This window comes from Rissa tridactyla, chromosome 3, assembly GCF_028500815.1.
Source record: "Rissa tridactyla isolate bRisTri1 chromosome 3, bRisTri1.patW.cur.20221130, whole genome shotgun sequence".
Lineage (NCBI taxonomy): Eukaryota > Metazoa > Chordata > Aves > Charadriiformes > Laridae > Rissa > Rissa tridactyla.
In genome coordinates this window covers 88,436,540-88,558,435 of record NC_071468.1, presented here as the reverse complement: position 1 = coordinate 88,558,435, position 121,896 = coordinate 88,436,540, and the positions used below count along the sequence as shown (strand labels likewise).

The following is a 121,896-nucleotide window of genomic DNA, read 5'->3' as shown; positions in this document are numbered from 1 at the left end:
GAGTTAGCAAGGAAACCAAAACATCCCCATCTCAGTGCTGAGCTTTCTGTGGGAATAAAGCTAATAAAAAGAGACATTTAATAAAATAAAAAAACCTCCTACTTTGCCAATCCAGGAAAATTCAGGAAGATAGTGCAGCCCAAAAGCAGAGGCATTCAGGGCAGGTCAGTTGCAAACTTGCTGTATGGTTTACTCTTACCCATTAGTGGATACACCAGAACCCTTTCACTTGAGGGGCTTCTCTAACAAATCAGACTGAGACCTCTGAAAGGTTAATGGTTAAAAAATCGGCAGTGTGAAAGGTTAAAATTGGCAGTATTATAAACAGCTGAGGGAAAGACAGTCTTTCTTTTGGAAAGTGTTGAATGCATTTACATGTACCATTTGTGTCAGCACTTGCACTGTTACAGAACTAAAAGGTCTCAGTACCGTAGTGCTTAATGATAGGGCTTCTTCTAGTCTGGTTGGTCTTGAGGGAACTTGCGTTTTCAAGCTGCCATGTGTGCACATCTGAGAGGACGTCAACTTTTAGTGGGGGGAGGAAGATGGGCTCAGCAATACCCAGAGCTCTTTTCTGACCACAGCCCTGCTGTGTCTGCAGTCATGTCTGTACCCTCCAGAAGTAAGTTCAGTGGAGGTACGGCTGGGGCAAGTCTGGGAAAGCTGTTGAAAGGATGATCTTCCCTCTTTAAAACTTGCTCAGAAATTTAAACCTATTATTCAAATGCGGTTTTATCTATTTGTTTTCCCTTGAGAAAAATAGACTTTTCTTTCTTAAAAGGAAGTTTTAGTCTTGTTTTCTACTCTGACTATAATAACTGTCAAGTTGCTTGTGTTTTTTTGTGTAGAGATGTATTAGAGTGGAAGGGTGAATTCCTGTAATATATCAGTTTTTGCCATCTTGAATGTCAAAATGAAATGTTTTCTGAGCTCAACTGAAGCTCAAATTCTTACACTGAAGTCGGATGATGGATTGATTGTGTAATTCTGCCTTAGCTGCAGGAAATAAACGGAATTATGGCTAACATCTCTTTATTATTTGTAGATAATACCGTCTCTTAAGGCTGTGTATTCGGGCTGTAATTTTTAAGGCTTTTGGTCCTTGAATTAAGCTAAGCTATTTGCTTCTGGGTGTTTTGAAAGCAAGTCCCAATAGCTCTGTACTGTTTGTTCCATGTCCCTTTACTGTCAGTGCAGGACTGAAACGTTTTAAGAGCAGAAGGAATACATAGCTTCTGTGATGCCACGTTAGGTATAATTCAGCTGTCTTCTCAGACAAGGCTGATGAGTGAGCTTGTATAATGTTTGCTCTATCTATTTTCAAATCCTTGTAGTTGTCTGTGAACTCGTAGTACAGTATGATTTCATATTAGTTTCTGCTTAACTTCCAGGTGGCCCATACTGAGTTGAACTACTAGGCGGGCATTAGTGCTTGCCTATATCATTATTATCTCATGGGAAAATACTTGGCAAACCATTTTATCTTTTATTTGTTAAATTCTACTGTAAAGTCATCACTTTTACATTAAGTACAAAGAGTAGCTATACAGTTAGCATGCAAATTGTATATAATGGTGTGGAGACCTCCTTTTACACTGCAGCACATGCAAGGCAAGACATTAAGCATTAATACATGGAAAATAAGACATTTTCATGAGAATTTATATCGCTGGTATATAAGCAGTTTATTGTTGGGAGTCTAGTTTACATTGCAGTTATAAAGATAACAAAATGTATGTTATATGATGTGTAATACGGTGGTATGAGGCACAGATGTCTGCAACTTTGTCATTTCTCATCCTTAGTTTCCAGAATAAGCAGTGGCTAAACCAGCATTTTTTCTTACCATTGTTACAAAGTCCTTTTGCGATGATCCAGCGTCATCCTTGCTATTTTAGTGCAATGGCTTATGCATACGATGCATCAGTCACAAACATAACCAATGTTAACAGTAGTACTTCCTTTTCTCTCCAAGAGAAGTCCCAGGTGTTATGCACTCACAGTTAGTATGTATGATTGTTTTTGTTTTTTTTTTTTTTTCAATTGTACAGTCAGTTTTCAGTTATCTTTCTGTTTTTCTTGGTAAATTTCACTTGTTTAGTATAGCTTGCTTTCCTCTCTTTTATTGCAGGCAGGAAGACTGGATATTTCCCTGAAAAGACCACAAGTTTGATCTCAAATCGTGCACATCTAAAATCTTGAGAATCGTTAAGAAGCAAGGAACATTTGGTTAAGTATTTCCTGCAGACTCCTTTCTCATTAGTGGTTGGTAGTGGTAGAGGTTTTTTGAAGCAGTAGCCATGTAGTAGCATTGGAGAAAAGATGAGCTGCACTTTCAGCTCATGCAGTGCAGAGTAAATAAGTTTGTGCTTGCTTTCGTTGTTGACTTCTTTCCCTCTGATCTCACCTCTTAATCCTTGGGGTGGCGTAAAAAGGAGTGTGGTCGTGGTGGGTAATTCCCTTCTTCCCCCATGCAGAATATTGTTGCTGGTATGGGGACTTATGGAGTATGAGAACAGCCCGAGTTGTTAATTTCTCATAGCTAACAACTTCTAGGTTAATTGCCCTGCCTAGCTGATGGAGCTCATGCATTAGGGTGTAGTGCTAACCTTTCTCAGGCTAGGACTTCTCACATCTTGAAATGTTGCTACTTTTTTTCCCTGTCTGGCTTTTGGGATCTTCACAGTTTGCAAGGGGCCAACAGTTTGTTTGTTTACTCTATGAAGACTGTAAAGTGCTTAGACCCTACTGACTTAGATGTCAGTAAGAAGAATGGAAGTATGTGGAAAACAAATGTAGTTTTTGACTGAAAATTTACTAAGTTGCTTGTGTCTGCCATATTGGTACTTTCTCTTGCTCCAGAAATGAACAGTACATTGACCAGTCCACATGGATTTATTCTTGTGCATGCAGGTCAGGTTTGTAGGCGGTTGTTGCTGGTTATATACAAGACTGGTTCCAGATGTACACAAAACCAGATTTGTCTTTGTGGCCCTAGTGGTGGTGTAAACTGTGAAGGTGTGCCTCAGATATGGTATGTGCCCAGATTTGCCTTTACAGTGACTCAGTTTGAAAGGTAAGAAGTTGTAAGCATTGTGCAATGTGCTGATGCTGTCCACATTGAAGCAAATAGTCTAACTGCAGCAGTGTTTGATGCCCCACTTGCTGCATGTGAAAGATGTGGATTTTGTGCAAATGTAGCCCAGACGTCAAACTGACTTGCTGAGGTGCCACTGGCAAGCAAGCTGTGACCTTACAAACTTTCTCAGAGTTTACAAATGAGTTCTCATGAAGGTATAATTCAAGTCCAGGAGTTGTCGTTGTGTCTCCATGGGGAGAGTCTGGGTACCTGTTGACGTCCTTTATCTGCAGAAACCAACCCAATGGCCCAGAAGAAGGCCACGAGCACTTGCCCTTTTTAGTTTCCAGGAGACTGACCTCCCTGAATCTCCTGGCTGGCAGCGCTGAACACAGCCCTGCTTTGGGGTTTCTTGAGTGATCGAAGTGAAGCTTTTTGTTGCTCACTTTCTCCTGAAAGAAATAAGCCAGGGGGAGGAAAGGCTTTCTGCATCCATACACATCAAAGTCAACAGAGGGGCTTTCATGTTTGCCTTAACTCCTGTGTCCCCCTCAAAAAAACCCTCAGCAAGGTCAATTAGATGAGCTTGCTGTCATGCCTCAGAGTTGTTGGACGAATCGCTGCTGTCCACTCCTGGCAGAAAGAACCCTTTGAGTGCATCTCCTGGGGGAATTCCTTCCTAGAAGCCCTTATCTGGCACCCGCAGTCCCTCCATGACCTGCTGCAGCCTGACAGATGCACATGACAGGCTGATAGCATGCCAGCTCACCCTGCTTTGCTCTTCTTTGGGAGAAGCAAAGTCTTAGTGTCCCCTGCCCCCTTCCTGTTGGCAAATTGATCATTGTGAAAACTAAGTGGGTTTCAGTTGATAAATAGATCCATTTCTTGTTTTAAAGGATTTATCACTTGCTAGTCAAGTTTTGTTATGCGTTCAGGGTTCCGGACGTTGTGACTGGGTGTGAAGTTTACTTTTTCAGGCATATACTTCACTGTTTATTTGAAATTATTTGAAATTATTTATTTTGAGACATTCCTGCCAGTGTTTACTCACAGGAAAATAGGTGCAGAAAGACTTTTTTTTTTTATAAATTTGAAAAGCTGTTTATATTCCCTGGGTGAATTTGTGTTCTTCATTTTGTGTCTGATTCCGGTTCTTTGTGTATGGCCCTCCTCTTTACTTGCACAGCCTTAGTCAATCTAATTATCCTTAGAAAGGACTGAAGGTTCAGTTATTTTGAGTGACATGGCTATTTAAGGCCCTTCTTTTAAAGAAATTTTATCTGGATTTGACTTTGTGATCTGGTAAGTTTCATTGTCCACGGAAAAACTAATTGCAATAGTCTTATAAACTGCATGAAGTCTTCATCCGGCTGGGTTTTTATTGAATGCAAAATTACCCACAGCTCAATTTGCTTTTACAGAAAGTATTTTGTAATATGTTTCAAGTTGGAAGTACTGACTCTAAATGCTGCAGCAGATCTTTTTCACAAAGCTGTGCTCTCTTTTGGCATACATAAAACTGTCTTAATATTCTGAAAAAATTACTCTGCAAAATGCAAGTCTCTAGTGCAGTGTTGTGACAGAAATATCTGTCACGACAATGTAATGATGCTTAATGTTGCATTGCAGTTTTGTTAATGTGTGGGGAAAATCACTCCTGCTTTATTTTCCTTCCGTAGTGGCATATTGAAGCTGTTTATTAGCACAGAGAAATTTAGGTTGGAAGGGACCTCTGGTGGTCATCTGGTCCAGCCTCCTGCTCAAAGCATTTTCAACTAGATGAGGTAAACTTTTTCCTTGTATCTAATTTAAATTTTCCATTTCCCAGTTTGTGTCCATTGCTTCTTGTCCTCTTACTCTGCACCTCTGAGAAGAGTCTGGCTCCATCATCTCTGCACCCTCTGACTATAATTGTAACTGTGGACAGCGCTAAGGTCTCCCAGGAGCCTTCTCTTCTCCAGGCTAAACAAACCCAGTTCCTTTAGGGTCTTGTGCATCCTGTACTTCAGCTCCCTGACCGTCTTGGTGGCCTTCCACTGGACCTGCCCCAGCATGTCTGTCTTTTGTTATTGGGGATCCCAAAGCCAGATACGGTATCCCAGATACAGTCTTACCAGCGGTGAGTAGAGAAGAAACACTTCTCTTGACCTGCTGGCTGTGCTTTCATTAATTCAGCCCAGTACACACTTGGCTTTCTTTGCCACAAGGCATATTGTTGACTTGTGTTCAGCTTCTTGTCCATCACAGGTCCCTCTCTGTAGAGCAGCTCTCTGGCAGTAAACCCCCAGCCTGTACTACTGCATGGGATTATTCTCTCCCAGATGCAGGACTTTGCATTTGCATTGGTGATCCTCACGAGGTTCCTGTCAGTCCCTTTCTCCAGCTTGTCCAGGTCCTTCTGAGTAGCTGCTGTCCTCCAGCCTCTTGACCGTCCCCCTATAATCCATGAATTTGCTACAAGTGCACTCCATTTCACTTTCCAGCTCTTTAAGGAAAATGTTAAACACTATTACCCCAATGTCAGTCTAAGGGGTACTGCTGGTAACCAGCTGCAAGTTGGACTTTGGATGGATGATATAACCCTTTAAGCCTGGTGGTCCAGCCATTTCTCCATCCAGATTTTCATGGCAGCATTTACCCTAAGCCGCTGAGCCTGGTGATCTTTGGTATTTACTATTTTTGAGCTATAAAAGCTATATTCAATCTGAGGAACCTGTGTTTGATGCCTTTGTATATTTACAGACATCTGTGTGGAAGTGAACGTAGATTCTCTTCTTTCCATTGAAGAGAAGCTTGGTGTTGACTAGTAGTTGGCCAGCAAAGACTGGGGAAGGAATGGGAGGGAATGTGATGGCTTTGTCTGATGGGGCAATGATACTGGATTTTAAAGGAACAGGAGAGCCTTTTAAGTGTGAGTTGCTCTTGGGAACAGTGGCGAGGAAGAGATCCCATAAATAAGAAAGGATTCTGTATAAAATCAAAAGATGCGCTATAAGTGTGTCGTCTTTATTAACACATTTTTTTATCCACAGGTATATATTTATTTAGGTGCAAGATGTCTGCCCTGAGGCTGATTTCTAACAGAACCTCCCAGCAGGCCTTGTCTAACTCTGATTACACCTGGGAGTATGAGTACTATGAGTATGGACCAGTGTCGTTTGAAGGCCTGAAGGCTCATAAGTGTAAGTTTAGTAGAGATACATTCCATCGCAGCTGAGCTTGCCCATCTTTATGTTCCTATTCTTCATTTGTTACTGATTATTGTACAAAAATATATCTTCTGTTTTTTTGGATTCTCAGCAATTAGAGTTATTACTCTGTTTATTAGATTGTTATAATAGTTTATGATTCTGTGTCTCTTTGTTGACTACTCTTCTTGTGTATGAGAGGACCACGGATTTATTGTCTGTGGTAGAAATTTGTCAATACTGAGGAATATCAGAGGATCAGGAAGACTTCATAACAGCAAATACAGCTACTGCTGCTTCTGGAGACTACTTGGTATATGATCTGTTTTGCCCTGCTTTTCCTGTTAATGCTAAAAAGGCAGCGGTGGGCAGCCTTACTGCTTTTGGTTTTTCTTTATAGCCTTAAACTTATTTTCTATGAAAGATTTAAAACAAAAAAAATAAATTTCTTTTTCTGAAGAAATATCTATCGTTGGGACCTCATAGGAGGAGTGTGCTAAATTGAGCACTCTGCTAATACTGGAGCTGTCTTAACAGTTGAAGTAACAAGTGGAGAACAGGGACCAGGGAGATGAAAACTATGTGTAGGAATTGAGAGGAAATTTAGCTAGGACAAGCTAGTATGGCTGGACCAACACTTACCTAAAGTCTAGGCAATGTTTTTGACTTCTATGAAATTTCTTTTTTTTTCGAGGCGCGGGGGAGAAGATAGGTGTGGGTAAAAAAAAAAAAAGTAACAGAGACTAGCTCAGATTACTGCATGTGTTTTGTAAGTGTTTTGCCAAAGAGAAGCAAATAATTTCATTTCTTTGTTTGTGAGCAGGATACACTGCGAGAGGGTTTGAGCACCAGTCTTCGAAGTCTTGGGGAAGGGTTTCCATCCAGTGCTAGAGCACTGGTCCAGGGTGGGATACCTACTTTCTGCCTCATTCATCAGGATGAGGATTCAGACTAGGAAAGAGGAGTGCTTGCAGTGGCAATCAATAGCCCAGAAAGGCTGATCGCCCTTGGCTCTGCATAGTCAGGAGGTTTTGGGGCGACTGGAAGGGTCAGAAGAAACTTGTTGAAGTTCTTAATATTTTTAAAAGAACTAGAGCTGAAGTTGCTTTTTAGCCTGAATTGTACTTTACCTTCCCCCCCCTCCCCCCCCAGTCTGCTGATTACTGTCTGTATTTTTACAAATGTAGGTACTTCAAAAATGTAGGTTAGCTTTTATTATGTTTCTACTTTATATTCCATTCTTCCACTTAATCAGAGGCCAAACCTGATTACAAAGATTACTGATTATGAAGATTAGCTGCGGTGTTATGTACACGCCTTCTTTTTAGCTCAGTGTGTCAAAGAGCGTGATGAGGAAAAAATATAAATGATAGTTACCTCAGGACTGCGGAAGGTATAGTGTCAAAACGGATCTTGGATTGCCGTGCTGAGCGTGGCAGCTCAGCTTTGCTGTCTGACTGTGTGCTGTTTGTTGAGCAGGAGGACTCTGGACAACTAATAGAATGGGACAGAAGAAACAGCTGCTTTTCCGGTGGAGCTTGATGTACTTATGAACGAGAGATTAAGAGTAGTATTGAATCAGTGACCTGGGTAGTCCCTTCTGTGCTTTTTTTTTTTCCAGTTGCTGTTTTGGGTTTGTTTTTTTAAGTGATAGATTGAAGTTGGCTCTGTTTACTTTAGTGTTACAGCATGCATTCTCAGAGGGCTGAGTTTAATCTGGTCAAGGAATAGTCTATGTTGTGGATGTCATGATATTTCTTGACATGGTACGTTCTTGATATTTTTCTTGTTCTGTCTATTTCCGTTTGAGTTGACACTGAGGAATGTGGAGGCAATGTGGTCAGACATTTAACTTCACTGAAATCCTAACCTGGGGAGGAAGGAGAAGAGATTACACTGGGGTTGTATTAGGAGGGAGACACTGAATATTAACAAATCTTCATTTTTTTGACTTACTGACTTTTTTTCTTTTTTGCCATGTAAAAAAATCTTAAATCTTCTAGCCTTTGGCACAGCTGGAAGTAGGCTTATTTTAACCCCTGCTAACAAAGATAAATTTTGTAGAGGCAGATGTCACAAACAGTGAGGTTGGGGCTTTGTAGACGTATTACCACTTGGAAATACTCCTTTAGGTGTGCTATTGTAACTTTTGTAGTAGCAGCGGAATTCAAATCAGTCGTATAAACTGAGGTGGAAGCAATGAGAGAGGCTGCTTCAGTGATCTGGCTTAAAGTGTAGAGTTAAAATGGTGCTGTTGGCTCAGCTGCATGTTGCACAGTTGTACTGTGAGCTCTAATGAAGCCAAAGGGATAAATGGCCTGACCAGTTGGCGGGGAGGTGTGTGGTGGGAGGAGAAAATGTCGGTGGTGCCACTCTGTTTAGGTCCGAGTACTGAAAATTCGGAAGTGGCTGAGTAGGGCACTTGTTTGTGTGCTGCTCCGAGAGCAGCAAGTGCTGTTACGGTGGGATGGTCTTTGAATGCTGTTAGATACGTGAATGTGAATGCTACCAAAGTCCAGAAAAGAGTCTAAAAGAAAGGAAGATGTCAAAACTGGGGTGTTAATGAATGCCTGTAACTTATGTTGAAGGGGGAGCAGGCTCCAGTTTCAGTGGTGCAGGCTGGCAGTGACAGTTGGCCAGCTGTAAAATATCGCTGATCCTCTGTAAAATTAGAGGTGTGTGATTTTTTTTTTTATTTTTTAAATTAATTTATGATACACAAAATATTTCACCCAGCATAAGGGCACTGTTTTGAACCATAGGTAAGATGAATTCCACAAGGGAAAGTTGGAGGCCACTTTCAGGACAATGTTAATTTAATTAATTGTAGGCAAGTGGAAGTTCCTAATAATTTAATCTATATACGAAGGAATTCAGAAGCCTATTTTCTGAGAGCAAAGTAAAACTTATGCAAAGTTACCTGTGAAGAAATATATTGACAAAACAATCTAATACATAGAAATACATTTCTTAAAAAAAAAAAAAAAAAAAAAAAAAAAAAGGAAAAGAAAAAAGCACAGGTTGGGAGAAGATGAGATCTTCAAATGCCACAGTGACTTTTCAGGTATATGGCTGCAAAAAAAAAAAAAGGAAAAAGCTGTTTTACAAGCAAAAAGTATGTTCTGCCTGAGGAGAAGTGATGAGGGCAGGAACTAGAAATCAGAAAATCCAGAAAAGTAGACACCTGATGTTGTGTATATTAAAACTTCAGAAAGTAAATGGACAAAGATAGCCAGGAGATAACCTGACCAGCAGAGATATAACCAAAAACCTTTTTTTGTACCTTTGGAACAGAGGAAACCTGCGTGCATATTTTTTTTAGACATCTTGATAAGACTTTACGTTCCGGTTATCCATGCAGTTGCATATCACTGAAGCATGTTTGAATAACTGTTAGGAAATAGTAGCTATAAATAGTTAAGTGGTAAATTTTTTAACGGGAGTATCTGTTTTTAGATGAATTTTTCAGGTACTACAAAGTCTAGTAGGATGGCAGATAAATCACGAGCTGTTGTGTATTAGTAAGGCCAAACACAAGATGCATCTTGAACCACTAAATACTGGCTATATTTCTAGAATGATTCTGAAAATAATATAGGGCTCGTAATGCGTGGAATTACAGAAATAAACTCGTATGCTTGAAGCAAAAAGGAGTATTACAAACTCTCTCTCACCCCTCTGGAAACCTATTCTTGAACCACCCTCTAGTTACTTTACAAAGGTGTTGAGAGGGGAAGATGTGGCAGAGGAGAGATGGAATAAACGTTGCAGTGAGAGCCTTGAAATTTAACCTCCTTAGCTTACCAGAAAAAGGGATTAAGGAGTGACTTGATTGTGATAAAGTATTTTCACAGGAAGAAAATCTCAAGTTGCAGCAGGCCCTTTGACTTCACAGAGAAAGAGCAAATGGTTTGAATTGATTTCCAGTTTCCAGATCTGCCTTTTAACGCGAAAGATATTTCACAGTGGGAGTGTGATTAACTGTTGGGGTCAAGCACCAGGCAGGATAGCTGATTCCTAGTTTTCTGGTGTCTTTAGGTAGTCCTGTAGGAGATTGAAAATAGTGGCTAAAGCTCTGTGCTGTTCCTGCTGCAGCGGGTCAGATGGATCATCACATAGCTTTACAGCTAGCAAAGATCTTTGAGGTTCAGTAGTAGATGTGTAATGAGAGGTTAAAGGTAGATCAGATACCTGCGTTGACCAAGACTTCTTGCATGTTTGTATATTAATGTGCTTCTATATTTGGCTATTGCATTGGTAGTTTCCTTTTAATTAACTGGTGGTTTGACTTCTTTTTTCCAAATGCATTTGGTTCCTCTGAGTTTTTTGTATGCAAGTTGGAAACCCAAATCAAAAAGTATTCAAAAATGTATTGTATATGTTAGTTACTGATATTTGTTGAGATCACAGATAAAACTATTTGCTGTTCCATTTCTTTCAGAACTCTCTATTTTACCACTGAAAGAAAGCTAGGTCTTCCTAAACCTATTGTGTCAAAGAAATCCATCAAAATATAGAAACCTAATGGTCTTGGTCAGAAATTGTTTAAAATAGCAGTACAGTTCTGCAGGGATAGGGGTTATTGCTGAAAATCAAGTAATCCTCTTTTCTGAGTTCTAGCACTGAAGTTGTTTCCAACTGATGCTTGAACGTGGGCAGGACATCACAAAGGGAGCTGCTCTCATTTTACTAACCAAGACAATTGAGTGTCTTCCCTCTTTCATCTTCTGGTTTGTCCAGACACCAGTAAAATTCAGGCTGGAAATGAGAGCTTCAATGGCAGCTTTCTGTATAAAAATAACAATAAATCTGATTGTTCTTCTTCTCCGTGATCCAGGAATAAGATGCAAAGTCTTTGGGGATTTGTAGCCATGCTATATGTGGAAGGGAACTTTTTGCAAGTGCAGGTGAAATACTGATCATCTTGTTTGTCTTTTTTTCACCAGATTCCATTGTGATTGGATTTTGGGTTGGTCTTGCGGTTTTTGTCATCTTCATGTTTTTTGTCTTGACCCTGCTGACGAAGACAGGAGCACCACATCAAGAGTGAGTCTGAAAACTGTATTAACAAATTCAGTCTGCTAAGTGGTGTGTCTGTTCTTTTGCAACCCCCAAACAAGCAGCGACAGTGCTCACATTGCAGTAGCTCGGCACCATCTTGTTCTACTCCATTCTTATGAAATTTATGAAAGGGTGTTGTCTATCCTTGTTTCAATTAATCTTTGCTCCAAGCACTTCTAGGAGACCAGTTCTGTAGAATTGCTATTAATGTGTTCCCTATTTAGAAAATAGTAGGAAGGCAGTAAAAAGGGAATAGCTGCGCGTATGCATTTTCGTGCTAAAGGAAGGTGGTGGGTAGGTTGCCAAAAAAGATGGCTTTAGATTGCTGCTCTGCAAATTAATGGGGTCATTCTAGGTAGGCTTATGTTATGATGGGATGGAACAGAGTGAATATTGATGGAGTACATACAAATAAAATGCAGTGCAGATGTTAAATTAAGGAAGTTGAAGTCTGGAGGGTTTTTATGTGTTTGTGTCTTCAAGTCCAAAAGTAGTACCAACACTACTACTGGTGGTATTTACAAAATCTTCCCTTAACGTTGTTGCTCCCCAGAGTGTCTTAGTTTCTCCTGAGAAATTCTAGTAGATGCTGAAATACAGATCAGCCCACACTTGTTTAACACCAAAGTCCCCAGCTCTTTCCATCTGATCAGTATGTGCAGACCATGCCTTGCATCAACCGTTTATCTGCATTTGCGCAGCACGCAGGCTGTCAGTGTCCCTTCCCCTGGGAAAGTTTAAACCCACGTCTCCTCTCAGGCTTGCATGCCATAAAGTAGAAATAAAAAGCCTCTCTGGAGAGTGAGATTGCTTGCAGGCAGGTAGCAGTTATGAGAAGCTGATTGTGAAAGAAAATTGTTAGTGCTTATCACTTCCTAAAGCAGCCTGCCTATTTCTGTCTGTTGAGGGCCCTTTGCTATTTAGTCATACGTGGAGTAGGTCTGAAACTTTGTGTAATAGCACATCTCTAGAGGCAGGGCCGTACTAGGGAGTGCATATGCCTATCGTGTGCCTCTTCTGTGCTCCTAAGCTTTTGTTTCTGTGAGAAGGAAAGAAAGGCAGAAGAGTTCAGCTTCCCAGAACTGACTTGCTGAATTTCATGGCTGGTATTTTTGCCTCTCTTACAGACTGTCATAAAGTAGCTAGACCTTGCTCCCAAATCTATTTAAGTCTTTGTAAGTGATGGTGTGCTGCCTCTTTTCCCCGGAGATCTTGTTTCTTAGCTAAGCATCTGAGTCTGCTCCCACATGAATAATATGAGAGGGGAAGAAGTGATGAAGTCAAATGTATAACAAAGAGAATGTAATATGGATATTTGTCAAAAGCTTGTATACTTGTAAAAATGTACTTTCAGGTAGCAGAGGGCTGCTTGGAATCTCCCACTGTGTTTCTGCTTTCTCCATCAATTTTCTTGGAACCCATTGCCTAGGGAGTTTGTGAAACCTCCATTTTTGGTCAAGTTTCCCATCCAGATAACTTGATCTGAATTAAGAGTTGGCATTGCAGTGATCAGGGGAGAGACCTCCAGAAGTCCACTCCAGTCTAAATCTTAATATGTTTGTTGTTTTTTTTTTTTTCTTCGGTTGCTGAAGAGAGTCCAGTTATTCCTTTCTGTATTTGTTTTAAACTTCCTTTGCAGTGGGTGCTTGAATGCTTTCCTGCTGAGTTGGCACTCTTAACAAATTTGAGCACTATTTTTTTCGAGATTTGGTAACCCAATGTGTATGGTACTGGAATATGCTAAGGGTAGTGAATACTATTGTTTCCTCTCTTTTTTTTTTTTTTTTTATGCATAGAAAAACTGGAGAACACAGACACCTACCTGTAAAACCAGTGCAGACTGTGGTTTTAGTTTATATCTTCTGTCTTTATACCTGACTGGATTCTTCATGACTCATTGTTTCATTAGTCGTCTGTCTTACAGCCCTCCTTTAGAAATAGATGTTAATGGGGTTCTTAGGTCTTGGGAGAAAGCCATTCTGATTGATGGACATGTCTGACTTCAGTAAGTCAATTTGGCTGTTCTTTAAAGTACCATTAGTTTGAGAGATAAGTGTAGCTGGGTTCAGATGGATGGATCCAAAGTAGAATACTCCGATTTTTCTAGTAGTATGCTTTTCTTGGTTCAATATAAAGGGGTATGATAGCATGTACTTTTCAAAATTGTACAAGATGTTCGGAATTGGGTACATTCTTGGACCAGAAAAAATGGGTCAGGATACGGATGGGGAGAGGTAGAAATTTCTTTACTTGTGGAAATGGTGCCTGTTGCACCACTCTTTTGTTTGCTTGCACATTAATATGTGTAGAACATTAGCTTGTGCGACAAAGAATAGTGTTGACAATCTTCCTGAATTTTTGCCTGAAAAGTATTCTCGTTCATCACTTGGGAGAAAATAGTATGCTATGTTTGTTTCCGCATTTAAAAGCGTCCTTAAAAATGCATTTGTTACATGTGTTCATGTAACCTATCTGTACAAAATATTGGCTCATGTAATCTCAAAGCGTCATGCAGCTATTGAGACAGGTTGTACAGTTAGTTGCAGTAAAGGTGAAATGACTGAATTTTTTTTTTTAGAAATTGGTTGGTTTCAATTAAGATTCTGGGATGAAATCCAGATGCAGATCCACTGAACTAAAATCTCCTTCTACAGATTCAGTGTTTGCTGAAAACGTAGTCAGGGAGGTTTTTCAGGTTCATGGTAAAACTTCTGGATTGGTACTAAGGATCTGTTTAGATCCCCCAAGTTCCCTTTGGGATGCCAAATCCTGCTATTTTGGAAGACTGGCTGCTTATTCCTTTCCATGATTTGCCAAGTATTCCCGGTCGCTTGAGGGAGTGTTGAGAGAAGGGGTGTTTTAGCTATCAAGGAATCTCCAGTGTCAGTACCAAACCAGTATGCCCCTGTTAGAAGGGTATACTGGGCAAAATGGTCTGTACCCTGACAGCGTACTCAAGTCCCGCGGGCAGAGTCCAGAGCTCAGTACTAAATCCAACAGACCGGATCCCAGCATCGCAGGCTGGAAGACTGCCAGAAAAGGGAGCTTGTGTTAGTTCATTAGCAACTGCTTGTTTGGAGTCGTTTTCAGTATGTGCGATGCTCAAGGTATTGGGCATTCACCTTCCTGCTCTCTTGTTGGCAGCTTCTGGGATTCAGAGGATTCTGTTGGCCCAAATACTGTGAAAGGGATTTGATTGTCCAGGTGGCTCTGCTCCTTCCTGCAGTAAAACTGGGATTTCTGAGGCTGCTTTTCTTGTTTTGAGTGTTCTGAAAAGATCATACGCTGAGGTATACTTGTGTGCTGTAATGAGCAAGAGAACAAGACTATGCAAGTTTCTAGTCAAGATCTAAAAAAAAAAAAAAAATCCTCCCCAAAATACACATAATGTTTGTGAATTTCAGAATCCAAAAATATCAGTGTATTAGATCACGTGTTCTCTGCTCGTGAGCGCAGGATTATTCTGTATTGTATGTCCTCAACATTCTGGGTCACTATAAAACTTTTATTTTTATTTTTTACTACGTGATATCAAGAGGAAATATTGAAGAGTATGTCTAAGCTCATTCCGTGAGCTGATTATCTGATTATTAAAGTATTTAGATTACTAGAAGTGCTGTTTAACAGTGCTGGCATGGATAACTTATTCTCATGGAGAATTATTGTGACAAATCAAGACTTAAAATAGCTTCAGCAGAAAATAATAAATAGTGCCGGCTTTCAAATTCTGTTGTAGATAAACTGTAGGGTTTCCCTTCTTCCTGATAATAATGGTTACTGAAACCCAATTTGTTGTTAAGAACTCAAATAGTTCTACTTCTGTGCTTACTGTATTTTTCTTTTTCCTCCTTAGCAATGCAGAACCCTCTGAAAAAAGATTTTGCATGAATAGCTTTGTGGCAGATTTTGGAAGACCTCTAGAGTCAGAGAGGGTCTTTTCTCGTCAAATAGCTGAAGAATCCCGGTCACTTTTCCATTTCTGTATTAATGAAGTGGAACATTTGGACAAAGCAAAACAAAGTCAGAAAGGTCCCAGTCTGGAGAGTCATATCCACTTCCAGGAAGTTCCCAGGAGCAGTGGAATGTTTGAGGAGGACCTAAATTGTCTTACAAAATTTAACATTCCTAACTTCGTGAACACAGAGCAGAACTCTTCACTAGGTGAGGATGATCTCCTCATCTCAGAGCCACCAATCATTTTAGAAAGCAAATCGGTCATGCAGTCTTCCCATCGGATCCTTGACTGAAAAGTCTTTTACTTTAAGGTAAACATTCCCGTTATTGTCCACTTTAAAGCCTTTCTTGACTTTCTGATATTTTGACAGAAGGTATTCCGGACCTGCACTTTTCATTGTATGTAAGACTGGCTGTGCTGACAGAACTCGATTTAGACAAAACACTGAATGCATTATTCTGATGCCTTCTGTGGTCTAAACCTTTTGCCCAGCATTATGTTGATTTTTAATTTTTTGTTGTTTTGTTTTGTTCTTTGTTTTGTAAATGAGTGCTTATGTCCAGCTTCTGAAGGATACCGTAACAATTTGCAGGGATGGTGAAGGCCGGAGCGTGGCATTGGGAGGTTTGTGAAAACTCCTCGGCCAAGAAAAGCGTAAACCTCAAATTAAGACTGAAGCAAAGAATCAAAGAGGCAGCCCCTGGGGAGGTTCTGCAGCTTCTGCCACTCCCAAAAAGGACACCTGAAACTGGGCAGCACAATGGATATCTGCTTGGCATTAACTTCAGCTTCTGATTCCGAACTGCTTCTTGGTGCAGGTTAAACTCAACTTACAAAGCTTATAGAGGGAATTGCCTCTCTCATATTAAATTGTTCGGTTGCAGCGTTTACAAAATGCTACCACCACCTGCTGCTGAGTAAAAGCAAATTGGTGCCTGTAATTACAGTACTTCAGAGTGATATTCTGACAGCTGCCCAGTGATGATCTGCAATTAGTATTCTACACAAACAGTAATTTGATTTTGTTTTGTTTTGGTGTTTTTTTTTTTTTTTTTTTAAATTGCTGATGCGAACTTCCAGTTTGGGAAGTGCAGGATTCAGTAGCTAAATCACAGGAAATCAGATAAAAACTATTCTTTTGCCAATAGAGTTGTTATATGCAAATGGAAGTGGTATGTTAAGCTGGTGTTATGCTTTGCTTCTAGGCTGAAGCTTCGTATGCTTTTTGGCTCTATAGCAGCGCTTTCTTGACTAGTGGGCCAATGAAGGGCTAGCAGGCCTCGACTTGTTGAGAGGACCAGCTCCAAAGGCATAGCTGAGCTGCACTTGCTCCATCTTCTCATACTGAATTGAGAAGGTGTTGCAACCACAGCTGTTCTGCCAGGGGGAGGTTTGTTAGGGGACTGAATAGGTGTGATTTCAACTATGAAGCGTATTGTTTAGGGAAGGAATAAGGTTTTGAACCTTGGCCAGTACTTAAGTTACGTTTTAGCTTTCTTCAAGACATAGGTAACTAATGGCCAAATGGTTTTAGGGCAAGCACATAGGATGCAGAGGAACCAGCTTCAAATCCTCTGCTGGATTTGGAGTAAGAGTGCTCTGCAGGGTGTTCTTAACTGAAATGAAACTAGTGGATTCAAGATACTGTGCCTGACTGGGTTTTCTTGAAACTAACCTGCTTTGTATACAACACCTTTGTGTCAGAGTGAAAACGTAGCAATGGCCTACTGATACATTCTTCAGACGCTTAAATGACGATGAATTAATTCTTCCTTCACTTGACAAATAGAAAAAATAGCAAATGGGTTGTGCATTTAAAGAATACAAGGTGTGTGTGTGGGGGTAACCTCTTTTGATTTCATCTACTGTGCCCTTATTATAAACCACTTACACCTAAAATTCCTGTTTTCAAATGTGATTCTTGCGCTACTTCCTAGTGTTTAAAGTAATGGGGTTATACTTAAAGCAAAGCAGAGACTGTTTAAAACTAGCAGACTGTGGTCGAAAATAGGTCCCGAGAGGACTGAAGTGAGCCCTGTTATAAACGAGCGTAGCTGCATGGGTTGCAACGTAGGTCTCCAGTGTGCTGCTTCAGGTGCAGAACAGGCCTCCTTTTACAGTTAGTACTTGACCACGAGTGAGTATGAAAGCTGTAGCTGTGGACTTCCCTTTTTCTCTTCCCAATTAAAGAAATTTGGGAAATCTGCCTTCTGAGTGTGGCAACTGCTTGCTGCTGAGGCACCTCAAACAACTGTTAGCTATCTAATTAACGGTTAAGCTTTGTCTGAACTGAAGCTCAATATTGTTCTTGCTAACAAGCTCTGGGATTTCTACTCAATGTGGCTTTTATAGCCTATTTCTGGATAAGTGAGCTGCCTTCAGTGATATTAGATCTATTTTTTTTTTTTCCCTTTGCCATGCCTAAAACCAGAAATGCTTCTTCAATGAGGGGAAAATCTGTGTAGAACCTATCTCCTCTGCAATCAAGAAATGAAGCTTATTTTTAAAGCATTTAAAATTAGGTTTCAAAATAATGCAGGTCTGGCTTTAGAAAAAGACAAGCTTGTTATTCCCAGTGGGCTAACCTAAGCTCTTCTTCTGCCACCTTAAATCTTTGTGGCTTTTGTTTAGGTATGTAACGGCTATTTTGTGGAGAAAGGAGAAGTATTCATGTATATGGATGCTGGTGACAGGTAACGCCTAGATGAAAGGTATTTACTAAAATGATCAAGGGATAATACCAACTTAGCTTAGAACACGTTTGAATTGTATTCTTAATGTCCTTCTGAAGCATGTATTAATCCTGTAAAGGTATTTAAGCGTTTCATTCCTGCTTCTGTTCTTCCCTGATGGCCCTACTTTTTCCATATTATCTCCCTTCTATCTTTAAAGTCTTTCATGCTGCTTTTTACGGAAAAATAACCTGGCAGTCCCTGCTGCACAGCTCGCACGTGACTTCAGAAGCACTGTGGCAGCGGTACAGTCTGATCCAGGTTTTTCTTCTGCATTAGAGCAGAGTCAAAGGCAAAGAAAGAAACTTTCTGCAGTCCTCAAAAGCAGTTATATTAAAAAGGAGAAAGAAAGAACTGCTTTAAGAACTAATAGGCACAGTGTTTTGCCTCAGGAGAAAAGGGATTGGTATAATTAACCAGCTTTGTATAACGTGTTCAAAAAATTACATCTTTTCCCAGAAAACCAACATGAGTTGGGTCACTATGAAGTAAACAGAAAGTGTTTTGACCAGCGTAATCCTTCAAAACAAATACTTGGAATGGTGTTTGAAAAAGGGATTATTGCAAATTTTCTTACTGCTTTGGCTGTTTCAGAGCCTTGTCTCAAAACTCACTATAAATGTATCACCTGTGCTAGATTTAACTTCATGGAGAGTTTGCCTAAGATAATGACATATTTCTTTGCATAAACATGTATTATATTCTGTAAGAATGTACCAGGTCAAGTTATGTATTTCAGTTTACAAAGATGAATGTTTGTGAAATGCTATTCTGTGTAAATGAGTTTTAGCTATGTACCTGTTTTTAAAAAAAAAAAAAAAAAACCAACAACAAAACCACCCCAAAACAACCCTACAATCTAAAATCAGAAAATGCCTGCTCCTAAAGAAAAGGAAAGGTAAAACCGTGAACTAAAATCACTAAAATCCAGTGAGGTACCACCCTTGGGGCTAAAAGGTGAAGTGATGTGTATTTGTCATGCAATTTAGTATTTATGCACCTGAGTTGTAGATCTTGAATACTGCTAATAGTAATGTTTTTTGCCACTGATTAAAAGAACCCCACCAAACCCCTCACAAGCCCCTGACAAGGGAGGACACTCCTTTGTCTCACAAAAGCACGTTCAACTGTGCTTTTTCCCTTCCTCCTCTGCCCTGTCCTCCTGGCAGTGAAAGATGACAAAGCTAAATAAATCAACTGGAGGTACTGCAGAGCCGGACTGAACTTATTCCAAAGTAGCCTCAGGTAGTGACAAGCAGCAAGGATAACACAGAGCCTTGTACTGCATGTTCTCCAACAAGAGCAAGAGTTGGAGGGGCTAGGCTTGCTTATTTTTGGACATGAGATATGTAGTTAGCTGCATGAAGGGCTAAATGCTATGATTCAAAGTTATAAGAGGACTTTCTGGTCAAGAGCCGGGGCCACGCTTCCCTGCAGAGCTGCATTTGCACAGCTAGTGCTACTACATGGATCGCTTCTCTTTTTTTTTTTCCAGACTCAGTTGAATACTGGATATAGTGGTAGACTTCAAAATGTATTATGTACTATCAAGTAAAGTCTTAATCCATGATAATTTATTTGATTTGTTACATGAACAACTTTGACATTTCAAATTTAAATAGAACACACTGCTTATGTCTCTGCCACAAGTGCCATGATGAGATCTGATATTCTTCTGCAGACCCTGCTTTCCTGTCTTGAAGCAAATGTCTTCTCTGTTAATCTAGGTCACTGAGTCAGCCAGCTGCTCACTTGATTTCCTAAAAACTTCAAACATGACAATTCAAATTATTATACTCCAGCTGCTTTGCTGTAAACAAATGAATTCCAGCTAAACATAAGGCAATCAATCAAAGAAATGATGATCTTTTAATCTGTTCACCACAACGTCTCCTGGAAACACGTGATGAAATAATATCGTAGAAAAGAAAAAACATACACAAGGAGTATATATAATTCTTTTACTTTCTGAAAGAGCCCACTGAAATCCTCAGTGGAATACAGTAAAAGCTAATGGCCTGTTTCGTCAGCCTTTGCTCCGTTTCAGGGTATTTTCCCCTTTCTGTAGTGTTGACAGCTGGAGTCAAGAACTAATAACTGTATCAGGGAAGTTAAACCTTGGCCCTTAGTTCTCCAAAAAAGAGCGCCGTTCCTACAGCCATTCAAGACCAGATTGAGTCTGGTGCTGTGCGGGGTGCCCACTTCGTGGTAAATGCCTAATAACTAAAGACCACGCTTCAGGGAATGTACAACTACATAAATGCATGTGAGGATGCAGTATAAACCATATTATGGCTTACATTTTTGGTAAATAATACTGTCCCCGCTCAGTCAAAGAGACTCAGAGGGAGAATTTAATTTGACTCTTATTCAAACTCTGTAAGATACCATCATTTGCTGAGAGCTGAATGTAAGAATTTTAAAAGGCGTTTGAATTGCAACCCCCTCTTGATGACCTAAGAATTATACGTTTGAGAGGGAGTTTCCAGCAAGCAGAAATGCCTCCCCTAAGCTCTCCTGTCCCAGGCAGTGCCCTGGCAGCCCTACACCCATGACCTGGCCTCTCTGGGAACACAAGGGTGGCTCTAACTTAAAAAAAAACAACTCACTTTACATCACACAATTTAATACAGTGTTACAGGAAATAAATAGTAAGTTGAAATGATTGAACTTTATCTTTTTCATTTGCAAAACAGTCTCAAATCAAGAAAATACAGCATATTTACACATAGCTGATGTTTTATATACAATGCATTATTGAATTTACACTTTTTAGGAATACAGACTAATACTTCATTATTGGGGACAAAACACCCACAATGAAAACACTGAAAATAGCTGAATATGAAACAACCACAATTACTATATCAATTGCCAACTAACCCTTTTTTTTTTTAATATCTCTGTATATGTGTATACGCTTTCTCTTACTTTGTGTGTGTGTGTGCTCAAAAAAAAAAAATAAAAACCTTGCACTGTTGATTACTGTTTGTGCCTATATGGTATAATTTGTTACACCGTTTCATTCTTTCTGCGCAGTCACATGCTTGTGTAAGCCAAAATGCACGTTTACTGCTGCTCCCCGGAGAAACATGAGGCATAACTCCATTTAGACAGACCTGAACTATTTCACATTTGACTTAAACGTTGGCTTCAACCAGTACAACCAAATACAGCGTGCATTGTACAAAATTACAATGGTCAGGAGGAGAGGACGTGATGAGTACGCTGTAGCTTGACCTTTGCTTTGCCCTAGGTAAGTGTAGCTGATTGAGCTACAACCTCAGTGTACGCGCTCTGGAATTCTTAAGGACGTGCAGCGCTGAGGCTCCCCACTAGTAATTTACTGATTTGTTTGAAAACCTGTCCTTCCAGCCACCAGAGAGCTAGCTATCTTAATCTTGATTTTTCTCTTAATTTGCCGTATTGCTGCTCCTTTTTCTATCCTTTTAGCAGCAGGTTTTTCGTATATGACAACTGTAATAGCCATCCACACCTTCCCTCCCCAGGCTCCTCTCTGGAGCAGGGCAGCCCCCGTGGGCTCAGTGTTTCCGAAGGCTACCCCTTCCAGATTGGTGACTGTTCTTTTCCCTCCAGCTGGTCCATCCCTTTTTTTGAAACAAGGGACCAAAAGCTTAGCACACTAAGTTACACATTAGCGATGCAGGAGGGATTGCTTCTGTGCTACCTAGTCTCTTACAGGCTCTACGCTTTGGTGAATAAACTCCAGCAGGGCGTAATGGAGAGGGAGAAGGCAATGGTTTCTCTACATTCAGCTTGGTACCTGCTATGATGCCTGTCAGCTCAGCAGAACGTTATGTCCATGGTCAGCACTTGGGTGGTACATTATTCCTACTTAAGCACACTAGTCTCCTTTGTCACTCATGAAGATTATCACTTTTTCCCTTTTTTTTTTTTTGTCTGGCCCCTTTTCCAGTTTGTTCAGTATTTCAACTCTAATAGTTGCCCACCAACGTATCCCTGCAGTTGAGCTGTAGTACATTGTCTTCACGTTTGCTTGATCTTTACAGAATAAAGTGTACATCTATGAAGACGGTACTCTGGTAGATCCAGAACAGCCCCTTGTAAAAAAATCTTACTCAATACAGCCTTCCCTTTTAAAAAGGGTGCCAATAACTACCCTCACACTCTATTTTACAGGCTTTTTTTCATATCTGCCCCATAACAATTCAGCATGACCACCCTGCCATCGTTCTGACTAGCACGGTTGGAAAGCTCTGCAAGATGAACAGAGAATAGTTTGAATTTGAGCATCACCAGAGAGAGCCTGCTCCGCTCCAGCCCGCCCATCATTCACAAACCGGAAAGGGCTCTTAAAGATAAGGGAAGGAATGCTTTTATGAATTGGAGGCTGTCGTGAAGAAAAAGCAAAATGTTGGAAAAGAGGATCTGCGTGCCCTACCAAATGAAAAATAATAACTCTATATACTAAAAATACAAGCCAAACAGCATATTCCTCAAATGGTTCAACAAAGGAATCACTGTAAGACAAGTTATAAACAAGAGTTAAAAATATTCAGGCATGTTCTACAGCATCTGAAAAAGCATCAAATGGAAGTTTTCAATGATAATTGAGTTTATGGAATAACCTCAGTATTCCTAATATTTTTAAAATTGCATGTAACTTTATTACTAACAAAATGTAAGACATCATACAGTATGAGTGGGGTGTCACTCAATGCCAATCTACCTTTGGACAAGCAAGATGATTACAAATAAGATCCAAATGTAATTCAATTTATGAGTGTCAGGTTAATGATTTTCAGTAATATTTTTCTCTACATAACTTTGAATATTAAAATTATTCTTCTCTAATCAACTCCTACCTAATCATGTCTCCCAACAGCTGTCTGTCATGCTGAATCCACTGGCATTAGGTGCAGGAATAACAACCCCTTGTTTCTGCAGTTCACGTAAAACATCTAGTATTGAATCCAGTTCCACTCGAAATTTCTCCAGTTCTTGGTTCTTCCGCTGTGCCAGTCTTCGCCACTTCTCAACCTCCTGCGTTTGCCTGGCCTCAGTAACGTGTTGCGTTAGTTGGGTCACCTGCAAATGAGAAGCAAGTCACCATTGCGGCTTCCGTGTCAAATACTCGGGCAATGCTGCCCCTTTGCAAAAATGTGCCACTTCATTACATTTGATGCTTAGCTTCAAAGCCCAACGCTCACGTTAAGTGGAAACAATTTGTTCTGAATATTAAAAAAAATAATAATCATTCCAATAGCTATAAATTCCTTTAAATATCTGCATTAATGACAGAAGGGCAGAATCCATTACTGACTAATGAGCCTCAGGAGAATTTAACTTAGCCTCTCCAAAGCGGCAATTAAAAGTTTGAATATTTAAGACAAAGCTGAGCCTGTAACATAAAACCCTCTGTAATCAAAATGAACCTTTTGAATTGCCATTTAAATGTGTTAATTAAAAGAATGCTCTGCAAGAGCAACAAACCAAATCTGAATGACCTCTTATGGGTTATTAATGTGCTTTCAAAAACCACAAGTTCTATGAATTATCAGAAAATATCCTGTAGTGACAAAGGTCTGAAGCTGCTCCAGATAAAAGTTTGAATTAATTTTTACATGAATCCGTGGCATAATCCTGGCCAGCAGGTCGAGGGAGGTGATTCTGCCCCTCTACTCTGCTCTGGTGAGACCCCACCTGGAGTACTGCATCCAGCTCCGGGGCGCCCAACATAAGAAGGGCATGGAGCTGTTGGAGAGGGTCCAGCGGAGGGCCACAAAGATGCTCAGAGAGCTGGAGCACATCTCCTAGGAGGACAGGCTGAGAGGGTTGGGGTTGTGCAGCCTGGAGAAGAGAAGGCTCCGAGGAGACCTTATAGCAGCCTTCCAGTACCTAAAGGGGGCCTAAAGGAAAGATGGGGAGGGACATAGAGTCTAGTTGGAGGCCTGTAACCAGTGGTGTCCCCCAGGGGTCAATACTCGGTCCAATTTTGTTCAGTATATTCATTAATGACTTGGATGATGGGACAGAGTGTATCCTCAGCAAGTTCGCTGATGATACCAAACTGGGAGGGGTGGCTGACACTCCGGAGGGCCGTGCTGCCATCCGGCGTGACCTGGACAGGCTGGAGAGCTGGGCAGAGAAGAACCTAATGAGGTTCAACAAGGGCAAGGTCCTCCACCTGGGGAGGAAGAATGCTAAGCACCAGTATAGGTTAGGGGTGGACCTGCTGGGAAGTAGTTCTGAGGAGAAGGATCTGGGGGTCCTGGTAGACAGTAAGTTATCCATGAGCCAGCAGTGTGCCCTTGTTGCCAAAAAGGCCAATGGAATCCTGGGCTGCATAGGGAAGAGTGTGGCCAGTAGGTCGAAGGAGGTCATTGTCCCCCTCTACTCTGCACTGGTGAGGCCGCACCTGGAGTACTGTGTCCAGTTCTGGGCTCCCCAGTTCAAGAGGGACAGGGAACTACTGGAGCGGGTCCAGCGAAGGGCAACCAAGATGATTGAGGGACTGGAGCATCTCCCTTATGAGGAAAGGCTGAGAGAGCTGGGACTCTTTAGCCTGGAGAAGAGAAGGCTGAGGGGAGACCTTATTACGGCATACAAGTATCTAAAGGGTGGGCTGAAGGAGGACGGAGCCAGGCTCTTTTCAGTGGTTCCCAGTGACAGGACGAGGGGCAATGGGCACAAGCTAGAACATAGGAAGTTCCGTTCAAATACACGGAAAAACTTCTTTACGGTGAGGGTGACAGAGCACTGGAACAGGCTGCCCAGGGAGGTTGTGGGGTCCCCTTCTCTGGAGATTTTCAAGACTCCCCTGGATGCAGCCCTGAGTAATGTGCTCTGGGCAGTCCTGCTTTAGCAGGGGAGTTGGACTAGATGATCTCTAGAGGTCCCTTCCAACTCTGAAGTTTCTGTGATTCTGTGACTCTTTATCAGGGAGTGTAGTGACAGGATGAGGGGTGATGGTTTTAAACTGAAAGAGGGGAGATCTAGATTGGATATCAGGAAGAAATTCTTTCCTGTGAGGGTGACGAGACACTGGCACAGGTTGCCCAGAGAAGTTGTAGATGTCCCATCCCTGGAGGTGTTCAAGGCCAGGCTGGATGGGGCTTTGAGCAGCCTGGTCTAGTGGGAGGTGTCCCTGCCCATGGCAGGGGGTTGGAACTAGATGACCTTTAAGGTCCCTTCCAGCTCTAACCATTCTATGATACTACGAAATTACTCAAAAAGCGTCACAAGATATCAAAATCTCCACACCACTATTATTTGTAATATTCTTTAAGGAAAGTCCTATCACTTGAAGGCCATAATTATTGTGGAACAAGCAATAATAACTGCTTGTTCAGCAATTAGCTTTTCTTGTTCAGTTCATTTATATTTGGGGGGCTGTTCGGTGCCCCACTGCAGATGATTAAAGGTGCAAAACTAGGATAAACAAAACCCAAAGCTTAATACGTAACGGTGCATAGTAGCACCAGAAAAGATGAAATTACTTAGTAGTAACTGTTGCGTATGCTATTATTTCTATTTGTTTTAAATACATCAAAAAACACCTTAGTAAACACTACAGGTCAGGTAATGAATTCAGTGGAGATAGATAGATCACAGACAAGGCAGCAGCAGACACTACAGAAATGGTAAAGAGATTCTCACATTATACAAAAGCAAATGAATGACTTGGAGGAGGGGACAGAGTGCACCCTCAGCAAGTTTGCTGATGACACAAAGCTGGGGGGTTGGCTGACACAGCAGAAGGCTGTGCTGCCATACAGAGAGAACTGGACAGGCTGGAGAGTTGGGCGATGAGAAACCTTAGGAAATTCAACAAGGGCAAGTGTAGGGTGCTGCACCTGGGGAGGAATAACCCCATGCACCAGTAGAGGTTGGGGGCTGACCTGCTGGAGAGCAGCTGAGCTGAAAGAGACCTGGGAGTCCTGGGAGACAACAGGATAGCCATGAGCCAGCAATGTGCCCTTGTGGCCAAGAAGGCCAATGGCATCCTGGGGTGCATCAAGACGAGTATGGCCAGCAGGTCGAGGGAGGTCATCCTCCCCCTCTACTCTGCCTTGGTGAGGCCACACCTGGAGTACTGTGTCCAGTTCTGGGCTCCCTGGTTCAAGAAGGACAGGGAGCTGCTGGAGAGGGTGCAGCAGAGAGCTACCAAGATGATTAGGGGACTGGAACACCTCTCTTATGAGGAAAGGTGGAGGGATTTGGGTCTCTTCAGTCTGGAAAAAAGATGGCTGAGGGGGGACCTTATCAACACTTATAAATACTTAAAGGGAGGGTGTCAGGAGGATGGGGCCAGGCTCTTTTCAGTGGTGCCCAGTGACAGGACAAGAGGTAATGGGCACAAACTTTAGCATAAGAAGTTCCACCTAAAAATGAGGAGGAACTTCTTTACTTTGAGGGTGGCAGAGCACTGGCACAGGCTGCCCAGAGAGGTGGTGGAGTCTCCGTCTCTGGAGACATTCAAAACCCACCTGGACGTGTTCCTGTGCAGCCTGCTCTGGGTGACCCTGCTCTGGCAGGGGGGTTGGACTCTCCAGAGGTCCCTTCCAACCCTATGATTCTATGAATAGCATAAAAAAGTAACTGTATTACAGTTGCATTTAGCAGGACAGAACTAAAACAAAAATAATGAAATCATCAGTAGCGGCAGGGTTTGTTCTTAATCCAGTGACTTGTTTTACGCACAGCTCTTTTGGGGAAGAAAATGAAATATCTGATGTAGAAATTTTTGAGAATAAAACCTTCTACCACAAACAGTTCGGTACAAAAAATGTATTCCTTGAGATCTGGTTTCAAAACGGTAGAACAAACTCCAAAAACTAAGAACTACCACAGGTTTGATGATCTTCCAGTCCAGCTGCCCTTCTTTGACTTCATGTATTTAAGTAAAACCTAAGTTAGAACACTAAGGAAAGACAGGCTTATATTTAAGCAGTAAACTGTTGAGAAGAAAAAATAAAATCTATACGAACTACAAAACTGTTTCCAGATGACAGAAGCTCCCAGATAGATGAAGAATCAGGATGGAGACCATGACATAAAATAAGATGAAAAATAAAATAAAAAAATCAATGCAAAATTGTTTTACCCATTCAAGGGAGGCAAATGTCAGCTACAAGAAGCTGAATCACAAAGATCCAACCTTCAAAATCCAAATTTAGTTTATGGAGGATAAAGGCTTTTTTTTGTTGTTGTTTCGGGTATTAAAATCAGTATGTGGTAAACTGCTACAAGATGTTTCTATACTTTTAATGCATCTTTTCCGAATGGGACTTCGAGGACTAGAAAATAAAATTACAGTTCACTTGAGGAATATATCATAGCTTAACAAATTGCATTACAAACTCTGGTCAATTTTTCAATATCTAGCTTTCGTTGTGTAATTGAAATATGAAATAATGAATGACACAACGGACTTCCAGAGGTCACATGGTCCAACCCTCTGCAAAAGCAAGGCCTCCTTAGATCAGGTTGTGAGGAAGTTCTGCACCTGATATGCGCAAGTAATCTTAATTACCACAGCAAGGAAGTGCTGATTAGCACTGCATCCACATTCACTTGCATCAGCAGGCACCAAAGACAAAACCATGGCTGTATCAAGAAGTACTTGCCCCCCCTCCAGCGTGGACTAAATGGACAAATACCATAGAATTACAGTTAAACCGATAAATTGCTCTTGAGAAGTAAATGCCGATATACTCTGGCGTACCTTTTGAATTTCTTGTTCTCTCACTGCGTGTCTGGTCTCTATATGCCTGATTTTCTTTTCCAGGCCCAAGAAATGTTTCATTTCAGGACTCTGGCTCTCCTTAGCCTCTCTCAGTTCTTCCAACAATTTCGTCACCTGCAGTTGGAGATAATTGATGAAAATCGTTACCATTGTGCTAAGTAGTGTATGAACCAGATTCCTTTCAAAGTATATTTGCGTTATTTAATCACTCCATTCAAAGGCTGAAGAAAGGAAGACATAAAAGAGAAATCTCCTTTATTCAAAAGCTTAAGTAGGGGCTCGGGGACTTAGATTACCATCTTTTCATGTGTAAGAAGTGGCCTGAGGATACAAAAATCTAGTCCTTTTTGAGAAATCCAATCCTGTTCATAATATCTTACGAAATGATTATTCATGGTTGATTTTTATACTGCTAAACTTATTAAAAAATTAATAGAGCATATTATGATTCGATGTTCTTACACGATCCTTTCTCACACCCTGGATAAAGATCAAATATAAAATGTACCAGTGTATTTCTAAGGAATAAATTAAGAAAAGACATGCTGCTAGCAGGCATGATTGCAAACCCGCTGGGGTATCAAAATTGCCAGGTCAAATCAACTCTACCAATGACTTACAACTGATTTCCTAATCCTCCAGAAATTCAGGGATGTTTTCTTATAAAGCTCTACTGGTTTATTCTCATTCTTTGCCTATTCTTTAACATCTAAAGTCCTTTTTGGTCCCTTTCTTAATGTGTATAAGCAAAAGCTTTGAAGTCTTTATCCTTTATTATAACCCTTAGCTCCCCTTACCCAATATATCTGCGGACTGCTAACCCTCTTCAAGCACTCAGCCATCCTTGGCTCTCCACTGCTGAATTCAAAGTAGTTGGAAGCATCGTGTGCTTCGTAACATGTTGTCACTCTTACTCAGAAGTGACTCCAAGATGGCTTATTATTATTTCCATTTTTTAACACAGTCTTCTAAAATAACAACACTGATATTATTACATTTTTGCCCGTCCGTTACTCCAGCAGCTTTGAACCTGTGGCCCGATTTCAGCCACGTTTGTCAGAGGAGCAGAAATCTTAGTTATATAAGGTCTGTGAAAATGAGCGTCTGCTGCTTGTCTGCTAAGCTGCCCCACTGAAGGGAAGGGCTGATGCGTGATCTCAAGTACGTAATTAAATACAAGAAAAATTCATGCAGGAAAGATGTTACGAGGCGGGAAAAGCCCCAGGAGAAAATGGGCTCCCTACATTTTGCCAGCAACAGAACAATGTTAAACACGAAGCTGTCCTATGTGCAAGCTGTTATACAAGAGAAGTATATAGTCACTGCAAAACATCCATGAATAGAATTTTTGAGATTAGTATTCAAATAACAATCTTCCAGTGAGCCTCAGAAAAAAGTTTGCCTTTTCTTGAAGTAAGCATTGTAGACAGAGGACTCTCAATTCTACCCGAATAGTAGTGGTTTTCCCTAACATGAATAGTTACATTTGCAGGTTTGGTTGCCTTTGTTTCTCAGCTCAACTTATTTAACCATTTAATGCTTAAAATGTATTTTATAAGCAGCACAGCAATCATGCTAGAGGGCAAAAGTAAGGCTTTACTTTGACATTTCTCTCTGTATAGCCTTGCAATGGTTTTTGTAACAAAGGCACTCCATTACATTTTCTTAAACGCCAGCACCTCAAACTCAGCCTGTAACGTGTGGGTCAGACAGGGTAATCGTTCTTTTAATCATCACTGTTATTAATAATCTGCAAACCAAACAGTCACAGAAGAAACAAACCCACGAATAACATTTGTCTCATTGTACTCTCGCCCTGTTTTCCCAGGAGTAAGTATTATATATACTGAGATTATTGGAGTGAAACAAGCTTTGTATGCAAAGGCAACACTTACTAGATTCATAGTATCAACCCAATGTCTCAGCCTTTACTCTGCAAATAAAGAGCTTGTTTAATAGATGATCTTTTTTCTCTCCCTACAAACTTCACAACAGAGGTGGAATTTTGCATGGATAAAATAAATACTGAATAAATTTAGTGAGATTAAGATTAATTGTATTAAGTATGTACTAAACACATACTGATACTTCTCTCATTTCTTCTAAATAAGGGCAGCAAACAAGATTAAATGTCTGGAGGTCTCAGTCCCTTACAGAATAGGAGAATTCTTTTTAATAACTCCTGTAGGTTAATTACTGTATTATCAAAATGAAGTTAAAATTAGCAATGTTCATACATCAAGGAGATGGTGAATTAAGCATAGGCACAATGCTAAGACAGGCTAGATCCTCCTCCTGAACAAGAGGCGATTAAAAAAAAAAAAAAAAAAAAAAAAGAGAGAGATTGGCAGTACTTCAAGAACAAGAAAAGCATAGCCAATAGTTTGAAAAGCTTGAGCTAAAAGACAGACAGCAATTTTACACAATATTAACCCGAAAATGAAAACATGAACAAGTGTAATTTTTTTATTATATTCTATTAGAGTAGAAGATTAGAAAAAATCTAGAATACCTCTCTCAAAACCGAGTGAATTTTAGAAGAACTATTACAACTAACCTCTTTTCTTAAGAGACTTCAAGTTTCGTAGATATCAAAGGAGAAAACCAAGAATATAATTGCCTAAGTCAGTTTTATGGCAACGAAGGATGAAGAACGGAAGGCTTTTTCTGAACAAAGAATGGGGGAAAAATAATAAAATATCCTCTTCATAAAGGAAAAAGTCCTGTGGTCTATTTACTACCCATCACAACTCTCAAAGAGGAGGCTATGAATGCTTGGATTAACCTGCTGATCAATCTTAATACAGAAGTCAGACATTTCTAACAATTAAAAAAAATAAATAAAAGCGGTCAAAGTTCTGCCTTCTGTGCTGTGCTGTCGTCTTGCTCGTGTTAGAAAAATATATTCCCAGGTATAACTGATGGAGAAGCAACTGAGAAAGATACTGTTTCTAAGACTTAACTTTACTATATTTACTATATTAAATGACTATGTAATTTGAGGCTTTACATGGATAAAAGTGAAAACTCTTTTATTAGACTAAGGTACCCCCAGTCCAAATTTAAATATACCTCTTTTTGAAGGAGCTCCTCTCGCATTTGTGAAACAAGAAGGGCTTCCTGATGTCTCTGTTGTTCACTGATTTGTTCTTGGAGATGTTTTATTAATATCTAGAAAAAGATTAAAAATATTCGTCGTTAACACAAATACCCATGGCAACATGTGAAAACCTATGTAGGAAAAAAACGCCAAAAATATAATCAGTATTGTCGTACTGTGGGTATAAGTGATGCATATATTAACAACACTACCTCTAACACATGTGCATGTGTGCTACTTAACGATCCTCTAAGTGGATCGTTAAATAGCACACATGTACATATATAGTATATGAAACCAAGTCTCAATCTTCAAGTTATAAATCCTCAGTTATAAAAAGTTCTGAAAAAATCTGAATGCAATAGCTCTCTCTACCTTCATATCGTGTGTAAAACTTCTCCCGAAATTTTAATGCACAAATATAATCACAGGCCCAGGTCCTCATGGGGGACTTCAACCCCTCTGATACCTGCTGGTAGGAGAAACAATACAACATGGCATAAGCAATCCAGGAGGTTCCTGGAGAGCATTGATGACAACTTCCTGACCCAAGTGACAGGGGAGCCAGTGAGGAGAGGTGCTCTGCTGGGCCTTAAACTCACAAACAAGGAAGGGCTTGTTACGTGATGCGAACATCAAAGGCAATCTTGGCTGCAGTGACCATGAGATGGTGGAGTTCAGGACCCTGAGAGGAGGGAGCAGGCCAACAAGGCCAGAGAGCAGACTTTGGCCTCTTCAGAGATCTGCTTGAAAGATGGGATGGGGCCCTGAGGAGGAAGAAGGGCCCAAGAAAGCTGGTTGACATTCAAGAATCATCTCTTCCAAGCTCAAGAGCAGACCATCCCAACAAGCAAAAAAAGTCAGGCAAAAAAGTCAGGAGACTGAAATGGATGAACAAGGAACTCCTGGCAAAAACTTGAACATTAAAAGGAAGCATACAGACTGTGGGAACAAGGAAACAAGGACAGGTAACTTGGGAGAAATATGGAGACTCTGTCCAAGCATGCAGATATGTGGTTAGAAAAGCCCAAGCCCACCTGGAATTGAATCCAGCAAGACTGGCAAGGACAAGAAAGGCTTCTGTAAGCACCCAAGTGGCAAATAGAAAACTAGAGAAAATAAGGGCCTGCTGATTAATGGGGCAGAGACCCTGGTGACCCAGGATGTGGAAAAGGCTGAGGGACTGAATGCCTTCTTCACCTCACTCTTTACTAGCAAGACCATCCTTCAGGAATACAAGGCCTCAGAGAGTAGGAGGCAAGTCTGGAACGAGGAAGGTACACCCTTGGTGGAAGAGGGTCTGGTCAGGGAATACTGATGCAAACTGCACATACGTAAGTCCGTGGCCCTGATGGGATGCAACTATGTATGCTGAGGTCAAATATCACTCCACCCTTCAAGAGCAAGGAGGACACAGGGAACTGTAGACTAGTCAGCCTCACCTCGATCCCTGGGAAGGTGATGGAGCAACTAATCCTGGAAACCTGGCAGGCACGTGAAAGACAAGAAGGTGATCAGGAGCAGTAAGCATGGATTCACAAAGGGGAAGTCATGCTTGATCAACCTGATAACCCTCTATGATGAAATGACTGGCTTGGCAGATGAAGTCTGGCAGAGAAGGACCTGGGTGTCCTGGTGGACACCAAGTTAACAAAAGGCTAATGGTATCCTGGGCTGCATTGATATGACAGCTGCTTGAGGAAGGTGATCCTTCCTCTCTACTCAGCTCTGGTGAGGCCACATCTGAAGTACTGCATCCAGTTATGGGTTTCCCAGTGCAAGAGACATGGAGCTTGCACTTTCCCAGTGCAAGAGACAAAGGGCCACGAAGATGATGAAGGGACTGGAGCATCTCTCATATGAGAAAAGGCTGAGAGCTGGGACCGTTTGGCCTGGAGGAGAGAAGGCTCAGGGGATCTCATTAACGTTTACAATATATATCTGAAGAGGGTGAAAAGCCAATAGAGCCAGGCTCTTTCCAGTGGTACCCAGTGACAGGAGAAGCAGCAAAGGGCACAAACTGAAATACAGAAAATTCTGTCTGAACATAAGGAAAACTTCTTTACTGTGAGGGTGACCAAGCACTTATTTGGATCTCTAAACCCAGAGAGGTCGTGGAATCTCCCTCCTTGGAGATATTCAAAAGCCGTCTCGACATAGTCTTAAGCTACTGGCTCCAGGTGACCTTTCTTGAGCAGGGAGGTTGGACAAGATGACCTCCAGAGGTCCCTTCCAACCTCAGCCATTCTGTGATTCTGTGAATACAGTGGCACAGGCTCATTTTTGAAACAATAGCTCCTACTTTAAAGAAACATAAAGTTTATAGTAATCTAGAAAGATGTAACTTTAACAGATATTTATATGTAACGAATGTATCTACTGTATCTTACCTCTTGTGTTGCAATTCTGCTGTTTAGTTCAGCTACTTTAGAAGTAGAATGCTCCTTTGCGTGCTGGCAAAGAATCTTCTCCACTTCCCTCTGATGGGAAGCTTTCAGAGATGCAACGTACTCTGCTGTGTCTTCCTTTATCCTGAACAGGGTGGAAAAAAATAAGATGTAGTAAAGCAGCTGCAGATAGTTCTTCAAAAATGTGACAAAGTTTGTCACTTTACGAACATATAAAATATCAAAACATTAAAGATGGCATGTGTTTCAAATTTCATAACAAAAACTTGCAAGATAGCACCACCATTACTTCTGCTGCTCTGGAAGGATGACAGAGTGGGAAGCCTACAAGGTTGGATACGTGCCTCATTTAACTAGAGGCAGCTAGAATACAGAAAACTCGTCCAATCATCTCTTTTTTGCTCCTTTTATTACAAAAAGGAGAGAAAATAGGTGCTTTTAAATCACAATTCAGCTGTCCTATTTCAGGTATCTATTTTAGAACAGAATGTGTTGCAATCTAAACATGCCGATTTCCTCTACTTTGACTATGAAGGGATCTAAGGGAGACTGGGTGAAGTGTAAAGTTTCTACAGTTGGTCAGATAAATCCCACTGAAAGCATACCCCAGTCTGAAAGAGAGTATGTGTACCAAATATTAATGTTATACAACACAAATACAAAGCATCTAAAATGCGACGATTTATACTGAGATACTCTTACTCAAAACTATGATGAATTGTAGTGTTAATAAGATGGATTAATATAGGTTTGCCTGTAGAAAGAACCATGACAGTGCACTGCTCTAAAAAAAAAAAAAGTCCATGGACCAAAAACTCAAACTCCTCCCTCCCAAAACCAAAAACAAACCGTAAAAATGAAATTTACAGATAACATTGGCCAAGTATAAGCTAGCTTCACACATGGCTGACATGTTAATGTGTCAATCCCATGTCAGCCAACACTTTAACAAGGTTTTTAAAGGAACATGTTGAGCATTTACCTTCGTATGTTATTTTCAGAATAAGCCAATGTTGCTTGAGACTTCACCCTCTGCTGGTTCATTTCTAGAGACAATCTTTCAAGCTCCTCTTTCAGCTGTGCATTTTCTTGCAGAACTTCCGAGAGATTAGAATCAGAAAAGGTCCGTGGTTGGTATATTTTGTCATCATTGAAAATGCTTAGAAAGGGTTCGCTGTTGCTGGAATTCCTTTTATCTGTTGCTAAGGTATTCTTTTTCAAGATCTCTGTAGAGTTTTCCTTATTATCCATTTTATTTCTCAAATTATTATCAGACAACATCACCATCCTTTCTTTTTGAAGTTTCTCTACGGTTTTTGTAAGGTCTTGTATTTCTCTATTTTTGGTGACCAGTTCTTCATTTAGTTTTAACAGTCTGTCTTTTGTGTTACCTTGTTTCATTTGGGAGTCTGTGGACTCTAAGTCTTTATTATTCTTTTTACCTCTGAGTTTTAATTGGGAATTTTGACTTTTAAGGTTTTCGATTTCTGTCTGCAGGTTTTTAACAGTGATCTGATGGCTCTTCTTTAGGTCCTGAAGCTCCTGCTCAAGTTCTGTAGAAGAACTGGCTTTATCACCATTCAGTTTTGGAGATTCACTCATAAATTTGTAGGCAAGTAGTTGCTCAAGCTCTACAAGTCTCTGCTCGTACTGCATCTAAGGGAGGGGAGAGGGAGAAGGGGAAGAAAAAGTATTTTCCTCAAGTGTACATTTATTACTAGTCTCTTTTTATTGTTCTTTAAAGTTACTACACATTTGAAGGCTTCCTAAGACAGGATACACAACGGTATTACTAATAGCACTACTCAATCAGTTCAGAAATTAGTGAGTGAAATTACGTGAAGCGAACTTAATTCTGCTGTAAAACAGAATTACTCAAAACATTTACTATAAATTAGTCCTGTACTCACTATGAATACAGTAACTATGGGAAAGAAAATTAAATTGACAAAGAACTGTCTCATTTTTGTATAATTGTATTCCCTTCAGGCGCTACCAACTTGGACAGGCAAAGTAAAAATCTTATTTTAACATAGCAAGAAGTCTTCAGTTTTGTTAAGATCTGCCATTATGTATTGGCCATGTGTCAGTTTGCAAACACTACTGTTATATGCCTCAAAATTGTACTTCACATTTTAAAAATAATCTTAAATTTTAACAGGACAATTTTTTTTTTTTAAATTATTTTTTAAATATATAAGTATGAATTCAGAGATACACAATCTTTCTTCCTAATGAGCTGAGGGAAACCTAACCGTCTTAATAGTCTGGACAGCCTCTGAGGAAAGCACAATGAGTTATTCACACAGAGAAAAGGGAGAACAACTGGCCAATGCTTTCCTTTCCTGCTCATTAAGCACCTGTGCAATTCACCTTTCCATGAAGTAACATGACAGATTTTCATGCTTCCTAACACAAATCTTATGTTTTGCTATCATGTAATTTTTAGATAGAATTTTTAGAATAGCCATTCCCCTCAAAAATTCCCAGTCAGCAGACCTTTGAAACCACAGCCTTTGGTCCAGCAAGGAATTAGGTAAGCAGCTACTCTGACCCCCAGGATGAAACCCACTTATCTCAATTGTAAGAATTAAATTATTATGCCTCAGGAAATTGTCCTCTCAGTTTCCATACTACTCTAACAATTTCAGTGCTCTTTATATCTTAGATGCTGAAGTTACTGAAATTCTGGTTATAAATTCTTTGAGTATTTTTTCCCTTGAACGTGGTCTTTGCCTTCAGACCTCTGTAACCTTACAACTGTTACTTAAGGAGTAGACTACTCAATAAAACAAGCCTCCAACTTTTACCTTTATTTTTTGAAATTGTTGTTCCATGGCACGGAGACTTTTTTTAGCTTCATCATCTTTACCTTCAAGTTCCGTTTCTAACTTTTTTATTCTTTTCTCCAAAAAATCCACTGTGTGTGTTCTAGCTGAAAGATCATTAGTTTTCTCAGCAGCAGCAGCAGCATAAATCAAAGCAGGCAAAGAATTTGGATACCGTCTTTTTAGAATTCCTTCCATTTCTCTGATCTATCAAAAAGAAAATTAAGTCAGAAGTCAAAAAGAATAGAGTTCTAATGAAAATGGAACTGAAAGAAGTGACAGAATGTTAATAAATGTCATCCACTTAAGCTGTGTGAAGAATGAAAGCTAGAGATGCGTATGTTGAGAATTTTTTACATTGTTTACATTTATGTTATTGTTTACAGAAAAGCAAGACCCATCATCTCTTACTGATTCACTTATACATCATCTTAAAATATTTCTCGTCTTCAGATTGTCTTATGTCAAATGGATCTTTTGTTTACTTTCTTAGCACTTAAGTTGTATATGGCTCTTAATGTTCTTAAGTAATTGCTTTTTTTCTGGACTTACATTCACATGCTACTTTTGCAACTGTTACAGAGGTATTTCATAACATTATTGAAATTATTCTCCCAATAACAGATTATAGACCTTTTATTTTGGAGTGTGAAATAAAATAAATTAACACCCTGCATGCAAGACTAATAACAAGCCCCTCTTTTATCTATCGATAAGATACTCTTCACATTAGAATACTGAAGGGACTCTTTCCCATTTGTCCCACATCCCTACCAAATACAGCTGTCATCCCCTAAAATTCAGAAAGGCCCGCTTGTTTCTGACTTTTCTTCAGCAGAAACGTTGATTTTAAAGGTCTCTACTCCTCCAGTTTTCATGAATCATGTAGGAATCCAATACAATTTAAACCCCTCCCCTTCAATCAATTTGATCGAAATTGGTCATAATGTTAAGGGGTTACTGAACATAGACAAAAAGAGTCTTAGAAGATAAACAGCAAGCTTGTGTGTGCTTTTGCCCTCTGGCCCCTTTCCAAGGAACTCTAAATGGTACTTTAATGTTAAAGAATTTTAAAAGGGATATCACTAAATAGCTTATTAGAACATAGTAGAAGAAGAGCCCTTTGTAAGTAAATAATTGCAGCTTTTTGCGTTCTCAATGTTTTTGCGTTTTGTGTTCCATAGCACAAGTTACTTTATCACAGGGCTTCATTCAATGCTTTATCCCTATGAAACGGCTGGTAAGTGTTGTAAGAGACCTTATCTGAAATAAAGGTTAAATGAAACACAGTTCCATTATTGCATACTTGTCGCTCAAGATCCTGAATTCTTTTAGCATCTGCTGCTCTGTCTCGCAAACGTTTCTTCTGTTGCACACACTGATCTCCAGCTTCAGCTCTGAGCTTCTCAACCTATCCAATTTATGAGAAAATAAACTGAAATACATATTCAGAGACATTGCCCTGTAATACAAAAGCAAGCATTTCAAATGCACACAATATAATGGAAGTATTCTGCAACTGGTAATAATAATTTCTGTACTAACTGATTTTTCATGTTCTTAAACTAAGCTGCAGCTTCTTCAAGCTACTTAAGATCAAAAGGAGCTGAAACTAGCTACAGAAATCTAGAAGAGAACTTCAACTCCGAGACGTTCTTGACTTCAAACCAGTAAATCATCATCTTTCCACCATACTTCCAGTACGCAGGCTTGGTTAATAAGCTATAACATAAAGTACTACAGTATGTTACATGAATTCAGGGGGAGTTAAGGAAATAGTTTGTGATTTGCAAGGCTATGCTCTGCGATGAGATATAGAAACAGCAAAAAAGCAATGTTATGTTGTGCCTAAATAAATGCTGACTCCCAGGATCAGGGGAAGGAATGGGGTAGCTAATGCTCCTGCACTCCCATAAAGTCTGGCCATGAAGACTCAAAGCTTTAATCTAAAACTGAATTTCCTACCTTTATCAGCCACTATGATCACTGTACAGGGACATTACACCTTTTATAGTTGGAAGTACTCCTATCTTGATTTCTCTCTCACATGGGCAATGATAGCATTAGTGATGCTTTTCTGCCAGCATAGTTTGGCTAATTTGATTGTTTCTATGAAGTCAAAGCTCTTCATTGTTTTTAAACACCAGTCCATCCTGGAGCAAATGTCAAATAAAAATATTTTCTTTCACAGCAATGATATGTTGATCAAAGTTTGATATGGTGGCGTTTAAGGGATCTCCTTCCTTGGCTGCTCCTTCAGAGGCACCTCCTTTCATCTGTGATCTCTTTAATAAAACACTATGAAAAAATTCCAAGATCATTTTATCACTGGTAAAATTCTTTATTTCTATGAATCTTAAGACAAATCTACTGACAAGCAGGCAATGCAAATCTCAGAACTATTCAAGATTCATGCACTAGTTTTGCTTGCTTTATATTTTGAGTGTTTTGGCTTTTTCCTCCTTACTACAACTGGTGAGGTTTACAACCGCTACTTAAGAGAAAAAAAAAATAAGTGTTGCCTATGCTACAATGGAATAAAAAGGAGGAAAAGAGAATCACAAGACGGATGTTCCATGTTGTTAAACATAACAATGTACTTCCTTTTCTTAGTCAAGAAATTTGCAGGTTTTAAGGAAATACACTACTTCTGTTTCCAGAAGCATCATCAAATTGTCCAATATAAGCAAAACCAGGTTTTAAGCATTATGCACTTCCAATTGTCAGTGCATATGCAGTATTACCTGTTTTGCATATAAAGACTCCACATTTGATTTAAAGCTTATAAGGAGTTTACAGGTATTTTTCGAGAAAAAAAAATGGACAGAATTGCATTATACTCATCATTAGAAAAGAAATAATTTAAAGTTTCAACTTCTTAGATAAAGCTAGATATTATCACCTCTAGTTTTAGTTTCTCAATTTCGTCTTTTGCATCTTTAAGACGGGCTGCATCTTTATCCAGAAGGTCTTGATTTTCTGCATACCACTGAAGTCTTCTTTTCAAATGAGTAATTTCCTGTTTGTACGATTCTTCCATAACTTTCAATTCGTAAGACTTCTCACCTACAAGAATAAAACATCCTTAGTATTATTTTATTAGTGATTATGTCAACACTATCCTTCTCAGCACTTTTCGTGTATTTCCTAATCCTGTTACTGCAGTAAGTTTTTAAAACCAGACCCTAATTAGGATTCTAAATGCAACAGTATTTGAAAAAAAGTCTTTTTTCTCTCATACATAGTAGTACCCAATGGTTCACAGTTTATCATGGAAAGCATTTAAAACAGAAACCCAGGGGGATCTATTCTTGATCACGTTGTAATAAACAAATTTTCAGTAACAACATGGATGACAAGATAGAATGTATGCTTAGATATGTATCGACCATACTCCCACTTAGGGATCAAGCATTTTGAGAAGAGAGATGGAGGCAAATATTACAGCTCTTAGCACTTGTGATGTCTGATATTGGAAGTGAAAGGGGCCAATTTCTGTCCCTCTCTCATTAAGAAAGCTAAAGCCAAACTGGAAAGAGTTCTCATAAGAATGTTGAAAAAAAGTCACAAGGCATAAATTACAGGTAAAAAAAATGGGCAAGATCTAAATAAGAGACTAAGATGCAACACAGTAAATCTTTTCATATGAACAGAATTGTCATATAAATTGAATCATCTAGTTTCCAGGCCCAGTGGGAGATGGGCAAAAAAAAAAAAAAAAAAATCAAACTTAATGGGCAACAACAAACAGCTTGGTTGGATACAAGAAAAGGCTTTGCCAAAGCATGTGTAGCATGTCCTTCACTGTATGCAGTTATTAGAAGTTTAGACAATATTTGGAAATGGTCTAGATGCATTTGACTAAGTAATATTTTAATAAGAAACAAGTTTCAATTACATATTTATTTATCAAAGCATAGAGTAGGCAAAATTATTCAACAAAATGAAGGTGCTTTACCTGATGTGGATGCAATCTGGGTTTTTGCTAAATCTCTCTCCTTCTTTGCTTGTCCCAAGTCTACCTCAAGAGCTTGCTTATCTTGTTTGAGACGTCTTATCTCTTCTTGTAATCTAGTTTCTTCCTTCTGAGTTTTAGAGAAATGGATAAGACAAGAAAAACTAAACACACATCATCATACAAAAAACCTGAATGTGCTTTTTCACCATAAAATTATTAAATCACAACAGTTGCATCAGACCGCAGTAGCAATGAGTTTTCTAGTTTTGGTATTATTCTCAGACCTTGCTCTAGCAGATCGTGGGGAAAACTTAAGCTAAACATAAAAAACCAATATTTTTTTAAAATAAGTTTTACATAATTGTCTTTGAAGTAGAAAACATCAGTCTTTTGAGAGGGTCAGTAAAGAAAATAGCTTTATGTACGGACATCACGTATTCGAATGGACAGATGTATTCTCCAATGGTTCATCTTACTATATTCTATTTCTCACCATTTTCTGCATGCACTCTCTGTTCTGTTTATGTGTGATCACTATCAAACTTCAAGACTAAGTAGGATGAAAGGTCTCAGTGCCAGCCTCTGGAGATGGAGGCCCTTGGCCCTAGGGATCCATAGGTACAGGGAGCAGCAACTGCAGTGGCTGAGATTTTTGGGGCCAGCCAGTAAATAGACCAAGGGTCTAGGGCCAGCAATGGCCAGTGTGTGCATCTATTTGTGTTACTGCTAGTAAACTCCTGTCCTGATCTGCTGAATAGGATCAGTCTGTCCAGGAACACGCTCCTTGTGTTTCCAGGAGTACAGTTTGTATTTCTGTGGCGTAAGCAAAGGCATTGCTCTCTGCGTTAGCGGCATGCCTGACCATGTCAGTGTTGTCTGTGTCTCTCTCTCCGTCTTTGGATCTTGTGTTCAGTCTCATTACAGGCTGGACCTAAGGACACGGAAGTGTAGCAGCAGCACCTATGAGGTTGGAACTATGGGAGCCCCTGCAGTCTTAAGAGGTCAAAGTCAGCTCTGACGACCAGGAATGTCTCCACTAGTCCTGAAGCTCACTGGGTTCACATCCTCTTACCACCTACCTAACCAGTTGTTTGGTTTTTTTTTTTAATTAAAAAAAAAAAAAAAAAAAAAAAAGGAAGCAGCAGCTTTTAATTTCTGGTCTATCTATCAGAGGAAGTATGTATCAGAACAGTCCCCACTTGCAGTAAGCAATACAGAAGTTCCTGAAAACCTTTAATTTTAACATGAAGCTTACTAAACATCCTTCCTCAAAAACACATGCATCTGTAGGACTACAAAAAAAGTTACATGAATGAATAACAAACGATTCTTTTCACTCTGGTGTTCTTTTCTAGAACTTGGTATAGAGCAGTGATACAGGGATAAACACTCTCCTGGATTTGTCTTAGGTGGAAAAGCTATAGAGGTATCACTACTTTCTGCAAGGTCTCACAAGGTATTTCCGAATTGCCCATTGTAAACATGGCAACACTGCACTTTGTTCAGTGTCTTAGGGGATTTTTTCCAGAGTTCACCTGATGAGACTTTTGTGATACACAAGTGTGGCAAACAATAGCATGCTCCACTGCTTTCTTCATTTACATTATTGGTCTACAATATGGATGGTTACGCATTTTTTGTAAGAACACATGAAAACCAGTCTTGGCAAATACCTACCTGTGCTGCTCGAAGCTCTGAAATCAGTTCAGTGAAACTATGATTTCTGACTGGTTCAGAATCCTGCACAATCCGTGACTGGATATTATTAGTCTTCTCGACCTTTTCTCTAAATGGTAACAGCAAAAAAACATTTATGCAATGAGGTGACTTGGTGTACTAACAGTGGTGTACTAAAAAAGAAACACAACCCCCCCAAATGGTACTACAAAGTCAATCTGTGCAAGCTTAAAACAAAGAAAGAAGCAACTATATAGTATGTCTTTATATGAAAAATTCCACCTGTAGGGTGAAATCTGCTCACCTAGCACAAACTTGCTTGTTGGGACTACACGAGGGAGGGAAACAAAACCTACTCTGTCTCAGTGGAACTCATCTATGGCAAAGATTTGTAAGTTAGGAATACACACAATCGCTTGTTTTTTTTCCTCATTGCTAGCATAGGATGCAAATCTTACAGGACCTACAGCACAGCGAATCTGATGGTTCCTCCACTACCAGGATCTCCTGTGGCCCTGATCTACTGTGTACCTTACAGCAGTATCAAAACATTTTGGCATGTGAACAGAGACATAATACGAGAACAAGTGTAGCATACATATTACACTCTGAATAAGAATATTTGAATTTTAGCATTGAAATAGTCCCCAAATAGAAGACTAGCCTTCCCACAGGTCTGCAAAATCAGCAAGAAGGCTAAGAATTAAGTGTTGATTACGGGATCAACATAAATCAATTCTCAAAAGAAAAAACAAAACCACAAATCCAAGAAACACTGGAAAACATGCATCTGACAGACTCTGCAGTGATTCTTTATAAATAAAAATAATAAACAGAGCTGAAAACTACAGAGATTTTAGGATGGGTGTTTAAACAAGCGTACCTTATGGCTATTAACTCAGACATTAAACACTGATTCTCCTTAAACATTCGTTCCTCATTTTTTTTGTTTTGGATCTGTAGCTCTTTCATTTGCTTGTATAACCTCTCATTTTCCTAAGATGAGACAGACAAAGTTAAAGAATATTCATAAATTACTGTTTTACCCAGTTCAAAAACAATTGTCTATGACTTGCATAGTTTGCCTACTGAAACAGTGGAAGCAAACACTAAATATTTTATTACTAGATTTCTAAAACTAATATCTACTTTCATTATCTTTACACTAAAGTAATATAGTGACCTCTACAATCTTGTCACTCTGGAGAACCTAGGCTCTCTCAGTTCCTCTGCAAAGCTATCCCAACTATATTCTAAAAGCACATATGTGGATGGGTGCTGATAGATAAGAGCTCAGCCTGCCCATGCTCCAATCCTGTGGACATAAACCATCACCGACTCGAGACGCTCACAGCCATACCGGCAAGACATTGTGCCTACACCAAGAAATGCTGCTGAGCACCAGCTGGAAGCTGGTTAAACTACCCTATTCAGATTTTACATCTGCAAGTATTCAAAAGGATTATTAAGCTTGCATTATCTATTTCTACACTTGACTAAGTAATAAAAATCAGGCACACTAATAAGGTTCCCTTGAAATCAGCTGCTCAGATCCTATGAAAAACATCTTAAAAACAGAACTGTCCAGATTTCTATTATTTTTTAAAAATACTAGTTTTCTACTCCATTTAGGGCAAAGAGTCTGTGGTTCTTTATTGGCCATAAAGTGTTTTCCCAGTTCTCAACTGACAAGTCAGCATATTTTTACAATTTAGAACAGTTACATAGAATCGTGGAAAAACTTAGCCCAAACTAGACATGTGTGAAATACTTTTAAAATGTGCAATACACGTTTGCCCTTCACACCTAAATTTCATCCACTTTTTACACAGCAAGTTAACTGGTTTTGACAGAAAAGTAGAACCATTAAACAATTTTGTTTCTGAAACTGGCTAGAACACAGCTTAATACGCTGTATGGTATACCTGTTGATAACCTTGAATAATGACCTCTTGATCTTCAATTTCTTTTTTTATTTGTGTCAGTTTTTCTTCAGTGACAGGAATTGTTGCTGTATGATGGATCCATCTCTTTTCTTGAGTCAGCTCTTCCATACTTCTTAACTTTCAGAAAGAAAAAGACACACAGTTTTGTTAGCAATATGGAATTCTCTACAAGACTACACTTTTATAATATAAATAGGTCAATCTTTTCATTAAGATATGAAAACGACCAGTGAGACAATCTTATTATTGGAGTTTTATAGAAGTATTGTGAAACAGGAACAAAGTATAAAAAGTCTGGGAAAAGTTAGCAAAGCTTTACCCTCCCTCTTCTGTTCTTATGTACCTAGACAGGAGGGTATAGTGGAATAACCCTGGGAATATGCCATATAGAGAAAACACAACATTGAAAAATGCATCAAAAAAATAAACACCATCTCAACATACAGTACTTATCTGTAACAACTGGTATCTGTTAATCTCTCTCTCTTTTTTTTTTTTTTTTTTTTTTTTTTTACCATAAGAGTGAGTTAAACCTTTGCAAAAGACCTGCTGCAGAACTCTCAAAATCGCAAACTAAAGGAACTCAGGATAACATAGTTTATATCTGTAGAAAAAAAAAAAAAATCATGTCCTATGGGCAATAAATGTAACAGTGGGCATGCATTTACAAACTAGCAATGTGCATGTAAATCTGGATTTTCTGCTCAGTAAAACTTATGTAAAATAACATTAATTTCATTTTCAGAAGTTTCTGTAGTAATGGGCTACAAGATGACAAAGTACCTTACTCTGAAGAACAAAGTTTTCCTGACCCAACCGAGAAAGCTCTTTTTCATGCTGTGTTTTCAGTTCTGCAATCTTTGTCTCTATTTCTTTCTCTTTCTGTGAAACCGTGCTGGTTAGCTGTTGAATCAAATCACGAGCTGTGTTCAAGTCCTCCTCTGCAACTTGCACTCGTTTTAGCAAATAGAGTTCTCTATCACAACTTCTGATAGGAAAAAATGATAAATCCTAATGAAGAGAAAAATTCAGGGAAACATTACACTGACCTGATTGTTTACCAAAAATTCCGCTCATCAATTTTATTTAAGTGGCTTGTCTGGCTCTTGGCAACCACATACAGCACTTGAAAAAAAAACCAAAACAACCCAACATTCTAATAGCAAAACGTCCTGCATTTACTTTAATGAGCTACTTTCTCATTTCCGAAATATGCATGAGGAAAACAAGCCAAAAAACCAACAAGAAACAAACACCTCTCATATGAGAGCCACTACACAGCTACCAGAATTATTCTATTATGCGTCTTACTTTTTGAAAAGCAGTAATGATTTAGGTATTCAATGAACAATTTTTCATACGGTTTATAAGGAAGAAGGAAAATCCATCACGGTACTGCAAATTCAGTCATCTCGGAGAAGATGACTGTTAAATATTAGGCGATAATATTAAATATTAGATGCAATGCAAATAGAAAAGAAACCCAAACGGTAGCACTATTTAACATTTATAACAGAATACTTTTACTTAAAAGGTTTATTTAAAATTTTCCCCTTTTCTACCACAACATAGTCATTTTTAGGAATTAATAAGCATTCCAACTTTAAGTATATCGAACCACTCAAGCAACAGAATTATCCAAGCAACTGAAAAGCAGTATGATTATACTTGCATATTTTAAAAGCAAAAACTAGTATTTGACTAAAGGGACATCTTTATTCAATATTTCAACATTTGCCAATCTTGTGATAACTATTAAAAGTCTTGACAAAATAGATTTGCAAACCAAGCTGTACTTACTATAATTAGGAGCATCACTGATTATTACTTACATGTTGATACTGCCTGCAATAATCCACAGCCTCGTGTCCAAGATTATTAACAACTGATTGGCCAGACATAACTCTGTTAATACTTCCCTTCGAACTTGGTTCATTTGTTGCAGATCTTATTATTCTAGTAGCAAATAAGGCTTCTTCATTTAGGCAGAAAGTAAAATAGAACAAAGATAAATTCAGAATTTAATGTCCTTTCAAAAAAACCGCGTAATCCACCCCTTAGACATATAAATTAAGCATTCTACAGCCTGAATTTTGAATTAAATACAGAAAAATTAAATATAGAGACATTACAGAAAGTGTTGTAGGGTGTTTTTTAAGTAAGGAACTGATGACAAGATAAAACAAAACCCAAGGGAACAACTGAAACAAGTAGCTGAATAATAAATCCTTCATGAAATAAGGTTAACCTCAGTTGCCTGCTTGAGAAGTCGCCAGTTATCCAAGTAGACAGAAATACAACATATTTCAAGCTGTGGTGAAGGTAAGACACAGCAATTTTCAAAATGGACTTCGGAGTGCAGACAGCATAAAAAGACATGCAGCATCTATCTGTTGCATCAAATAGCAACCTGGCTGGAAATTAAAAATCAGGGAAGTTCCCCCAAGAGAGTAACTAACATATCTAACATACATGAAACTACTACACCTTAGTCTTCTAAAACAGATAGTAACTACAACTGCCATTTCATTTCTGCCTATAGCAACTTAAGCTAAGAGATCCTGCTTAGGAATGTTATGCCTGAAAACAGACAGACAATGATCACTTACCAAATTTAATGCTTTTTACATTTCACACACTACCCCCTCACAAAGGTGCTCCCTTAGCAATGATAATTAGGGGATTGTTTGATTCCCAACACTACTTGCAAGGTTTTCAAAAGCATTACATGCTAGAACTGTGCTAAAACCCGGGCATCTGTTGAGTTATTTTCCCATGCCTCGGAGATAGCAAACATCATCTGCAAAGATGCTAAGCTGAATTATTTCATGAAACTCTTCAAGCTTCACCCAAAAATAAAAAATTTCAGTCCTTTACTTGCAACTCAGCTTTCACAGCACTACATTGCTATTCACCTTTCCTTAGTTTACAAGAGACATGAACAGAAAATAGGACTTTCCTTTTAGTGCTTTCTTTGTACTCTAGGAAAGCAAAGATAAAAAGAAGCAGTTGAGAACAGAAATTTGGAAACACACACAGAAGTTTGTGTGTCAGCAAAACTTTGCATTTACTGTAATGAAAAATGCAACTTCCAGATACTTATTTTGGAACATCAGCTTTTTCCTATTGTTTTAGTCCTATGGGTGAATAATACGTAAGTCTCAAACATAGTAGTAGTATATGTGAGTGGAAATGAAACAAGACTACAGTGCAAAACTTTATAGAATCATAGAATTGCCTAGGTTGGAAGGGACCTTTAAGACCATCGAGACCAACCAATCAACTTAACACTGACAAAACCACCAATAAACCATGTCCCTAAGCACCATGTCTACCCATCTTTTAAATACCTTTGGGTTTAGATTTCTTCTACGATTTTTTGAAATTTTTTTTTTTTCTTCCCTTTTTTTTTTGTTTAAATATGAAGTAAGAGGAGCAAAACTCTCTGGCTCTTAAAACTCAGACTTCTTACAATAGAATTACCTTTAGATCTTGTTCTATCTGCAGGACTTTTGGCTTTCATACCGGTCTTTTTGAAAGTTTCTTTTGGTGCTTTCTTTTCAGCTGGAGAAGACTGTTTTGAGAGCGAAGTGAGTTTCCCATACCCAGAACTTCTAACCACCCCATGAGGACCATATGAAGATTTCTTTTTATGTAAAGGTGTTGGACTTCTGATATTCTTAGCTGTCATTGATTCTGATCTTTCATTCTTCAAGGAACAAGATCGAAGAACCTGTGATAGAGTACATTTGTTTAAAGCAAGTTTTAGGCTCTAGTGGGATCTGAAGGTAGCTTTCGCTACTAAAAGCACACAGAACCAGTTACCAGTATTACACAGCTGTAAGATTTGGGGTGGTGGGATGCATTATTTTAAACTAAATTAATAGTATGTCATTTTGCAGAATTCTGCTACTTCAGAAGTAGTGCAAGTATTTTGTACTGGCGGTGTTTAATTGTTCTAGGAAGTTGTATTACATTACAGGATCTTTAGCTTACCAAAGCAGGGAGCTCATGACTAAAGGCTAATCACAGTGAACACAGAAACCCAGTGATGAAGAGAGGAACAGTGGGAGGCAGAGGAACCCTAATAAACCCGATCACTGAAAACAGAGCATGCAACTTTAAGACCAGCAAAGTAGAGAGCTTCGCCTGTTGGCCCTGGTGGGAAACCCACCAGGATGAATCAGCCAAACAACTGCTCTCCCTGCAATGCCTTGCAGACAGAAGCAGCGTTTGCCTGAAGGACCGTGGGGCTAATTTAGGGGATTCAGGGAGAAGAGAATTTGGGGATGCAGGGATTTAGGATTGTGTAAGTCTTGTTATGGAATGTTTGAGAGGACTGTGGCAATGTGCAAAATTTACGGGATGTTTAAGGAAAGGACAAAAACTTGGTAAAGGGAGAGATTAAGGTGGATCAGGTAGGAACGAGTGTGGGACAGAGAGAAAACAAGAGTAAAGAAAATGGTGACATGACCAGGGTTGCTGGTCAGTACAACTGTCTGACTAAGCCCTACAGTGATCATTGCAGTCTCTCCAATATTCTTATTAAACCATATTTCTAACAGCCCTCTCTGTAGGTATGCTCCCTATTTTGAGCCTCTGTGTGTGTGTTTACACGTCCCCCCTGTAGGAACATGTGCTCAGACTCACTACCAGCTTGAGTAGTGGTAGAGGACATGGAACCACAGCAGCCTTGCAGATATTCGGCTGGGACAGGAAGAATCCTGCTGGTCCCAAAGTACAGTGAGTCTGGCTACCTCTAGCAATACCAATGGTAACATGAGAGTTTCAAGAAAAACAGGAAGTCTCTCATTTCCAAACATCAGAGCATAATCAAATGACAGGCAGACTAAAAATATATACATTTTAAATGTATTTCCATATAATAAAAATCTGGTTGATAATACTTACTTGTTTAGTTTTGCTGCTTTGTAGAGAAAGCAGAGAGTCTTGAACTATTTTTTGTCTTGGTATATCAGGCTGTACTTCACCAATTTGAATTTCTTTCTCAGTTACCCTCTGAAAGTTATCATCATTCCCAGCTGGCTGCAGAAAGATGCTCTCTTCTCTGTTAAATTTTTCAAATAAGTTTGTCTCCCAAATCATATTCTTCTGGTGCTCTTTAAAGGGTGAGTGGCTGACGAGGTCATTTGCTGTGCTGCCTACCAGTTTCACAGGACTACAAGAGAAAGGAATAAAGTCATATATAACAGGACTTTTGCCCTTTGCTTTTCTATCACTCTGTGAAAAGTGGGCCATTTTTCCTTTAGGTACCAGCTGTAAAGACTGCTTGAATTTGAAAGAGCCACTACGCTCCTTTTAAGAACAACCTTGCATATCTAGTTATACAGATTCACTCCCATGCTGTGTAACAAGAGCCATTTCCCAGCAGTGACCATTTTTGTGGAGGTACAAAACTTGGCTACAAGATGAACACCTGCAAGCATGCAATTAATGCTAATAAAACAATGAATGGTAATTTCTGCTGGGTGCAGCTATGTGATAAACTCCCAAAACGTGTTTGCTAAACATAATCTATTTCTGACAGTTCCAGGGCCAGTGCTTTCTGCTCTAGATGTGACAGTTGGAGCAAACCAGAAGGAGGTACGGAGCACAGGTTAATAAGAATCAAGCAGAATAAGAGGATTTGATCTTAGATTATGGAGGTTGGAGAGCAAGGATAGGATGTGGGCTGAAATCCATGTATGGGGGAGGGAGCAGAAGACTGGGAAAGCAGAGATCCCAGCTGTGGTAGCTTGAGAGTGAAGAACACTCCTCCAAATGATTTGGCAAACATTGCTGCTTATCATTCAGGCAAAGTTTGGGAATCCCTGGTCTAAATGAATTGACCCTGTATATTTGTTTTACAATACACTGCAGATGCCATAATGCCAGTGCAAGACATAATGAAATTTCGGTATTTAATCAGGGCAAAAGACAGATGAGTTACTTAGTAAGCTGTTTTTCACAAACAATTAATGGACTTAAGTTATTACAATTCTAAAATGCATTCTGAAATAAATACCTTTCGGGCTCCACATCACCACTTATGATATTACATGAATGTCCTTGAATTGGTTTCATCAATTCTTCCACAGTAGGTAAGTCTAATTAGTGCAAAACAGGAAAAAAAAATTAAAAAAAACCCCACCCTTAGAAAAAGTATTTGTAAAAGAGACAACATTTTAAAATGTTTCATAAACAGAGTACAAAGATATTACCAGTTCACTCATTTTAAAACCTTGTACAATACATGCCTTCCTTTGAGATATTTACCTGATTCAATAGTTGACATATTTTTTGAATAGATGTCATTATTTTGTGAAACACCTTGCACTAAGCATTCCGAGGCTGCCATTGCAGAATTGTGCGGTTTTTGCTCATCAGTGTCTCCCAAAGACTGATCAATATGATGGTATGCTTGGTGTAACGCTTCCATGTCACTGGTGGTTTGACCATAGGAAGTGCCTGTAAAAAACACAGGCTCATAAGAAACACTACAGGATTTTCTGCTTTGGGAAACAACCCACTGGAGCCTGTGTTTCAGTTATTAGCTTGGTCTATTATGTGGTGAGAACAGTGATTGCAGTTATGAAAAAGAAATTTAAAATCTCATTTTTACTATAAAAATAAACAGTTGGCAAGTTAATTAGTACATATTTCATAGAATCATAGAATGGTTCAGGTTGGAAGGGACCTTAAAGATCATCTAGTTCCAACTCCCCTGCCATGGGCAGGACTACTTAATAGTCTCATCTACAGTTTGCATGCCTCTCCACCTCTCTCCCCCGCCTCAGTATTTTACCAGTACTAAAACTAACAGCGCATGGGCTGGAACTATTTTAACAGATGCCATTAGAGCCATACTCTGGATACAAGTGACATACACTGTTGTACAAAGTTTGATAAGAGAATTTTATAATTGTGTTCACAATTATAATTTTATAATTGTGTTCAATGCTGTCAAAGAAGAATTTTAGCAATGACGAATAACCAAAGGAGATGGTATTTAAAAATCAAACTGCAATGTCAAAAGCAACTTTACAATAGCCAAGTGTAAAAAGGTGTCTTTTTAACAGAAACGTGACTTTTTCCTGAAATATTTCCTCCTCCTCCTCTCAAGATTTGTTACTAAAAGCCAAGAGCTTCATGTTCACACAGAACTTAAGACCAAATGAAGACATCAGAGCCACCCGTTCTACTAAAGTAAGATTTTGGGGTTTGGGCTTCGTCGTGTGTGTGTTTGGTTGTTTTTTTTTTAAAGCAACCCTTACCTGCTTCATTCATTTCAATTCCACTGACTTCTTCAGGCAGATGATGTTCACCTAGAGCTACATCTGATGTTTCAATGGCCTTTTGCAGTTCTGTGGTTGAATCTTGTGAATCAAGTAATACAACTAAAGCCAAAAAGATAAATGTTAAAGAAAACACAACTCTCTTATTTATACTTTGTCTACACTGAAATTAGAAGTATACCAAAGCTTATCTTGATGTACTAAACATGCAAAAAATGCTATACAGATTATTCTAACACCATTAATGGTAAACTGGTTAACTCTGCAAGCATCAAAATCTGAGTACTGACTAGACGTAGTAAAATACACAATTACATTGATGATCACTTTGAAGTGCAAACATGTAGATTCATTTTTAACCAATTCAGTCCAACAGACTTTCAGTAGAACACAATAAAATCAGGTAAAAAATATCAATATAGTAAAAATTATGTAAGAAAGTTTCAAAAAGTTGCATTTAGTATTCTCCTACTGATCAAAGTTTATATTTTACCTTTAGCCAGCATGCCAGCATTTGCTTCTTCCTAACAAAAATAAAGAAAACACATTACTTTTTGAATTTCAGGGGAAAAAAAAAACTGGATGAACTTTAAAAGCTGGTCCAAAACCTAAAGAAAAGTTCTTAGAACTTAGAACTAAGCAGTTCTTGATGCTCCAACAATATGCGCTTCTCCAATAGTCTCCTTAGAATGTCAAAAGGTCCTCAACATCCTGTACTCTATATACCCTCTCACAAGTGACTGGAACTAAATGCTACTCTACATAAATGGAATAATATTTTTGCACATCCCTGGTTCTCTTACATTGTTATTTGAGAAAAGAAAAAATAATGTATCAGTAAGTACATTACACTTCCATTCTATTTGTTCTTTTCAAATGCTTATTAGAAATATTACCCTAATGAACTTAGTTAAAAAGAATTAAAAAACGCCATTTATCTTTTATAGATGAACACGTGGTGCTCGATAGACTCCTTTTATAAAAAAATAAAATCAGAATGTGCGCTCCAGGAACGCACCTGCCATGCTCCAGCCGCATGTGCTCCACATCAAAAGACCTGACTAAGCTAGTCGACAGTAATACCCCCAAAGTTCATACAGTGTAGATTTTGGGTCCTCTGTCCAAACTGCTTCTCTGTACAGAACTACTTCCTTCGTCTGTATCACTTGCTGGTGTAGACACCACCTTAATAGCTCCATGAGAGAGAGATTAATAACTACCCATTCTGAGGCTGAGGCTCCAACCAGAGGTCATCATTTGTGTGCTCCTATCTACACTTCTTAATTCAAAGGAGGAGTTAAGCAGGAAACACTGTGAAGAACTTAATCCTTTCAGTAATTTTTCACAGGAAAATATATATTCTTAACAGAACAATATAGTCCCAGGACCACTATATTCTTTTCTTTCAGGTAGTACACATTATATAAAGGTTTACTATATTGTCAGTTATACGTTGCAGAGATTTTACAATTCATGCAAGTAATATAAACAGCTGGTAGGTTATACCTGTTCTTGAGGACTTAAATCAACTCGTGATATGTTTTGATTGACCTGACTCCCCTCAGTTTTAAAGGCAGGATTAGCATCTGTTTCTTCTTCAAAATCTTCACTGTAGCTGCCTGAAGAGTAAAATAAACATCAAACAGAATGAATATTCAAGAAAGATAAAGCAGTAAGGGAAAGCTATTTCTTTTTCCCCAATCTCTCGTCTAAAAACAGCTAACGCTACTGTTAATCCTTTCACAAAGGCAATAGAAAGGTTTTGAGACTGGGTGTGGTACTAAAACTACAGTAAACGTCACACATAATACCTCTAAATTCAAATGAAGTTTGTCTTATGATCAGATATACTTCACCTCTGTCTCCTCAAGGCATACTTGAATTGACCCCTTTTATTCAATCACTTTCTCTCACTTAGGGGTGAAATGATGCAATTTCCCCCTCAGTAGACAAAGTACTCTACATCCACCTTGACAACTCCAGCAGTTTTTAGGCTCACAATCTGTAATTCTGCTTCCTCGGACCTGCCTTGGTGGCCCAACAGCCAGTCTCTAAAGTACACATTATTTAAAAACACAAGTTTGTCAGAGAATGTATTTTACAATTCAGCTGAAAATACCTTTCTTATACTGACTTAAGACATACACAGTGCTTATACTATTCCTGTACATGTATTATCCACTGTTTCATTTGCTATTTCATAAAATAGCAGTTTGCCAAAGACTAAACACAACCACACATAACACAGACTGTTCATTCCACATACTCCATAGAAACTGTTTTCCTAAAAATCAGAAGTACCAATTTCATAAAACTGGCCATAACAGTCAAGTAATTTCAACTGTTTTGTTCAGAAAAAAGGCTAACAGACTGTTGTAACGTTTCTGCTACAACTACCATGATTTCTTGCAATCTACACAGTAATCAAACTTGCAAGGAGAAAAGATTTCCTGCAGTTAAGGTTTACAAATACAGCCCTTTTATGTTTGGGAAATTGAAGCCTGACAACAGGACCTCTCAAAAATTCAGCTAAATATATACATCTGAAAATACAATCTGTTGATTAAGTTACAGGAATACACTCTATCATATGTTAGCAATGAAGCGTGAAATAAAGAGAGATGACAAGTGAAAGACAAATAAGCAAGACAGAAGGAGCGTAGCATGGAAATTTGGGGAAAAGATCAGGTAAGGGTAATACTGCAGATTACAAACATTAAACTCAGGTATGAAAAGACAGTACAAAAATACAAACTCAAACATTAAGATGTATTTCAACATCAGGGTCAATTTTTCTTCAGATTTTGATCAAGAGGTGCCTCGGGTTTTTTTGCTGTTTTTCTTTCAGACTTTGGCCACAATAGACTAAAAATCCGCTTTACCAAAAAAAAAAAAAAAAGCTCAAGTCAAAAGCAAACCCTTGAAATTCTCTGTCTGAACACTAGCTGCGCAGTTAGCTGCAAAGGCAGACTAAAAAGCCAATGTGAGAACTACAGATAAATGAAAATCACTAATATGAAAATTATACTAGCTTTCAGAGAAATAAAAAGTTTACCCACAATGGTCAGGGTGATATGGGAACAGAAGTCAATTGGTTTACATATTAGTCAGAACAAAAAAGTTCCGTGAGGATGCTGGACTGTATTGTGAATCCGAAACCTAGAAAGAGTCGTTTTCTAACTAGCTCCAAAGGCAACACAGAGTATAAAACAAGCTGTGAGACTGTACTACAACTTTATCATTCCAGATCTTCAAATTACATTCTGCTATCAACACGAAGATCCTAGGCTATCCTCTGACACCCTGCTGTGACACTTTCTGAAGACTTTGCATTTGAACTGGAGCACTAATCCACAGCTTTCATTTCTGTTAGTCTGTTTAATGAGGTTCTCACAGTTCTTAATGTACACACAGAAAAAAATAATTCAAATTAATGATTTTGCAAGATGGTATTACCAGATTTCTCTTCATGTGTGGATTCCTCCTCTTCTTTTTCATTTTTTTCATTCCTGAGAAACCAAATGAAAATTTTACTTTCTTCTTGGACAGCAAATACACATAGTTTGTTTTTTTTTTTTTCTAATTCCAAACTTTGTTACTTCTTACAATTAGCAATAAAATTAAAAACTTGAATTTGTCCATCATGTCAAATCATAAGTAAGAAAGGCAGATAATTGTCACCAATTATTAAAATAAATATTTAAGTTTTTACAACTGTCCACAGTTAAAATTCTCAAGCCAACCTGTAAAATCACTCCCTTGCTGCATTCCCTCCAACATCTACATTCACTTCTCAAATAAACTTTTAAAATCAGGTTTGCTTCCTGTTCTGACCTTTTCATTCTGCATTAGCAACAAAAAAATCTCTCCTTTCTTTCCCCTTTTCCTGTAAGGTTAAAGTTTTGTCCTTACCTAAAACTCTCCAGAATTCTGACCCTCCAACTGTTTTCATATTGGAAGTTTCCTTTGCACTTAGCATTTTTAGCAACAGCAGCCTGAATTGTCCCTTCATCCATTTCTCTCTCATATGTTCCAACTTATTTTCATTTTTCTGATTATAAATGGATTGCCCAAGTCTATGAAGATTTTGTATCTTTCCTCTAGATTCATTTGTAACATCATGTCTAATGGGACACAGAATCTTTCCTGATCTACTTCCTTGTTATTATCTGTTTTTAACTTTTCATTTAGTTACACCTCTCAATTAAGCACGTTAAATCGACTTGTAACTATTGAGTTATGCACAAGATTGTGTAGCTATGTCAATTCATCACCAAGTCATGCTCTTTCTTTTATTTACTAAGCTCACTTTTGTCCTTGTCTTCCAAAAAAGAAAAACAAAAACAAACCACAAACCAACAACCAAACCAAACCCATACCAAACAAACCACAACAAACAAAAAACTGACTTAAATCATACAGCATCTTGTCCCACAAAATCTCAGTGGCCATGGTATTCAGATAGCCACTTCATATGCACCCACTAATATAGTTCACAACTTTTCTTCCCTCTAAATTACCGTACAAATGGTGCTAGTAATACAGAATCATGGGAATCCAGCTCTCTATTTAATCTTGAATAATCAATAGTAGAGGAAGCTTCTCGTTCAAGTTTGGCAAAGAAGATCTCTTTTTCTTCTTGTTCTTCCAAGGTATCCAGTCCAGCTCCCATGATACTTTGATTAGGCCCAGAAGCTAAAACTGAATCTAAATTCCAAAACAAAGAACAAAGTAATTGTGTCTCTGCCGTATGTCCATATAGAATTGTCATAACAGTTAACAACTATAGACAGACTCATAAAATGTTAGCTATCAAATAATCACATGCTAGTACCAGCAGCCTTCAGCTCATGAGATGAAGCTGACAGAAGTGAAGAATCTTGACTTGCAATGAATTAAGGGAAACAGTTTGTAATAGTAGTTGTAACAGTAGTTTATTTAGATCTAGCCAACTTCATGAAATGGCTGCACTCTCAGTTCTCACCGTTTGTCTCCAGGCTGTCTCCACTTAAGGAAACAGCAACCCCGTTACTTTTCTGAAGCTGTAGCTTTTCCACATGCATGTTCTCATCAGTTTCCCCCATAGGCTGTGAAGCATTCTGCATCTTGACAAAGCTTCCATTGGGTCCACGCGTTCCTAGGAAAAAAGTTGCAATATTCTTGACTATCATCTACAAGCTATGTGTATGACACCTTGTATGCATTTTAGTCATCTTCCAGAACCACCAATTTTAAGCTCATCTCACAACTGCAAAGATACCCAGTCTCACAAGTCACAATTATCTGACTTCGGTTTCTGTTATATGTAAATCTTGTTTAATTACAATTTAATTAGTCTATTATATACATTTTCTTCCCATCCTTCATATTTGCACACAAACGTATAGTTTGGCATGGGGCTAATATAACAACTGCAAAAACTGACTTACTGTAATGTTACTTATAGAGGACAATCATACACACAAACCCTGTACAGAAATTAACAAGACTTTGTTAAAAGTCTATTAATTTTGTTTTATCTACTACCCACAGACTTGTGAAAATTGTAGCCATTGGCCCAGCAGCTCCTTTTCATTTTTTGTAAATTAAATGCTTTAAGGAAAAAAAATAGTAAACAAAGTTACTTAAAGGTTACTGAGAACACCCAGTTCTTCCATTCTCTATGTTTATGCAACTACAACATGCAGTTTCTCTCCTTACTGTAATTTCATTGTTGTGAGGGTTCGACATCACCTTACCAACAATATGTGTGAATTCTGCTCCCAGACGAAAGGCTGCTTTATCTACTTCCTCATAGAAAAAACAAAAGCCAAATATTGCCGTACATTACTAGTGAAAAGGCAGTACCAAGTCCTTTCTGCCTGCCCCTAAGACACATTTATACTTAAATTCTTTAGAGGTTCTCTTCAGAGAAGGGCTATGAGAAAAGCTGCTTACGCATTTTATCCAATGACCTATGAAATGATTTAACAGTTATCACAGAAGGGAACTGAAACCATGCCTGTCTTTTCCAACATGAATCTCCAGTTAGTAAAATAAACTCAGAATTTTTTGTTCTGTCTGGCCAAATAATGTTTAGACTGTAGCTGTGTCCTTGTACTGAGCATACCAGGAGGTGTGAAGACACCGACAACAGCCATTTCCTGCTGGCAGGAGACTGCGGGAGACGTGTACATCAATAACCCTTCGGATCACGAACACTAAACCAGTCTTCCACCTGCTGATCAAGTGCTTCAACTCTGGGCTGTTACTCTGTCCTCTATAAAGGTCCAAACAAGTCCCTTTTTAGTAAGTGCCATCCTTGTCTATATCATGACAATGGAGAATCCTCTCCCTTCAGTATTGAAAACGTACTTAGGGTGAGGCAGGGTGGGGGAAAGTAAGAGTCTGAACACCTTTTCCTTCCCTACTGGGCAGCCCTTAGCAAGTGTATTCTGATTATAAAAGCCTCCCTGTTAAGAAGTAGAATTATTTTTTTTCTTGATTTCCATGACCAAGTCCCCTTATAGGTTTTATTGGGAGGCTAAGTGGATAAGATTCTGCATCTCAAAAATGACTTCCACAGTCCTGTATCTAACTTCAGCTCCATCCTGGACACAGAGCTCTGACTGACTCTCCTTGCATGCAACAGATATATGTCAGAGACATTGACTAAAGGTCAAGCTCCACATGTATACAAAGTTAATGCCTAAATAAATACATTTTGCTGCTACATTGAAAAGTATATATTGGAAAGCTCAAAGTGCTGAACAGAAGTGAAAAAGTATGAATAGTCCATTTCCCTGGTAGGTAAATGCAGTAATTTAAAGTAATTTACCCAGATGGCGCTCTGTTCTAGTTATCAAGAGAGAATACAGGAGGTGGGTCACAAGTTTTTTTGCAGAGTTTTAGATTAGCCACAATCTCACCAGATTTCCAACACCCTATTTTTCAAGGAGAATATGCTAGTAGAATCAAAGATAAACTGTCACTGCCCTCCTATGTAAGACTTTCTAGAAAGGAGATGGGAATATACTTCAGTAAAAAGACAATTAGAACAAAATTTTGGAGAAAAACATTTTCCAGATTTGTTTTATTTAAGCCATCTCAAACTCAATGAATTTTCTGACAGACTTGCATTGATCTTGAAAGTTTCATAAGGTTTATGTAAGCTATCTCATATTTTTTAAGTATTTTGCCAGTTCAAACCAGACCAGAGCTTTTTTAAAAAAGCCCCTCCCATAATAATCTGAAAATCAAATACTGTTTAGCAGCCACTGAGTTTTGCAACTCAGCCACTTCCAATTCCCAGACACACATCCCAGATTACAGGGGATACAACCGTTGCTATGAAGGCAAGAATGTCTTTTTTACTAGCCCTAAGCTATGTGAACTCTGAGAAACCTATCAAACTCAGAAAAAAGTATCAACTTGGATGGATTTCAAAGTCTCTCTTCACTGTGTCTTCTGGATGTTTGAACAGTCCTACCGATTGCTGTGGGGCTTGCAAGAATGATTTATTTTTCAGGAGTATTTGTTACTTTTTATGAAAACCTCTTGAAGCAGCAGTTTCCTTGAATGCCAAAGATTGCACTACCCATATTCTTCACATTATCTATTCTTGCAATATTTTGTAAGGCTTATCACACACAGCATTCTTCTTTAAAGCCCTGTCCCTTGAAATTCATTAAAATAAGAAGATGAGTTTCACTTAGAAAAATATTTCTAACCACCTTACTGGCAGAGAAAAATGTAAGACTATAAATACAAAGGACTTAAACACACATTCAGTAACGAACAGATATTTAAAAATGAACTACTTTTCTCCTTAGTCTGACCAGGACTTTCATAATCGAGCCATTTTAGCTTTTTAATATCATATAAAATACAGTAAATTTGTTACCCTCAGAATTGTCTGGGCTGTCAGAAGTGAGGCTTCCTTCTTCTTTGTTTAAGTATGAATCTTTCTTGTCCTTATGAAATTTTTCCAGCATTTTGAATTTAGACAAAGCCTTGCTGCGAGATGCACTGGAAGAAGGTTTAGGGGGAACTACTTTTAAGTGGACACAAACATTTATAAATTTTTATACATAATGGACAGGGAATAAAGAGAAAAATAAGATGTGAGAATTCAAATTGCCACTTCTGAAAAAGTAATGCAGTTCAGTTTCTTGTAGATTGAATTATATATAATTCTATAGCTATAACTAAAAATTAAAGTTAATACTCATAACTTCTGAAAATAAAAGTCTTCTTTTGATTTTTTTGTATTTTTAAAAGAGACAAAGTCCTTCTTGCTTCACATATTCCTTGCATTCAAACACACTGTTCTAGGAGCTCATTACCTGAAAACAAAGAAAACTAGTAAAACTACTTCAACAATAAAAGAAGTTTTGTACTACAAGTTTTGGAAGAAAGCATCTAGATCAGTTCAAAGAAAAGTGGAAAAACATAGGTAGATAAATGTGAATTACTACTGTCTACCACAAGAACTGCATGTTGTTTGTTCAAACCCTCGTGAGGATTTGCTTAGCAGCAAATACAACCAAACACCTTCCAGTCACATTAGTAGAATTAAGTTTTAGATAAGAGTACCTATGCTGAAAACTGTGCTCTCTCATGATGCTAAGATGATAGTCGCACTACACGCTTTATATTGTTTAGGCTTGCCAGATGTATTAGACTCTTCCTTGTTCAAATTGTAGGGGTAGAGGAAGCTTCTAAATTGGCTAATTCAGAGAAAACTCTTAGTTACAGATCTTTTGAATCTGCCTTGACATGAGAGAGAGCAAGAGTGGTCTAGGGGATCAGGCCAAACACTTCTGCCATCTAGAAACATGATTACGGGGATATTTGACCAGAAACTAACACAACTCAGAAAAAGCCAAGATGACTAAAGGAAGCTGGTGGGCACATGGCAGGTGCACTGCAAGAAGAGAAATGGTATGAAATCCATTCTGATACAATGCACAGGTCCTTTATTCCCTCAATTGATGTCCAAGTCCACTAGCGAGGCATCACTTTTCTAGATCTATATTCGCCCTCATTTACTGGGAAACTAAAATGTTGAAAACATGCCTTCTGCTGTAAATAATGCAAACACCTGATGCCTTTTAAAACAGTAACTTGAAATAGCTCCCTCTATTGCTCATATTTCAAATATTAAGCCTAATTTCAGAAATAGATTCAGTGTTTATCTCCCAGACCGAGATGCTTTATAGCTATTCTATGCAAATGAGGCTTATGAAAACAGGGCAGCACATATGCTCTAGAAAGCTAACATAAGGAAATGCCCTATAGGCTACATAGTAGATCACCAACACAATCTAAAGACCAAGTGCCAAATATTTCTTTGTCATAGAAAGGCAAATATTTGTCTTTCTGCAAAATATTGGAGAAATATCTCCAGAATATCATTGATCTGCTTGAATTTAACACCAAAGCCACATTTAAACTAGTACATACAAGTTAATTGCTGTTGTATTTTACACAAGAGCATTTCATGGATCAGTGTTTGTAACTTGTAATTATTCTTTGGAGTTTCTCTTCAGATAGCATAAAAAGTGAGTTCACATGAAATGCTGAATCTGAAGTTACATTGACTAAAATAGTCCTGCAGATTCAACAATTTAGTTGTCATTTCTTACACCAAATGTACTGTTTCCATTCCAGAGGCAGCATGCACAGAGTAGCCTACTGGTCAGCAGGGGGAAAAGAATCACATTAATCGAAAATAAATAGAATACTTATCTGACTGCAGACTTTGAAATTAAAGAAACAGAACAGTGAATATTAATATTCCTTGCTTACGTTCAATACTGTCTGTCCTAATACATCACTATAGGTAGTGATGTATGATGTAATGACAATTGAGTAAAAGGTCACACAGTTATTAGTTATTTCTGGAAATGACAAATGAATTAAGTGGCAGCTTGCTTTCCATGAGAACACTATGGTCAAATGGACTATTTGCAAAGGATTTTCTACAGGAAACACACTATTAACACAAGGCTGATATTGAATAAATTTAACAAAACATATTTAATCAAATACCAGACTGGGAATCTGAATGGGGACTCTTTTGTTCACTATTTTCCAGTATTTCAGCATGGCTTTCCATCATTTTCTTCTCTTTCCTCAGTTTAACAAATCTTGTCTGAAAATCTCGAAAAGCAAGACAAACAGCAAGAACAGGTAGTAGGCAAGCAAGACGGGACAGGAATTCTTATCATCCAATTTCTTTTTATCATTTAAACGACAAAAGCAAGTAGAAAGGACATTAGTTAGAGGTAGGTCTTTAACCTGTCAAATAAGAAAGACAGTATCCTGAATCATAATTTGCACATTTCAGCTTAAAGCTGAAGAACAAAGAGTTCAAACGTGCCTAGAATAACAAGTTGAATTATTTTAAAATGTACTTTATCTTCTCAATCAAATGAACAGAAATAGTCTACGCTATTTACCATTAATCTACAAAACCAAGTGAAAACAGGCTATTAGTTTAAATCTCTGCCTATTTCCTAGTACTTACGCAACGAGATGCCTTGAAAAAAACAATCAGACAACAAACAAATGTACAGAATATATTTTGTTTTCCAGTCAAGTCTTTGTGTCTTTCAAGAAAGCATGATACTGATGGAACTCAAAATGAAAACCTCAAACTGGAAACAACTTACCAGCTCCATGCATTACTCAAGCTAATTAGCCAGACTGCACTTTGTTAATATAACAATGTATCTATACAGCATCATCTAAACACACCAACTCATACATATGGATCAGGTATTTGTAATGCAGTGCCACACTGTGGGTGGAGGATAGATTTATATGCTTACTTAAGTTTTATTCATGATGATAAAACACTTTAAAAATAATAATTGTAATAGCTGACAGCCTGTTAATAAAGTCCTATGTGCAACCAACGTGGAGGTTCAAGCCTAGAAGAATATACAGGGATCTCAACAAAATTTCAAGGAATGCCAACATTACACTTTTCAGAAATTAAATTCAGCTTATTTCCTTATTTGTCATAATTGCAGCAATATTTTTCTTTTTCCACCATGGGAGAACTATTTTGCTATTTAGGGCACATTTAGTAACCTTACAAAAAGCTACAAATCTACATCAACATCTTGTCAAGTCATCCCATGCAGTAACTTACATTGCAATGCTGCTGTGATCATCCATTGTTAATACATCTGAGCAACATGTTACACAACATACACCCGCTGAAGAATATTAGACCTACCAAAATTGTATTTGACAAAGTACTCGGAAGCATGCAAGACAGAGAGACACACAGAGGAAAAAAGTAGCAGTTCTAGAAGCCTATCCACGCTGAATTCCTTACAGGCACCTGACCTGTCGTTTTAAAACACTGTAAGTATATCTACGTGAACTAAAATCATAGCAGTTTGTAGTGTGTATACACATGTATAAATCCCTCTTTATGTGTGGGATTCATCAATCTCAGTTATAGCCACATAAAAGTTATCTACTTCCGCAACTGTGGAGGAAAACTCAGTTCATACTGAAGGTGGCCAAGTTGACCTCTGCAAATGACTCTTTTGACTCTACGTTAATTGCCCTACAACTAGACTTTAGTTAGTAGAATGGCATTCATCATAGTACAGATTGCTTCTATGCCACGCAGTTCCTATCTGTCACAGTATGTGTTAATACAACTGCTACCACTTGTGAGCGTCCAGTGTGACAAATATAGTCCTTTCCTCACAGAACGATACAACCAGGAGCTCTGCTTCATGCCACAGAGCTATCCTCTTCTTGCCAGGTTAAAACCTGGAAAGCCCTCTAGTAAAACCTAAACGCCTGTCTGCTTGTCAATATTAAAGCACTAGATGGGATATGGCTTACTGCTTATGTCCCACAAGTGCAGAATTCTACGCAGAGAGTGGTAACAGAGGTGTAGCTGAAATAAAACTAATAATCTGGCTGGCAAAATGGTGCTCAGGGAAGAATTCAGTGCACAGATATAGCATATTCTTGTATTCTCAATTTTATTATGTACAACTGCCAAGACATGTTGGACCTTTGATTCAAAAGGCATTACACAGAGATTACTTTCAACTCCCTCTGAAAAAATCCAGCCCCTCATCGAGAGTATGAATATGAACAGACTAGCAAGTAAATGGATTATGTACTGGCAAAACTGGGTAAGCTCACCTTCTGAATGTTTTCCTGTTAAAGGAGAAGGCTTTTTAAGTGAGACCTTAAAAATTTTACCAGAACTCTCTTTTTTATGTCAATAAACTGCAGATCAAGCATGTTTCAGTTCTACTAGCTTTACCTATGGTTAAACTACACAGCTGAAATATATTCTTAATTTAAAAAATAAAAGTGGTAGAATTGGTTTGGATGGGAACAACTTGATATAAACACATTATTTCTTCTGATTCTGCTTTGCATTGTGCTTAACCCATATAAGCACTGTTCTCTAAAACTTGTAATTACTTCACCTTTTAAGTACCCATTTCAGTGTTTTTTGGTTTAAGTAGCATGAGAAGCATCAATGTGCTTTATGGGTTGCCTCAAGCATCTCAGAAAAGCCATGGAAGAATGCTGAACTTCTAAAGTCACCCGAAAACTTTCATTGCACACAGAAAAATGAAGTCATGCTAACCGCTTAATTCTCACACTTGGCCCAGCAAGAACACTCCATCCTTCCATTTTTTTAGAAGCTGTAAGGAAATCATAATGCCTCATAACTACCTGATATGTAGTTGCACTGCCTGATAGGAACTCTCTCACATCCATCTGAGTTTTTCAGCAACATCTTAAAAAAGGCCGGAGACAGATAAGCAGTCCAGACAACACCTATTAGGGTTATGCCTAGATGACACAACAGCTGACTAAGATTTGGCTCCCAGCAACGACAACACTGACAGGACAGAGCTATGCTTAAGATCGGAGACTACCAGCAGTATCTTAACTCTTGTCACGTGAAAAACTGATTTCTGGAACTTTCTGTTAAGCTCCAGTTGTAAGTTATACAAATCATGCAAATAAGAGGCCAACAACCACAACATGAACAAGACACAATCGCCCTGTGGAAACTTACTACTCATAGGCTTTACTATCCAATAAGAAAATAATGAAGAAATGGAAAACTAGAGGAGGAAAGCTTGCAAACAAAAGTATATTTTCTTCCAGAATTATGTGACCAAGTAAATCTGAACTGAACTAGCAATCGTGTCATCACAGCCCTTTTCCCCTTGAGCTATGGTTCTTAGCACAGAAAATGTTGAGAGTACTGAAAGACATACATCTTTCAATCAGCTGCGGTTGAAAAGTTTTTCCTGTGCTTCCCCAATCAATTACAAATGTTGCAATTAGCATAAGATAATACAAATTGGTCTTTTTCCTTTCCAGTTGGAAAGCAGAAATCTATAAAACACACATACAAATATTTCAGCAGAATTCATAAATTCCATTTTCTAATTATCTTACTATTTAGAATGTATTTACTCTTTATAAGTTTTAATAACTTGTAAGAAAAAAACAGCAGAAAGCTTGCTTACAGCTTGAATACAAACCCTTTTAAAAAAATACAATTACATTTGAGTTTTATACTTTTCAAATTTGCACTGTAATGTTCTAAAGCACTTGAGTACCACCAACTTAATGTGAAACCAGGCCTATATGAAGCATGAGAAAGAACTAGCCTGACCCCCTGTGGTCAAAAAATTGCAAAACTACATTATTTACCACCATCATCCAAATCTTCCTCAGATATCCACCACGGCACTGAATCCTTTTTCTTTGTTTCTTTTTTCCTGGGCTGTCCCAATGTCTCAAGAATGCTGGATTTTTTCTTTGAATTTCCAAGTGAATCATCTGAAAGAGACTGAGTCAATTGCATACAAGATTAAAGACAGCTTTTACGTTTTCACATTGTTTAACTGTCTTTCAGCCACTTAACTCTGGACTTCTGAGTTCAGATGCCTCTCTTTACTCCCCACTGCCTGCCTTTTATGTATATGGATGACAAAGCTGAGTAAGAAGCAGTAACTATATTCATGTTGCATAATACACCATATTATAACAAACTCACTTCCAGAATTTGGATACGTTAAAAGTTCACTGCTTAGTAGAATGTATGTTCAAGTGAACAGCATAATCATCTCTTTTTCAATTAGTTAGAACATATAAGAACCAAAATCCTGACCACATCCCCGAACGTAATGAAGTACAGCAGAAACACTTTTGCTTTGGCCTTGCTTTGTACATGAACAAAATTATTAATATTCTAAAACTAAACCTTCACAAGCAACATTCCAGCTCCCAGCAAATCACATTTCAGAAATTAATTTTATACTTTGTGTTCATGGAAATTAATAGAAATGCCAGAGCATTTCTCTGTGTATTAAGCTCTCATATGTGTTAGTCATCCGTGCTGATTTTGACTGATAGCTTAAATCAATGGAGAAAAAAGTCTATGAGTATGAGCATCCCACGAATTTAAGTTACTGAAGAGTAACAGGAAGGAAAAGATCTATAGATGCTTCATAAGAAAGCAGCAGTTTTTTGAAGTGATGTGGCATTTTTTTAAAAAAAACCAAACACACTAATCTCTGTTCTTTTCCTTTAATAAAGCTCCTTGTTGCCTACAGCAGGCTCAGAGCCACAATTGGCTGTCCAGACATTGAACAAATATATTTATTAAGCTAGTGCACTGCAAGCTTATGTGCTACATATTTTTTGTGCTTAAACTCAGTAAACATGGGGTTAAGGAGATGGCATACTTTTTATTTTTATATAATTTTTAGCCATAATTGTTGAAATCAGTTGTCCTAAAGTGTCTTAAAGAATACGTTGAATAGAGTTAGCAAAAGCCATAAAGCGTAAGAGACCAAGAATTCACATATGAAATGCATCATATGGGAAAATTTCAAAAGCTTGACTTTCACAACAGTCACAAATAAGAAAATGTGATAGTATAAACAGAATACTAACGGCAACAGGATTGTCGGTACTTAATATGTAAGATATAAGAAGATGTCTTACTAAAACAAGCCGCTGCAGCCCACTGTCTTATTCCTACTGCACAAAAAGCACTACCATAAAAGCCTACCTTTACTATATATCTAACGCTTCAATTTATATGAGCCTAACAAGAACATCCATAAATCAAATGCCAATTATCTAAAACCAACATTTAAGAAAAAAATAATTATAAGAAAATTATATTCTTATGAATATCTCTGACCAATAACATCTTTAGAGCTTACAGTTTCACTTGAGAAATCTAAATGCCTGTTATACAGTCTCAGAAAGAAAATTTAAGTGCTCCGAGCCTTGCGCTTTAATAAAACAAAATTTTAATAAATTATGAAACTGATAGACAACAGGATGTATTGCAATTTCTTTAAGTTGGCTCAGGGACATAGAACAAAACAGCTTTACATTCTTAATAAATGTCCTATAAATAACAACTTCCTTACACTAGTCACAACACAAGTACTAATGCCATTGTCCCCAAAGGTCGCACTGCCTCCTGCTAGCTAGAAGTACTGACAGGTGCTGGATGCAAGATCTGTTATCGCTTGCTGTTTCTTTTATGACTAACAGTATCCTCTACTCTGCAAGCAGAACTTCAGTGATGCTTGTACTCCTTCGAGTATTGTAACTAAAGAAACTGAAACTCCCACAGGTTGTTCTCGAGTTCTGGAAACTTTCTACGTACAGCCATCTTGTCAACTGCAGACAGTAAAGTTGCAGCAGCTGGGAAAGAAATGCTGACACAAAAATACTAGTGCATTTTTCCCAACATGTCAGTTGTCTCAACAGCAAAACTTACAGATATATTTTTTTCTTCCTTTGAAAAAAAGTACATAAATAAATCAATCAACTTTTTGGACTAGTAATGGCTTTTCAGTGCCAGCAAGCAGCACTGATTTCTTCCTTCCCCTCCTCTATAAAACAGCCTGTCAGCCTTTCAGGGACACAGACACACATGGGGGGTGGGGGGGGGGGTGGGGGTGGGGGGGAAGTGTCAGTTGTTTAACCTCAATTTAAGTAAAAGCCAAAAGAGTCGGTTTTAAGAACTGGAACAACTACATGGCACATAATCAGCTTACCACCTCCTATACACATGAAGGAACTTAAAAAAGTAGATAGGTAATACAGGACTGGATCTAAAATACTCAGACTTTCACAGCCAGTTGTCCTAATTATCTCGTGAAATTGTTTTTCAATAAAACAAGTCTAGTCCAAATTATACTTTTAGTACAAAATAATATTTTAATATATTTGATCTTTTAATAAAAATTAAAAATGTTTTTCAAACATGGTTTAATGTGTAGTGTTACTCTTCCAGGTACTAATCCACAGATTTTCTAAAAAAGATGGTATAGCCTTTCCTTCTGAAAGTCTTTCTTCTCAGCTGTCCATGAATATCAAGTAGAACAAAAGTTAGCCTAGAAGACTAAAAGCAGACAATGGCTTTTTCCTAACTTTAGTTTGGGTCATCAAAGAAAGCAGTTAATTGAAGCACTGGGTATTAGAAAGAGCTCTTCGCATTGCATGTCCCAAGGGAACTTCACGGCCAACACTCAGAAAACTCAGGGGCTATACCAATATGACAGATAATAACGTAGATTAAAGTGACAATAGGAGAAGTACGCTAAAGCAAGATACTGGTGGTGGGGAGTGGATGGATCACAGGCACACAGACAATGGAGGAGAAAGACAAAAATTATGGATGACAACAGGCCATTCTGGCAAGGGGCTGGGAGTAAGTGTGACCAGACAGACATCTGTGTTTCCTTGTGTATAAATAAAAGCCTAGAAAATCCTCTTCACTGATAGCTTTTAAAGTTCAGTGCTTATGCCAAAATACTTTCGTTTACTCCTCATATTAGACCTGCATCATCCAACTGTATCTACAGTCTTTCTTTATGTTTTAGTCACAAACATACATACAATCCTCCCCCCAAACAAAGGCAGTTTCACTACGAGATATTTAAAAGGAAAAAAAAAAATCCTGCTCCATTTCTTCTCTGAAAGATTTGCCTCAGCAATATTGTCTTCCTCAAACTACTACGAAACAGTTTTCGCTATCCCCCCCTCCCCCCCACCATTATACTCTCAACACAAACATCACCTACACAGCGTTTTCCAACAATGGAGCACACCAGTTTCTCATCTTTCTAACATTAAAAGGCTGCACACATTTATAAAAAACAAAAGCAAAGGGAGGGACATAACAGAAGATGCATGCATATAAAATAACAGAGAGTAGATAATGCCATTGTTTTTGGGGTCTGTATCTAGCTGTCGAAACATAAAATAATGCATATTTTTCATGACTGACTTGGCAATATGTGTGTTTAACCAAGTTTAAACACTTTACAAACAGTTTTAGTTTGAAAAATTGAGACAGGAGTTGTTAAAAGTTATATTCTCTGGAACATGCCAAATACCACTTAGAATAACTCAATACAGCTATTTTGATTTTTTTTGTAACTCAAGCATTCTCAATGTGGGCAATAGCTGAGGAGCAAGAAGAGCATGTCAAATGAGGAACAAAATACTAGAAGCAATCATATGCAGAGTATTGTCAGATGTGCAAAATAAATAAAAGAATAAACCTCCTTTCTCTTCCCCAGAGCAACTCCCTTCACAACAACAGCAAGTAAAGCACTTTTGACAGAGACGCAGAGCCTAATTTTCTATTTTTACTAACATTAATAATTTCAGTGAATTCAAGAATGTTAACTCAATTACATCATTAAATTAAAGGCCAAAATCTACCTTTAAGTTATTTGTGAATCTCAATTTTCAGATGGCATTTTCGTTTTCTATTCTCTCAATTTAATATTGCTCAGTGAAGTTACATTTCTTATGTATCTGTAAAAACACCTCACAAGCTGCATGGTCAAAGCAGAATTACAGACCTACCTGGGAAAGCTAAAGTCTTCCTGAAAAAGAAACCTCTGGTTACTACAGATTTTTACTACACAGTACAAAGTGCAATTTTTATAGAATCTAGCACCAACATTTTTGACAAGTAATTAAAGCGTAGCACAGCCTCTACATCCTTAAGCATACATTACGTATATCAGAGACTGCAGAAATACTCTCTGCCATCGTTAGCTACAGATACAGCAACAGAATTGAGTAAGGCCTTATGTATGCAGTATTTACATCTTAGGGTTACCACACTGTGTGTCTGATTGACCAGAGGGCAAATTATGAAATTACAGGTCTATGTGCAGTGAAAAAAACCATACCAAGTTAGGACGTTTTGACCACGTTCGATAATTGTTAGCTTAAGTCATAACCCACAGACTTGCATGATTTTGCCTGTACTCAAAATCATCAAGCACCATGAGGAATAAAAGGAATCAACACTTTCTAATCACTACAACATACTTCATTTTGTTAGGATTAACACAAGAATTTTTAAATAGAATTCAGTAAAAGGTAGCTTGCCTCTACATACAGGAAAAGGTCTTTTATCTCATTTTCACTTATGTATCAATTTGAAGCTTTTGCTACTAAATAACACACACAATTAAAGTGAAACAAAAATCAAGAAAGGGCTCTTTCCGAAGGTATTACCTAGCAATGACAAAGTATTTATTTAATCACAAAATTGTTCTCTTGATTTCATTACATCAAATAGCATGAATTAAGTTTATCAATGAAGCGAAGACCTTGCAAAGACCCACACATGAAACAGCTATGTGAATTATGTGGTAAAAGCACAGCTGCATCTTCCATTTAATATTCTTCCATAGTCAATTTCCCCCTTGTATTAGGGAATAGGGATGTGAGAATGCTCTGAAACATACCTCCTTCAGAAACTCTTCAAACTGCTCATCTAATTCTTCTTTTGAAAATCGATGAGCCATGATCTGCAACTGGATGTTAATTTCCAAACAAATGAGTTTAAAAATAAGATTTAAAATGAAAATAAAGTTAATTAAAAGCATTCTGAAATTAGAGGTAACCTAGTGATTTGCTGATTTCATAGGGAGTTATAAGCAAAAGAAATAAATCTCGAGAGATGCCAAATTTCATTCCTCTCAGTCCTAATCTAAATTATTTACTGAACAAGACAATCAATGCAAACATATCTGGATTACCCAAATTCCTTATAATCAAAATAGTCATTTCCAAAACAACAGTTTCAGCATTTAAACTTTGAGGGATAAAGAAATCACCATCTTTACATTTTTCTTCAAAAGACAGCTCTCTTAGCTAACCCCAATTAAGTATTTTGTCAATGATCAAACAAGAATCCACTGCAGTAATACCTCCCATCCATTTTAAGGGCTTTTAATTCCTTTCTATGTTTCTTCTCCAAAATAGGAGACATCTGGCACTTTAAGATGTTTCATCTTCTCTGCTTAGGACTCAGTAAACAATAAATGCACGACAGTCTTTAAGATTAGAGGACAACATTTAGTTTGATCTGCCCTGACACAGAAAGCCAATGGCACTTGCCCCCCTCCCATTCCCAAGAAGTCTGTTTTGACTTCTCAGGTATAAAACATGCTCCACACTCAAAACACTACAAAGCCTTTGTATATCAACTGCTCAACACATATGGCTACCTTCAAAACTGCATATGTATAGCAGCATTAAACTACCATAGCATCTTCCAGGCTGAGAAGTGCTATGTAAACATAAAAGGGCTAAACATTTGCAGAAATGCTTTTACCATTAAATAAAACTCCCAATATGGAGCCCTCTCAGTACACAGGACTGTTACCTACCTAGTAAATTGATTTTGACAGGCGAGTTGTGACAACTGCTTCCTGCTTTCACTCCTTATTCATCCATAGACCACCCGACACTTTGGCTTTGGCAGTTAAAAGAAAAAAAAAAAGTTATAGCAGACTGCACAGACTTTGAATCAAATAAGATATCCTTCTGTAAGCACTTGGACAATATCTCTGCAAACATGGTAAGAAGATTAAGAATGTTACCTCTCATGACACACATAATCCAGTATCCTTTTATACTTTTACATCAAAGAACACTATATGCTAAACACTAGATGCTTTAACAGTTTACTAGCTGTGCCAACTGCTTCAGCGAGTGAATACTTAATTCCAGCCTTGCCAGAAAAAGATTCTTCTGACGTTATCTGTACTTCTGCCTACCTTACAATTATAGCTTTTATAAAAGCTAACAATATAAAACTTTATTTTTCAAAAGGACAACAAATATGTCAATTTCCATAATAGAAGATTACAGAAAAACATTACCTGTAGCAAATATACTTTGCAGCCATAGCTTTAGAATTCCAGCCTCACAAATGACTTCGTACATAAAACGAAGAAGTCACTTGCTGGGATAGATGCTATGGCACAGGGCAGAAAGCAGAAGTTTGGGGAAGGTATGTCTAAACCACAGGGCTGAAAGAAAGCTTATACAACCTAACACATTTCACGTAACCTTTTAATCATCCCAGAGCTAGGACCGGCCGTGACCTGATCCTCCTCCGCCTTCCCCCAAAGCACAGGCAGAGCTGGCACATGGCGGCAGTCACGGGGACGGCGGGCCGCCCTCCCCCCAACCCCAGCCGCCACTCCGCGGCTCTCCTCCAGCCCCGTTCTCTCCCCCCTTAGGCCTAGCGGAACCGGGCGGCAAGAGGGAGAAGCGCAGCCCCCGACGGGGCGCCGTCAGACCTAGCGAGCGGTGGGGGGACAGGAGAGAAAGCGGCTCGGAGCCGAGCGCTGCCCCGCCTCGGGGCGCCGGGGGCCTACCTGGGCCGCGCCGGGCCCCTCCCGCCTAGGGCCGCCTCGTTCCCTGGCCGGCGGCGCGGTTGCCGGGGAAACCCTCCCGGCCACCGTACCGCCCGCCAAAACTGACCGCCGGCCGGCCTGTCACGTGACAGGCCCCAAGCCGCCGGCTCTCCGCCCCGCTGCCGGCGCGCGTGGAAGACACGTGACGGGGGACAACGGTCTCCAGCCGCCATTACTACCGTGGCAGACGCGGCCCGGCCCGGCCCGGGAGGCGGAAGTCGCCGAGCGGTGACGTGTGGCCGTGGCGGCGCCGGGGGTGCGGAGCGGGCGCCCCCTGCTGGGCGGCGGGGGGGGCAGCGACGGCGGAGATCGGGGCCGGGCCGCCGCTCGCCGCTCCCGCCGTGAGGGGTCACGCCAGGATAAGGCAGCAGCGGCCCCCCCGGCCGCCCAGCCGACGAGGCCTGCCCGCGCACCTGCCTCCGGCCGGCGGAGCTGGACGGGGTTTGGCGGGAGGAGGACGGTGCCGGCGCCGGGGGCTGCGCCGTGCCCCCCGCAGGGACGGGCTCGGGGCCCTCTGTCCATCCGCCCCCAGGCCGCGGCGGGAGCAGGGACGGGACGGGGCTTTGGTGTGTGTGTCGTCGTCGCCCCCCCCATGTCGGTTCTCCGAGGTCGCTGCCCGCCTTGTGTCTGTTTTCTGCCGTCGAGGAGCGGCGCAGGAGCCTGTGGTTAAACCGGAGGGATTAAAACCAAAGGCGGTTTATTCTTCTGTTTGGCGGCGATGCCAGGCCCGGCAGAGCAGCACCCGTGCTCCTGGTCACGGAGCCTGTGGGGCTAACGCTGTGGCCACCTGCAGCCAAGGTCTCTTCCTCGGGTTTCTGAGGGACAGGCTGTGCCGGAAGTCACAGAATCACAAAATGGTGGGGGTTGGACGGTACCTTGGGAGATCATCTGCCAAAGCAGGGTCACCTAGAGCAGGCTGGACAGGAACGCATCCAGGCGGGCTTTGAATATCTCCAGAGATGGAGACTCCACCAACTCTCTGGGCAGCCTGTTCCAGTGCTCTGCCACCCTCAAAGTAAAGAAGTTTTTCCTCATGTTGAGATGGAATTTCCTGTGTTACAATTTGTGTCTGTTGCCCCTTGTCCTGTCGCTGGGCACCGCCGAAAAGAGTCTGGCCCCATCCTCTTGATGCCGCCCTTTAGATGTTTATAAGCATTGATGAGATCCCCTCTCAGTCTTCTCCAGGCTAAACAGACCTAGGCCTCTCAGCCTTTCCTCATAAGAGGGATGCTCCAGTCTCCTGATCATATTTGTAGCAAGTCGTTCAGCTGATCTTTTGCAAGAGCAGGATGGAAAGTATTAAAAGCGCTTTCCCTAACGCAAAGGTCAAACCCAAACCATCCCTTCTCGGTGTTCCACAGAAATCCCCTCCTGAAGCTTTTCTGATGTTTCAGCCTTAGATGTTGGCTGCTGTGCTTTTAATACATTTTAGCACATCTCTGGAAATGTTTAAAATATGCAGAGAAATTAATGACCCCTGTTTCCCTGACCACTGTCTCTCAAATAACCACAGAACAATTGCAGTCTGTGCTTGCATGTGCTCTCCAGCGAGGGTCTGTCAGTTGTGTTTGTTGTGAGAGTCACGTTGCTTTAGGAATTTTTACGCCAGCATTTAGTAAATGGCAAAATAAAACAAGCTCACTTAAGAATACAAATGAACATTGTTCACACACACACATACACACACACATTTTGATTCTCTGTTGAGCAGAGTCGGAATGAAAAGATTTTGAAAGGAAGTTTTTTTCAGCAAGTGTTGGATATTCATCGCAAGTGAGAAACTAGTTAAAATCCTATTACTGTCTCTCATTTCCTGTTAGCTTGAGAGATAAAGACTGTGCTTCCAATATGGCCTTTATATATCCCAGATTTTTTAATTCAAGTATAAATTACACTTTAAATTCAAAGAAGCCAAAAAATACGGGCTCTGTGCTCTCCACCCGAGTCTATAGGAATTGCTTTGCTAAAGGTGCTGCGGCGCTTCTTTCAGCCAGGCCTTTTGTCTGCAGATGGAGTATTGTATTTCCATTTGCAAAGTACGGGTCATTTACTGCGTCTCTGTGCGCAACTTCGGCTGCTGTCTATGGGAAATGTGGGAGCTGATCAAGGACAGGATGCCCCCATAAACTAATATACTAGAACAATTTGTTAAGCGTGACAGCCTACTGCTGGTGAAAACATCAGTTTCCAGCGTTTGCTCTTTTCTCTTGTCTCATGAAAAAGCATGGAGTGAGGCACGAGCATTTAAAGAGAAATATGGAAATTAATTAAGGGATGTCAGTCTGATGCTGCATGCCTTGATCCTGCTCAGATTTAAGCCAATGCAAATTTGCTGTTAACTTCAAAGTGATAGCCGTGACATCATTCATTGATCATGAGAGTTACTTCATATATAATCAAATAATCACATCAAGGGCTCAGTCCTGCAAGCTGCTAAAAAACTGTTGCACATTGAGGCCTTTCTGCTTGCAGAAATATGTTCAAAGAGGCTTGTACAAAGTATAGAAAAATGTGCAGGGGGATCAATGTTGTTGGAAACCTCAGTGCCCATATGGAAAGGAAAAAAAAAAAATCCAAACCACTCTGGATGACTGTGGTGGAGAGGAGGCATTGCCTGGTGTTGAAATGTCATCCAGTGCATTCAAATGACATGCACAATAGCCACTTAAAAGATTTTCATTTCCTTCTAATGCCAACCAGTTGGAGCAGTTTTCTCAAGACCTCTTAACAGTGCAGCTTAAAAAAAATGGAGAGCGGGGCTAGCCATGAATTTTCAGCCAGGAACGTGGCAATTTGATTGGTGATACTAATAAAGCAGAAGGGTGGTCACAGATTCTGAAACGGATCCTGCTGGTCAAGAGCCCCAGGTTACAAGGTAAAATTCTGTCTCTGCTGACATGGGTGGGAGGCCTTTGTCGACTTCTGTGAAACCAGATTTTGCTGCTGTAGTCATTGGCTTCTCATTTGAGTGTGTGGCATGTGTACACTTAACACACTTTTTTTTCCTCCAGGTTGCTAAAATATAAGGCTTCATGTATTAGTATTATAATTTCAAGCAATTAATGGTAAAATTAAAAGGGATAAAATATCCATACTTTTGTTTTTGTTTTTGCACATCTAATTTCAGATTTGTATCATCCATAAACGTCAATGGGGAAAAAGACATCAAATAAAAAAGAAACAAAACGTCTGCCACATCCACTTTGGCTGAGGCATTGCATTAGATAGTATTTCAGTACTGAACTTGCAAATATGTGAAATATGAGATTATGAAAATAAATATTTAGCCATATTCTTGGTTATGTTTTTTTAAAGGTTAACAGTTTCATACTGAATGAAAAGCAAACAAACAGTGGTGAATTAAGAAGTTAAAACGGCATTCTCTGTGCATGCCTGCTGTGATAATACTTCCTTACATGACTATGCAATAAAAACCCTTTCCAGTATACGCATCAGAAAAAGGAAAAGCCTTCCATAAAAGTACAAGTTGCACCAAAAATGGAAAGATTATGTGGAACTGTGTTTCGTGCAAGAGAAAACAGTAGTTTGGCATTGTTAAATTGGGATTAGTTATAAAATAGTTCACGTAACTATAATTTCATTTTAAAAGATTATTTTTAATACTTTCACTTTTGTTTCACTGCAGGTCTTATTTTGTTCCGCCACTGATTAACCGTAGTCCTCACATCCTGAGGGTCAGAGTTATGGTCGACTGCGTTACGGTAGCTAGCCTGAACTCAGCTTAGCATCTCACCCGCCGGCTCTTTTCCATCATGCAGTTTCTCCACAGGCTGAGAACTAAATTCTGTGTCGTGTTTCAAATTATTCCAGAAGTTTAGACCAGTCGCTAATCTTATTTCTCCTTCAAGCTGGCGTCCCTTGAATGGAGCTGCAAGTTTGGAAGCTGGGCTGTCATGTTGCCGGCCATTTCCCGCTTTCTGGAAGTTAGCAGACATGCACTGTTTCTCAGACTTTTTGAAAACAGATCCTCCCTTTGGCTCATTTGTGTAAATACTTAATTGCCTTAATGTTGTGCCCTGTGCTGCCAACTTTTTGGTTCCTCTGGAAGAGGGGGAGCGCAAAGTTGTTGTAATGACTGGCTGCAGGAGTAAACCCTTCCCCATCCTAGGGAAAACTGTGCTACTGCCAGCAAATGTAAGCAGTTAAAAGTTCCTTCAAGAGGGTGGATGTTTGCAGTCAGTAATTATAGCTGCTTCTCACTCTCTCAACTTAAAAGAAGTACATCTGCCAACATTGAACACTGCTTTTTCTTCCATTTCCTGATTCTCTATAAACTTGTTGGGAAACATTGCTCTACTGCATAATCCAGCTAGTGGAGCAAGATCTCTCCTGTTACGAGCTGTTACAAATCCTGGGAAGATTACTGTGCAAAGATAGATACAAAGATGGCTGGTGTCACCATCTTTTTAAGATAAACACACGTGCATGTGCCGTTTATTGTACTTTAAAAATAAAACCATACCACATTTGAACTGGCCTAATGATCCTGCCCTATGCCTACTGCAGGTCCTTCTTTGCCAGTGAAAATTCTCTGTCCTTAGCATCAGGCGACACACCTACGATTCCTACTCTACACAAACTTGGGTCATTTTCACCCCAAAGTCGTTTGATCTGCAAACCCTCATCATCCACGAATATTCTCCTTTGTATATAGAAAGTTTTATAATAAATTTTTCTCTTTGCGTGAAGACACGTTGCGTATCTTCAGTTCAGAAAAAATTAAGGTAAATATTTTTATAAAAAATTCTTAGTGGCTTAGGAAAGGTAAAACTCGGAAAACTCAGCAAAGAAAAATTACGTGTTCTGGTTTTCAAATTTTTCAGATCTGTAAAATCTCTCGTTAATCCTGACAACATATCTGCTTAACACTGGCAAGAATATTAGCTTTGCATTTCAGATTTTCACTTGGTTATTTTTAGTTCTTCTGAAGCCTGGGAAATAAGAAATATAACTGCTTTGAACAGTCTGAAAGAGCCAAGTCTTGCAGGGCCTCTGAATCTGATTAGATAAAACAACAAAGAGGTTCTGTTAGGGCAGAGGCAGGAAGAACTAAGGTGGGTGGCAATATCTGTCATAACTCAGGGGAAATGTAGCCTCAAAGCACTCAAAAGTGGGTGAAAAAATAACATAAGCAATAGACAACTTTCCCACATCTTAGGTCACTCTCCAAATGCAGTTTGAAGATTTTTCTCTGTGCTCGACTTTTTTTTTTTGTTATTTTTTTATTTTTAAAGTACAATAAACAGCACATACATGTGTGTTTATCTTAAAAACTCAATTTAGGGGAACATCATTTCTCTGCAGATAAGTATCCAAAAAAGCACAGTATGGCAAGTGCCATTACATTTGTCAGTACAGAAACAGCGTAAGGTCTGAAGTGATAGATTTGCAATTTGCAACATTTTCCTCTGAAAGTGAGGTAGCTCTAGGATTGCCACAGGACGTTTCTCCCTGAAATACAGCTAGTCATAACATCACATTTTATCCTACTGGATGCAAAAGGATCAAACTGTTGTGTTTAGTGCCCCTGGGAGGTCCTCAGGGTTTTTTGGGGGTTGGTTTGAAAATGATCTGTTATTGGAGTGGTGGGAACCTGGAACACCCACTTGGCCGAGGATGGGGATTCCCTACTTTCTGTGCAGGATGCCTATTTTGGGTTGTAGTCTCTGCTGAAGTGAAGAGCTAGAGAGATTTGTACATCTTCTCAGGAAAATCAGTCAGAATGTTTTCAAAGTTGCTGCGCATCCACAATGTTGAGATTTGCCTCTGTCAGAGGCCAGGAGCGTTATCTGTTTGAAGCCTGCCACTAAGTGTACCCCAAACCAGCCATGGCTGCAGCCGAGGAACATAGTGCTCATCCCTCGTACGGAGGCGTATGAGAACAATCCCTCCAACCTGTTCTTTACCTGCGTGTAACTGATGGCATTTCTCCAGTAACTCTAGCTCTGTCTTCCCCAGGACGGACGTGGGGCACAGCAGCAGGTGCATACATGTCCAATAACTAATCCCGATACCTAAATCATAGAACCATAGAATCATGGAATCATAGAGTCATAGAATGTGTTGGGTTGGAAGGGACCTTTGAAGGTCATCTAGTCCAAACCCCCTGCAGTAAGCAGGGACATCTTCAACTAGATCAGGTTGCTCAGAGCCTCATCAAGCCTGGCCTTGAATGTCTCCTGGGATGGGGCTTCCACCACCTCTCTGGGCAACCTGTGCCAGTGTCTCACCACCCTCATTGTAAAGAACTTCTTCCTAATGTCTAACCTAAACCTACCCTGCTCTAGTTTAAAACCATTGCCCCTCGTCCTGTTGCTACAAGCCCTTGCAAACAGCCCCTCCTCATCTCTCCTGTAGGCCCCCCTTGGGTGCTGGAAGGCTGCTATAAGGTCTCCCCGGAGGCTTCTCTTCTCCAGGCTGAACAACCCCAACTCCCTCAGCCTGTCAAATAAACTAAACCTGATACCAGTTTGGATTGCCCTGGTAGTTTATCCCCCTGTGCTGGGCTGAGGGCGTTCCACACGCGTGCAATGGCTCTTTCCTTGCTCTGAAATGGAGCACTGGAGCTGTGAGTGCGCGATTTCAAGCCTGATGGGCAGAGTCTGCTCAACTCTGTGGTTTTTGGCAAAAGGCTTGCTGTAATTATGCTGCTGAGGTAATAATTTCATTAAGCAGTTGGTTACTGGACAAGGTTGTCTTCTGGCTTGAAAGGTCATTACTTTGTTAATGGATCACTTGCTTTGCCATATACTAGCCTATATTTTTAGAAAGAAAATTTGGAATGACCATTAATTTATTTGCCAGGAGTTTGATTTAACTTTTTAACCAATAATGTATTCCACAGTTTTCCTGACTTTATGTCTGCTATAAACAGTATTCCTGTGAACCAAGCGTCTTGTCAGTGGTGTTTCTATGTCATTTTCAGCAAGCTAAAGGTAGTTACAGTGTACATTTGGACAGGAGAGCTGGAGTGTGAAATTTATACCAATTACCTTTTTCCTCAAGCTTTTTTTCTCATTATAATTTCATCCTAAATTAAACCACTCCACATTTTTTATTTTCTTTGAAACTGTGCTGTAAGGTTCAGTCTTAACATTCTTGCACAGGGACTTGAGCATCATGTCTTAAAAACTAAGGGGACAAAATCAGATCCTTGCCAGGAATCATTGCCCGTACAAGTTCTGCTCCCCTGGCTGATCCATGGACTGCCAGGTGAACGTGGCTTTTTTTTCCCAGTGAACGGAAAAAAGGTAGATTGGTGCATATGGATACCCTTTTTTATCTTTGGCTGGTGAAGGAATAACCATCCCAAACTTAGGTTCACACATAATAACAAAAACCCTGGGATGTGTTAACCAATATTGATGGGGTGGACAGGGTGACTATTACAAGCCCGTTTTCTTTGCAAAGCGAGTTCACGTGTTTGTCGATTTAATGTAGCTGTCTCACTCGTCATCCTCTCGCTCGCGGAGATGCAGGCCCTGGTCCCATGCTGTTTGTACAGATGCTGTTAGACCAGAGCCGAGGGATGGGGAAGCCAGAGAAATCTGAGGTCTCCTTCTCTGCTGCCACATCCCCAGCACTGCATTGGGGCCATTTCAGCTAGGTGCAGATCCCTCACCTACAACACATTTATAGCATGCCACTTTTGTTGCCCTGTGCTGGTCAGGAGGTCTCATTCTCCACCAGGCAAAGCAGCCTTTCTGGAGTCAGCAAGTGTCATCCTTTTTGGTTTATTTTTTCATAGCTGGAACTAAAGGTAATCTAAACTGATGTTCTATGTACAGAAAACAAAAGCCAGCCAGATAGGTGCTACAGAAAGGAAAACCTCACTGCTGGGAAACTCTCAAATGTGGACAGGCAGAAGATTGATTTCTTTCTTTATTTTTTCGTAAACAGTGCTTTAGGTAGAGGTACGACCTGTCATTACTTAGAGATTTCCAGCAGCTGAACATTTGGTGTCTGTCTGCCACCCACCTAGTGCCAAAAATGCCACCAAGAGATCGTCTTGTCGAAGGACTAAAATAGTCCTTAAAGCTTAGCCTTGAAGGACTATGACACCTGCTCTCCCGTGTCTTCTCTTTCTCTCCATATCTACCCCACTAATCACCTATTAGCTCCTAAGGTACCAGAAATAAACACCAGCAGCCCCAAGGTTCAGACAGTGTATACTAAGACCTGTGAAAACTGCCTTTTGCGAGCATTTGTCTGGAAAATAATACCTAGCTTAAGGATTTAAAACCCCGTGAGGTTCTTTGTTGTTTCAGGCTTCTGGGAAAGTGATCATTTTCTTAATGCGATAAGAAACTGAAATGTTTTCAAAGAAAAGACACTTAGATGTGTGGCCTGCGTGGATTAGTAAGACTGGAAGCTGCTGTTCCACGAATCCCTTAATTATGACAAACCTTCCTGGTGAGCTGCTGTATTTACATAACAGAATATTAAGCTACGATTTTTACATGTATATGAAAGGTATTTAGGTGTCACTGTTTTCTTGCAGTGTAATAATATTTGATTTGATTTAATTTAAGTTTGGATAAGCTTGGGCTTTTTGTTAATTTCCTCCACGCTGAGGGATAAAATAGCCCGGTGCGAAAGCCTTTTAAGATTCAACAATATCGTTCAAGCGTGGCATCTGCAACTAATAATAAAGACTATGCAACTTTGAATGAAAAAAAAATGTCTAATTATCATGGCAAAGGGAAGATGGTTGACTCATCTTCGGCAGTTTGGATTACATGTGTGGGATTGTGTTTTGGATGGAGCACTCCAGAATAGCAACACTCCATCAAAAACACAGTCATGCACCTGTACTCCAAATGGCTGAATAAGGCAAAACACATGTCACCCGAACACTGTGAATCAAATTAAAAAAAAAAAAAAAGAAAAGAAAAGAAAAGAAAGGAAAGCTGGAAGAGAAATAAAGACAAGTACCATAACATTGGTGTGTGTGAAGACTTGTTTCTCTAAAGCTCCCTGAGTGATTTATTTATCGCTAAACCTCTGTTCGCAAGCCATGTTTGATTTTGCTTGATGCTGATATAGACACTGCAACCGGATCTTATGGAAAGGGCTGCCAGCAACTGTTTGATCCTGATAAATTACAATAACAGGCACAATTTACAATGAGAAGCTATTGCTGCTTCTGGCCCTAATGTGTGATGAAGTTTAAAACATGGTGGGCCAAAATTCTCCTTAGCTGGTGGCCCCCTTGGACCACTTACAGAAGAGTGTAAGAGAGCCATCGAGCAGAAGAAAATTACATTCACAGCAAGAGTCAGGCTGAATTTTATATCAAAGGTGAGCGTGTGTGTCTCTGTGTATCTGCCTGCATTTGGAGTGAAAGAGATGTTGTGTGGAAAAGAGGTACAAGAAGAGCGTATAATCCACATGTTTGGAAACTTGTGTGCTAACTGAGCAGCCCGTTCCCCTAGTTCCTTCTACATGTGCACACACACACCAACACACACACACCCCCCACACCCCCATTTATGCCTGCAGTGCATATGTGTTCTGAATATTGAAGTGTTTGCTTTGGAAAGTTAATTGATGGCTGGCTGCTTATTTGATCTTCACAGTGTCGAGTTCAAAACGTAATAAACTGTAAAAAACACCCGATAGTTGGACATGGAAAGAAGTGCAAATTCAGAAGGGGATGTGAAGTGATATGAATTAGACCCCCCTGCGTATTTTCTTTGCAGTAGCATTCCCAGACACCTGCCCCTGATTTCAGAAGTGTATACAAGCCACAGTCCACACGCGGGAGAGTAAAGCCAGATTTCTTAAGATATTTCATTGCCTAGAAGATTTTGATAATCCCCTCAGATGCTTTTTTTTTTTTCGTGTGTGTGTCTTTTTAGGGGATTTTGAGTCTAATCATATTAACATATACCTTCTTACTGATGTGCCAAGAGTTCGCTGTCGTGGAGGCCAATTGTTAATAATCCAAAAAACATACAGATTAAAGAATGGAGTGAAAGGGATGTTGCAGGGACAAGAGGAAGAAGAAAAAGGTATCAACTACATGTCTAGAAGCTTATGTGTTCTCTGAGCAGCTGGTATTGCTGGTGCCTCCTATAGGGAAGCATACAAAGGGAGACGTGACTATTTCATACACTTTTATTAGTGAAATGTTGAGAGAGGCTTCAGAAAGTCTCTAGAAGCAGTGGTGAAATTCAGTGGCTCTGACAGGCTGTTTATTAGACTTCAGAAGGACTGTAATGCACCTCTCCTAATACTGTATTTCTGCCTTTAGGAAGTGCTAAACGAACCAAGACGGTACCATAGCTCTTGCCCGACCACATCTTCTGTTGGTCCTCTCACCCAGCTGCTCTCAGGTTCACACAGGACACGTCCAGAGAGGATCAGGAGAAGATTTCCTTTGTTCACCTATTTCCACAAACCCAATTTGTCTGTGTCTTCTGCCTTCTGTAGCCTTTGCAAAATAAGCTCTGCCATTCATTTGCTTCTCTTCCCTTGTTTCCTATTTAAGCATATATGTGTATTCCACTAACCATTCCTCTTTCCCTATGAAGAAATGTATGTATACGTGAGCCTACTACCCCCTCTCCCTGCCTCTGCTCCCCCAGCTTTTATGTAGTATCAGTATTTCCCATGTCATCTGCTGGAGAGAGGCAGGCAGAGCTGTTGCACATATTTAAAAAGTCAGTGCACGTGCGTGAACACACATATGTGCACACATGTGCTGCTGTTCTGTAAAGGTGCACCCCTGTCTCAAAGGGTGAATGGTTGCCTGGCTCATGGAGAATGAACCGGGAGAGGTGAGGATGGACTTGTACCTCTATAGCATGGAGCACAGGCTCGGTGCAAAGCCTTAGAGAAGGACTGAGCATGAAATGTAGGTCTTGAATGCGAAGGGGGCAGGGTTTGAGGACAAGATAGATACATGTTTCTGTAATTGTAAATATAGACATATGTTTAATGTCAGTATCTATGGTCTCTGTGTGAAGGGGCAAACCCCCTGAGAAAAGGAAGCTAAGAATCTTGCTTAAGAGGTGCCCATTTTCATTCTCCAGGAAACTCTGGTGCCAAAAATTACGTTGGATAATTCCAGGCCAGGTTCCAAGATTGTATGCCTACCAAGGAGGAATATATTATAAATTGGAATTAGACGTGAGAAGTTGATCATAGGAGAAAAAACAGTTGAAGTCAAAATATTCTGAAAAAGGGATTGGCCTGAAATTAGATTAATGTTTCCAAAAAGTGGCCTGAATATTCAAAATGAGGGCACTTGATGGGAAATGCCTTAAATGAGTGGTTTTTTTCTGAGCATGGCTGCTCAAATTGCCAAAAATTAGCAGAATGCGAGGTGTTTTTTTTTTTTCTCGGTTGGTCCCATAGTGGAAGAAGAAATGTGACTGTCATTTCCCTACACTTTTAAGGAGTCTAGGTGGTGTATCCACAGCTCAGTGGGTTCCTGGAGTACACAGGGTGACAGTGACTACACATCGTGTAGCCTGATCTCCTATCCATCAGAAATACTGTGGTATTGGGACTAGTAACTTGTTTGACCATGACCTGCCGTCCAGGAAAGCGGCCATAAAGACATCACTTCCCCTAGTAACTGGTTCCGGTCAGTAATAATGATTACTCCTTTTGTTAAAAACCCATCTAATTCATCACTTAAGTGTGTTTGGCTTGAGCCTTCCACTTGTGAGACTATCTCTACCAGATTAAAGAGTCCTGGAGTGCACTCTATTTCACCTCTGTGAAAGTACCAATGCAATGAAGCCAAACCACTTCTTAATCATCTTCTTGACTGGCTGTGATTTGAGGCAAGTGGACTTGCTTCGTACAACTGCGGGAAGCTCTGTGTTTCATTTTAAACCAGCCTCTATGATAATGTACAGCAGGACGTGCAAGTCACCGGGGTTTACCTTTCCACCCGCTTGCACAGACTCCAGCTAGCACACGCAAACGATGAGAAAGCTAACGACCAGAGACAGTAGAGCTGGCCACATGCAGCCCCCCCATATGTCAACTTTGCTTCAGCCGAGCCGACATTGCCATGGGGTTTGTCATAGGTTTTAAGAGAGGGGTTTCCATGTGTCCCTTCTGCCTTCTCTAGGCAGTACACTACCTCGCATAGTTCAAATTTCATCGTGAGCTGTGTTTACCGAGTTGTCAGAGATAAGCCCAGCTCTGGAGGCAAATGTGAGCATGGGGAACAGAAATGCCAGCAGTGAGCACATATGGCACTGTTTGTACTCTTAAGTTTGAAAGAACTAAACAAGTTAACAAATACAGATGTTTAAAATCAGTAAGAGTGTTTAATGAAAACAAACAAAATACTGTAGTCTATAAAGCAAAACCTGTTTTTCTTTTGCTCCTTTTGACCAGCTGGGATTAGTGTTTTTCTGAGCCTATACCCTTCTTTGACATATGGGACGTTTTTGAGGGACATTAGTCCCAGCAGATGCTGGGTGGCGCTTGGGTGGATGCCTCTGATTTTTAGTTAGTTAATAAATCAGCTTTTACAACCATGTGTATCCTATGATTTAACACATGCGTAACAATAATACTGGATTAGGAAGAACAAACTGTTTCACTGCAAAGGATATTTTATTTCTTAGTAATATTGCATACAATACGAGCTTTTCTGTAACATAAACAAAGGATTCATGCTATTTTTTCATTTAGCCGGTGCCCTTCATCCCCATGGGTCAAATTGTGCTCGGAATTGCATTAGTACAAATGCAGAGTACCTCCGCTGAGCTCAGTAAAACTCTTTCCATTCACTTCAAAGGGTGCTGCTTCAAACCTCATGCAGCCTGCTTTCCATAGCCATCAGCAGCCACTTCCTGCCTAGCAAACTGCTCGAGTGACATTCCCTCAATTAAAACAACTCACGTCATGTTTTACCTCATCTGAAGGTTAAATAGTGTCACGTTGGCTTCCTACGAAAATCTTTTTCCTGCATGTCCTGCTCTGTTGTTTTTGCAAGGAAGACTTTCTTTTGAATCTTCAAGCTCCCGCTGCAGATATGTGCTAAGCTACTTGCGCACATGACATCATCCTTGGCTTCAGCCGTTGAAAGCGAAACGGTATTTAAAAATATGAAATTCTGGTAGCAATGTCACACCCGAAGTTGAAGTCTAAAACAAAACTGACAATAAAATCAACTGCCAGGAAACGGCCTATTTTTTAAATTAGACATCTATCATGTCAGCTTTGGGTTAATCTCTGGAGCCAGCTCAAGGATGGATGAGGTAATATTTGCACATGTTATGGATAAGATAGAATGAAAATGGATTTTCTTTCTTTTTTTTTTTTTTTTTTTTGGCTAATGTGCTACAAAGATTATGAGCCTGATGGTTGGAATCAGTACGAGCTGTGATTGAAGGGTTATGTGTGAAGAAGCAGATTAGAATGGTTTTAATATGTTGCATGATGGTCTCTGAAAGTCCCAGACGATGTGCAGAGTGTTGTGAATAGGGGCACTTGCAGGAGGTAGGAAGATAAGTGATAAGTGGAGGGTTGACATAGTTCTGGAAAAACCTCTCAGAGCCAACACATTTAGTGGATAAGTTTAAGGACTTGGTCTCGTTGCTTTAGTTATGAGTGCCAGAGATTGAGGCTTAACAGGGAGTCAGGACTTGGTGACAGACCCAGCTAAAAGATGGCTGGATGGAAGTTATAATGCATAAAAGAAAATGAAACATTGAATCATAACCTGTTATAATAGCAACCGCTTTTGCTATTACAGAAACTATCTGATAATTTGTTTTTGTCTGTGTTAATAGTATTTAAAACACATGCGAATTACAGCTGGGGAAGGGATTCCATTTATTCCTTTTTTCTGTGCTTTTTGTGAAAGCTTTTCTTAGCCTTTGTCCATGCAGTTCTCTAAAGTGTACTCCTGGCAAAGGCCAACATTTGCTCAGTGTTTGCACCAAACTGCCTGTGAAAGGTTGACACGTGCAGAAACTCTCAGAGGCCTGCCTTAGAAAGTGTGGGTCTCAGGTGGCTTTGATCTCATTGTTCTCCTTCTTTGGTGGCCCCAGTGGTCTTTTGCGTAATCTTGGCAGTTCTGGAGACCCAGTTAAGTTAAATCAGTTCTTTCCAAGAACCTGCCCTGGGGTCCATACTGCGTCCTTGTCCATAGAGAACAGCTATGAACTGCTGGTCCTTTGATCTGTTTCTCCACACCACTGGAGCTCCTTTGCACCTCCTAGAAGCACGAAGGAGCAAAGGCAGGATGGAACTACAGGACAAGGCTCCACCCACCCACAGGCAGTGAAATGACTTTTGTTGCACTTTCTGTACTTTCTGTGCCTGTTTCCCTCACGTCCTCCACTGGAAGAGGACTGAAGGACGTACAAGGGGCAGGGAGAAATAATGTACACTTCCTCAGGAACCTGAGGGCCAGGAAAATGAAAGTGAGATGTTGCATTGGTCTTTGAATCGGAGAAGAGAAGGTCTGTTCCACAGCCATCTCCATTCCTGTTGAGAGGTATGCAGACAAGAGACAGGTTTCAGTCAGTAATATCAGGTTTATGAGTGTAAGAGCTGAATTTTCTCCCAGGTATTTTTGCTGTGGGCTGCTGTGAGTTTGATACAATCTTCTGGAAACTCCACAGTCAGGGAAGCTGACCATTACATATCCAAACGTAGTGTTTATATGGCTAGTGATGTGTGCTTGTCCATGAAAGATGGACCCGATGCTGCAATATATTGTTCAAAACACATCAGAACATTGGAACCATTGAGTTTCTTGCACATGGCACCCATCGCTACCTAATTTCCGCCTGGCAACTGTAAAGAAATTAGGCTAATCTGCTTTTCAAGCTATATTTGTAAGGTTATTGTCATCATCAGAAGACATTGTCAAAAATCCCCAAACAAGCCATCAAGAAAAAGCAAGAGTTAGCCCAGACGACATCATGACTGAAGCCCACATTTTAATGTCAAGATTATTAATTCTAAAACTTATATATCTGCTTGCCAGCAGAGCAATGGGACTGAAAACTGATTAGCTGTGTTTAGGGCAAGGATATTGGGCTGCCTAGATGTGCCAGAGGATGTCTAGGTGAGAACCAGCAAAAGGTGAAAGGATGTAATGCCAGCCTTGGTTGCAGATGCGACTCAACCGAGGAGCTCAGCTTTCCCCAAAGAAGAGCACACTGAAACTTCTTATAGGACCACACAGAACAGGACACAACTCAGAGCATTTTCACAGACAGCTGCTACTCTGTGAACAGGTAAAGAAGTAAATAATAAATAAAAAGAATCAGTGGTTGTGAAGGTTTGGGATTTTTCAAAAGAATATAAAATGAGTACACAATATTCACTACTTCCAAAAGACAGTTGCTGGAGAAAATATGAAATAACTGTGACTGGGACTGGGGAGGAATAGAAGTGAAAAGGTTTAAAAAAAGTTGCACTTCTCTATTTTTTATATCCCTAAAAGTCTTGGTTTTTTTCTGCATTCGTTTTGACTTGTGGAAAGCTGTTTACATGTTATTTATGCTGTATACCTCTCTGTGAAGAAAGTTATACAACATATATGTTAGTCTATGCAGGTGTTTATAACTGTAAACGTTACTTTTGTAGCTTGCCAAATGGAAAATGCACCCAACAGCATCTTCTTGAACCTGTAAATAAACTGTTTTCCAGAGCAGTCATCAAGCACATCATGAAAGGAAATGGCAGAGCAATTCCACTGACAATAGCATGAGAATTATTATGAACCAGATGTGAAGCAATACAAATATTACTGAAAAGAATACTTTCTGTCTATCCAAGCATGACAAAGCTTCAGAAAACACGTTGATACTATCGGATGTGCAATGAAAATAAGTGTGTGATGCTCTGACTGAAACTGCAGGCTGAAATTCTTCTGGATGAGCTTGCAGGCAACATGTCAAGTGTATGAACACCAACTAAATGCCACTCATCCCTTCAACCAACCGGGACCGAGCTTTTCTTACAACTCTGGCACACCCTCCATGGGGAAGGAGCCACAGCATCCTTCCTGGGAGAAGGAGTCCAGGAAGGGTGGACTGAAAAGGTTATCAAACATTCGGACAGGCTGCCCAGGGAAGTGGCAGAATCGCCATCCCTGGAGGTGTTTAAAAGATGGGTAGACGTGGTGCTTAGGGACATGGGTTGGTGGTGGCTTTTGGCAGTGTTAGGTTGATGGTTGGACTCGATGATCTTAAAGGTCCCTTCCAACCTAGATGATTCTATGATTCTATGAGAAAGAGGGCATCAAGCCCACAGCTCTTTTGTGCTCCACAGCCACAGCCACAGCTCTGTTATGGGTGCCTGTAGAGCCTGCTCCCTCTGGAAGAATGCTGATGTACGGAGAAGCAGGGACGTGGGGTGTGGTGGGTCGTGCACCTCATCTGCCAGCCCCTCAGAGATGTCTCAGACACATCAGGGCATTTTGAAGGGCACCAAGACCTATTTTTGTGCAGCTGACTCACGCCCTAGGTGTTTCATGCAGCAGTAATATGCCGCCAGCTTGGATGTGAATATGAATAGCAGCAGCGCTGCAGTATGGCTGAAGGTTGAAAATAGTGTAACCCTGGCATTTCAGAAACAGAAGATAAGGTTTCACTCTGGAATTTACCAGAGCACTGGTGCTAACATGTAAATTATGCAGAATAATCACATCTTATCTATTTAACTAAGATTAGAGCTCTGCCTTATCAGCAAACAAAGCATTTACCAACTGACCAGGTCTCTGTTGAGACTGGGTGAGGGCAAACTGATATGATTATAATCTGACACTTTTTTTTTCACTACTGATGCTTCATGTGAGAACTTCAACAGCCCATCTGGCCTCAGTTGGTGGTTTTCTAACTTGCCAGCTTTATTTCAGCGTATTGTGATAATATTATTTCAAAATAGCCACATCATCGAGTATCTTTCAAAATGTGAAATGTTTATATAAATATATATCCCTGTTTCAGCTTATACAATCCCTGCCATCCTTTACCTACCAGAACTGTGTCATGCGAGCTTTTATTCTGTTATTAAAAGGGAGATGTAAAGTCATGTGGCCATCCTATCACAAGCTTCTGCCAGCTGTAAACCTCATCACAGTTCCTGTAAAGTACATTTCCACAGATCAAGTTACTGCCAGGGAAGACTTTAACAATCTTCTACCCTACTTTCAACCAGCAACAATTAGTATTAGCAAATGGTCCAGGCCACTGCCTGGAATCACATATGATTTCTATTCAAGAAAGACAAACTTTTATTCAAACCAGACCCGTAAGCTAAACACATGAGTTTCCCTGCTTAAAATAATGAATCTGAAGTAGTTTCTATCATTCATTTTAAAAATCACTCTCACATTTGAAATCAAGTTGGCTATTTTCCCTTGTCTGTATTAGCCATCTGGTAAGGGTGACTTTTCTAACACTGGTGTCTAGGGCTAGGATTTATTCTTTTTCAAAAAAAATACCTTCCCCTTCCCACCTTATTTTTTTCATTTTTGGAGTTTGTCCTTGTAATACAGGCAAAACTCATCCTATCTTTGAAAACAGAGAAAAAAACCCCACACATGGCATAACTTCCTCTATAAGATTCTTAATATATTTTACAGTCAAAATGTAGTTTTGTATGTGATGATTTAAGAAGGCACACACATGCTTTCAGGTCATTAAAGTGCATTGTAAAAATAATAGAGACACAAAGGGCTTATTCTCCAGAAACGATGCACACCCTCTTCTCCATGGAATATTGAAGATCTGTTTCATTTTTCAGTATAAGGCAAGTTCAAGATGCTATTTCCTTACCACATACCTCAGCGGTGCATGACCCCAGAAATAAAAAGTGAGGGGATTTATACGCATAAGAAAAATCTTGGCACTTCTTAACATTTTGCTCCGCTTCCTAAATAAAAGACCTTCAGAACAAATCCTCTAACTGCTGTTGCGAGGGGGTTGCTCTGTTGGGCAGCAGGCGCCTTACTCTCTGTGGATGCTGGTCTGAGCGAGCCAGGGAGATTGTTAGATGCTGCTTTGTAACAAGCACTAGTGAAACAACGTGTAGTTAAAACTGCCCTTTGTCCATACGTGATGACTGACTGTCCCCAGTGAGGATGAATACCAAGCACACACATAACAGCAAACTGTTGATGATCCAAAAACTGGTAAAAATACAGAGGGTGAGCCTCTGAAGTAGGAGGCACCTAGAATACAAAACTGAGCACTATATGTAGTGGAAAAACACGGCGTGTCCCAGGAAGAAACACCTGGTTTCCAGTGAAAAGAATTCCCACTGATTTTACTCGAGGATTACCTTGGCCCAAGGCTGTGTTGAAAGCAGCTAAGTAAAAGAATAGGCTGGAAGTCTCTGGGTGCAGATGTCTGCAACTGGGTGATGTTCAAGATGCCCAAGGTTGCTACTGACAATTGTTTTTCTGTTATTGTCACATGGAAATGAGAGTCTGATGAAAACCCCAAAGGCTCAGCTTTTTCATAGGAACATGGTCCACCCTGTGACGTTACAGCCACCAGATAAGGCTGGTACTTTGCAGAGCCAAGCTTTGGTTCACACCATGAATGACTGCCTGGAGGAAACTCCTCCTCTCTGTTGAGCGGAAGAGAAATATGTAGATATGAAAAGAAGAAGTGACAAAAGGAGGTCACTGGGAGGAAACTGAGATGCTTAGTTGTGGAAGAGGGATGGTACGTGTGTTATTAATGCACTAACCCCAACAGAATTTGAAGTAAAATCCAAAACCCAATTCAATCAGAACATTTTTCCAAGCCCTCTTACTAGGTATGTTTTGGCAGAAGGAGGCTGTCTGTATTTTACCACCTCCTTTAAAAATATAAAATGTTTTGATACACAGAAACAGGGCTCAGTAAATTGCCTTTTCACAACAGTATAACCTGCATGGTATTTCTGAGAGTGGTTGGTCTCACTTTACTGTCTGTCCTTGCAATGGTTCAGGTCTGCCCTCTGTGAAGGTGTTGGTTCCCCCTGGGTGAGTGAATGGGAAAGAATTCAGCTTGTACCACAAAACCATCTCTACCTGTATCCCTGCCCTGTTAACAGCAGATCAGCAAGACAAATTCTATGTCGTATGATAATCCGAGAAAGCAGAACGTAATGAAACTTGGTAACAACAGTCCGTGAAGGCATTCCTGGAGGTTCAGCGGCCTGTGAAGACAGGTAGCCCTTAGCTCAGGTGAGGACCTGTGCTGTGCATGTGAAGGAGCCCGTGACGGTCCTCTGCATATCAACACAGCAGCTTCCATGTGTCCCACCACTTGTCCAGGCTGCCCGGTAATGCCTGCTGCTATGCATCCACCAGCAGCATCCCCGGCGTGAGGACAGTGGGAAAGGGCAGTCTGGGGCTCACAAGCACCAGTGCGGAGGGAGGAATAGCCCAGCCGGGATCTTTGGCACGTGCTGAGAGGACACTGAAGCCTTGGCCTCCATCCCATCATGAAGGGTGTCCAGCGCAGAGCCTCCAACGGCCACTTGTGTTTCCTGCTGCTGCAAAAACAGTCTCCTGTGACACAGACTGGAGATAAGCAGCCAAAAGTTTCAGGCAGGAGGATGTCAGTTTTGTTTCTGACTAAATGAGGATATCCCTCTACCACAGGTTTTTAAACCTGCCCTTCTAATCGGAATAATAAAGCACAGCTGGAAATAACATTTGCAACATTTTGATCAGTCAGCGAGGAAAGGTTTGTAAGGGGAGGTAATATCTTTTATTACTCTAGTCTGAAAAAGCAGACAAGCTTTCAGCAGACAAACTCTTCCTCAGGTCAGTAAAGCTATGCCTAGAGAGCCGTGAACGTTTTGGTTTTGTAATCACTTTCCTGGTAAAAAAATGGCCTAAGACATAACCATAATTGAAAGGAAGCTGAAATTGCACAGTGCCCTGGAATGCTCTTCTGTAACATTCGTACCACTTTGGTACCACATTTTGGGAATCTGAAACGAATTGTCATTTTAAAATCTCTCAAGGATTCCTGATGATGTGAAGAACCATTAACTCACCAATTAGCAAATGCTTAAAAGGTGTTTAGAAACTTTTAAAAATATTTAAAAAAAGTGAAATAGTAAATAGACTCACTGTTCATAGAGATAGATGTGGTAAGAGTAGGAAGGACAAGCCCTTGCCACCAGCACTCGAGCTACACGATGGTTCCTTATCGAGCAGCCATTGCTAGGTATGCCAGGTTCTTTATTTATGATGATCTAGTCCACGCGTCCCTGCAGGAAGATGCTGTTTGACTGTTCTCACCATTGTTACTGGCATTTCCTGCTCCAGACCTGTCATGGATGGGAAGGGAGTTGAAGAAGATCCACCCAGTGCACACTCCTAGGGAGGACCCTTCTTCTCAGGCTGCGACTGCCGGTCCAGAGCATCAGTCCCACCTGCAGAGAGTTATCTTTGACGCGGCAAATATATCTGCCCACATCCTCTCCTGTGCTCCACTCGGACCTGGGGTGAATTAGGAGTATGGGGCAAACGCCATCACACACAACAGCCCATTTTCAGGTGTAGCCGTCTAGACCATTTCCTTGTGGCTTTGGCTCAAGAAGAGCCTTTTCAGTGTGATTGCTGGAGCATGCACACAGAAAAAATCCCGGGCTTTCTGAAAGCGACGCTTTGCAAGCTGGGGGTGCGTAGCATGGTCTTCCCAAGAATTACGCATCAGGGTATTTCCGCTGGAGCCCCCTTCATTTGTGCTACGCTGGGACATTAAGCCTTGCTCTTTGCTGCAGAGCGGGGGCTTTAGGAGTCACCACCACCCTGGAGACTCTGAGACACAGCATCCCCTCAGCTGGGGACTGGCCCTCAGCAGGCCACCCAGGGCGGCCATCACCCCACCTCAGGGCTGTGGCCCCATGTGGGGGTCAGCAGAGGGTGCTCCTGCAGCAAGGCTCTCTCTGCCGTATACCCCTAGGCTAAATAATACACCCAATAGGAAGTATTGGTTTATAAATTATTAACCGCAGTCCTCCGACACACTAGCAGACTCACATCTGTGGACATTTTATGTAAAAGACAAGTAATGGGAGAAGGTGAGATCTTCAAAGTGTCTTGTAACCCAAGAAGGTCTGTACTGTATAAGCACAGGAGGCAGCAAGGGATTACAATAAGTTGTGTTTGGGCTACAGCGAGAGCCCCTGCTCTTCGGGCCGGTGTTTGATTCCTCGGGCCAGTAGTGCCTTTGTGAGTGGCAAGTTTCCTGACGGCGACGCTGAAGGGAAACCCTGGGGGGAATATTTCAATCGCCGCCTTTCCTTTTGGGTGGGCAGGCCACAGCCAGCCGCTGAGTATTTGCTGGCACTGCTGGCTGCCGTGGGACATATGGGGTTGTATAGGGATGTATGGGGATGTATGGGGATGTACAGGGATGTATGGGGATGTATGGGGGATGGGAGGAGGGCTGCGGCAAAGGGGTAGCACGGCTAAAGGTCGAGCACAGAAAGGCCTGCCGCCGGGAGGCGAGGGAGGATAAAAGCAGAAGGAAAAAGCAAAAGAATAAAGGGCGGAAATACTCCAGTGTCTCCAAACACCTGCTGGCTTTGCCGCATTTTTCGTTTCATACTGCGATTGCTTTTCTGCATGTTGTAAAAACTACGTGTGTGCCTCGTGTGTGTGTGCAAGAGGAGGTTGTAGAGACGCTTTGGGATGGGGATCTCCGAGCCTGCCATGTGGAAACTAGGCTAGATTGGTTACTTGGAAGTAACCTCACCTTGATGACCTGGAATATTCGCTGTGGACAGCTGGATTCTAGGTACTTTGTCATCTTGTTAAAGCTAGTTAATACATCAGCTGTGTCACAAATGCGTCTTTCTGGATGACATTTTTCTACTTAGTTATTTGCTGGTGTCCAGGAGGTTGGGAGTTGAGGGAAACGAGATTTTCTGTTTCTTAAAACATTTTTGCTATTAAAATTCTCACTCAGCATGTCCTCTTCTTGTCATGTTGAGAAAACCTAGTATAATTACCAAGCATTTGGGTGTAGGCAATAAAATACAATAAAATTAAAGCATTTTTGTACTATCTCACACTGTTAGCTCCTGAGGGATGCTCTCATAACAATGAGGATGGAAATGGACATAAATTAGGCTGTAACTACAGCTGACTAAATAATAGCCAGACTTTTTTGTCAAGTAAGTTGTTCAATTAATATTTTTGCTGTCTTCAGCAGGAAGAAATTACTTGACCAACATAGTTATGTTTTTTTTCTGCTATTAAAACAAGTTTGATAAATATGGTCTCATTTGCCTGGAGTGGCTCTGCCTTCATATTCTTTTCTGTTAACCACTTCCTTAAAATAGACTCTTCCTAAATGGCTTATGTGTCCTCTTTTCAAAGAGGCATTTACAGGTCAGAGGAAAAAAAATTACCCAAACCAGCTTCCAGACCCTTGTAATGAGCAAGGCTTATTCCGGGACACTTTTATTTCCTCTTCTCTTGACCGACCTCTTCTACCAGGGGTGTATCTGCGCCTTTTCTCTTTCTCCCTACAGGTAGACCTGTCTGCTCCTCCTGGAGCCCCCTGACTTGTGGGGGATGCGGGGTGCGTGTGAGAAGATGCATCTGCCCCTGCAGACAGGGCCTGTAGTAGGAAAGCTATTTCAGTGGTGACCTTTTCTTCTGCTCCACGGTAGAGCCTCCAGCTGGCTATCAGTGCTCCGGGAACAGCAATAGCCACATGCACTGAAACTGAGGTAGGTCAGCACTGACGTGTAGCAGCATATATCGGAAAAGTAGCTGCAAGTCAAAGAATATATGATAGTTGGGTAAGAACAGGATTGTCTGGTGGATATGAGGAGGCTCAAGTCCACTATATTCATTGCTGTTGACAGTCTTCGTAAGTGCAGACTTTTGTAAAAAAATAACAAGGTGTAACATCAGCCATCCATTAAACCAGGGACATTTCAGACCTTGTTTATCTCTGAAATTCCTTGGATTATCTTCACCAGTGACACTATTACCTTGCCCTGCCTTCAAACAACTGCAAATCAGAGCATTTTCCCAGACCTAATTCCTCTGGATATTTCATTATCCAAATGAGCCAGACTGTGTGAAGTGGCTTTTTGTTCCCTGGATTCACAGGATTAACCATGAGGATGTGTGCTGTGTGGAGTTAGGAGAAAAAGGCATTTTAAGCCTTTGCAAACATGCAACACCTTCAACTCAAGTCATTTCAGTTTTACCCCTACTTTTATAGTGGATCTAAGTTACAAGACTGTCATTGTAACATTACCAAGTGAAAAATGCAAGTTTTGCATGCAGAAAACTTTTCTGTCGCAGAACAACAATGCCGGGATAACCACACATGACACCTAAAAGCACTTTTTTCTCCACATTGTTACAGAGCCGACCTGATCCTGAAGTATCCCCCCCGCCACCGGTGGAATTCAATAGCAAAATCCTCACGTACTCGCCAGGATTGGACCTTTGAAACCAAACCCTCTGAATCGCTGCAGTATTCCCACTGAATCTGAGCACTGCTCACATGCATCAAGGTTTGTTTAATGGACTACATTAAAGGACTGCTATGTGTGCTCAACAAATTGCAGGATCAACCTGCCTGCCAAATGACTAATGTAGGATTGCAGCTGCTTGACTTGGCCAAATTTAGAGCGTACCGGGAAAGGTTGCTATGAAATGGCGATTCTGCCCTGGGGAGTCTTTGGGCTCTGACTCACATACGGCAGCGGATTAATATCGGGTGGCTGCAGGGGCTCCCGCCCCCAGCCATGTGCTCCGGCCAGCCGAGGGGGCTGGCTACCCATGGGAAGGTGCCACCAGCCCACGGGCAGCTTCTGCCCTGCCATGGCTTTAGGCTTGCAACATTGAGGGGGACTGAAATTCGGGCTAATTTCATACTGAAGTTGGTGACTCTCTTGTCTTTCTGTTGAAGTCTTACAGGACGGTTGATTTGTTTGCAGTTCAGGGGGCAGAAAAATCAAGTTAACCCAGGCCTAAAACATTCAGGAATTTTTGGTGGGTAGCACAGGTAAAATCCTAAAATATCATGAACACCTACCATAGAATTATAGAACGGTTAGAATTGGAAGCGACCTCAAAGATGATCTAGTTCCAACGCCACTGCCATGGGCAGGGACGCCTCCCACTAGACCAGGCTGCTCAAAGCCCCATCCAGCCTGGCCTTGAACACCTCCAGGGATGGGGCATCCGCAACTTCCCTGGGCAACCTGTGCCAGTGTCTCACCACCCTCACAGGAAAGAATTTCTTCCTAATATCTTATCTAATAGGTCTGAGGACTTTAATTTTTTTTTTTTTTCTCAAAAACAAAATGGAAGGATATTTTGGAATGAAATCTCCTGTTTTAATTAGGAAAAATAAAAATATTTTGTATGAAATGTCACTATGAACAGTTCGAGTTTGTTTTTTTTTTTTTATCGTTTCCTGATCTATACGCTATTTGTTAAAAGCAAAATGTGTTAATAAACTACCTGCTCATAAACTTGATGTTGTCAGGTCCACATTTATGAAAAAAAAAATAATAAAATAAATCAACCAGCTAAATGAAATACTCCCCCTTTTATTCTTTATCCTAAAGTAAAAACAATGCCGAAGAGCATTCCAACGTTCCTCCTTTGACAAGTCCCTGACACAGCTGCAAGCTTAATTACCTAACTTTTAGCATTAGGTATGTGTGTAAACATAATGACATTATGTGGTTAAGTTTCAGCATGGAAAAACACAGAGTTAGGTCTTTGTCTACTGCTTTATCAGTGATGACCTGAAATCTTAGCTCAAATCTTAGATGGATTTTGCTTGATACTTGCAGTGAATACTGTGTGCCCAGCCTGTAACCTGAAAATGAAATTACATGAAATTAAAGAAATAAGCAGTCAAATTATAGCCTGTTCATAGAATATTTGCAAATAGAAAAAAAATAACTAAAACCAGCAACTAGGCTGTTAGCTATGGCTACACCAAGGACTTCTAGTTTGCATGTTTCTCTGCAGGGCTGGGAGAGGCAGGATCGCTTGGGAAGCACAGAAGCCTGCATCCGAGGTTCATGAAAAATGCAAACCCTTGAGTTTTATGGATTTTGGGTTGAATTCATGCCTATGGATCAATGGCAAAATATTGTTTTGGTGTCACAACCATTTTTTGTAAAATTTCATTTAGTGCTTATCTAGTATAGAAGAAAGTAACCGAAATGTTTTTGAGTTTAATTCAATTCGGCTGTTGGTGAATTTTGTCTCCTGACAGTTACCATTCTGAGTGTTTGCATGCTCTACATGAAATTGGCCGTTTTACAAAAGACTTATACAAATCCTAGAATTCCTGGCTTGCAAATGGACTGGAATGAATTACGACCTTTTCCATAATAGCGTGTCATCCTAGTTGTTGTGTATAAAATTAACTAAAACCCTGAGTACAGGAAAATGCCTTCAGCTTTTCGGCTACTAGGCTCTTTCTAAGAGATCATGTTGAATTAACTGTTACAGCCCCTTGAACTTCCAAGAAATGTAGTGGTTAGCAAAGATCAACAGATTCTCTGATTAATACAAAAGCCGTGGCTTTATGAAACTGGGATCCTTTTGCTTTACGAAAACAATAGGAAGGCTTCCATTTTTTAATATTTATTTATTTATTTTCATTTTTAATGGAAAGATTCTCCTGGGCTAAGAAGCTGATGCCTGTGCAGTCACATCATGGTCAGCAGAGCCCAACAAAGTGAAAGGAGTTGGGTCTATTCCAGGTATATTTATTTCTGGGGTGGTTATATGGAGTCTCCCTATGTAGGAGAGGTGAAGGATCACCACGGAGCCCATGCGATACAAATGAAGATTTGGATTATTGAGTCAAATTGCAGAAGAAAATCCCATATTTGGGGACAGATCAGAACTAAACAGGATGTTTAATAACTGAACAGCATTACATGTATCAAATAGATGAAATCTGTATTCTGGGGAATAGTTCTTACCACAACAAGAGATTCTGTCTTTATTCCTTAGAGACTGAGGGGAAGAACTGGGGATTATGTATCACTTAAATGTGCCACACACATTGTCTCTGAACACTCTGGTAAAGAGAAAAGCGCTTTCTAAGGTCATGGCTTCCTCTTGCTTAGTTGGATAGCTTTCAAGTAAAAAAAGAAAAAAGAATAAAAAATTAATAAAGGAGGGGAATTTTTACATGTTTCACATTACCTTTGTTTTTTAAGCTGGAGTATGATGTGTGGAAAAATTTTAAATCTTTAAGGCATCTTTTAATATTTTAGTTACCTGAAATATTAACTGATTTATTAGGTTCTATGATATTGGATCCAGGTCACTACAGGAAATACTCAGCTGCAGTGAGTCTCTACAAAAAAATAGGTCAGACTACCCATATATCTTCTTATATTATTGTGAAATTGCTTCCCAGATAGCAATGTAAGTAGAAATGTGACTTTTTTGCATCTCACTGTATCCCCAATGGTCACACTGTGACTTCCTGCAAATGCTGTTCCAATGCCCCTCTGTCCTAGTTCACAAAAGAGCTCACTTTGTATTCCCCAGAATATCGTGAAATATGGAGACAGTGATATTTTCCAATTTAGGAGCAGAGCGTGTTGTGACATTCTAGAAAAAAAACAATGGCCAAACCTCTTGGCTACACATTTGTGGAGCCTTATCATGTCAAAGGCAAAAGAGCTTCAAAAGCCAGGGATAGATTGTAATCTTTTCATGGAAAAATACAAATGTTTTTGAAAATATTGTGTATTTATTGTACTAACAGAATCCAACTTAAATTCTACTACAACTTTATGGATTTGTCAGAATTATTATACTAAACAAAACTGTACTATTTGCTCCAGATTGTTCTTCCATTTTGTAGCATACATGCACACACATAAAAAGATCAAGAGGATGAGTAAAAAATCTGCAATGCCAGAGGTAAAATGCTGTGAAGGCACAGGCAAGACTTGCTGTTTCAGGTGCTGGATTTTGGGGCGCTCTTTATTTACCTTAACCCTTCTCATAACATCTGACAAAAATATCTCTGGATGTACTCCACAGAGGCTGCAGCTTTCTGCCCCCATGTTGCAGCCAAAATTGAGGACCAGCAGCTGGATCCAGAGTCCTAGATTTGAAAGCCCTATTGAAAGTCAGATATTTTAGCTCAGGCCATTTGCAGCCAGTTGTCATGCAATTTGCTCTCAACCAGGACACTTCCTGCCTGTCTTGGTCATACTATAGACTAAAACATGGGGAAAAAAACACCTCTAGGATTGAAAACGTACAAGCTTAGGTTCAGTCAGCCTCACTTCCTTCCAAACCCACTTTTTTAGTGTTTTGTATTGCGTAGGATGCCTGAAGGCCTAGAGCCAGCCACAGGAAACCCTAAGCCCAGGGGTTTACATGGAATTAGGCTGCCCAAAGTCTGGATCGTGGACCTTTAGGCAGCTCTTCCCTCTTAGGGATGTGTGTCAAAACTGGTTTTCCCCTGAATTATGAATCAAGTCCAAGGTCTTGATGCTTGTTTGCAAAACAAGCGAGGACCTGAGCTCAGGTTTTCCAGAGGACTGGCTAAGAGTTCTGTGAAGGAAGACCATGGATGGGTGTCTGGCTTCACCTTGAAGGCCAAGCAGCATCGGGGACTGTCTGTGTCCATGGAATAACCTATTACGAGAAAGGAGGACCATCTGCACCTGACCAATGATCAGGGTGTGCATCCACGACCTGTTCTCTCCAGCACACCCATCCTGTCTGTGTACCTGAAAAGCAAAACACAAAATGAAAAGCCCAAGCAAACCAAACCACCGCTGTATACATGCCTCTTTTCCAGACAAATAGCCATATATAACAGATACCATGCTAAGGAAAGAGGCTTCCATACTTGCATACCCTTGTGATGACCCAAGTTATGAGGAGTACCACAGGTAAAGCAATTTTTCTGGTTTCCAAGCCCAGAGCCTCTGCATATTTGGGAAGTTTCTTTGCTCACACCTTCACTGTGGCCCAGGAAATTCTGTGTTCCTGTTACATTTGCACACTGGGATGACCTGGCATGTTGTTGCTATCTGAAACCCTTGTTTATACAGTTTTAGCCACCATATCACAGGAAGAGGATATAATTTGTCTACTTCTAAAAGCATAGCATGCAGTAATCTGAAGAACAGTAGGTCTCAAGGAGACCTGGTGATAAGGAAACATTATACAAGCTACATTTTTTTTCTCAGAGGCAAAGGAAATCTTTGGAGTGGCCTTGTCTAATAACTCAAAATGATAAAAAATGAATTAAAACACAGGTGATCTGGTCTACTCCATTAAGACCAAATGTAACTCCATAAAAACAAGTAGGCACTGTAATGCCCAAGTTTTAGACATTATCTAATAAAGGTATTAGGATTGGTGCTTGTGCAGTGCAGTGCCTAAGAATGGAAACCACAAAATCCAATAGGCTGAACTGGAGTCATAGACGCTAAGAAAAGGTGAAGAGAAAGGTATATCTTAAAGACCCATCCTACTGCGTGACTTTAGATTATTAACTCTGGACTCATTGAGGCTTGTAGCCTTGAATGTCCTTTTGGATTTAGGTATTCTGTCACCCTTTTTATGCAACATCTCCAGTTTAGCTATCCACACCTTTGTGGATTGGCCTTTGATAACTTTGGAAACATTTCTATTTGGTTAATTCTAGGTGATAAGAATCATAGAATCATAGAATCACAGAATCATAAAATGTGTTGGGTTGGAAGGGACCTTTGAAGATCATCTAGTCCAAACCCCCTGCAGTAAGCAGGGACATCTTCAACTAGATCAGGTTGCTCAGAGCCTCATCAAGCCTGGCCTTGAATGTCTCCAGGGATGGGACCTCCACCACCTCTCTGGGCAACCTGTGCCAGTGTCTCACCACCCTCATTGTAAAGAACTTCTTCCTAATGTCTAATCTAAACCTACCCTGCTCTAGTTTAAAACCATTGCTCCTCGTCCTGTTACTACATGCCTTTGCAAACAGCCCCTCCTCATCTTTCCTGTAGGCCCCCCTTGGGTACTGGAAGGCTGCTATAAGGTCTCCCCGGAGGCTTCTCTTCTCCAGGCTGAACAACCCCAACTCCCTCAGCCTGTCAAATAAACTAAACCTGATACCAGTTTGCATTGCCCTGGTGGTTTAGCCCCCTGTGCTGGGCTGAGGGCATTCCACACGCGTGCAATGGCTCTTTCCTTGCTCTGAAATGGAGCAGTGGAGCTGTGAGCACCCGAATTCAAGCCTGATGGGCAAAGTCTGCTCGACTCTGTGGTTTTTGGCAAAAGGCTTGCTGTAATTATGCTGCTGAGGTAATAATTTCATTAAGCAGTTGGTTACTGGACAAGGTTGTCTTCTGGCTTGAAAGGTCATTACTTTGTTAATGGATCACTTGCTTTGCCATATACTAGCCTATATTTTTAGAAATTGTTTTAGAAACAGCCCCTCCCCAGCTTTCCTGTAGACCCCCTTCAGGTACTGGAAGGCCGCTATAATGTCTCCCCGGAGCTTTGTCTTCTCCAGGCTGAACAAGGTGTTTCTGTGGTGTGGTTGATCGGTGAGGTTTAGAGGATGCAGGGATGACTGTATGTGTAATGTTCTCTTTTCATTCCATAATTTAATAGATTAACTCAGTTTGTGAAACCACCTCATCAAGCTGCTCAATCCTTTGTCTTTACACCTTTACTATTTAAGGGTATACTCTTTCTGTGGAAGAAGTCCTATGGTGTCCTTTATCTTGGTGCTCTATTAGAAGTGTTTTTTCTCTAAAAGCTCAAAAGAGAGGACCAATGTCTGCCCTTGAAGATCTTGCCTGGCTCGTTTCAGCTGAACCTCTATTATTATACCTCAACTGATAGAGCAGCGGTTACCTCATTTGGACAGGACAGAGTGGTGCTGCTTTGTACCTGCAGCTAAGGGAAAATGCAAGCAAAAAGAGTTTGCCCACTTTTATTTGGGGCGATGGAAAGTTTGCCCATTTGGCAAATGCCGTTAGCCGCTGGTTGAGTTGCCATTACTCAGCAGTGCTCTGCACAGCGCGACATCTCCCGCGACGGGACGTGTCTTAAGCACAGTGTCCAAGTCTCACACCTGCAAAGCAGCAACAGCCTTGCTCACCTTTCGTCTGGTGGAGAAGTGGATTCCAGCCTGGCTCCGTGCTCACTCGGTGAGCCTGCCAGCGGCCACGCAGGCCTTCTGGATGTGAATCTACCTCTCTGTCAGTGCTGGCGCGGACGTTTGCAACACTTCCAAGCTAAGTGAGAACCTATGGCTGTTAATAAGGAGTCTGTCCCTACAGACTAGTTCTCCAGCATCAGACAGCTTTCTTTTCCAACCCACATATCTCCTTTAAAAAAAGTTGCCTCTGAATCAGTCACTGAGAACATAAAAAGGTTATTTCTATCTCTGGATGGACATGTAATGAATTTTTATAGAAGAAAAGACTCTGTTTTCTCTCTTTCACATTGCCAGTCTTCCTGCCGTTTTATTCCTCGTGGAACAGAGCAGCTGTCAGGAACGTGCATGTGTTTTGCTGCAGTTGCATCCACAGTGACAACCAAAAATAATACAGGAGGGAGATAATTAACATATTGCTACTTTTCTCTTTGTACTGTGCTGCTTACACATGTATTTACTAACATGCTGCTCTATCATGGCTCCCATTAGAGTTATAAAGTTTTCCTACATATGGGCTTTAAGCTTTTCTAAGCACAAATTTGACTTTTATTAGAGAAACTTGATATAAGACAGTAATTTCAAAACTGACTTATTGCACACTTATTGGCTCAATTTGTGAAGTTTTATAAGATGCCATTATTTAATTCCCAGAGCCTGCTTACAGCTGCTGCTGCTCTTCTTGGAACACCTTTTTGCCTTGGCAAAATTGTGTGCTGCAACCCCCTCCAGTTGGTAAACACACAAACAGACCATTGAGCGCTGAAACAAAGTATTCTGTATGTTTCTGTAAGTGATCCTAATGCCTGCTTGAAGGGTTGAGTCAACGCTTTCGAGAACCAGAGCTTTCTGTGCATGACCACGCAGGCAGTGGGTTATCTCCAGAGCCAAGATTGCCTGCGGTGTGGCTGGGATGGTGAGTGCCGCTGGAAGTGTGGTGTGGACATACTTAAGCTAGTTTTAAACAAGGTGTTTGAGGTACTGGGAGAAGGCCAGCGGCCGGGGCTGTGAAACCCAGCTGTGAGGCTGGATAAGTAAGCGGGCAGTCGGCCACCTTGCTCCTTGCTCCACTGCCATGGCTGCTTGCGCACGTCGTGCCGCCTCCAAGCTTCTCAGCCCTACAACTCGGCACTGCTGCCACATGCAGGAGGAGGAGGAGGAGGAGAAATACCAGGGCTGTGCTGCAGAAAGGCTCTGGCCAGATGCCTCAGCAAGGGGCTTTGCCTCAGGGACAGCAGCAGCTGAGGAGGGCAGATGTCAGAGCTATGGGTGTTTTCTGCACCCCACGCGGTTCTCCGCAGCTGTTACTGTGCCTATGCTGGTCCCTAGCCACAGGTCTGCAGGCTGGTGAGATTAAAGCTAGTTCAAGCATGGCCGTGTTGCCTCTGCTGAGGCTCCCAGGCAGGCAAGGGTGAGGAACTGATGACATTTGGTAAGGCTGGGGTGGCGTGGAGGGCACTATGCTAGGTTGTAAACTAGGAGTAAGCAGATCCTCATTAGCCTTTCCATTCTACGTCCAAGTTTTCCCTCCTGTCGTGGTTTAATCCCACACAGCCATTCACTCACTCCCCACCCCACGAGTTGGATAGGGAGGAGGAAGAAAAAGGGGGAAACCCCCCCAGCCTCATGGTTTGAGATAAAGACAGTTTATTAAAACAGTAACAGAAGAGAAAATAATAATAATAGTAAAAGAATATAGAAAAAAAAAGTGAAGCAATACAATTGCTCTCAGCACCTGTAACCGGTTCTTTTTTAAAGATTCCAACGTACAAACTGGAGCCCACACAAAGGACAAAAAAAAGGGTTAACTCTGCTTTATTGTGAAGCCTTGCTACAGAGAAAAAAAAGCAGTGAATTCAGCTTTTGTCTGAATGTCCCAAAAGATACTTAGAGAGTCTTACCACCCCCTAGATCGTAGTAGTACCACTGAGCAGCAGGATAACAAGGACCTACATCGGTACGGCAGAGGGAAGGCGGGCACAGTGCTTGTCTCACTCGGACCATCCTCTTTTATCCCTAACACAGCACCCATTGATGAATTGCCCATCCCGAGCAGCAATCACAGATTCCTGCCCCCTGGCCAACCCCCATTTATATACTGAGCATGTTGTCTATGGTATGGCATATTGCTTTGGACAGCTTGTCCTGCCTGTGCTCCCTCTCAGCTTTTACGGGAAGCTGAAAAAGTCCTTGACTTAATATAAACATTACTTAGCAACAACTAAAACAATAGGTGCTATCGACATTATTTTCATACTAAATCTAAAACATAGCAGCTACTAGGAAGAAAATTAACTCTATTCCAGCTGAAACCATGGCACCTCACTATGGAGAGATTTTAAAACTTTGTCCTGTGCTGTTTGTCCTGTGTAACATCTCTAAGGCTGGACTGCTCATAAGAGGTCAGTTTAACCTCCCTAAGTGTTTGGTGAAGAGACCGAAACCAGGCTGTGAAGAGACTTACATTTATTTTAATTGCTATCATCTTGCAGCATTTACAACAGGACCTTTAATTACTGACTATCATTCCTTTGAAGAACCTAACAAGGATGGACCAGCATTACACTGTTTCAGGCTAGGGAGATGCTGAGGAAGGAGGAAACGCTAGTGGTTCTCTAAATCATTCTGCCAGTTGGTTGACATTGTCTTTAATCCTATTCACCTATCTCTGAGGAACCTGCAACAGCGACTGGTAGCTCATTCTTGCTGTAGCTGATTTTCTTTTCCATATGTCTCAGCATTCCTACATCTGGTGCAAGAAACCATAACAAAGCAAGCAAAACCATTACATTGCAAAAACCAAATGTGAAATGTTCTCGTGTGCGCTGTGTATGTATGTATTTTAAAATGTGGCCATTTAGAGAGGTGTAAGAAGGCGGAAAACAGCCAGATTCATTTCAGCAGACATGTGGAAGGGTGCCTTAGTTGGGAGGCTGGTCCAAGGCACTCCCTCACTCTCCAACCACCAAGAGCTCCACGCTCCTCTGGAGGGAGGTGGAGAGCAGGAGCCTGGAGCATGAAGTCAGGAGCTCTGAGCATAGCTACACCCTCTGGAGCTGCCTCTCTAGAACCATCCTCAGCACAGGTATATTTTTACTTGATGAAACTTGTGTCCAAAATACACTTTGCAATTTCAGAACAAAGGTGCTGATATAACTTTAATTATGTTTATATTAATGCTAGCGATTCATCTTTGTTGAAACATTCAAACTTATTTCATTAAATGTACACATTTATAGAGTGTACAGTCAGGGTAACCTGAACCTGTTGCTGCCCTAAGGGGAATATACCTTATTTTCTGAAGCTCAGGGTAATTTCCGCTGTAGACTTGCCACCCTTCCACCAGCTAATAAGTAAAGTATGCTGGAGATTAAAAACACTATTCAAGATACCAGGTGATAATTTGGCAATCCTGCGATGGGAACGTGAGTTTTCACTGCTTATTCATTTGTTTGCTTTGTAGTGTTTCAGTCTGTAATGTTTGAATTCAATACTTAGCAAGATGTCCTTTGGGTTGTTAAGCTCTCTGGAGAACATAAACATCTTCTTGTCACTATGAAAAGCTAAGATCACTCAAACCCAGTATCCTGTTTCTAACAGTGGTTAGTAGCAGGCACGTAGTGACAGAATACTAACACAAGGCATGTAGAGCTTCACCTATCTTCCCAGCCTCTAGAAATCAGTGGCTTAGTGATGCCCTATGCTGACATCCACTATGATTAATAACCTGAGATAAACCTCCCTCCCATAAATTTGTTTGATTCTTTTTGGCTTCTGTAACTTAACTACAAGCAGTGTCAAAAAACTACTTCTGTAGAGGCATTTTAAGCATCTGAAAATTTCACAGGTTGCACAGCGCAAAGGGTAGGTCCAAAGACACTGCGCCTACCTCCAAACAGTAAATAATGATTTCTTATTCATCTTTGCCATGCCACTTAAATACCGTTGGTCGCCCTGTAATGTCACTTTTCTGCTGTCACTCTTCCAAACTGAGGACACCTAACCTAAGTATTCTCTTGAATGGCAGGTGCTGTGTAAACTGAATGGCGAGGTTGACACATCTGAGGGATGGAAGCTTGAGAAGTGGGCCTGTGCGAACCTCATGAGGTTCAACAAGGCCAAGTGCAGGGTCCTGCACCTGGGTCAGGGCAACCACCCATATCAATAAAGGCTGGGGGATGAAGGGATTGAGAGAAGCCCTGCCAAGATGGACTTGGGGGTACTGGTGGATGCAAAGCTGGATATGAACTGACAATGTGCACTCGCAGCCCAGAAGGCCAAGTGTACCCTGGGCTACATCAAAAGAAGCGTAGCCAGCAAGTCAAGGGAGGTGATTCTGCCCCTCTACTTGGCTCTGTTGAGACCCCACCTGGAGTATTGTGTCCAGTTTTGGAGCCCTCAGCACAAGAAAGACATGGACCTGTTGGAGCAGGTCCAGAGGAGGGCCACAAAAATGATCAGAGGGCTGGAGCACCTCTCCTATGAGGTCAGGCTGAGAGTTCGGGTTATTCAGCCTGGAGAAGAGAAAGCTCTGGGGACACCTTATTGTGGCCTTTCATTACTTAAAGGGGGCCTACAGGAAAGATGGGGACAAACTTTTTGGCAGAGTCTGTTGTGATAGGACAGGGGGTAATGGCTTTAAACTAAAAGAGGGCAGGTTCAGACTAGATATAAGGACGAAATTTTTTACAGTGAGGGTAGTGAAACACTGGAACAGGTTGCCCAGAGAGATGGTAGATGCACCACCCCTGGAAACATTCGAGGTCAGGTTGGACTGCGCTCTGAGCAACCTGATCTAGTTGAAGATGTCCCTGCTCATTGCAGAGAGGCTGGACTAGATGGTCTCTTTGAAACCAAACCATTCTGTGAGTCTATGTGTGATTGTCCTTGTTGTCTGTATTTGTATTTTCTCTAATTCTAGCACACAGATTCACAGCACCTGAGGATCTGGTCCAAAGATGTGTATCTGCCCATACATTTAAAATGAATATGCAGGACCAATGCCTCAATTTTTTACCTGACTTTATTCCATTAAGGTGTTGGTCTCTAGGTCTACCTAATGTTTGATTTATCGCTCTAGTGGATAGTATACATACAAAGCAGATAGTGTATGCACACTTAGGAGCACAGCCAAAAAATCCAAGGCTTCTCCTAAGACAATGGAAACTAAAGTGCCCTGGTATCCCTTCAGTTTGACTGGTTACCTGTTGCCAAATGTTTTTTTGGCCTAACTGGGTAGTTTCAGTTGCACCTCTGAATTTCATACACTGTTCTCCAGCAGAGGTAATCCAAGCGTGTAAATGTTTTCACAATGCAGGACTGCATCTTCATTTTATTTGCTTTGTTATGAATGCTGTTGCTGCTTTCAAGGGCAAGCACTGTGACTTTTCCAAACCTCTTTGCCCATGAGCCGCTCCTAGTTGGATATTAAGAGCTTCGCCTGTAGTTGCCTTCATTCTCTTCCTTCAGCCATCGCTCTGTGGAAAGGCAAGCATGTTATGAAAGGGGAGCTCATTTCCTAAGCAAAATCAAACCCTCTCCAGGTCTTGTACTGCAGTGCTCTCTGTACTCACCGTGTTAGACCACTGTCAAGAGCCGTACTTATTTTTCCCTCCTAATGATAGTGTATTTTGGCACTCAAATACCTACAACGCAAAACCGCCATCCTCAGATCTATCCCCAGTGCGCCGGTCGCACACCAGCTGTTTTCTGTGCCGATCACATTTCCCTTTCAAAGCTATTGGAAAACTCAGGAAAAGATAAACCTGGTCCAAGGACCGTGTGGACCACGATTTCATCTGGGAAAGGCTGGTTTCCCCTGTAGCTTTTTGGGACCTGCAGCACTGCCCTTCTCCATGCTTAATGAGGCCTGTGGGCATAGAGCTGATTTAGTGGAAACTAACAGTCAGAGTTTAAATATGCTCTGATGACAGCTGACTTTACTTGCGAGAGCTGTTGCACAAGGCTTTTGCTAATGATTAAAGCAGATGGACAGGAGGAAGAAAGCAGAAAGCTCGAATGTGTGAGAGGTGAAAGGGCAGGAGAATTAGCCCAGAGATTTCCTGTGGTCTGTGGGTGTTTTGTGTTGCGCGCTAAATCAAAGAATTGTTTTTAATGAATAAAAGCGCTATGCTTCAGCAGCTTAATTACAGCTAGCCTTTTTCCCCACCACGGTGGGAGTGGGTATTATTTTAGATGTGCTCGTGGCAGAGGATAAAATGGCCTCACTTTACCTTTCTGGGGTGTTACTCTGCAAACACTTAATTTGGGGCAACCCTCTGAAAGGCCAGGCAGTGGAACGTCGCTCCGACTGAGTAGCACAGCATTGCTCGTGAGGCGGCGGGGAAGGCAAGGGGGACATTGGCCTTTGTGTGGCCCTGCTACCATACCGTTGTCTTTAATTTGCTGGTACCGAGTAGCTTCTATCACCCCCGCCTCAGCGGCGTGCCTTGCCAGTGTCCCCCCTTCCCCTGGGAGGGGAGCAGAGGAAGGCCTGGGAAGCACAGCCAGCTTGTAGGCAAGGCTCCAACCCTGTGAAGGGGTCGGGGTGGTTATGGGGTGTTAGAGGGATAGAATATCCCAGGATGAAACTCCGAGGTGCATGTTTCTCACCACCTCCATCCTAAGCATTACCCATTGCATTTCTAGATGGTCTTATTATCTATATAAAAACCTTTTTTTGTTTTTAAACCTTATTTTCTCACTGTTGTTCGTGTCATGTGCTGAAGTACTCTGTGCCCTCCTTTTGCGTTTTGCTCAGGCTTAAGCATCGTTTTTGGATTTTCTTGAATGACACGAAAAAGGCTCTGACTCTACCTTCTGTTGCTAGAATGTATTTGTAAATGAACTCATAACCACATTGTATTCTGCTTTATGTGGCCACGATGATACCAAAATCTTCTTTGGCCTCCAGTGATGAAAATATTAAATATATTTTAATTCTATCTTAAGAAAAATTGCAGTACAACCGTTCCTGTATTTATTCCAGCATCAACTGCATTGCGGCTTAAATTAAATGCATTCTTCTGTCAAGGAAAACATCTGCAATTCAAAGCAAAAATCGTATTTGCTTTGGTGAATTTTATAATTCAAACCTGAAAGGAAATGGTTTTGTATAAACACATGAGGAAAAAATGTAGTGCTACCTTCCCAAGTTCTTTAAATTTTCTTGTTTAATATCTGTTTTTGTGAGGAGCTGGCTGTGTATCTGCATTAGCATCAAGATAAGAATGTATTTTATTTTAAAACTAATTATTTCTCTAGGTAAAAATTAAAACTATCTAAAAATATCAATGAAATAATAAGAAAACTGTTTGCAACTTACATTCTCCAAAACTTCTGTCTGGAAAACAACACTCCACTTGATGATTCCAAATAATAATGATGATAATGATATAAGGAAGTGCTATAAATTTTGCAACTCACGGGAATTCCAGAGTAGCAAAATTAGCCTCTTTTTTTTTGCTTCTTTCTGTTGCTATTTTATTGTTGCTTTCACGTGCCTATTCTCTGTAATTTAACGTTTGGAATAGTAATTTATTTTAACCTCTCCAATAAAACCATGAGAGTTTCTCTTTCTCTTTTTGATTGAGAATCTCTGTGTATTTTAGGCAAAAAGAGTTCTCTGTTGTGAAAGCATCTATTTGTTGTGAAGAACTCAACCTCGAGAAAACTGCAAGGACTTCTTACGTTCTGGTGAAGACAGGTAAATAACGATCGGGAAACAAACTTGTACTGCAGATCAGCATGATTTTCCATTTGTGTATGTGCAGGCGGACTAAAGGAGCAGATAAAATATTTTATGGAGTTTGGCTCCAGATGAAAAAAGAACAAAACCAAAATAACTTTTGTTCCTGTAAAAAAAAAAAAAAAAAAAAAAGACAAAAACCCCAACAACTTCTGTTCCAGTAATGTCTCTCCAGCTTTGATTTAAGCTTTAGTTTCATTCAATTGAAACCACTTAGCTTTGTCTGGTTTGAGAGTCATAATCATACGAAACAACCATGTTTTGCCAAACACAATAAATCAGCCCAAGTTCAGTCTAAATTTGTCTCACATTTTTTCCAAATTCAATAAATATTTAGCAGGTTGGACCAAGGTTTGAGGTTTCTAATGGATTCCCTGACTGTGTTTGCCCTACTTTGGTGGTTTGATGCAAAAAGAAAACGCAGTTCTGCTGAAATCTAGAAGGCGGTGACCAAGGGAGGCAGATGGAGACCTGGATAGACAGGTTTGTCTGGTCCCCCAGAATTGTTTAATCCATGAAAATCTCTGTCTAATGGAGCACTCTAGTGACAATTAGCCATGCACGTGGTTGTAGGCATTATGAATGTTTCGATGGCACCCCAAGTCCCCAGTCCCCCAGCTGAATGAACTACTCTTCAAGTGATGCTGTCAATGTTCAAGTCCTTTGATTTCAGACTATGGTTTTCTTTTCTCTGGGTGATACCGTGTACAATTATGAAACAATGTATGATACTTTTAATCTCTATTTACGCACACTGGAAAGACTTGTAGTTTGATGGATATCCTTAATTTGTTGAGGAAACAGAGAACCATCGTGATCACGTGACTTAGAGATTGAAAAATCCTGATTTATAATGGTGCTGTGAAGTTTGAAACACTGTCTTTCATTTTATAACTTAGTCCTGCCATCCATTCAGAATTGTTTCATTTTAGCTTCCAAACAGAAATGTCTTTGGTGAAGTAACATTGTCAAATTTCCTTGAGTACACAGAATTGTGAAATTTTCCTCATGGCAATTTTGGGATTAGGGAGTGTTAAAAATGAAATGAACAAACACGTGAAAAAAAGGCAAAACAGTATTGGTAGTAAAGTGTGAAACAATCTGAGACAAATTATGCACACAGATTGAATTCCATGTCAAACTTTTAAAGAATTAAATCATGTATTATTTTTCTGCCATATTAAATTAATATTATTGCTACATTTGAGAAAAAAAGAAAGAAATGTTATTTTAAAATGTGATATAGTCTATGTTTGCTTTAACCAAACTACAGTTAAAGGAAGAGACACAATTACAGCAGGGAAAATACTACCTGCATTTAATATCGGTAGAAGTAGAGAGTTGATTTTAGCTACTTCCCATCGCCGAACACACAAATAAAATATAATTGCTAGTGAAAATTAGTCCAGGCTACTGATTGTGCTTGTTTATGGACACTTTGGTCCTGACTTTTGTACAGCTGTGAGAGACTCCTTCTGTGTATACTGTGATGCAGCATAAGCAAACAGCGGAACGGATGTAGAGCTATCTTTCAGCCACATTGCACCTAGTAACATATGATGGCAATTACGAAGGACAATGATCTTGGACAAGGCAATATGAGCAGGTACTTGAAATATCCAGGGCTGGCTCCAACCCTCCTGGTTTTGTTTAAACCCCATCAGTTGCCTGTGTTGGGGATGCCAATGGGAGCTCGGGATGGGGGAGAGATGGCATTGGGACTGTTGGACACAGTTTGATTTATGTTCAGACTCCACCTGTGTTCAGAGTTATGCTTGTGTTACCGGTTTGAGTTTATCTCTGGATATAACAGTAGGGGACAAGTGAGTGTATCTAAAGCCAAGATGAACTTTTTTCCAGTTACCACACGAATCTACCATTTGAGCCAGGGAAACAAACAAAAGAAAACCCCACTCTCTTTGCAGCTGTCCTTTGCAGCTGTCTTTGGAAGGAAGAACTATGTAAAAAGCAAAGCATTTATTTCCCTAATGTTCTTAAAAGTGTGTGGTATTATTTTTCTGAAATGAACAGTTTTCTCACTTCGTCATGGTTGCCCAGGTATTTGTTCATCTCAGTTGTTTGTTCTGTATTTGTACTAGCGGTTTGTCTTCGGAGGGGCGAGCAGTGTCTGTAAGATACATCACATGGGTGAAGAGGAGACAGCACGCCCAAAAATTTTGAAGCCAAGAGAGGAACTAAGAAAAATGAGATTCAGACATTAAAAGAGAGAACTGGCACTTCAAATTCTCTGAGCACACAGGCTGGTGAAAGCAGGAAGCAAGGAAAAGACGCATTATATACTACGTATTTTATTTCACTTCTGAAATGGCATAAGGAGGAGCTATGCATAAGATTAAAGGAGAATGGAGGGTGCCAAGACCAAAGAGGGATCCATGCATAAACCCCCAAGTCGAGAAAATGATTTGTTACTTTGTTTTTCCATCCTTTGCTCTGGAAAGGAGGAGCGTTGGGACGTGAGACAGGGAAAGAGCTGGTGTGGAGGAACCGGCGCTGCTCAGAGATTGCCTCCCGTGACCCTGAAGGGAGCACGGCAAAGGTGAGAGGAGCCCCCCAGCCAAAGACAAGGGGTGGCAGACCATAAGGAGTGCAGAAAGCCCAAGGTGGAAGTGAAGGCTGAATGGAAAGTTGAGACCCGTCAGTTTAGCGGGGAAAGCTAATTTACTGAGGGGAGAAAGGAAGTGAACAAAAAAGGGAGTAAAACATGTTGAAGACTAGAAAGTAATTTAGAAAAAAGGCTCTCGCAGAAAGGGGACAGCAGTTGCTACATGTAGCCTGAGAGAATGAAGCCTGGATGTGTGGGAGCCAGTCCAAGACTGTGAGTTAAGAAAGGGTAAGAAAACATAGCAGCAGGAGTGCTGAATTGAGATCAAGAGCAAGCATCCTTACAGGTCACTGGAAAATCAGCATCTGCCAGTCATTACCTCACTGTGACCACAGATATCTTCTAGCCAAAGTGTAAAGAAAAAACATATTAATCTCAGATATCCTTGTGTGTGAATTCTAGATCCGTGATGATATGGTGATGATACTGAGTGAGGTCCTTAGGTCTGATTGGCTTCAGTAGAGAGGTAATGCTTGAGCCCTGATTTTGGCTTGCAACTGTCTGCTCTGCTGTTTCATAACGCGGGTACCTGTCCCAGCCCTGCGGGCCCAGGTGCCAGTGGAGAAAAAAACAACCCAGGATTTGTCCTGCATAGCAAAGGACAGGAGAATGCCCTTAGTTCCACAAAAGAGAATGCAATGAGGGGTTCGAGAAGAGATAGTTCATTTCAGTGTGGAAGTTGCCGTGTAGCAAAGTCCTTGTATAGAGCCCTCTGGAAGATGCCGGTCGTGGAACCAGCCACTGTTTTCTCACATCTTGACAAAATTGCAACAACAAATCACAAGTTTGGGACAAGCTGAAAATGAAGCAGAGGCCTGGACTCCAAATGTTCTTTGTTTCATGGGGTGCAGTGAAAACAATGGTAGAAGCAGTTGGCAGGTCATATTTTAACGACTGAACTTTTCCATTGTTTCATATTAATTTTCATAAATATTCATTAATGTGACACACAGAGTTGACTTGTGTAACAGTTTGCAGTATCTGAGGCCATTCAGTTTGTCTGATTGTTTTATCACTTGCACATCTAATAGTGACAAGCGGGGCAAAGCTGAATGTCAGTTTGCTTCATTCCTCCAACTAATTCAGTTACTCCTCTCTTTTACTTGCTTCATTACCCCCATATTTCCTCCCTGTTAGACTGGCTGGTAGAAGACTAGTTGAAGGAAAATCACACCGTACCCTGGCTTGTGCCTTTGTAATCATCATAAACTTCCTATGTGTAATGTCTTCTTTCCGTGTCATACACACTACACTTCATTCACCAAGGAATGAGGAAGCCTAGTGTACGATGCGACACTTGCAGAAGAAAATGTATGGATACATTTACTAAGCAAGTCACCTCTACGTTCCTTCTCCCAACATTTCCTGCAGGCATGCGGCTCACAGTTCATGTTTCCCTGAGATATAAAGCCTTATGGATTTAGAAAAGAAAGTGCCTCTACCCTAGACAAATTAAAATCTTGGTAAATGGGAAGAGGACATGTTCTGCTTGGCACTGGCGAGGCTGCACCTCGAATACTCTGTTCAGTTTTGGGCCCCTCACTACAGAAAAGACACGGAGGTGCTGGAGCGGATCCAGAGAAGGGCAACAAAGCTGGTGAGGGGTCTGGAGAACAAGTCTTATGAGGGGCAGCTGAGGGAACTGGGGTTGTTTAGCCTGGAGAAAAGGAGGCTGAGGGGAGACCTCATCGCTCTCTACAACTATCTGAAAGGAGGGTGTAGCGAGGTGGGGGTTGGTCTCTTCTCCCAAGTAACAAGCGATAGGACAAGAGGAAATGGCTTCAAGTTGCACCAGGGGAGGTTTAGATTGGATATTAGGAAAAATTTCTTCATGGAAAGGGTTATCAAGCATTGGAACAGGCTGCCCAGGGAAGTGGTTGAGTCATCATCCCTGGAGGTATTTATAAGATGGGTAGATGTAGTGCTCAGGGACATGTTTTAGTGGTAACTTGTCAGTGTTAGGTTAATGGTTGGACTTGATGATCATAAATGTCTCTTCCAACCAAAATTATTCCATGATTCTATGGTTAAATAAAAAAAAAGGTAAGGAAAGTGAAGATGAAACACATACTTTCTCTGAAAAGTTGTGACAAAGCTTTGCTAGTAAGACGAGAAGGCAGTGTGAAAGGCCTGTGAGAACTGAGAGTCAGGTCTGTAGAGACATGGCCAGGGTCCCAGCTGCTGCAGACAAGACCTTGCAGACCCAAGTCACTGCGAGCTGTAAGGGCAGCAGAGACCTCATCCCTCAGCATCATTCTGTGTGCAAAGCTGAGAAGGGACTGATTTCCATCATGGACTGCAATACACAGGTACTAACAAGGGCTCTCGCTCAGCTCTTTCGTCAGGATTCATTGCCCTATACAATAATCGAAAAATGAGAAGGGCGGTAGCTGTTTCACACATATATATGTGTGCTACTTCAGGTCAACCAAAAAGCTCTCCCACCGAGTCCTTAATGCTACTGGGTGGTATCCTGTAGGTAGCTTACGCAATGTGGTCAACAACCTCCACCCCAGTGCCAAGGCTGGCACTCAGCATGTTGTAGCCAACATCCAGCAGGACTGGTGCAAGGCCTGAAGATAGGAACCACAGTATCATAAAAGGGGTGTCTGGGAGGGACACCAGCTCCTGCATCCTGACTTCACTAATCTCAGCCCACGAGGAGTCCGGAGACAGATGATGCTCCGTGGCATCATGCTTCCCTAATGAGCAGCATCTCACTTATTTCTCCGGGCACATATAAACTCTAGAAAAGAAGAACAAAGTCTGCCGCAAGTCCCTTAAAAATTTGGCTCCTGCAACCCTAAGCAGTCTATGTCCACTCATTCAAGTCCTCCATTATGTAGGCTTCATATTTTCTCTGAAGGCTTCATATGAACTTCCTCGCTATGAAATTAAGCATTCAGGAGACTTAGAATGCAATTTCACTGTATGTGGCATGTCCATTTGAAGAGCAGGGACTCTACAGCTTGGGCTTTATATCACATACAGACAATAGGGTCCTTCTGCCATCAGACCAACCCCAGTAAAGGCTCTTGGCTTGATTTCCAAAGTTGCCGAACATCTGCTGTTCTTGCTGACTTCAGCACATGGTGCAAAAGCTCAGCAAGAGCTCAGCAACTCCGAATGTCAGACTGGCTGCGTGACATCCTGAAGTCTCCTGCAGTACAAGGAGGTCCACAGTGGGTTTGATGTTGGCATGAGACGGGTTGTTACACTACGCAGGAAGAAAAAAGCACTCATGCTCTGTGGCCAAACAGGCAATTGATGGGGGAAATGCAGCAGTGGCACAAAAAATGTGGTGCAAGCTGAGGCAATCATCACTCCAGCAAGCACAATGAACACCTTCTGGCTACATACATGGCTACATGTGTTATGCATTAGAGTTACACATGTTAACTATACCCATATATTTTTTCCTTCTGTAGAGATAGCCAAACGCTGGTACTGAAGGCCAGTTGACTGACAGACATAACGTGATCCACTAGATTCACAAGTCTATGGGTGCAGGAGGCCCAAGATGACTGCTGAACTGCTGACCAATAGCTTGACCTTGGGTGACTTTTCTTCTCTGCTACTGCCATTGGCCATCCATTCACTGCGGTTGTAAGCTCCTGTCAGGAAACACCGGCAGGAGATGAGGGAATAAAAGTAGCTATTTCCAGTGAGTGCTACTGCTTGCTGATGATTAACTTTGCCTTAGGAGGGGCTGTAGAGCTGAGCAGAATGGCTTAGGAGGAGGGACAGGTGTCGATAGGGAGTTAGTCAGGAAGAGAGACAAAGTCCAAACATAGAGATAACAAGGGTGTGAGGAGTCATGGGAAGTCATTACCCATCTCCTCGATTCGAGGATCTGCTGTGCCAAAACTGTTTCTGTCAGAATTGTTTCTTCTTACAAAAGCCATCAGTACAAGAAATTGCACAACCTCCCTCAGAAGCACTTTCCAGTGCCTAAGGATCCTTACGGCTGAAGGGTTTTCCTAATGCTTAACCTCATTCTTCCCTGCTCCAATTTAAGCATGTCACATCTAAATGGAGGTGAAAAGAGTGAGAATAGGTCTTTTCCCTATGGCAGCTATCATTCAAAGGACTCGAAGCCTATTACCATTTCTCATCTCAGTTTTCTTTTTTTCCAGGCTAAACAATACAAAATTTCTTCTTTCTCCTTGTTTCCTTAATCTCTGCTTATTCTTTCTCCTTGTCTTTCTCTTCAGTCCCTCCCGTCACCTCATTTTGAAGTGCCCCATCCAAGACCAGACTCGGTACTTCAGTCCTCCAAGCGAGCCAAAGGACGTGTCACAAATGTCATTCCTGTTTATACCCCCAGCATTCACCTTTTCTGCAGGTCTCTGTGCAGCACCGGTAGCTCACATTTGATGTCCAAGCCAGGGTCACCCATAGGGTCCACTTTCCTTGGGCCCGCTGTGTAACAAGCTATCCCTCCTGAGGAATTTAGGCTGCTGATTGCTGAGGAATAAAGCACTGTCAAGACAAACTAGAAAGCCAGTGCTTTGACACATGGTTCATTTTGAAATGGACCATTATTTACTGAGCAAGAACCAGAGAACTCAGCACAAATAAAACTGTTCTCCCAAATCCATGGAGAGCTGTCTGACCCCAAGGCCAATTTGATTTAGCCTCCGCTGGCCAGGCCGTCGTAGCAAAGAAAGCTGCTGGAACAATAGTAGCAGCCGCAGCAGCAAGGAAAACAGAAGCAGGGAGGTTTGCAGGAACTGGATGCCGGCCATACATCTGGGCAAGCCCACTGCTCACAACCCGTGATGCAAGCCCTGCTCAGTGCAGACATGTGCGTTTAAGCCCAGCCTACCCGTAAGCTTTTAGCAATAGGAGGATCCCCTGGAGTGCCCCGCTTCAGCATTAAAGTACCATTTATTTCCATGCAGGAACATCATGGAGAAGGGTATGGCTAGGGTAGAAGGGACGTGTCGCAGGGTCTGCCCACCAGAAGAGTCCTCTTTGGCCTTCTGGCAGAAACTTCCTTCACTCTTTGTATTCTCTTATTTATGAATTAGGTATAAATTTTAAAATAAATCAGTACTAGTGAAAAATAAAAAATCCCCTTGATAAATATTTTGAAGTGGTATTTTACTTTTCACTCAGAGTCCTAGCAATATCCAAATCGATGAGGGTGTTTCAGTTGTTCTCGGTTTGAAAAGCCAGTTTGCAAAAGGTACTGGGCTGTTCTACATAAAGTTCACCTTCAGGCTTATTCTTTTCTTTATTCTTAGATAAAACACAATCTCTTGATATGACTACGGTTAAAGAGTATTCTGTGTGTGCATGTGTGTGTGGGAGAGAGAGAAGCACACAGCGCTTTTTATTTCCTTACTTTTAATGGGGCTATTTTGTGAGGCTGAAAAAAAATTGTTAAACTTGCCTTAATTGATTGTTTAAAGTACCATGGTGGATTTGTCTTTTAAACATAGCCCGTGGTTAAAGTTCCCGTTGCATTGTATTTGAAGTAGGTCCTTTGTGCTTTAAAATGAAAACTGTAAAACTTTTGGTGTTTAAGGCTTTCTGACTCCAAGTTAATTGTTTTCCTTTAATATGAGCAGAATTAAAGATATTAAAAATCGACTGTTGGAGCACATAATTGTGGCCTCCCATCTATTCTTCTTGTGGAAATGAAAGGAATATTGAAAGAGTTTCTATTTTACAATACCAGAGGTGGCCAAGCATTTACAACTCTATATATTCTTTTAGTTGAATTCTTCTAAACCTCACGCCTGGCTAGCAGTTTTCTCCCAGACGATTTTCATTTTCAAAACATTCACATCCAATAAACTACACGAAACATAGTGTGAGAGAAAAAAGGGGACAGGAAATGGCTCTGTTGCATGGTTATTACATCCTATTGCCTGTGGGTTGCTTTGTTATGAGTTTTAACTATGTAAATATGACGTATATGACATCAGAATTTAATCTAAAGCTACTAGGTGGGAGATAGAGTGTGACTTTATTGTTAAGGCTAAAATCAACTGGGTGTTGACAGGTCTCAAAAGTCACTGAGTATAAGCTTGAAAAGGAAAAGCTCAGACTGATAAGCTGTTCCTTGATTGACAACTTCAAGCTTGACTGCAAGTATTGAAAACAGTTGAGCAAATGGAGGGAAAGAAGTTTTATTTCATAAGAAACTACACTGGGAAATATAGGAGGATTTATAGGCTGATGTAGCACAAAAACCTAAGAAAAACAGGTGTGAGGTTTATAAAATCTGGAAACTGGGAAAGGACATTGTCCGTGAATGATTTCCCCATTATGGTTTAATTAACCTTGTAAAAACCCCTATGCAAAAATAATGCCACGATGGGGGGAAAAAATAAAACACTGGTGTCCGCTAGCTTCGACTTTCAACAAATCATATGTCAACAGCTTATGGCAAGGAGGTGGGTTGAAAAAAATGAGAAGAAAATGAGAAGAAAATAAGAGAGAAGGATTTCAGTGGGAAATAAATGCACCAGGGAGAACAACAGACTGATTTTTCATCTTTCTAGTGAAGTCAGACCAATTTTTGGCACTGTAAAATCCATTATGGAGACAATAAAATAAATACAGTTTAAAGTAGCAATCGTGGGTTGATTGAAATGTTATGATAGCTACACATGCTATATCTTATCAAATATTATCCATAAGGAAGCATTCAATTCATATTGTGCCAATTATCATACTCTGTGCATCATAAACTTTTATTGCTTGTTATGGAATGCCACTCAGCCAACTTTTTCTTCAGATATTGCATCATCAGAGTCAGATGGAAAACATATTCTAATGTGGCAAAGTGTTAAAGAAATCTAATACTCTGGGGCTGAATGAAAATGTTAAGGTTCATCTCCTGGATAAGAAAAACAATTTATGAATGCAATATTCATTTCCTGAGGTGGGCATAAGCAAAAACCTCATCTGAAACTTAAAACCGAGATGTTGGCCTTCACTGGTTTCCTTAGTTTAACTCATTGATGTCATGTATTATGGACCACTGCTAAGACCACATCTGGGAAGGACTTGCTTTTTTCAGCTCTCCGGATCACTTTTACAGGGAACTCCTTGTATAATTGCATGGGCTGAGACTGAACCTCAAGGGCCAACGGATCATGTTTCACTTTTAATATATTACTGAAGAATATCAAAATAATCTACTTGTTTAATCTTGATCATGCCAGCCGATTAACACTTTGACACCCTGAATCACAAATGTTAAGTACTACAGGGTAAGGTTTCAGTGAAGCATACAAACTATAATGAGGCTTTGTGAAGTTACAGATCTGAGGTTAATATATTTACTTAAGCCTTCACAGTACACAAAGCAGTGCTTTAGCTATCAAAAGACAATTTGGACAACATTGATAAAAAGCACCCATTGTAGATGGGGTAGGTGCTGGAGTCGGCAGCAGCTTACTGGGATGGAGTGGGAATATGCCTCCTGGAGGAGGTGACAAAGTGCTTCTGGTTGCGCTTTCAGGGGCTTCACAAGCAAAGCAGGAAGGGTACAGTGGTAGGAATTGAGTCCAAAGAACTCGTGGATAAGTGATGTAATGGAATCTTGGAGCATTTCTGATGCACCTCCTATGTGGAAACAATAGCACCAGCAAACAGCAGGACTCCTCAGACCTGCAGGAAACACTTAGAAGAAACTCAGGGGACAGCCCAAGTAACGCCTCCAGGTATAGCTGGCACACTGAGGACGAGATTAAATTCTGTTCTCTGATGTATGGGATCAGCTTGCACAATTTATAATGTGCATCTCTTCATCCCACCAAAAGCCCCATTGATTTCAACGACATTTCACAAAGGCAAGGTAACACAACCCTAGAAGAACACCTTCCTGAAGGAGATGTTGATTCTTTTCTTTCTAAATTCCCATGGTTCTCACTTGGTAAGTTTACTGACAGCAACTGCATGGTTTAGTAAAAGCATCCCAGGATTACTATAGATGTAAAATATATGGCAATGTATCAAGGAGTGAGACGGTGTGCTTGACTCTGCCATTCCATATTGCTCTTAATACCTGTTCCAAACTTTATTCATCTGGATCACGCTTGTTTGAGAAGAAAGCAACCAGAGATGAGAGGCAGTATGTTATAGTCAATTTATCTAATGTGTATGATGGAATATGGAAACACTTGTACTTAGCTTCTTCCAAATACTTCTGCAGGTTTCTCTATCTATCCTGCAGTTGAAGACCAGCTGAGGTATCCTACTGTAGGAGACCTCTCCTCTAAGCATTGGAGACCCGCAGGGGTTAAGTCTGATAGCCTGTCATGAAAGATTTACTCTCTGTGTGAGAATCCTGTATTGTCATAAGGATTGCCCCCAAGGAGACATCTGTATCAGTGGACAGTGAGTAGGGCAGGAGATACTGTCTTCAGTACAGAGAGTGGGGGACCAACTGGGTGTTACTATGTCTGCTGCTCCCACAGAGGGAGTGGATTTATCACAAATGGGAGTCACCAACCTTCTCTGATGCCCCACTAAGTATATCAAGCTCTTCACCTAGTTGAAAAGCTCAGCGTATGTACCACATACCTCAAAAAGCCAAGGGGAGAAAGATCACTGCAAGGTGGCAGATGTTCTGCAGGTGTCCAACCATTCCACTGGGAAGGAAGCGACCGGGATCCTGGCAGACTCGGTGACCACCAGCTGGTGTAGCCTATGATGGCCCCTTCTTCCTATCCCTGAGCATCCCAGTTATCCACCAAAACATTGTTGCTGCTGGTCATGCAGAGCAGTCTCAGCTTAGGAAACAAATCCTGTGCTGCTTGTGAGCTACACGTGCTTTAAGAGTCATAGGTTGGCCACTCCTGTTTCTTTTTCAGCTTTTTTATTTAGCTGCCAGCATAAGAAAAAGGCAGCCTGCTCCCAGAAGTGCATATTTTCATTCTGTGAAATACGACCTGCTCCTGAGTCCTTGATCTCTCTTTCCCAAATAAGAAATCTTAGCTATTCCCAGTTTACCCTGGCGGAGAATTAGTTGGCATCTATAATGTGTACATGATACCAGGCTCTGCTGCTATAAAGCCTCTGACTCACTGTTGCATCTGAGTACTTTCTAAATGAAAAGCTAGGAGTCCAGAGATCCTCCATTTCAACTTCTTTGTGTGACCTGTTGCTCTCCTAGGCTGCATTTTTCCTTCATGCATGACAAATAAGAATGAGGTTTGCAGGAGAACTCATCAGCGGATTATTTCTGTTCTTTTTGAAGGCAGTGGGATCAGAGTTAAGCCAAATCTGAGCACTTAAAAAAGTTGATCCTAAAAATGGATAGACAAAAATAAATAATTTCTTGAATGCGCTAAGGAACTTTAGGTTTTCTCTAGGTCCTTCTACCCTAGCAGCATACTGGGGAAGCTACTGTTCTGCCTTCCTACAGAGAAATACTCTCGATCCCTTCTTACCAATTTAGTGGTAAGCACAGCCAGATTCCAAATATTAAAGAATGAGTTGTTTTGTTGTTTTGTGTTTTTTGGGTTTTGTTTGTTTGGTTGGTTGGTTTTGTTTTGGTTTGTTTTTTTTAAATCTACTATTGCTGGTCACAAATACAGCAAAACACCAAAGCCCTAATCACAAAAGAGAAAAGATGCAATCACATGGATAGGGCTACCATCCCAAGGCCCATGATAAATGAGAGTTACTTAGGGGGAAGACAAAA

At 40.5% G+C, this 121,896-nt stretch overlaps 2 protein-coding genes across 9 annotated transcripts; one reads left to right on the top strand and one right to left on the bottom strand.

Annotated features, from left to right (window-relative positions):
* The first annotated feature begins 2,142 nt into the window (after positions 1-2,142).
* On the top strand, positions 2,143-18,494 carry MRAP2 (melanocortin 2 receptor accessory protein 2). Of its 2 annotated transcripts, XM_054195875.1 has the most exons (7): positions 2,143-2,229; positions 2,914-3,034; positions 4,759-4,863; positions 6,112-6,261; positions 11,214-11,313; positions 15,182-15,593; positions 15,876-18,494. In XM_054195875.1, the coding sequence occupies exons 4-6, from the start codon at positions 6,135-6,137 to the stop codon at positions 15,573-15,575; spliced, it is 621 nt and encodes a 206-aa protein (XP_054051850.1). In that variant the 5' UTR covers positions 2,143-2,229; positions 2,914-3,034; positions 4,759-4,863; positions 6,112-6,134; the 3' UTR covers positions 15,576-15,593; positions 15,876-18,494. The 2 variants fall into 2 exon arrangements, with proteins under 2 accessions (XP_054051850.1, XP_054051849.1); XM_054195874.1 differs by having other exon boundaries at positions 15,182-15,920.
* CEP162 (centrosomal protein 162) lies at positions 8,115-71,911 on the bottom strand. 7 transcript variants are annotated; one of them, XM_054195871.1, is made up of 30 exons: positions 71,675-71,886; positions 70,679-70,764; positions 69,752-69,820; positions 64,662-64,800; positions 58,840-58,989; positions 55,942-56,094; positions 55,478-55,664; positions 54,414-54,466; positions 52,464-52,576; positions 51,451-51,481; positions 50,937-51,059; positions 49,939-50,130; positions 49,688-49,769; positions 48,574-48,841; positions 47,146-47,395; positions 45,495-45,637; positions 44,446-44,673; positions 43,642-43,779; positions 42,600-42,712; positions 41,717-41,825; positions 40,040-40,166; positions 38,984-39,147; positions 37,388-37,492; positions 36,064-36,288; positions 34,236-34,909; positions 33,236-33,377; positions 30,818-30,916; positions 27,725-27,859; positions 22,863-23,085; positions 8,115-8,137 (listed from the first exon to the last, which is right to left on the bottom strand). In XM_054195871.1, the coding sequence occupies exons 3-29, from the start codon at positions 69,809-69,811 to the stop codon at positions 22,867-22,869; spliced, it is 4,422 nt and encodes a 1,473-aa protein (XP_054051846.1). In that variant the 5' UTR covers positions 69,812-69,820; positions 70,679-70,764; positions 71,675-71,886; the 3' UTR covers positions 8,115-8,137; positions 22,863-22,866. The 7 variants fall into 7 exon arrangements, with proteins under 7 accessions (XP_054051846.1, XP_054051845.1, XP_054051844.1 ...); XM_054195870.1 differs by lacking the exon at positions 8,115-8,137 and adding an exon at positions 19,568-19,782; XM_054195869.1 differs by lacking the exons at positions 8,115-8,137; positions 71,675-71,886 and adding an exon at positions 71,893-71,911 and having other exon boundaries at positions 19,568-23,085.
* Between the last annotated feature and the right edge of the window lie 49,985 nt (positions 71,912-121,896).

Excerpts from the sequence above, each read along its gene's own strand:
- MRAP2 (XM_054195875.1), top strand. The coding sequence starts at position 6,135 with ATGTCTGCCCTGAGGCTGATTTCTAACAGAACCTCCCAGCAGGCCTTG. Across the intron at positions 6,262-11,213 it reads AGGCCTGAAGGCTCATAAGT|ATTCCATTGTGATTGGATTT; the intron begins GTAAGTTTAGTA and ends TTTTTTCACCAG. Across the intron at positions 11,314-15,181 it reads ACAGGAGCACCACATCAAGA|CAATGCAGAACCCTCTGAAA; the intron begins GTGAGTCTGAAA and ends TTTCCTCCTTAG.
- CEP162 (XM_054195869.1), bottom strand. The coding sequence starts at position 69,811 with ATGGCTCATCGATTTTCAAAAGAAGAATTAGATGAGCAGTTTGAAGAG. Across the intron at positions 51,482-52,463 it reads ATTTAAGTCCTCAAGAACAG|GAAGAAGCAAATGCTGGCAT; the intron begins GTATAACCTACC and ends TATTTTTGTTAG. Across the intron at positions 49,770-49,938 it reads TATGTCAACTATTGAATCAG|ACTTACCTACTGTGGAAGAA; the intron begins GTAAATATCTCA and ends TGCACTAATTAG.